Raw genomic sequence first — 144,179 nt, 5'->3', positions numbered from 1 at the left:
TACAGACTAAGAGCAGCAAGGTAAGCTATGTCATCTGATAGCAGATACCCTCCCTTTCCAAACTGGAGCTAGCGCCTAGGGCTGCTCAGCAGCCTAGATCATGCCTAGTAATTGGCAGGTTAATAAGGCCCTCCTGCCAAACAAATGCTGTTGTTTAACCCCAGCTGCTCCTGGATTAAGGGAGACCGCTGTAATGGGGTTTGTTTCCCAGGTGGGGTTTTGTTGATCCAGAAGAATTCCTCCCCTGAATCCCAGAAAGTGAGTTCAGCCCATCACTAGTATCCAGATATGAACTCTGGGGACTGGAGAAAGGGCATTGTACTGGTCGCAGGACCCTCAGCTCTGGAGTTCCTGTCCACCTTTAGTCAGACAGGGCCCAGGTTTGTTATCTTTCCAGGCACATTGCAAGCCCTATCTGTCTCAAACCTTTATGCTATCACTCAACATCATAGTTTCTGAGGCCCAGATCCTCAAAGGGTTTAGGTGTCTGACTCACATTGACTTAAATGGGAGTTAGGTGCGCACATGCCTTCCACTTATAAGCAATAGCAAAGGCACTAGTGGGTTTCACGGCATCTCTAGCACTTCTCCCTGTGTGGGCTCAAAACTGTGCTTAAGTAGGTTTTAGGGAGGGGCTTTGGGGGAGGAGTTGGGAGGGGATTTGGAATAGATGTGGGAGGTCGTGTTGTCAGCATCATGTATGACGGAAAGGCTCTCTCAAAGCGGAAGGTTTTGTAATGATTCCTAAAGATAGTCAGGCTTTGAGTTCACCTGAATTCCTCTGGCAGTTTGTTCCATAGCTAGATCTCCTTGACTGAGAATGCTCTGTCCCCAGCTCTCACCTGTTTCGTTCAGGGCTTTGTGATCTGCATTGCCCCAGAGGAGTGCAGCGGTTCATACACTGAAATACAGGCTTTGCTATAGCTGGGAACTGGTCCATTAATTGCTTTGAAGATTAGTACCAAAGCCTTAAACTGGCATCAGAAACTGTCTGGGAGCCAGTGGAGAGACTTAAACACTGGCCTGGTGTGCTCACAGCAGCCTGAGCCATGGAGAAGATGAACAACTGCATTCTGTATCAGCTGGAGCATTTTCTCTGGGTTTTATTTGAGGGGGTGGTTACAATAAGATCAGCCTCTTTTGTGGGAATTTTTTCTGTATGTTTATTTTTTCATTGGTGATGCTTTAAAACTGATGTAAGTTATCCTACTTATGCAAGTTATGCAACTCTGACATGCAGTCAATTATACTACAGTTAGAGTATGTGCCTTTGCAGTTTGGTATCACTGCCAGCACCAACTTACTCATTGGCAAAGGAGCGAGTAGTGTCCAGAAGTTTTGCGGGTATAGAACCAAGTCAAATCAGGTGACTAACCAAACTGCAGTTTGAAAACAATATAAACCTACATTTCATTATGCTCATCACTCCAGACTGCTGGGAAACAAACACAGGAAGCAAGTCTATAGGAGAACACGCAGGTGTTGTGGTGCATCACTAGCAACTTGTCATGTGGTTAATTGGTTGGCAAGTGCCCACCAGGTGTTTACATGAGCTAGTTTCCATGGGAAGGCCAGAAGCAGCTGTATCACGTTATGATCTTTAGTAGCAGTGCAGAATGTGAACAGATGTCTTTTAGTTCAAGTACCATATTTTCTTTTCAGAGTAGTATTTCATTCAAAAGCCTCCCTAAATCACTAAAGGGATTGAGAGCCCCAAATACTTGGGATCTTGGTGGACTGGGCCCATTGTGCACCCTATTCCTATTCTATTTGTGTTCTACCAGGAAAGTTTGGGAGAAGAAAAGCACCATCCACTCCAATAGGATTCAGCATCTCAATCTTTGCCCCAGTTACTAGAGAGTCTTCTCCATAGTATCCATCCTATCCACTGACAAGGCCCACGGCTCTCACTGGGCATTCTCTCTGAACCGGCCAGTCCAAATCCCAAACTTCTGTCACTTGTGGGGGCTGTTCAGATCAATCTTAGTCCCAAGTGCCTCTTGAAGCATCTTCCAGCCTGTGTCTGCTTTTTGGGAATACAGGACCATAGTCTATTTCAGACTAGACTATTTTAAAGCCACCTAGGCTGGTACCCTGGCTCTGGCAGTGGTCCATGCCTGATGCTTCCAGAGAAAGTTTAGAAAATCCCCATAATGCACCTAGCAGTCGGACAATATTGTACATAGAGAGGGAGGGGGGAATTTCCTCCTGAGTCTTTCACAAGATCATCACTGAGTATTCCTTTCTGTCTGTAGTTCCCAATCAGATAAGACAGAAAGTTCAGATCCATATCCAAATTTTTCTTAATTTTAAGGTGCTCTTGAGGATTCAGTCTTCGTCCCATTGTAGAGTTAGGGATTATCTACAAAGTGTGGATCCAGATCTGAAAGTTCCCAAATTTCAGGGGTGTTTTCAAAGGGCTTTTGGCTCAGGCCCATCTCTATTCCAGTTATTACATTATGGTCGTCACATTATCCAGTCCTTTACTTGCGCCCAACAATAGCATTTGACTCTCTAATCTACTCCAGCCTTTTGGAGAAGACCAGAAAGTAAAAGCTAAAACTAGAAATGGGCAGCTCTGTGTTGGTGTTTCCACTCCATACAAGGCAGAGCAGATTAAAATAGGATAATTAACCTGAGTGAGAGAGAGAGAGCGTGCATGAGCGATGGCAGGGCATGCAATAGCCAGCAGACTCCCAGGGCATTGGACCGAAGTAGAGCTAATCTTCGGTACCCTACCAGTCAGTGGGTCCTGTGAAAAGCTCTGATATGAACGCTGAAAACATCTCCCCTCTATTGTTTTGTAGGTTGAGAGGCATGTGGAAAACTACAAAAACTGCTATGTGGAGGTTTTCTTATCTCTTCCTGCCATCTTGAACAATGCATTTCAGATAAAGGCAAGAAAGGCTGAGGCCTTAACAACAGAACCCAGAGCCAGAGACGCAAAAGCACTAGAGGGGTGATGGGCTTGGTGCAGCTGATGAATGAGCAGGCAGAAACCTTGAGTTAACCACTTTCCTGACCTAGTTTCTCACTCCCCATCCCCTCTTGGCAACTTGTACCTCATATTCAAACCGCTGGCTTATTAGTGATAGATGTAACAGGGGAAGTGAGAACTGGCCTGCAGTGCTGTGAGGTGCTAAGAGCCTTTACCCACACAGATCACGCTTAATGCTAATAAGGACTCAGTACTGGTTGATGAACAAGAATTTGAAAAAAAACAGAAGGGCTGAGACAGTGAGAGAGGTGGGCAGGACAGGGAAGTGCAGACACACCACAGAAGGGGGTAGAAAAGAAGAAACTAGGCAGAGGAGACACAAAGATCTTCCAGGATCTAAGAGCAGATCCTCTGCTGATGTAATTCCTTGTAGTTCATCAGCTAGCCCTTTATTTTCAGTGATGCAGAGACTAAAATTACCATCTATTGTGGGTACTTATCTGAGTCCCGTTACCACAGTATCTGAGCACCTCATAATCTTTAAGGTATTTACCCTCACGGCACCCATGTGACGTAGGGTAGTGCTATTATCAGTGCATGTTACACAGGGGGAACTGAGGTCTTGCGAGACTAAGGGACTTGCCCAGGGTCCCACAGGAAGTCTGTAGCAGAGCAGATAATTGAACCCAAATTCCACACAGCCCAAACTAGTGCCCTAATCATTGGCCCATCCTTCCTGTGTACAAAAATACATGCTCCTCCCTGCAGCTTCAATACCCTTAGGTAGGGCTGACTGTATCTTTGACAAGAGCTGATACTGTGGCATCTACGCTCAACAAAGGGATGGGGGTGGATTTTCTAAAGGACCTAGGTGGGCACTGTCAGTGGAAATTGTGCTTTGGAAATACCCACCTATGTTCAGATTTGCTTGTGTAAGGCCCTGGGGACTGAGGCCCTGGCTTCAGTACTGGTGTTCAGTTAGGTGGAGGGAAGGGCCATCCCTACCCTAGAGGCATGATTCAAATAACATTAGACAGAGTTTTGTTTGAAGGAAAAGCTAAAATGGGAAGTGTAGCTCCAAACAGAACCATTGGGGGTACTGTTCAGTGTCACTCTCTGAAGTCCTGCATTGCCACGCTGGCAAGCAAGAAAGAGGGTGGGAACAGGAAAGGTGACCCAGGAATTAAAAAGAGACCATGAGATGTGGGGACTAGTGTGGGGATCCTTGGACATTATGTTCCATATGATAAGGGGACTTCGCCCCTTTGGACAAACTGTTGGACAGTCAGTGAACCTCACTCCAAAGGATGTTCAGGGTAAATTGAAGTTTAGAGGAGCTGTGCACAGAAAAGGGGAGGCCAGTTCAAAGGAGTTAAGGAGGCAGCAGGGAGAGTAACTGTTTCAGTTTTACTGCACTGAAGCTCTGCTCAGCTTCTCAAGTGAGTGTTTCTGGGCCTGCACATTCCTTTCAGCCGTCCCTTCTGTACAGCATGTAACCCTTGCAGGGATGGTGACTTGCTCTGCTCTGCAGAGCTCTCACACTGTGCTCTAGTAACCCCTTGAGGCACTGATTGCGGTAGGATACAGGGCTCCAGCTTCCAACCTGAGGAGAGGTAATGCCTAGTGCTTTGCCCCTCCATATTTCCTTCTTCTTGTTCCTTCTCATCTCACTCAAGGATTCTGGCAGGAGACCAAGGGAGTCATAACTCCCTGCAGTAGTGCCTTACAGTAATCTGTGTGGGACAGCTTTTCTAAGCTATTCTTCCTCATGTCTCTCCTGTTCCAAGTCTGATATCCTTAGGGAGAAGGAGTGGTTGAGGTCTTGGAGGATTTTCTGGTGCCTGCATTTGGATTTTTGAGTTTACTTTGATCCAGGCATATGGTCCTTGGTCTTTGCCCTATTGAGGAAATCAGTGGCAAATGGTCAGGGTCTTTTCTGCCTCTTGGCTTTATTTTTTTTTTCCACAGCTACTTTTTTTTTTCACTTCGGGCCAGACCAAGGAGAGTTCAGAGGGGGACAGGAGTGGCTAAGACCTAGTGGCTGCTGACAACTTCCTGATTCTTTTTGACAGAATTCTGGCAAGGCCAACTTCTTTGATGTGCTGGAGGAGCTGGGACAATGGCCTCAGTCAGACTGGGGCACATTGATCCCAGCTGTCCTCTGGGTGCTCTGAGGGTAAATTTGCCTTCTTTTCAAACACTCTGGCTGGAGAATTCAGAGACCCCAATGAGGAAGTGGAGGACTGGTCATGGGTACTTGGCCCAGGTAAGGGGATCCCCTGGGAACATTGAGAGTCATGCATACATAGTTTGGTGGACTACAGGGATTGGCTGAAACCATAAGGGAAGAAATCCTGTTCCTGCTGGCCTGTATAGGTGGGCTGCACACAAGGGAAACCTGGGAAGGTGGTCCTAAGGGGAAAAACAGGTTTCAGAACACAACGCCAGGTATGTTCTACCCCCCAGCTGTATTTGGTTGCTTGCCACTGTCCAGGCCTCCTTCCTTAGGTAATTGCTAAATATGGTACATGTCACAAAAGAAATCTCTCTGAACTTATGTCAACACTGCAGTCAGAGGTGGGACTGCACCATATGTAGATGTACTCACACTAGCTTTGAACTAACTCACTCAACTAACGCCAGTGAAACTGTAGCAGCACGGGCTATCTATTTAAGTACATAGTCAGGGTCCTGTATAGACTTGTACAGCCTGTGCTGCCATGGCTTCACTACAGTGGTTAGCTAGCTAGGGTATGTCTACATGTGCTGCAATCACACACTTCCGCAGTGTAGACATAAACATTTGGTTACATCTCTTAGGTTAAGTGTGACCATGATGAGAAAGTGACAATGAAAATGCCCCTTTCTTACTCAGCACATGTGCTTCCTGCAGTCACACTGGCTGACTTTACTGACCAGAACAAGAAACTCCACACAGCCCTAGAGTCTATGCAGCTTGGGCTTTGAGATGGAGTACCCTCTGCCTCTCACAGCATCAGGAGAATCCCCAGTGTGATTCTCACTGCTGACTCTTTACTAGTGCTGGTAGCATCCAAGGCAGGCGAGGCACCACTTGATGGTGTGGATGCCAGAGCGAGATTGCACTACCGGCAGTTAGAAGTATCAGACCGGATTCCCCTCTCTGTATCACAAATTTTATGCCAGTGTGAATTCACTGAGGTCAATGGAATTACAGTGACATATGATTGGTGTCATTGAGTGGACAATCAAACCCATTCTCTTTTGACTTGCAAAGTGAGGCCGTGGAATCCAGAACCACTAGATGGAAATACACCAGGTCACTTCACAGAGTCACTTGCCTGTCCATAGCCACAGTTTGACAGTTTTCAAGCTATTTGACTATTCGGTTCATGTGGCATGATGCATTTCAGCTGCAGATGCTGCGAGTGTGTGAGGTTCTTCAGCATCTGGCCCAAAGAGGTGTAGGTGGATGGGTAACACCCACAACGAGACATGCAGCAGTTCCCGCTCTCAGTGAGAGAGCCCAGCTTCCCTCTGGAAAGTGACTCTACTAGCCAGATTCCTCAATGATCCAATGTGAATTAGGTGACTCAGTTCAATGGCTCATCTATGGCAAGCATGGGGAAACCTACAACCTCAACAAACAAATGACTCATTGATAGAGGAGCATGTCTTGTTGCCCCCTAAAGACACTGCAGCAAAAGCGGAACCAAGAAAGGCCCCAGGGACTTTTCTCAGATGCTAGGACTGTCTCATCTCTTTGTTATGGCTCAAAGCAAGCCAACAACTCAGATTTGAAATACCCTTTGTGAGTGTTGAAAGCTAAAATTCCTCAGGCATTTTGAGGGGTTCATTTCAAATGGTTCAGTTAATTTTTAAAACACAAGTAACACTCAGTATAGAACTCAGGAATATTCCAATACCCAGGCAGTGAACAGCGAGAGATTTAAGATGGGTCCTGAAAGAACGATGTCTTGCCTGCTCTTCATAGATGTTACAGTTGCCAAAGCACTTTTTGCCCTGATCACCTTGACCAAAATTTCCCCTCCCGCTGTTGCCATGCAATGCGCTGTAGGCCAGTAACTTTCTGTTCTCCAACCTCGAGGTAGCTGCATTTCAATGCAATCACCTCTCTAGGACCAAATCCTGCACTCCTTGCTTAGCCCTTACTCGGGCATAAATCCCACTGGAGTCAACTGGAGTTTGGCCTAGTCCAGAAGCCTGAAGGCTGAAGCCCATAGCAAGTGTGAGGCTTTGGAATGAAAGCCACTATAGCAGAAACCTGTTAAACGCTTCCAACATCTTCAGTGGATTGCACTGAGGGACAAAGGATGAGCCCGTTATCCTCCCTTCCAGTGACTCCACTCTCTCCCTGTCCAGTGCATTGGGCCCTATTCAGCCTTGCACTACAGCGCCTTTGCAGGAGATGTATCAAGCCCCTATGCTGGCACCAGCATAGTGATGGATCTAGCCCCCCCTGCTCCTCCCATTTGCCCCCATTTTTTAGTGCTCTGTGTTATGAAGCTGTGTGGATTTTTCTGTCAGTGAGGAGTGTCAGGCCAGGGCTGCTCCTAGACATGAGGCGAGATGACTTGATGTGCAGCAATTTACAGGAAACATCGGGTGCGCATGGAGCCTGTGGTTCTGCGCTTCCTGCCAAGTGTGATCTATTTCACAGGTCTTCGCCTTTGCTGCTGGTGACAGGCAGCACTCAGAGGCTGGAGTGAGAACAGAGGACCCGCAGACTGCTGTCTTAGAAAAACCAACTGCATCACAAACTTGCAAACTTAATTGGGAAACATACTTCACTCAGAAGTTGAGTATGCTGCCCCAGCCCTCAGCAGCTCAGGAGAGGACACGGCAATCAAGCCCAGATCTCCCATGTGGCAGCATGAAGAACTCACTGCTGCTAGGATAGTTGACCAAACCCAACAGCGCTCCTAGCCCTGTACCAAGAGACCAGGGTATCAGACTCAGCTCTCCTGCATGGCCTAGCACTGAGAGCCACCGGGGTGATTTTGCTTGCACACTAACATCATGCAACCCAGGGAGCGAGAGAGTCTGGACTTGAAGCAGGCTCTTCCTCATTGTCGAGCACAGCACTAACATTTAGTATACACAGGGCACTTCTATGGCACTCCCAGGTCCCATCTTCCCAGGCAGTAAGTATGTTAGTGGGGGGTCTCTCCCCAGAGCAGTGGACAGCCTTCACCAGCCACTGGAGCCAACTCAAACCTCACCTTGCAATTACCTTGATTTTTTGGCAATACCCTGAGAGAGAAGTGACAGGAGAGGGGAAATTGAGGGATAACTTGCTCATAAAGCAAATGCTACAGCTACTTGTCATTTTTATCCCAAAATTGCACTAGGCATCAAGGATGAGCACAGAGCCCCCCCCCTCACCTCTTCCCCAATCACTGGGGATGTGGGATGGGCACAGAATTAACCTTTCACCCATCTTGTGGCCCAGTTCTCCCCATGCAAGATCTCCCCCACTGCCGTCACGGGATAAATGGCGATCAAGGATGAATGTAACATGAACCTTTCACTTACTCTGGTGGACAAGAACGGGCATAGCTAAACCTCTTGAGCTCCAGGACAGGAACAGCATGCCCCCTCAGGACACAGACTGGGCCCACAGTGGGGAGCTGGGTTGGATACAGAGTACCCCCACGCTGTCTCTGCTGGCCATGGATACTCAAGGGGGCATAGAGTTGAGCATGACAGTGTCATTCTGTGCTGTGGCCACTGAGGCTCACACATCTTCTTTTGCCGCCTATTGATAAGTACGTGAAATCTAGATAGCCAAACACCAGGAGCAGCACAAGCTAAAGCTCCATCATCCACTTTCTAATCTTTATTTATGCAGTACTAGGCTGATATCTCATACACAAAATAGAGTACAAGCCATTTCAAAAAAGTAAACCTTAAACTAGTCAAACCATTAGCACATACTGCAGAAAGCTGGGCCTGGCGTGAGTAACATTTCCATCCAAGTGGACCAGCTTCTGAGGAAAAAGCAAAGTACAACAACTGGCCCCTTGGCGGGACATGCAGGGGCCTCCCTCCTAACATGTCTCTTCCCTGCACCTGGCATGTCATAAATGGGCACATTTGTGGCGAGAAATAAGGATACACCTTTTAACACTACACAAATACATTGGAGACTCAGAGCTTGAAAGAACTACCATACATTCATCTACCTTACATGGCATGAGTAGCAAGCTCCAGGCAACGTGCTATTGAGAATGGCTCTCACTTCTCCATCCCTGCCCCATGCTCAGTGTGCTGTCACTAACACCAGAGGGGCTGCTTTAACTAGCCAGACAATAGGGTGAATAAAATAGAAACATGGGGCCTCTGCTAACCCAGCTGATCTACCTGAGAATCAGAGAAGTCATGAGACTCGCCAAAGGTGAGAGGCACAAACAACTCGTGCCTCCTGATGCTGGGGGGCCACAATCTAAAGGAGGAGGACACATGACAGCCCATGTCTTCTCTGCCCAGCAACCCCCTGGCCCTGCACCCCCCCAGCCCTGCACCCAGCCTGCAGTTGCTGTGCTTTCCTTGCCCCACCAGAGTTAGCTGGGGGTGGAGGGGGTCTCTGTGACAGCTGCCGAAGAGAGAGCCAGGCTGGAGAGGTGACAGCGGCAGCAGCTCGCTCCCCGCCTGGGACTGGCTACCATGGACAGGGGCCGAGCAAACCGGAAATGTGCTGAGGGGGAGCAAAGGGACTCTGGCTTGCTTGGCCCATGTCCCTGTCTGCTGGGCCCAGATGGGAAATAGGCTACCCCCGCCACCTCCCCAGCTGGGCTCTCTCTCAGGCAGTGGTTGTGCTGCACAGAGCAGCAACCCGGAGAAGTCGGTGTGAGAAGTGGCTGGTCTCCGTCCCTTCCCTCCCCACCCAGTCCCAGCTGCCAGAGGCACAGCATGCCAGGGGGAAGGCCCATCAGGAGAAGGACAAAGCCCCTTTCCCTCCTCCCTGAAGTCCAAGCAAAAATCTATGGGGATGAGGGGCACTTGCCCCTGCATGCTCCCCGATGTGTTGCCTATGAATAAGCGAGAATGTCTTTCCCACTACACCAGGGGTTCTCTAACTTTTGTACTGGTGACCCTTTTCACATAGCAAGCCTCTGAGCACAACCCCTCCTTATAAATATATAAAAATGTGTTTTTAATGTAACATCCTTATAAATGCTGGAGGCAAAGCAGGGTTTGGGGTGGAGGCTGACAGCTCATGACTCCCCACGTAATAACCTCATGACCCTCTGAGGGGTCCAGACCCCCAGTTTGAGAACTCCTGCACTACATCCAGTGTTCCAGAGACTTGTGGTGCTGACTGCAGACCAGCCGAGCATGTCCTCCTTTGTCAAAGCAAGAGTTATTGGAACCGCTGGGTCCCCTGACCTGCGTCAATACAAGGCTATTTGCTTTCAGAATGCTGACTGAATTATGTGGTATCAGCCCTAAACCAAGTCCTTCACAGAAATAGAGTAAATGAGGCCTTCTAAATCCCTCCGTGTGGACAAGCTCTGGGAGAGGAGCAGAAGACAGCACTGCAGCATTTCCAGATTTTCCTGGAAGCAAGTAATATTGTAGAAAAAGCAAGAGGGTGAATTCCTCCTCTCTGGTACATGTGACTGGCTCCAGGTGGCACACCAACCATAGTACCTGCGCTGGCCACAAGTTCTGGGCCTCTTTTGAGACCACAAAGTGGCCATGGGATGAGAGAGCCAACAAGGTTCAGAGAAAATAGTTATTAATTAGACTACTTGGTTTTGGTTGGTAGTATGTATTACTGTGCTACAGGAATCTCACACACCAATGGATACTGACTCCTGTCATGTGACAGGTACATCTGCCTTGGGAACCCTGAACCAGGTCATGTCACTGTAGCCAAGAAATAAAGTTGCAGTTTCTTGCCAGCACTCCACTATGTCAGGACTTCATTACAATTAACACAGCTATTTTCTTCTCCATGTGATCAAATGACTGGCTGCAACAACTAGAGGGGTGTTTGGGTGGGAGTGCAGGCAAAGGGAGAAAGAGATAGATGTGATGAAAGTCATCTCAATAGAGTCTTAGAGCCTTCCCCAAAAAAATTTAAAATAAAATAAAATAAATTAGACCAGAATTTGGCAAGGAGAGGCACAACCAAATGAAACAAAAAGGAAGCAGATTTCAGGACTAAATGTCCCACATTAGCATGGAGTCACTTGAAGAAAATGGCCAAGGTAATGACCTGTGATGACTTCAAGTCTCCATCGTTGCGCCTTTTCATCAGCCATTCAATATAGACAGTGATTTTCCACAACAAAAGCGGCCAATGTGGGGGATTGTTGGCTATTTGCAAGGTTATTTTTGTGGCGAGTCCCACCAGAGCAAGTAATGGGACAGGTTCTGTTCCTCCAGGACAAATGCTTACAGTCTCTCTTTCATGTGGCTTGGAGACTTCTGCTGAGTGCGTGGCCTGGGCCGGGGAGGCCCTGCCTGGTATTGAGTTTGAGACTGTGGAGGGAGTCTCTGCTGCTGGCGTGGCTGCTTTGGGGGGCCGTGAACTGGAGGTTTAGGAAGCTCCCGATATTTTGATTCGTCGCTCGATTGTCGAATTTTCATCTGTGTCTCTTCATCTGCAATTACAAAACCACCAAGTAATTAGTTTATGACTCAGCATGAGTCATGTCACCAGTACAAACAAACAGAAGATAATCCATGCTGGTTACAGAAGGAGTCTGCAGGGCAGCCTGTGCCTCTTAGTTAAAGAAGCTGCTGAGATCTTTCCTGAGCCCCATTCCTCTAATGGGATCAAAGATTTTCACTGCGCCGGGGGTTAGTGTTAGCAGAGGTATCACACAGAAGCTAGTGCCTTTTAGTTATCTGATATTTTGGAAATAAAAAACAGAAGGGCAATAAGAAAAAAAATCAGTCAGAAAGGAATGTGGCATTGTTATTCATGGGGAACAGCTACGACCTAGGGAAGGAGGCTTGGACACTGACAAGCAGTCAAATACTTGCAATGTTTAAGTGGTATGGTGTTGGGGACCCTGTTTATTTCAATGAAATAATAAAACCTGGATTTGCCATCTACTCCCAGACTACCCCATGGCCCATCTGTTGGCTGGTAGGGGTCACGGTGCTCATGGAGTATTTCAGTCAGTTCCATCCCCTCTTATCTCAGTGTGCCTGCTCTGCTGGACAACTACTACAGCTTACCAGCAAGCAGGAAATATGCCAAGGAGACTGAACTCCTCTCCCATCTTTGGAGGTGATCCCTTGAAGACAGGGTTGAGACACATCAGTAGGGGGCAGTGTAAGAAAAGTTTGCCCTGCCACTGTCCGTGCTGTTCTGCAGGTAGATAGAGGACTCCACACACAAGGGCAATCAATCTTGACCTTTTAACCGTATTAAATGTACTTCACATAGATGAAGTAGACTAATGGTCTGTGGCCACTTTTTACCATTTCTGAAAGGCCAGTGACCATGTATGGTTTGATTTAAGGACCGAGTGACCCAGTGGCTCAGATACGGAACTGATCCTAAACTTCTATCGAACCATTCCAAAGGACCTGGTTACCTTGATGGTAACTAACACGGAGTCAAATGCACCTTAACAAACACTCAGTGAGGAAAGAGATAAGCCAGTTTTAACTTCGTGTCAATGGATCATGGGTAAATCTTTGATTCCAGTAGGGTTATCCCTGACCAGCTGGCAGGATGTTCAGCAGTCCCTGTCTACACTAACTGCTAGGGCACAAAGTTAATGAAACATGGTAACTAAAATGGACTCTTTGCTAGAAGCAGGTGCCAGGGGATGGATCACTTGATTGCCTATTCTGTTCATCCTCTCTGGGGCACCTGGCATTGGCTACCATCGGAAGACAGGATATTGGGCTTGATGAACCATTGGTCTCAACCAGTGTGGCTGTTCTTATGTTCATGACTGCTCAAGGTCATGTTCTAACATGTCTTAGTTTTCTAAGGTCTGGAGTTTGGGTTTGGTTCAGATGAGCAACCAAACATTCAGTTGCAGAACTATCCACACCTCTCAGATCTGCAGAGTTGGACTGGCTATATTCCAAGGAAATGCTATTGGGAGATTTATGGTCCTCCCTGTTGCTGGTCAAGCCAATCACGCCATGAAAACATCTCATGAGCATGTAGAACCTAGTTAAACCCTGTTCACCATAATGATGTGATTTGCCTGTAATGATGATTTCATTAATTATTTATAGCCAATATTTCTGTTGTATTCTTGAATTCAGTTTCTCTCATTACATACCTTTTCTTCTTTTTCTGTGACCACCAAAACTAAAACTCAGTCTAAATTTTCAAAAATGACCAGTGAATTTTACATACCTCTGTGTTAAAGTGCCCACGTTGAGACACTTTAACAGGGCCTGATTTTTAGAGGATGAACAAACAACAACAAAACTTCTCTCTTATGCTCTGTACTTTCTAAAATCTGGTCTCTTTACAGTGTCTCAGGCTCATAGCCAAAAAAATGGAGGCATCCCAAATCACTCTCTAGGCATGCCTACATTTCAAATGCAATTAGTGGTATTGATTGCCTTTACATATATATAAGTTAATGAGAAAGTGTGTTGGTGAGATTCTCAAGCTTATCTCTAAATTAAGGATATTCAAATAATGATGGATGCTTCTCTGAGACAAGCTTTTGGACAGTCTGTTCTCCCCTCACTGGTAAATAATAGTCCTTGAAAATAGTACTGTCTTGTTAAAAAACAACCATCAGAAACCAAGATTAAAACTACAAAAAGAACAGGAGTACTTGTGGCACCTTAGAGACTAACAAATTTATGTCAGCATGAGCTTTCATGAGCTACAGCTCACTTCTTCGGATGCATAGAATGGAACATACAGACAGGAGATATTTATACATACAGAGAACATGAAAAGGTGGAAGTTTGCATCCACCTTATCATGTTCTCTCTATGTATAAACATCTCCTGTCTGTGTGTTCCATTCTATGCATCCGAAGAAGTGAGCTGTAGCTCATGAAAGCTCATGCTGACATAAATTTGTTAGTCTCTAAGGTGCCACAAGTACTCCTGTTCTTTCTGTGGATACAGACTAACACGGCTGCTACTCTGAAACCAAGATTAAAACTGGCAATTGAAGTGTAGAATTGCACTGTAACAAAACTCAGTTCTTTCTCTCTCACTATCTCTGAGCAGTTTGTGGAAAGAACTATGAGATTTTAAGTGGTCATACAGCAACATGAAAGTTTCAAGTGCTTACCCTGTTCTTCTTCGTATCTTTCTGCTCTCTTCTTCTTGATACAGTAAATCAGTAGTGCCAAAAAGATGACAAAGACAACTGCACCTCCTGCAATGCTCCCAATGAGAACAATGTCCAGTGGCCCTAGCTCAGAGAGAAAAAGGAGGAGATGTCACAGGGAGAGAATAAAACTCCAAAGTCTGGAATTTGGTCCCAGTGATCTGGAGGATGTACACATGTGAAGCTTATGACATGGATAACGATGATGATATGAAAACCTAGTTATATAGCATCTTTTGTCCCAGCATCTCAAAGCATTTTCACAAACAATAAATTAAGACTCATAACACCCGTCTGAGATAATGTTCAGTATTATTATCCCCATTTTACAGAGGGGGGAATTGAGGCACAAACAAGGCTAAACCACTAATTTATGGTCACAGAAAACTTGGTGGGAAGGAGAATTTTTTCATGAAACAGAATTATGAAATGTGTGTATGATGTGCTTTGTTTGATGAAAGTTCTAGGGAAAGTTTGAGGCAGAATTCACAGGCGTGCCAAGGAGTTTTACTTAAGCACAATAGGTGTCAAACCTCAAAAGTCTTGTTCTATATTGACACACAAAGATCTGAGTGCCCTTCTGGCCTTTTAAGGACTTTCAAAATGCTTTGACTGGGCGAACGTAGGACTCAGAGTCTGACCAAAAAACAGACTTTTTCAGGAGCTGGAAATAGGGCCGGAAATACTGTGAGAACAGCTTGTCTTGTGGTATTTCAGAGCTTGCTCTGCTAGCTTTGGCTGGAACTCGAAACAAGTGCTACACAATAATTAACAATAGTGAAGAAACAAAAAAAACTAACCAGACTTTATGTAGCCTCAAAACAAAAGTTTGGTTTGATCTGAGGGTGAAGGTTTATGGGTTTGTTCCTTATTTTAGCCAAATAGACTTGCTTGTATCTCCACTTCTCCCCTCCAGCACCACATCTCTTTGGGAACACCCCTCTGCATCTGGAATGTCTATTTGATTGTATCATTCAAGAGCAGGCCCTTTCAGAAGAGGGGGCTGAGGGGGACTAAATTCAACACAAATGTAAAGTTGCTCATTGGGGATAAGTTGGCCCAAAAATGTGTGAAGTACAGTAACGTGCACTGATTTTTGTCTTCAATGGGTGTGCAAACTAGTGTCATTTACATACTGAGGATCAAAACTTGACTCAGTCCTTCCTTGGGCAGAACTCCCATTGAAGTCGGTTACAGCTGTATCTGCATAAGGACTTCAGAACTTGTGCCCAGTGGACAAAAGAAAAGTAGGTGGCAGGTAAGGCAACCAAGTGGAAGGTGTAAAACACAGTCCTCTTCTATCCCGTCAGTGTGTCACTTAGACTTGCTTTGCACAGCCCCTGAATACCAAACCAGTGCACATTACAAACCTTTACCACTTACAGCTTGTGGGCATTAGAGATTTTTGCACCTATACTGATGCACAAATCCCTAATGTGGAGTAGATTCTACATAGAGCTGGTCTGACGTTGTGTTTTCTCCTCACTGAAAATTATGACTTTTCAAAAAATCATAACTGGAAATATTTTGGCTGACAACTGAAATAGCTGAGTTCAGAAGTGGCACCTCGGAGCCCCATGGGAATTTTAGTTCAGGTGCTTCATGCTTCAATTCTCCTCTGTAGGCTGGGCTCCCGGGTTAAATTATATCCCCCAGAGATGCACCACAGTCTCCCTCCATGCCCAGGTTAGGGAAGGGGATCAGGCTGGAGAAGCACCCGCTGAGCAGTTCTACAGTTGGTCTAGTGCCTGTGGAAGAGGATTTCCTTACTGGCCCCAGCCTCTTTGCCCATATAGTCAAGATAGATACTTGGCATAGAATTTGCAGAAAGGGAGGTTCAAGGTCTGTAAACATACAAAAATGTGCGCACACATTCATGTTTGCACACAACTCTCCCAAATGTGTGCACATACGGGGCACTGGATCATATAAGAGATACCAGAAAGCCCCACTTCAACTTGCAAATCCAAAGTTTTGCTCACAAAATGGGGTGATTGGGTTATGCGAAAGTGTGCATGTGTGTGCAAAAAGGTGTATATACTTTGAGTTTTATGTCATGAAATGTGTCTTTAATTATCCCAGGGCTTCCACTTCTCCTCTTGTAAAATGGATGTAATAATATTTACTTACTTCAGGCTGGCATGCTGCAAGGCTTAATTTCTTAGTGTCTGTGAAGTGCTTTGTGATCTTCCAAAAAAAAAACTTATACAATTATCATCATCATTATCAGTATTATTTGGGTTGCAAAGTAGCACCTGTAAGTAACCTAGTTAAAACAAGAGATTCAAGTAATAATAATACTGAACTCTTATATATTGCTTTTCATCCATAGATCTCAGTAGGTCAGTATCATTATCCCCATTTTACTGATGGGAAAATGGAGTGACAGGGAGGTGAAGTGACTTGCCCAAGGTCCCCTAGCAGGCTAGTGGCAGAGCTAGGAATAGATCACAAGTCTACAGAGTCCTTGTCCAGTGCTCTGTCAACTAGGCCACACTTTCTCCCATAGTTGGGAAGAAGGATTAGTTGAACCTGAAGAATTTTTAATGTGAGGGGGACAGCTGACCCCTCCCCCCACCCACATCACCCATGGTTCTAACCTGCATAGGAAGAAACCTGTGATGTGTTTTTTTAACTTTCTTGTGATATGACAACATCTGTGCTACATATTTCTTCAAGAGCTCTATGATAAATGCTTTTCTTAGCTGTTGATGCTATAGAAAAAAACACACAGATGGAGTACTCCAAACTACCCAGCCTCTAAATATCTGACAGATGAAGTTCAGCAGCCAAGTCACAATGAAGAACCCGGAGGGCCAGATCCTCAGCTGATGTAAATCAGCATTGCTCCACTGAAGTCAATGAAAACTACGTAATGACACTGATCTCCTTTGTAAAGTGCTATGAGATCTATGGATTAAAAGACCTACACAAGTGCTAGGCAGGGCCATCCCTACCCATATGCAAAGTATGCAACTGCATAGGGCACAAGGAAACTTGGGGCACCAAATTTCCTGGTGCCCTATGCTACTGTGTGCTGCTCCAGCCTGTGCCCCGCCTCTTCCCCATGGTCCTGGCCCCTGCCCTGCCCCAGCCCCACCTCTTCCCTGCCCCAGCCTTGCCCCGCCCCCACTCTACCCCTTCCCCAAAGCAGCCACCCTGCTCTGCCTTGGCCCAGCCTCTTCCCATCCCTCAGGAGTGCAGCAGGGCTGGGGCTGCGCTCACCAGCAGCAGGAAGTGCAGGGACCTGACCCCAGCCATGCCACTGGTGAGTGCTGGAGGGTGGTTCCCCCTGCCCCCCCAAACCAGCCCACCCATGGAGGCCTGGGGCCAGCCCCCACCCCACAGAGGCCTGGTGCCCCACACCCCCCTCTCTCCACGGTGGGGGGGGGGCTGTGTAGGGCCCCAGAATAGCTAAGGACGGCCCTGGTGCTAGGCATTAATTATTATTGTCAGTTTACACCCAGTGAGGACTGGCCCTGAGTGATGAGAGAATGAACTTCATGCAATAGGCTCCAAGTATTTAATATACACAAATGAATGTGACAGCAAGAAACAGCAACTCTACACTGCCTTGGCTGACTGGCTCCATCTTTGGATCACCCACCCCATGCTTGCTTGTCAATTTAACAGGCTTATCCCTGGCTACCTTTGAGAACTGCTTCTTGAGTCTTATATCTGCACTCCTACTCCTCTCACCGTTTCAGGCTGCCACCACGCTGTCTAAAGTGGTGGTACAGCTAGGAGTGAAATTGGATGTGCCCCAACTTATGGTGGATGGTCTATGACCTGTCCCTGGAGCAAGTCTGGGGGGTTGGAGACAGAACTTCCCTATTACTGCATAAGGGGGCAGGACAGTTCTTTGTGTATGTCACTGGAGGTACGGGGATGGGGCTGAGGCAGTGCCCCCACCCTCAGATGGCTCCACCTCCAGATCACTGAGCAAGGGTAGGGGCTGGTCAGTGCAGAGGGAGCCATTATGGTGCAGGGTGCATCTCCTGGAAGTTGTCCCTGGCTCTGTGCCAGAGGACATGCCATCTCAAGCAGCTGGAAGTACTTGGCCTCCCACTGCAGGTGGCTACATTCAGGAAAGTGCTGGGGCAACCTCAGGTCCTGCATATAGCCAAGATGTAGCGGAAGAGGAAACCACTGCAGCTGTGGAAGAAGCAGCCTTGGCTGTCCTAGGGCACCTGGCCCAGCTGCTGCTTGGAGAACATGTGCTAGAGCAGTGAGTCTTGCACCAACACCACACTTACATGCCACGTCTCACAAACGCCTCCCTGCTACCGTTCAGCTCCCGCTCTCCAGGAAAATGAATGAGCCTGGACCCGCTGTGGCAGCACCCCTGCCCCAGTTCCTGCTGACAGCGACACTCCACGCCGGTTCAGTAACTGCCTAGCGCTGTCCATCGGGGCCATCCCAGAGAGTGAGCCCACTGCACCTGGCGAGAATACACCTCCTGCCCTTTCTCCCAAAGGAGCCTGGGAGCAGGCCTCCTCTTCTGCAGGTGGTGGGAAGAGCCACCTCTTCCCACTTTCACAAGTCTCTTGCTGCTTCCATTGCTCCAGGCGCTGGCAGAGCTGCCACCTCTCAGGCTCAGATTGGGCTGGGCCTCGTGCTAAGTGGGTGGGCCATGACCCTGCCACTGGTCTGAAGGAGGCAGACAATCACCCTTTCACTGCAGTGAGCCCCACACTGTAGGATCCTTTCCTCACCCCATTTGAAAGCTGACTGGTTTTAATTTATTTGCAGGTTTTCAGTGGCACTTCTCACTGCAGTGTCCGGGCTAAAGGGGGGTGTGACCCTGAAAAGTTTGGGGACCGGTGATCTAGATTATAAACTCACTGAGGTATGGGAAATGGGCCAAACTCTCTACTTAAGTAACTTCACTGAAGCCAAAGGAATTAATTCTGTAGAGAATTTGACTCTATATCTTCAGCCATATACCATGCGGCACATAATGCAGAGTCACTGGTCAATGGATAGTCAATAGTGATGATTTAACCTTTGGGATCTCTGATTTAGAGTATATGATTCTTTTGTAATAGCTGTAAATGCCCAGTTCTGCTGCTGTGACTCTGGCAAAACTAGAAGGGTAAAGCCTGCAGCACTGTTCCCATTGTAATGAGTATGATAATCAGGTTCTAGAAACCTACAGTTTTACTTATGTTGCTGTTAAACTGCTTGGTGGCTGAAGGTGCCAGATGCCCAGATTAACAGGACAAAGAGAACATGTGTGAGAGTTAATTGCATAAATGGAGATTCATAGACTATAAAGCCAGCAGGCCCATGCTGAGCGTCTAGTCTGACTTCCTGAACAACACGGGCCACAGGACTTCACGCAGGTGGGAAGCCATCAAAGCAGTTCAGATATTACTTTTAAAAAAGACTAAAAATTACACATAGGTAATAAAATTTAGTTTTTAACCATTTTTCTATTGACGCTTTAGATTATTAAAAGTGAAAGGATTTTGGAGATCTGATTAATTTTTCATTTGTTGACTTCTTGCATTTTACCCAAGTTGGACAATTAAAGAAAAGACTGGTCAGTTTCAGGTGTGTTTCACTGAATGCACAATAGCCTAATGCTGCTGGGCTTGCCTCCCCAACACTGCAGGATACAGCTTCAATTCAAACAAATAAATTTTCCAGAGACTTTTTCCCCCCTAAAGTTTCATAACAACATTTCTAGGAATAGCAAGTTTTGTAAAAACCTTTTCCCTTTAAGAAAATCTACACCTGAGGCCTAGTGTACTTGATTGCTCATTTAAGCCAGTCAACTTCTAAAATATGGTTAATTTCCCAAAAGCTCACTGCAAAGGAAGCCCATGCTTTATATGCACATGTTAAATAGCACAATCAGCACATCCTGTTTTTCTATCAAAAGAATCCATCCACCACTATGGCCCCACTGACTTCGTAGATATAAGGATGAAAGAGATCAAGACTTCCTTGCATCTAATTCTCCTGTCACTTGGGGCTTGTCTACACTCAAAACACTGCAGCAGCACAGCTCCAGCACCACCAGCACTACCTATGCTGAAGGGAAATGTTCTCCCATTGGCATGGGTAGCTGGGTCGATGGAAGAATTCTTCCATCAACCTAGCGCTGTCTACAGTGTGGGGGTTAAACCCTCTGAGTGATGTAGCTGGGGCAACCTAACTTGTTAAAAAACGAGATTGACCTAAATATGTTGCTTGGGGTCATGAAAAGTTTTGTGCCTTGAGGACCGTAGTTAACTCGACCTAACCCCCAGTGTAGAGCATGTAAGTCGATGGAAGAATTCTTCTGTCAACTTCATTACTGCCTTTCTGAGAGGTGGATTAAATATAGTGATGGGAAAAAACCCTTCTGTCACTGTAGGAAACATCTACACCATTACACTACAGTGGCACCGCTGCAGCACTACAGCTATGGCACTGTACCACCTGTAATGTAGGCACAGCCTTACACTGGTGTAAATCAAGAGCAATTCTCTTGACCTCAATGAAGTCATGAAGGTGTACAGTGTAAATCTGGATTAAGAGAGGGGAGAATCAGGCCAATTCGTTGGAATTGTAGGGTGTTAACGGACATCCTGACCAATTTTCAACTTGGGTAATTTTATTCTACCCAACTAAAATGACCCCTGAAGTTCTAATGGTCTGTGCAGTGCAATTGATACTATTGGTGCTGTAGAAATAATAAAGAAGAATAGCTGGGGGGGGTGGGGGTGTTTTTTGCTTCCTGCTGTGTAGCACTGCATAAAACCTACTGCATGTCAATTCCCTTAGTTATTTTATTGGGCTGACACTGTTTTAGAATCAGCACCCTGGCGACAGCTGTATGTTTGTAACTCTTTGTGGGCTGTGATTTGGAGACCTTTTCACAATATAGACTTTGTACCTGAACATTTGATTTCCTGATCAGTAGTTTTTTGGCTAACGTCATTTTTAACTTCGCATAGGAACTTTGCAGTAAGGATTTTGGTCTTGGGTCGATATTCAATCTTCCATGTGCCATTTGCATCTATTGGCCCGACAGAGAGCAGCCGGTTATTTTGAAGCAAGCGAAAAGCAAATTTATTCTTCTGTTTCACCTCACATATCACATTTATGAGTTTTTGTGAACATGTCCATTTGATTTCTGGTTTAGAGACCATTTCTGAAAGAGAATAGAAGAGGCAATCAGTCTGTGAAGATTTCTAATTTTAAAAAGTTCATTGTTAGGACAGGCAAGATCCACAGAATAATACAAAGGAACCTGGAAGGATTTTAGAGGCATGGGCAGAACATAACAAAATGATCCTGTGAAAGGATGTGGGGCAAATTAATCTGAAACACAGATATTCAGTTCCCTCCCTACAGATCTGTAGAGTGTTTTCTTGAGATAATGTTTCGTGGTTTATTTAGAGAGATAGAATCCCAGTCCCTTTGTCCTATTCTGTTTTGAAACACAATGGGCCAGATGACTCTAGCTCTGAGCTCAGGCTGTTTACACTGCGCACCATACAATGGTGGCCGCTGCAGTCATGCTGTTGCAAGGTGCACTGTGTAGCCGCTCTTTATAGGTGGGAGAGAGCTCTCCTGGCGAGAGAATAAAACCACCCGCAATGAGGGGTGGTAGCTTCAGCGCTGGGAGAGCAGCTCCAGCGGATGAAGCGCTGTCCACACCAGTGCTTTTTGTTGTTAAAAAGTTTGCCATTCGGGGGCGGGGGCAGCACAGGGGTTCATACCTTTGAGCCACAAAAGTTTTAACGACATTAATGACGTGCCAGTATAGACAGAGCCTCCGTAGACCGTGGCTCAGGAACCACAAATGGCTCTTTAATGTGTCTCCTGAGGCTCTTTGCAGCACAGGATATTAAAACACTGTGTGGTTTAATTATTAACCAATCACAATGTTTTTACTGTGTTATTAACCAATTAAGTTTTTGCTGTGAGGATAATACAGTACACACACACACACACACACACACAGTGTATTTCCCATCATACTGTTTGAATATGAACACTCCTATAGTAAAGAAACAAGGAATTCACACTACTGTAATGGTATGGTACGGTACAGTATGGTCATGGTGATTGCTAATTTGACTCCTGAACCACTGAGGTCTGAGTCTCATAGTTCTAGTTCGTGGAGAATCCCCTCAGGCATGGCCGAAGGGAGGAGCAAACTACCAGTTTCCCGCAGCAAAATTTTTGCTGCATCATCCCATCTGGTAGGAGGAGTTAGGGGATCCTGCAGACTGGGAGACTGCAAACCCTCCCAATACATCAGCTCTCACGAGTCTATAGATACAGGAACTCTATTCCATCCATATAGAGCCTGGAGTCAACTTGCAGGCTTCACTGACCACCTCCCTCTGTTGTTTCCAGAGCAGAGTTGGCACTAGCTGAGGTGGCTGCTCATTAGCAACCAGGGAGCGGACCCAGAGCTGTATCTCTATTACCCTGCTCAAAGATGTAACGCCTCCCACCTAGATCTGTGCGTGGAAAACTGAGCTCAGAGCAGGGGGAAGAGCCAAGGAGAGCAAAACATCAACTGCTGCTCTATCTCCACCCACCAATACCTCATATACTACGCAGGCTCTCAGACAGCAAGGTGGCTGGTTGGCACATAGGGAGACCACAGTATTTCCTCTCTTCCATACAGGAGGCCATCAGTCCAGTGTAAGCAAACACACATTGCAGTTACTATGGGAGAGAAGCTAGGCTATGCAGGGAGGAGTTGGCACAGGAGGGATGGGACGGAAGGGGAGGACTTACACGAAGGCTTTACGTCATAGAGCAAAGAGACAATAGTCTCCTTCTATGCAGCTCTGGCATGATGGCATCTGCAACTTTTCATTCAGTGTTGGACACCGGAAAGACTGGAAAAACTAGGTCAGTAAAAATAAAATAAAATAATAATATACCATCATAGGTATGGCAGACAGGGATGTATTAAGTGTATAGCCCAGGTCTTTGTCACGTTGCTTAACGCACTGCTGGAACGCGTTCAGATAAGACAGTGATGACTGCAGTATAAGAACATAGATTAGACTGGAAATCGTCTTAGCACTATGGAGGCAATGAAGCTATGAATAAGCTGGTTTCAGTTTCCTATTATGCACAGTGAATTGGTAATGGAGCTCCCCTTGTGGAATCTCTATTACTGGCAATGGTACATGAGCCAGAAAGAGCCCACCTTGACTCTGAGTCCAGGTTGACGTTGCAGGCACATCAGTTGCAGTGGCAGGGGGAGGGAGAGAAGCAACTTTTTACTTTTACACTGAGCAAATTCAATCAGTCATTGCAAAAAGCCTGGAAACCCTCAATGCTAGTTTACACTCAGTCATTTCTCAGAGTACTGCACTTCAACTATAACACTAACTACTGAGCAAGCGCTATAATCCATCCATTGAATATAGTGTATGTGCAAAGTATGACCCTGGTCCTGCTAACACTTAAGCAATTGCTCAGGGCTGGATAAACACTATTAATAGATTTTAGGGCCAAAAGGGACCATAGTGATCATCTAGTCTGACCTCCTGTATAACACAGGCCATAGAATTTCACCCAGTAATTTCTGCATCATGCTGATAAATTCTGTTTGAGCAGGCACTTATTTCAGAAAGACATCCAGCCTTGAAACATTCCAGACACTACGGACAGATGCCTAGGGTCCAGATTTCTAGATTCACATGATGATGCCAGAAACTAAGCTTTTACTTTAAAAAATAATTATGCTATCTGACTCTAATAGCCATCATATCACTGCACCTCACATCACTAATGGATTTTATTCTCCCAGCACTCCTAAGAGGTACATCCCCATTTCACAGTTGGGAAACTGAGGCACAGAGTAGATTAAGTCACTTGATCAAAGTCACACAGGAAGCCAGTGGCTGCGCTAGAAATTCTACCCCAATCCAATGCCTAACCTGTAAACTTTGAAAAATGTGACTCAAGTATAACAGGTTTCAGAGTGGTAGCTGTGTTAGTCTGTATCAGCAAAAACAATGAGGAGTCCTTGTGGCACCTTAGAGACTAACAAATTGATTTGGGCATAAGCTTTTGTGGGCTAGAACCCACTTCATCAGTATAACAGATATAATGATGCCTCTCTGAGTCAGCAGGCAGCCTGTAACAACAGCTCAGAGAAGTGTTGATTTGAGAGTGGTCACCCCTTCGGGGCTTTGCTAGGGCAGTCGCAGCAGGTGTCCACACAATTTGAAAGGGTGGACCTCCCCACCAGCCCAGCAGATGGCTCTTGGGTAGCCAGTTGTCTCTCTGTGGAGAGGCAAAGTCGGGAAAGTGTACACAGGGGGCCACACTTGTGGGAGGGCCTAGGGTGCCAGACTTCCTTAATTAGCTTTTGACTTTAGCCACAGAACACTTTGGGGCTACTCCAAAGAGCAACATGGTGCATGTGCTTAAGTGCTTACAGGATCGTTGCCTCTTTTTGCAATCTTAACACGTATTCATACACAAGAACGTCTAGCAGGAGAGTTTGTCATTCATGCTGTCAAAGATGTCTGAGTTGACACTGGTCACCTCCATCTAAATAGCAATTATCCTGATCAAGAAAAACTTTTAAAACATTAAAGATATCTGAATTTTTTTCCTTCAGCTTATAAATCAAGTTAGTAGAAAATCAGGAATGAGTGTCATAGTAATTTTTTAAAATTCTGCTCATGTTTCTTTTCTTTAAAATTTTTAAATGCGTTATCAAAATCTTAACATTCAGAAAATTCCAATCAGCTGTAATAATTGGTCAATAAACAAGAAAAAAATTCCAAAGCAGCTCCCCCTTTTTTTAAAAATTCAAAATTTTGTCAGTTTTTCTAAATACAAAAAAATTTCAAACCAGCGCTGCTTATAAGGGATGGAACAGGTGAACAGTAAACAGTAGACCCAGTTAATTACAAATAAATAGGGGGCCAATTACTGAATCATTTACTAATTGTCAGGCTTCAAATGCAGCAGTGCGTTCATACAGGATGTAAACACGCAAGCAAGCTGGTAAGCTCAAAAGCAAGTCATGAGAATAAAGTACTGTAGAAGGAAAATCTTCATGTTACAGAAACTTGTGCAAGATATCAGGCTTTTTTCAACAGCCTCCTGTTTTAGGAGTCTGCCTAAGTGTTCCGAATGTACAGAGCACAGTTCTGCTCCACATCTCACTGGTTAAACAACCTAGAGATATCAGTCCCTTGAACGGCTGCTTAAGAAAGTTTTCCCTATCTGTTGTGAAATCAGGGCTTGAACCAGGGAGCAGCACGTGTACCAGCACTCTCATGAGCTGTCTTTCTGGGCTCTAAAATGTGAGTCTTATGGAGGAGAACACAAGCTCAAGGAGCTTAGCAGAGCCCAGGGGTATATTTGAACCCCAGTTAGGGGAGCCGAGCCCAGCAGAGCATGCAAACAGTTCAAACATCTCTACAATACGTCGTGAGTAGCATCTCATTTTGATGCCTCAAGTGGGTTATTAATTTGTGGAAGGAGCTTCGAAGGGTCCTACCACCATTTTTTCCCCCCAAGTTAGACCACAGCCTCTGATCTCTCCCAAATGTAGATATAAACACCAGGGTTTCCAGATATTTTGAGTGGCAAAAGAAAGGCACAGTGTGACCTGAGATAAGGTCTTCCATTGTTCGATACCAGTGCAGGTCTGTTTGCCTGGAAGAGTTCCTGGCTAATGTGAGAAAGAAGAAATCAGACAGCAGAGCAACTGAGCAGCAGAAACAGAGGGAAAGAAGGGAACAAGGAGACTCATTTGGCAAGAGAGGAAAAGGAGGAACCCACCCAGGAACAGAGAAAGGGAATAAATGCGGCAGAGTTAACCCTTCAGTGAAAAGGAGCCCACGTGACAAAGTTAGAGACCACAAGAAAACAGGATGGAGACCCATTCAGCAGAAGAAAAGAATGGGAACAAGGAGGCTCACCCAGCTATGATGGAAGGGACATGGAAGGTGACTCACCCTGAACACTCAGAATTAAGTTCTTCTCCACTTGCAGATTTCCCATGCCATCGTACACAGTGACTTTGTAATTTCCACTGTCCTCTTCCACCAGGTGGTCTATTTTCAGGGTTCCATTGGGGAACATCTCATACTTGTTCTTATCCTTGTAATATTTCACACCAGAACTGTTGCCTTTCGTGAGACGGAATGAATTTTTGAGCCATATTACTTCCTGTTGCTGTTCCACTTTGAAGTTATGAATGTTCAAAAAAACAGAACCACCCCGCATGCCATACTCGTTACGTGCTTCGTTTGCAGACCCTTCAAACAGGGGAAGAACAATACAGCCTGATTAGTGTCTGTCCAAAGCATCTATGGATGAGAGTTAACAGTAGACACTGCAGCATTAAATAACTTGGTCACAAAGTTAAACGCCCCACTTTTCCCTTGTTTCCCAAACCACTCCTCATTAATAAGGGTGGGCATTTATGTAGCTGCTTGCATCTCAGGCCCTCAGAGCAGCTCCTGAACATTAGTTAGTTAAGCTTCCCAAACAGCCCAATTTAATTCTGAACACAGAAGTTCTGGGCCAAATTTTCAGAAGTGCCCTTAGGGGTATCTTGGTTTCAGAGGTGGTCATTTTAAGACCCCTCGGGCTGGTTTTCAAAGGCACCGAGCACCTGCAGCTCCAAGTCATTAAGGCTTGTGAGTGCGCATTTCCTCTGCAAATCAGGCTGTGTCGTATGTGCCTCAGGATGAGCACCCACAACTGAGGCAGCCAAAATTACTCAAAACACTTCTGACAATTCAGACCTGTGGCCAAAATTTTCCAGTGACCAGTGATCCTGAGTGTCTCAATTTAAACTTGAGACAGGTTAAAGACCAGCTGTTCAGCTATTTCTGAAAACTCAGACTCCTTTAATGTGTCTTGAGTTGAACACTGAAAATCATTAGTCACTTTTCAAAATCTTGGCCTAAGCAACTTGCCTGAGGTCACACAGTGAGTGAGTGAGTGACAGAGGTGGGAGTGAGACCCAGAGGTCCTCCCTCCTGCATGGCTGTGACCAGAAGGATGCACTCCCTCCCTCCAAGAGCTCTCTTTCATGGGTACTATCCCCTGATAAACACAGGCCCAAAGGCAGGCTTTTCCCCTCTTTTCAGGTCACCTTTGACTTTGGTTCCCTTTGCAAAACAGATAATATCCAGTTCACAGCGGTGCTACTGCAAGTGGTTGTTCAGTGCTTGAAGATGTTAGCGGTCACATAAGGGCTACATATTGGTATTATTAATAAGAATAAGGCTAGACAGCCTTTACCTATGTTGTTAAATATCAAGAACCATTTATCTTCCCATGGTATGTTCTGTCACAAAATCTCATGTCCATTTATCTCAAACTGAATCTAAATCTAAAAATCACAGCCTCTGAATACTGAATAGTAATAGCAGATTGGGTTTTAGGCCACGTCCAGACTAGGAATTAAAATCGATTTTAGATACGCAACTTCAGCTACGAGAATAACGTAGCTGAAGTCGAATTTCTAAAATCGAGGTACTCACCAGTCTGGACGGCGCGGCATCGATGTCCGCGGCTCTCCGCGTCGATTCCGGAACTCCGTTCGGATTGATGGAGTTCCGGAATCGATGTAAGCGCGCTCGGGGATCGATACACCGCGTCCAGACTAGACGCGATATATCGATCCCCGAGCAATCGATTTTAACCCGCCGATGCCGCGGGTTAGTCTGGACGAGGGCTTAGAGCTGAAGGTGACTTCAAAAGAGAAGCTGACTCCACACAAACATTTGTGTAGATTCTTAGTCTATACCGCATAAGCAAGTTGATAAATAATATTGAAACAGACAGGTTAAATACATGCTTGTAAGTTTCAAATACAATAAATTAATTAACAGCAAAAAACTTTCAATCTTCCATTTGCTAAATTAATTCCCCTCTAATCTATGGGATAAAGCTATACTGGTAGGCATGGTGAGCTACGCTGAATTAATTTTACACAGTGTAAGTTCTTTTCCCCATAGATTTATAAACCTAGTTTCTCTCCATTATTATAATCCTTTATTATAAAGTTTTCATTAGATCTAGAGTATGATAAAATATATCACACCGAGGAAAACTGAAAACTAATTGCTGCTTTGTGAAATAGTAATATTGGAGTCAAATAAAAAAAATTAGACTATCATGCTTGTTCAGCAAAATAATTATTTGAGACATCTGAGAGAGATGGTCCATTAGAGCCTGTGAGAGGATGAAGAGTTTCATGCACTGCATCCGCCAGCCCAAAGGGAAGCTGTTATTGAGTTATCAAGTTTCTTAAAAAGCATTCAGCATTTCTAATGGAACATTCTGAAATCTCTCACTCTTAGAAGTGTAACTATTTTAATAATATTCATTCTCCCAATAAGTGTTAACAGGAGCACCAAAGCCCTTTGTAAAACCTGCAGCATTTTTGACAAAGGAAAAAAAATATGTAATTCAGATACTTGCTACTCCTCAGAATTACTCCCAGATATTTAGAGTTATTACTACTCATTATTATTTGTAGTGCATATTCTATCATTTATATTTTGCATGTGTAGATGAAGAAAAAGTTGATCAAAATCCTGAGGAAGGAAAGCTCAATAGTATTCCAATTGACAGACAGTCCTGATAGGTCTTTAAAAGTTTGCTTGGTCTCCCGAATCATTGGAACAGAAGTCGGAGCATCCCAAACAAACAACATTAAGTCCTCTGTATAGACAATGAAACAATATTTGTTGATAGTGCCAACTGAAATACTCTGCAAACGACAGAGCAATCAGAATTTAGCGACAGACTGGTCAATTGCAGTCACAAAGAGGATGGGATGATTCATGTGCAGTGATCTAAAAGGAGCTGCACTGATAATACTTTACCCATCTGAGAAAAGAAGGATTCACTTTTAAAGTTTCAAACATATTAAACAAATAGAGCCATTCAAGGAAATCAAGAGTCTGTTTTAAGTCCATAGCAAGAATATATTCCTTATTTATCTAGTCCTTGTACATAGGAAACATTAAACAAACAACCATCATAAAGCATCGACTGTTGGATTTATTCCGGTCATTCATGAATGGTTCTTGTGTAAGAAATCCACTACTACTTGTTCTAATCTATGAGCCAAAATTGCAACTAAATTTTTAGATTAAAAAGTTTTAAAAAAAGAATTGCTATAACTTGAAACAACACATTAGGTACATACATATTGGTAACTTACAACCTAGACCGACTCCACCCTATCGTATGATCATTTGTATTTATCACCCTTTTTCTGTTAATATTCCTTTGCAAAAAATACTTGGCACTGTCAACAGTTCTGTTTCCCTTTAATAAAATGTTCGTTACTAGAAAAGAGCAATGGGTCCACACAGTGAAGTCGCTCTTGAATAGGGTTACGAAAAAAATGCAACAGCTTCATTGAGGGCAGTAGGAAAAACTCCATGCTGACACTTACCTATATTAATATGTGTCAGATAAAGGATTGTTAGACTGAAGCTAAAACCATTTACAAAGTATTATTATACATATTATAATAGCAAGCTCAGGTCGTGGGTTCCCCCAGACTGAAGGCTATTGTTATTTTATTTAGCTAAGAGATCTTATAGCACTTTGCAAAGTAAGGTAGATATCATTATCTTCATTTTACCAATGGGAAAAGTGAGGCCATGTGCTTAACAGTGAAGGCTCGATCCTACAAAGACATGAGCACTCTGCCTCCAACAGCAAAGCATTTGAGTACAGGCTTCAATCCAAGCATGTGAATAGTTCTTTTGAAGTCAGTGGGACTACTCGTATGCTGAAAGTGAAGCATATATTTAAGAGCTTTGCCTGGACTGGGGACAGAATGCTGACAACTTTGCAGGATCAAGCCCTAATAGTTTTAGGGTGAAATCCTGGCTCTATTAAAGTCAATGGCCAAGGATCGGGGCCAGGATTTTACCCTAAAGGTCCCATTGCCAGTTCCCCAAGTATCTGATCTTTGCAGCTTCATAAGGGCTAGCTACCATTCAGAGGGTTGTGTAATACTTTCTAAATGATTTATTTGCACTGCACTTGCTCTGGCAATAGCGATAATTCTTCTAGAGACAAGGAGCCAAATTCATCTTGGATTTTAAGTAGAGTTAAACCAGGGAAGAATGTGGCCCATGATATTTAGGTAAGATCCAAGGATTTTTATCAGATCATCCATCTTGCCCCAAGCTTCGCTATTTAGCTTTGAGTAGATGCTATGTGGCAGAGATGGGATCAGTCACGTTTAATTTTGCTTACACATTTCTATATTAAAAGCACTATCAAAGGAATAATCTAAAACATACTGGTAATAACTTGCTCCTCAACTATAACTGAGTCAGGGGAGAGGCTTAAAATGTGCCATGTGGACAAGACCACCTCAAATTCTCATAACTGGGTGAAACCCTGGGACAGCGCAGTTATAGGTTCCATCCACCTTGAAAATTATAGCCGTATTGGAACTGGATCCCAGAGTCCATTATAATTGTGGCGTAGATGGGCCTAATTCAGCACCCTGTTAAGATATCCATCACCCTTGTCTGGGTACAAGAACTGGGTGTTCATAATCTACCACCGTTTTAAATGCTTTAAGTGCAATTTTAAGGAAAGCCAGCCTGAAAGAGCAAAAAGCTGGTGCAAACTCACCTTTTACACAGGAGAATAAAACCACCAGGCACTTGGCTAGAAAAATCCCCCTGAAGTTCATTTTCAAATTCATATCTCCAAACTGTCCCTGCGCGAAGAAAGCTCCTGGCCAGTGAGATGAAGTTCTACTTATGATCAGCAGCCTTTTGGTGTGTCAGCACAGCCCTGGCACCTCTTGTCTCCTCCTCCTCTTGCTCACCGTAACATTTGCATTTCGGTCACACACACGAGCAGAGTGGAACTGGTTCTCGGGCCATTGTTTTAACCAGGGTCGAGGAACAACTTGAAGGGATTTAGGAAAGTGCAAGCCTCAGATATCAGAATTTCCCCCCAATTTTGTCCCAACTTGAGAACAGAACCTGAACCACATGTTTCTTTGATGTTCAGCTAAGGACCTTGACCTCTACATCCATGTCCCAGATGATGTGTAGAAGTCTTACTATTCTCCTGCTGCCGCATTTAACCTGCCTTGGGAGGTCTTCTTAAGTGAGAAAGAAAGAAGACCCAGCAACCAGCTATCACCTTCCAGGATCTTCAGGGGCTGGCTGGCAGGCGTAAGAAGTAGCTGAGGTCTGCTGAGAGGAGGTGTGTTGTGTAGATAGCATAAACACCTCCTTTGAAAAGCTTTTGATTAGCTTCACACAAACATTTGTGCTTTAAGGGGCTTTTGAACTGAAACTGAACTCCAGGCTTAGTGAGGTTCACCCGTAATTAGCAATACTGTGCGAACACACAGATGTTTCAAAACCCTCTTGAGCATTTAGGAAGGAGTCTGCTGTGAAAGACACAAGGAGCCCTATGGAGCATGGGAAGAGTGCAGTGCCTCATCCTCCGCCAGGATTTGGTCTCGGGGGCTGCCATGTTGAAAAGAGGATGTCTGGGGCCAACAAGGGATAAGATGTTAAGAAAGCTCCTGTTCCCTGTTACAGCATTAAACAGTTAAGTGTGGTGGGGGGTTTAGTGTCAAGTTGTTATTGGCTTATTCCCTTTGCAACAGCCACCATTACAAATTTTTGTAAGAGGCACAGAAATAGAAGGAAAAACCCATTAAAGCATTTCAAATGTAAAGTATGAGGGCAGGTCTACACTTGAAACATTGCTTCGGCGCAGCTGCACTGATGCGACTGTGCTACTTGAGTGAATACGCTCTACACCGATGGAGGAGAGCTCGCCCCTCGGCGTAGTTAATCCACCTCCGCAAGAGGCGGTAGCTATGTTGAGGGGGAGAAACCCTGCTGCTGACACAGCTCTGTCTGCGCCAGCACTTACGTCAGCAAAACTTCCTTGCTCAGGAGTGGGGACTTTTCATAACCCTAAGCGATGTATTTATACCAAAGTAATGCCGTAGGGTAGACCTGGCTTTATGGGAGGCATTTGTTTTAACACATGCATCCGAAGAAGTGGGTATTCACTCACGAAAGCTCATGTTCCAATACATCTGTTAGTCTAAAAGGTGCCACAGGACTCTTTGCTGCTTTTACAGATCCAGACTAACATGGCTACCCCTCTGATACTTGTTTTAACAGTATCCCTTATTCCCTTTCCTGTTAGCTGTACCTAGTTTTTAGGAGGAAAACCCCTGTCTGACAGTCTTTTAGATGGTGTTAACGATGGTAACAGTGTCCTTTTGGGGAAAGGGGGAAAAGTTAGTTGAAATGGGCTAGAGCTGCTGTTGTTGATGGAATCTGATCCTGCTTCCTTCAGGACAAAACCAGACTAACACACACAAAAGGGGAGAGAAAAGAACAGAAAACGCAGCTTCTGTCTCCGGTGTTGACTTTCCCTTACTGCATGGCTACTGGAGAAAAATGGCACAGCACAGTGTCTCATGAACTACTCAGGATCTAGCAGACTTTTACCAGTATCAGGCAGTTTAAAGCTTTGCCTTTAGCTATCTGTATGATCACAGGCTCACAGCTGTATTGCGAAGGGTGGAGCTGTCTTGGCTGATTAAGATAGGCAATGTTATTAGACAGAGGCAAAAGAGAGAGAGGAAAGAAGAAGTGTGCGGGGGTGGGGGGAGAAGGAAAAAGGACATGTGTGGGAGGGAGTATGACAGCAAGAACCAAAGTCTCATATTCCAGGTAGTGTTTGGGATCTGGATGAAGTCATGGTCTAAGGTCTGAGGCATTTTTCTGCAGCCATATTAGGAGAGCAGCAGCCATGAGCCAAGAAGCAGAAAATCACATCCTCACATTCCATCTAAATTACAGTAAAACAATGCAACATTGGGCTGTTAAGAAAGCCATCCTGTCCTAACAGCACCCACCATCATCAGATAAAGAAACAGATCTTAAGATGTTTAAAGAAAACGTTGTTAGACAGCATTCTCTCTGGCAAGGAATCATTTAGCAGTTATAGCTGTGAAATCTCTACTTCTTTATTGTTTTGCCTTTATAGTCCCTGCTTCTCTATTGTTTATCTGTATGGTTTCTATCTGATTCTTCGATTGTTTCTGTTTGTTACATAACCAATTTTGCAAGGTGTAAATCAACTAAGATGGTGGGGTATGTTTGGGTAAAGAATTGTTTTGCAATATGTTAGGATTGGTCAAAGAATTATTTTGTAATACTTTAGTAAAATGATTGGTTAAGGTACAGCTAAGCAGGACTCCAGTTTCACTGTCTAAACTAGGGTCCCAAAGGAAGTTCTTTGGAACCAACTCCAGGACACAGCCCAAGATCAGAATTGCCAGACCTTAGCAACCTGCCAACTACATCGTGAGAAGCTGGATTCCACAGATGACCTGATCCTGACTGGCCAGCAGGAAAAGTTTGTCTGCCTTATTGAGAGTGGTGAGCACTGTATGCTTAGAGTGTGTATTTTGTTTTGGTGATTGTTAATAAATAGGTTAGGGATATTACTGTGTAAGGCTCTTTCACTGGTAAGAGACCCCGCAAACCCGCAGAATGTAAGATTACACCTTGAGCCCACGGAAGGGTAAAGGTGGGTACCCTAGAATGTGCAGGGAACAGTGGAGGTGGCGATGTCATGTGGTTCCTGCTTTCTGGCCTAGTCTGACCAGAGCAGGGAGAGAAAGACCCAACAGTGTCACAATAGACAAAGACCCAACAGGGTCCCAGGTGACAATGTGGCTGGCAGATATGATGATGAAACTCATTCCTTCCAGTTCACCTGTCCCTCTTCTTCCCCCAAACAGCCAACATCCAAGAAGGGAGGGCAACTGCACACCATTAATGTTACCAATCAAAACAATTATAAATATTTCCTGCCATTATTAGGCTCCTTTAGCTTATTGTCATGCCTACCTAGGACTTTACCAGGAGCCTTGGAGACCCCTTAGGACAGCTCCTTTATCCTAAACAATCCAGTCTGGGCCAACTATTTCCCTTCAACTTTTGCTAACTTTCATAAACAATTTTACGTTACAGGCCGAGCTAAACTTGTGTTACCTTGAACAACTTAGAGTACAGGCCTCTGCACAACAGGGCCCTGCTGCGTCTCAGAGCATCTGGTCTTCTGGACATACCATCCACTAGAGAAACCACCTGCTGCTCTAGCAAACAGGCTAGACGGAGGAAAAAAACAAAACAAAAACACCAAACACTGCAGAAACACTGCCCTGGCCTAAACCAAGCAGCACCTACATAGTTTAGGCCAGCAGTCCCTAAACTCTGGAGGGTCGCACACCCCGCCTACCCCTGTCCACACAACCCTGGCCCCCCTGAGCTGAGGCCAGGAGTGGGGGATGTGGCTCAGGGGTTGGGAGGGGAACGTGGACAGGGTAATGGGGCCAAAGCTGGGGCCGCAGCTTCAAGTGGGTCTGGGGTTAATGCTGCGGCCATGTGTCTCAACTGGCGGTGGGGGCAGAGCCACAGCTGGGCTGCAGTGGGGGCTAGCAGCTGGCCCCATGGCCAGGTGTGACTCCACTCCTGGCCTTGCCCCCAGCCTCAGCCCTGGACTGAGAACAGAGCTGTAGCCAGGTGTGTGCATGACTGAGAGTCGCTGATGTGGCAGTGAGCCCGACTGGAGCAGAGCTGGGGGTGGGGAGGGCTGGATGGCACTCCCTCCCTGCCCCATGGAGGCTGGCCAGGCCCTTCCGTGCCCCCTGAATGGTCCTCCATGCCCCCCCAGGGGGGCACACCCCACACTTTGGGGACCTCTGATTTAGGCCATGTATTTGTGCTGGTTGCAGGTACCAGCTGCACAACCATCACCTGAGTCAAACCTCTAGCACAACTGAAACGGTGGGACTAGCATCTTATGCAGATACCAGCAGCACTGTCCCTCCCCAAGCTAAACCTGTCACTGACAATACCAGGCAATTATGCTGCCATAGTAGCTGACAGAAGCCTTTTTTTCTTGCAGTATTATTGTTCTCTCTCATGCTCTTCCTAAGTCCCAGTCTGAAGAGCTCAGAGCTCACAGCCACTCCCTTGGCTGTCAGGGGGACCCTTAGGGTATGTCTACACTACCAGCCGGATTGGCAGGTAGCAAATCGGTTCAGCGGGGAATTGATATAACGCATCTCATCTAGACACGATATATCGATCTCCGAACGCACTCCTGTTGACTCCAAACTCCACCAGGGCGAGCGGTGGTAGCGGAGTCGACAGGGGGAGGATGGTAGGTAACTCGATCTAAGATACGCAACTTCAGCTACGTGAATAACATAGCTGAAGTCACGTATCTTAGATCGATCCCCTCCCCTAGTGTAGACCAGCCCTTAGAGTATGTTTATGCTGCAATGGGAGGTGTAATTGTAGCACAGAAAGACAAACCTGTCACACTGTCTGGAGTGGCTCACGACTGTGAGCATCTACCCCAGAGCAGACTGTGAAACAAACAACTGGTGGTGTGTTCTATAATTAGATGTTACCAGCCCAGTAACATGTGAACTCCTGGATCACTATAAACAGTCTTACCATGGAGTCACAGACAGACTGGAGAGCCTAAGAGGACTTAGTGTTAAATGGTCACCTACACCAAAGATCACACCATATTCAGGTTACTTCCAGCTCCAAGCAGCAGTCATATACCTCAGATCAATTTGTATCTCAGATCTCACACCAAAAGACAATGCCTGTAGCCAATCCTGTAATAAACTAACTAAAGGTTCATTACTTACCTACATTAGTACATCTTACTACATTAGTATGTTTTGTTTTATTTGCAACATCTACTCAGTATTGTTAACTACGTCCCATTGACCATGAAGGTGGGAGTGCTGGATGCCGGGACAGTAGCTTCTTGGAACCCAGAACTGAAGCAGCTTGAGTGCTGCTAGCTCTAGCACTGGTGAGAATCCAGGGGAGTGCTGACTCTGATCATCAGGAAGCGTGAGTGCAGTCTACCATGCTTAGCCAGAGGATCTGGTAGACAGGACAGTGAATCCTGTGCAGGCTTGAGCAGCTGGCTCAGCCCTGCTGACCCATTCAGTTATGAATTGTTGGAGGACAGTGAGTCCTGCAGGCTTAGACCGGACAACCTGGTGGGTCTTTTGGTATTGGAAAAGACAGTATTTCTTGGGAAGCTCATTCTGGATGATCCGGTGAGCTGTGATTAAGTAGGCGCCAGCTCTGATATTTTGGTGGATGACTTAAGGAAAACAGGCACCAGCCCAAGATGTTGTGGTGGTCCTGCAAGAGCTGGGAAGCTCTGAGCACGCTCCAGTTCAGACAATTGGATGCTGCTGATTGCTGACTCTGACAGTCAGTAGCGAGTGGGTCTCCCACTAAGGCACTTGGGCAGGCTGCAGTAATGCAGACTAGTTCAAAAATGAGATAGAAAACAGAGCAGCTGGTTGGACACTAGAGTTAAATAAAAATGCTTTTGGATATTGTGTAAATCGTTTCAGGAAATGTAAAAACCCATGGTCAAAGGGTTTATTTACCGGGGTAGATGTGTATGACACTCGATGTAAAAAATGGGAAGTCTGTGTAGTAGCTAAGCCTAGCCTGAGCCGCAAGAGTGGAAGAGAGGGTTAATTTATGGTTTAGCAATAGCAGGCAATGAATTAAGCAGGCACTGTAGGGAGCAAGGGCAGGAGAACTCCCAGTTAAAAGATCTGTTAGCAGGAAGAGATCTGGAAATGGAAAAGCAGGTGTGACAAAGTTCCTCCTCTACCTTGGGGGGTCCTGCGCTTATTGGTGGATTTGCTCATCTCAGTGATCTTCCCCTCTGGTGGAACCCACAGTCTGGATCAACTCCTCCTGTGTCTGATCAGGAGTTGGGAGATTTAGGGGGGAACCCAGGCCCACCCTCTACTCCAGGTTCCAGCCCAGGGCCCTGTGGATCACAGCTGTCTATAGTGCCTCCTGTAACAGCTGCATGACAGCTACATCTCCCTGGGCTACTTCCCCATGGCCTCCTCCAAACACCTTCTTTATCCTCACCACAGGACCTTCCTCCTGGTGTCTGATAATGCTTGTCCTCAGTCCTCCAGCAGTACACTCCCAGCTCCTCACACACGCTCCTTCTCCTCTGGCTTCTCCCTCCTGACTAGAGTGAGCTCCTTTTTAAACCCAGGTGCCCTGGTTAGCCTGCCTTGATTGGCTGCAGGTTTCTAATTAAAATCGCTATCTCCACTGCCTTCTAGAAAGATCTTAATTGGCCCCAGGTCCCTTGATTAACCTGGAGCAACTGCCATTTGGTTACCAGGGATTTGTTTAGCTTGGGGCTAACATACCTGTTCCTCAGTACTTTACTGTAGCATCTGGCCTTGCCCCATCACACAGGGTAGTAACACGGATGGGTTAACAGCTCAGAATCTGAGCTATGTGACTCAATCAGTAAACTGGAGCTGCAACTTCAAGAGCTAAGTGCCTCCCAAACAAAAGAGAGAGAGAACTATGTATTAGCACCAAAGAACAAAGAATTGCAAGAAGCATTCCAAGAACTGGTGAAGGGAGTTAAAGAGCAGACAAGGCAGTCACACTGCCTATAATAGCAAGATTAATAGACTGCAAGAGAAACTAAAACAAACTCAAGGGATGCTAGCAGCAGTGAGTTTGGACCCACTGAGAGGTTAGGAGTCTGGGACAGACTCGGAAGATACAGAAGAAGCAGCAGCAAGTGATCAAGGGTCCACAAAGGAAGCAGCAGTAAGATGCCAGCCTTCAGCTTTCTTAATAGCAGAAGCTGAAGAAATCAAGTAGAGGAGAGGACTTCTTATGGCGCCGATCACAACCACAGTTGTAAATTGTGGATCATCTTGTCCAGCAGAGACCAGATACGAAATTAAGTTGTATGCACCAGAACAGGCTAAAGCCCCAGGAAAGGCTCTGTGGCCATTAAATCATGAAACCTCCCTTGACTGGCTCTCCAGAGTCAGTACTTTATCTGGAATAAGAAAAGGAGATTCAGCTGCACTCTTAAGGGAGTGCGTGAGCAGGGATGAATATAATGCCTTACCCTGGGACATCCAAATGGCTAATACAGAAAATGTCATGAAGATGTGTGAAAGAGAATACACATTATTATTATTCCCACGGTAATATCATTGGTAATTTCTACTCAGAGAGACAAAGGATGGGTGAGCATCCAGAAAAATATTTAAATAGAGAAAAACTCCTCTACTGGCTTGCAGGAGCTATGTCCTGTAATACCCCTGAACTGAAAGAGACTTTATTACAAGGGTTGCTGCTTACCTTAAAGGTAACCATTGGAGCAGTGGATCCTAACACCATTGCACTGAAAGACCTAGAAGATAAGCTGTGGGAAGCTTCTGAGATCCAATGTGAAGACTTCCCATCACACTGGCAAAAGCAAAAATGATAGCTGGGGTCAAAGAGGTTAACAGAAAGTACAGAAAAGGAAAGACGTTCAGCAGCAGCAATCAGCAGAAAGGACAGATGACTCTCACTCCAGCAAGCCAGAAAGAGGAATAAATCATCAGCATGCAACCGAGGCTGTCTTTTAGAGTCATGCTCTGGAGATGATTGGTTAGGCACGAGCCAAAGGGCAAAAGAGACAGCCTACTGACCAAGGAGCTTCTTAAAAGGTTAGCTAAATATGAAGATGGCAAGGAAAGAGCAAACTCCTGTATGGAGCAGCGAGTGGACAATGGTCTTAACTTAATGTGACAGAGCCAAGCTCCCCTTCCTTCCCCAACAGTGGCACCAATATCTAGTGAACAGTGGGGAAGACCAGTAGTGAAAGCTATGATGAGGGGAAAGAGAGTTTAGTCAATTTCAGCAGAAGATGCTAATTGATTTGGGTGACACCATATCTACTTACTCTAAAGCCTAGTCCAAGGTAAAACAATTGCCCATAAAATAAATGAAAATCCTTGAAGGATTCAATGGAACAGAGAGGCTTGTACCATTTTTGAGAACCAATTACTTGTGCTATTGACAAGATTGCCACAAAAGCAACATTTGGCCTACTGGATGGAAATGAAATATTGGGAATTTATATCGTATCCCAACTGAAACTTGTACTGGATTTGTGAAATAGAAGACTAGTCCAAAATATAGAGGGTGCAGAATACCAAGTAATTCCAGCATTGCACAGGGTGGCTGCTTCAAAGGCATCTGAAAAGCTGATAATGCCAGAGTGGAGCCCAGAAGTAAGAAATTGCCATGAAACACCCCATTGTATTCATGACCAACAAGCTGCAGTGTGGCAAAACTAACACAGAGATAATGACTGATGGCCCAGACCCTAAGTCACAATGTCAGTACAGATACCCTTCCACTGCAGAAGAGGGATTAGAAGAGACCATTGAGGCATTGGTAAACCAGGATATGCTTGTCAAGACCTCATGCACATCCAATTCTCCCATCTGAGGAGTCTTGAATATGTGACGGGTAGCAGTTGATTACCACAAGCTAAATAAAGTCACCCCTTGTTTAGCACCAGTGGTAGCAAAATTTAACAAGATCGCGACCACAAAAGCCACAAGTGCAAAATGGGTCTCTGTTCTCGACCTGTCCAGTGTGTTTTTCTCTATTCCCCTCCACAGATCAGCATGGCATAAAATTTGCGTTGTTCTCTGCTGAAGGTGTGCTGCCAGCTGTTAGAGTTCCACAAGGCTTCCATAACACACCCTAAGAGGCATGACAAAAATGTGGGGGACAGTGTGTGAAAAAGACAAAGTTGAGAGTTACGTAGATGACATCCTAATAGCCACAACATCCAAGGAAAACAACTTGAAAACGCTGGATATAATTTTTGGCAAAATAAAAAAGATACGGGATTTTTATAAAAATCCGACAAAGGCGCAGGTGGCACTACAGGAAGTCACGTATCTAGGCACTGAATTAGGAGTACATGGAAGACCACAGGATATGCAGAGGGTCGAGCTAACATGTAAGCTCCCAGCACCCCAAGACATTTCTGCTCTTAGATTGTTTTTGGGACTTTCTAGCTTTTCAAGAGAATTTGTGGAAAGCAATGCAGAGATTGCTCATCCTTTATACCAGCTTTTAAAAAAGGGACAAGAATGGGTGTGGGGCAAAGAGCAAAAGAGAGCCTACAACAAACTGAAGCAAGTGCTCACCAAAGCTCTACTCTTACCTACCCAAAACCAGACACCCTGTTTCTGTTACAACTGGCAATCACCTAAAGAGGCTTGGGTGCAGTTCTGATCCAAGACACCAGACATATGCCTAAACCCATTGCCTGTGGTTCAAAAGTGCCGAGTGACATTGAGAAACAGTTCTCCTGTGAAAAGGAAGTCTTAGCCCTGACCTGGGCTTTTGAACTATTGGGGTACCTGGTAGGCATGTCTCCTGTGGGTCTCAAGATGACTCTCACACCAGTAAAATACATCTGACAGGCCACATAAATGAAGGGAGGGTATCCAACTCCAGACTAGCAGGGTGGACCCTCAGCTTACTAAACAAGAACATCAAAGTCAACAAAGTACCTCAGTTATCTATTGTTCCATATCCCCTACTGACGCAAGGAGAGGAGCATGAGTGCCCTCTGCCAATGGAAGACCTGAAGCAAGTTAAGTCACCCTTCCAAATAGGCACCACTTATCAAGAAGCAAAGATAAAAGGACTAGATATCTGGGGAGTTGACGGAAGCTGCTTCTATAAGGATGGTAAGCCATGTGCCGGCTCTGCAGCTAAACACTCAGACCATCCTGCAAGGTACTGTAGTGCCTTATTCAGCACACCCACGTGCCCCATGAGATAGGACAGGATTGCGGCACTGGTTAACTAGAAGTTCTGTTACTGACAGGAACTGGAAACTGCATATGTCATTGGAACAGGCACTTGCAAAAACAAGCCTTCCCTGACACAATGGAAAGAAAGCCATGTGGGCTTCTAACTCTCAGCTTCCTGGCAGAGGGTAAGTGCGGGGAAGGGCCTTGCAGTACTTCCCTTTGAAAACAATACCATCGCATGCTGCAGGAATGGCCCCAAATACAGCACCTGACTATAGGGAGGCTACTGCGTTTGGGCTTATTACTGCAGTATGTTTAATATAAGAGCAGTGATCAGTATTTAGAAACCTTGAGACAGCTTGCAAAGATGGGGCTCGGTGCCAGCTGTTACAGGAAGGGGGATTGGAAGTTACTGAGGGGGAGGACTCTAGAAGTTACCAGGTTGGAAGGGTCAGATGTTATTGGAGCAGAGATGATGGGTAACTGTTGATGGGGGAGCACAATTGAAAAGCTCTGGGGGACACATGACCGATCCATGCATTGCCTCACAGAGGGTTTCAAACTGTGGGGTGCACCTGTCGAGGGGGCACAGAGTAGCATTTGGGAGGGTTGAGTGGTGACACCAAGTGGCCTGGGCCAGTGATGCCAGATGGCTCAGGCCAGCCCTATACGGTGGGGCTTGGTGAGGGAGGCACCTCCACCCTCTGACACCTCAGCGGACCACCCAGGCTGTCTGGGTTGGGGGAGGACACACAACCAAAAACTAACTCAAAAGAGCACCTTTTCAGTTTGGCTGCACCCCTGCCCATCAGACAAGCTGAGTGGCCCACTGGGGTGAGTCAGGGGGTGGAGGTGGCACTCCCTCCCCAAGCCCTGTGACATTGCCACTCACCCCCCCAAATGTTCCTCCTCACACCCCCCAGGGGGGCACACCCCATAGTTTGAAAACCTCTAAATGTAGAAGCTTTTACTAAATGAAAGGCAGGGCCAGCCCTGCTGCAGCGCAAGGGGAGCAGTTTCTCCCTGGCAGGGCCCCTGCTATTGAAGGGGGAGAGCAGCCTTGGGAACAGACAGGGGTGACCGCGGGAAGCACTGGGTCTCCAGCAGCAAGGAAGGAGAAACAGCCCCATGGAGCGGGATTGGGGGTGGGGAGTGGGCTCAGCCCACAGCCAGCCACCCTGTTGCTTCCTCCCCCCCCCCCGCCCTTCCCCACCCTGACGCTCCATAGACACATAGTGAGTGCCATCACCAAAGGGAACCTTTGCCTCCTCGCTGCTGGGCATCCTGGCAAGAGGCAGCTTAAGGCCTTGCCCACCACCCACTGCCCTGTGGAGCAGAGTCTGCTGTTGCTAAAGGAATGGCAGGAATCTAATGTGGGGGGAGGGGCATGACCCTGTGTGCACCCCCCACACGTCACCTCTGCATTGGAGTGAGAGTTTGGTCTCTTGCTGGGAGAAGTTCTGGGTGTTACAGGAGGTTATCTGAGGAAAGTTATACTAAGTGTTATTGGAAAGTGAGTTTCCATTAGAAGGTGGGAGGGATTTGGTTACTAAAGCGGAATGTATCTGGAGGCCGTGATACACCCTCACAAATTATGTTTGTTTATCCTCCTGATGCCCTCTGATTCCTTTAAAATTTATATGTAAAATGTTTCATTTCCCACAGTTCCCTTCAAAGGTTTCCAAGGAGCAGAGTCTCTCTCAGCCCCCACCAGCACTGAAAAGCACTGTTCTAACCTAGAGGAGAGACTGGAAGAGGGATCTGGAGTCAAAGGGCCAAATACTCAGCTGGTTTAAATCAGACTAGCACTACTGACTTAAGTGGCACTACGCTGATTTACGCCAGCTGGGGACCTGGCCCAGAAAGGGGGAAGGACAGGCATGGGGAGGGCTGCAGGGTTACCTAGCCAACCCTGGGAAGAGGATCAGGATTCTGTTTGAACTCTGGGCTATGGTTCAGGGCAGTTCTTATTCTTTCCAAACTGGTTCTGTCCCCTGCTTCCTGTCAGCACCTCTATCCCTCACCTAGCTGTTACAGAGGAACCACCTCACAAATACAATAAACAACTCTTGTGCCAGCAGTAACTCAGACAGGAAACCAACACAAGGCTAGAAAATGCGCTGTCTCCAGGCAGCCACAGTGCTGCTGCTGCTGCCTGCATCTTTATTGAGACGCCCTGGGGAAGGTGGCTACAGATGGTTTCTCTGATCTCTCATGAGTCCACTTCACAGCTAGAAATCTCAGGCTTCAGACACAGTCAGCCAGAGGCGTGTATAAAGTAGCATTCAGAGAACTGACAAAGCTGTTGTCTCTCTGCAGCTCTTACCAGAAGCCACAAAGAGCTGGGCCCTTGGATCCACTTTTGTTACCCCCCCACCCCATTCTTATGATCTCAGGGGACACTGTAACCATGTCATGCAGCTTTTTGGTCACTTCCCTTTTCCCACCAGTTCTCACTGCTTTTTCTGACCTGAAACTTTTCCTATTGTCCTTCTTCTCACTGCCCAGCCCCCTACTTTACTTCTCCTGGTCTTCTTTTATTTTAATCATCTCTCCTCCTACCATTGCTCTGGTTCATCCTCTACCTCAGCATCTAGATCCTTCTCCTCCCTCTTTCCCTGACAAGCTTTCTCCCCACCCCACGCCAACCTGCTGCCCCTTCCCACAGGATCTGAGCCCCATCCCCCAGTTTGAGCTACTCTCCCATTGGCGGCTTCCTTCTCAGGACAGCATTCGGTGCAGCTGCACCATCACTGCTGGCCCTAGTAGCACCTCAGTAACTCAAACCTGCACCAGGTGCTATTGCTGGGCCCAGGGTTACTACATTACAGGAACCCGACACTTTCTGATAACAGCCTGTGCACTTGCTCTGATAGATGCAACAGTTGCTGTGAGGAAGGATTATTATTATTTTGGTATTGTGGTACAATAGTGTCCAGAGGCCCCTGTTATGTTTGAGGGTCCCATTGTGCTAAGCCCTGCGCGCGCACACACACACACACACACACACAGTCCCTGACCAGAAGAGATTGAGGGGGGATGGGACATTTTCAATAACATCAATGTGAGCTAGGTGTTTAATTGCCATTGACTTTCAATGGGAGCTGGGTACTTCACTACCTCAGGTTCTTTTGAAAACCTTATCCTCTACTTCAGGCAATAAACAGAGTATTGACTAAAAGAAAGGTAAGCGTTTGAGGTGTGTGAGGCAGGCAGAGGGAATGGTCAATGACGGAGTAGACAGAGCCAGCTGCCATCGCTATAAAAGCGAGCGCCGAGGTCATATTGTGAAACTGATCAAAAGAGGGGAGCAGGGAATAGATCTAGAAAGGCTGGGGGCCAAGAACAGAGCAATAGGGCACCCCCTAGAGGAATGGTCTAATGTGCGGCACATAGCCACCACCCTGGAGAAAGACCAAGCGGCTTGAGAAGGAAAGGTGTGAAGCCAAACGGGGGCGGAGCAAGCGACACCAGCAAAGCATTCAGGAAGGATGCGGTGCGCAATCATGGCAAACACAGCACCGAGAGCGAGGCTGACAAGCAGGGTGAAGGGAGACATGGCCAGCTGAGTGAAGAAGAGCATTCAGCAGCCTGAGGAGGGCTCGAGGCAGTTGGAGAGATGAGAGGAGTTGACTTTCTCTAGATAAGGAGGATAAGCTGAACATAAGGGGCCAGGGGCAGCAGCAGAGGAGGGTGGGTTCAAGGGTGGGTTGGTGGGTAGAAGGTGAGAGCTGTGGTTTTGAGAGCAGTCAGGTCAGCACATTCAGTATACAGAGCTGTTGCTCTTTCAAGTGATTCAGAGACAATGGAGAGACAGAATGGGAGGGAGATGCACACGTAACAGAATTGGGAACGGAAGCAGGCATCCCACACAGCGGTACAGATCATTAACCAGCAGCCCAGCCTTTGCAGCCCTGCTGTCAGACAGGGAACAGCCAGGCACATTGTGCCACACCTGGACTGATCAGGGGTCCTGGAAAGGGGCAGGACTGTATGGGGGCCTGAATGCTCCCCACTTCTGCCAGGCACATCACAGAGGTTCATTGCAGACCCAGCACCTTTTCACAGATTCCCAGGCCATAAGGGACCATTGTGATCATCTCGTCTGCCCTCCTGTCTAACACAGACCATGGCACTTCCCCCTAGTGATTACTAGAGCAAGTCCCAGAGCATTTCTCGTAGCTGATTGATTGACAGTAGCTGGAAGGAGCAGCTACCGCACCATGCTGTCGCTAGTGCTCATGTGGAGACTCTCTCCTCCATCTACTATTAGAGGCGAGGGGTAATAATAGGAACTGATCAATGGCTTGGTGGTTTAAGAGCCCTATTTGCTGCTATAAATTGGCCCTAGCTTTACAAGTCAGTTTGGCCTGCGCACATCCAGATCTCCCTGACTTCTGCTTCCATCTGTCAGTTCTAAGCCTACAGGAGCTGTCCCCAAGCTTGTAAATACAGCCTGTTAGCCCCAGTGCTCCTTCTAGCTGATGTGAGAGACTGGGGCAGAAAATGGAACTGGAATCTTGTACCTGGCAGCATAGAGCAATAATTGCTAGAGCTAGCCTTCATGACCTTGCAAGCCCAGAGCGCGAGACACTAGGACAGAACTGCACCACTAGCATGGCCATGTGCAGCGTGATTATCTTTTTCCCCCTGCTGACATGGAGCAGCACTTTTAATTGGCACATCTCCCCTGCAGCGAGCTAGCCTCAGGGATACAGCAGCAGATGGATGGGAGCTAGAAGGCAGGATGCAGGGCTCAGTGAAACCACTCTGGGTCCATACTTGAGCTGTCAAGCCTTTCCTATTTCTCATTATGTCCAGTAAGGATGTGAGGAGAACATGGCTCATTCATCCAATCACCAGAGGAACACACTGCTTACCTGTCAACAGCTGGGCATGACGGAAAGGTGCAGGCAGCTCTTACAAAGGGAGGCAAATTCTGGAGAAAATGTCAAATTATTCTGGGTCTCAGCTCAGACAAATAGATAGGATTAATTTACACTTCACTAGCAACTTTTATATTGAAGAGGCCCACAGCACCTGACAAACTCTGGTCTCCCTACAGGAGTCACCTTGGCCACCACTGAAATACAATCACCTAGGAGTGGAAAACAGCAAGTGGAATGAACCACAAAGCAACAGGACACAGCAGGTTATGGAGTCAGTACTACAGGGGCAATTAGAGAACCAGGATAGAATTATCTATGTCAGAACGTGCCCAGGATTCTGTGGTTAACACCCTAGGGAGCTGGCTGAGGGTCCTACAAGGGGGGAGGGGGTCATGAATAGTCAGTAACTTGTTTTTATGTAAGTCACAGCCTCCAGCCGCACAATGGCTCCAGCCCCATGTTGGAGCACTGCATCAGTTCGACACAGAATGAAGTGCCACCTGCACACCACAGCCTGAACTTGTGATAAGCTTTTCTTAGAAGCCTCCCCTCCAAACAGTCATCAAAGCTGACCCTGCTTAGCAGAGACAGTCCCAAGGCCAGGTTACAAGCACAGCTGAAGTTGGCTGGCCTTTCATAGGAGTGGAACATACAGGAGCAAAGTCACCCATCTTTCAGAACATTTTATCCTCACTGCTCCTTTGAGCTGGCGATATTAGAAGCCTTGGTTGGTGTGCAGTGTCATTGCATTTCTGACACAGTTTGCTTTCCAAAACCTCACAGGGCTGAAGGATTTTCTGGGAAAGTATGGAAGTATTTCAGGGTGTTGTATCACGCCGGCCTAGCAGGCTCCTGACCCTGCTGGTATGTAGCTGTGAGAAAGAAACTGATGCATCAGTTGTTAACACACCAGATTCCACCCTGCCTAGAGGATCCACTGTGGGCACCCATGCTGAGGCTTCATTACAGGCTGCCCATCAAAGCCTCTGCGGACAGGGCCGTGCTACCATTCTCAGACTGCAGTGCTTCCCAGCTGTTCTACAGCCCAGAGCTCATAGGGTCAGCAGAGTTTTCTCTCTTAGCTATGTTTTAGCATAGATGGCGCTAAGGTACTGTTTAAACCTGGCTTATGCATTGGTGGGCTGGCATGGCCAAAATGAGGGCTTTGTCATGGCAAAGAATGCACAAGTCACCATTTTAGCTGAAAAGCCCTTCAAAAATCTTGCACCACACACCTCCTGTTTGCCACCCCATGCCTGATCTCACTGCACATGCCCCCGCTCATCACAGACCAGTGGCTGACCTCAGCGGGAGACTTGCTTTACTGCTTGTCCTTCCCACACCCCAGCTCCAGGTGTGGGCCCCTTTGGGATCCAACAATTGCCCAGGCGCCTCTCCCTGAAACACCCACAGCCAGGCCCCAGCTTAAATATACCCATCTAATATTAGATCATCCTTCTTTTCAACCCACCTTTTGGTGTGCTAGCAAAGAACCAACTTTTCCCTCACCTACATGTCTATCTAGAACCATGCGGCACTTTGGCGTTTTGTGTTGATTTGCTGCTCCCTAGTGGTCATTTTGCAAAACTGCATGTCTGTAAATGAGCACTCATATTGTGTGTGTTGATGTGGGTACATTATTATACAATCTTACATAGATTGGCATTACAGGTGATATTATTCAGTATTAGGATTATTACTGGTAATTCTTCAATCCCCATGACTTCCTTGCCCTTCAGTCAGTCACCATAAATTCACCCCTTTCCCCTCTTCCCTTTAACTTGATGTTTGGTTGTTTAAAGATGACACTAACATCACCTTTCTTGAACATGGTCAGACAGTTCCAAAGCGACTTAAACTTGGAATCTCCTTGCCTTGCCTCCAGCAAAGGATGGTCTCTCTTGAAATGACAGTTCCTCCAGTGACAAGTGGAGTCACCACCTCTGAGATGCAGAAGAAACAGCCACTGGACCAGGGATGGGAAAACTACGACACAGGCAGCATCCAGCCCACAAGCTGTTTTAAGCCAGCCTGTGAGCCGTACCATGTGGTTGGCTCCACTCTGACTGGGGTGCTGGGTCAGAGGCTGCACCATACAGCTCCCGGAAACCATAGCACGGCCCCATTTCAGCTCCTACGTGCTCCAATGGGAGCTGCAGGGGAGGTGCCTGTGGATGAGGTAGGGCGCAGACCCGCCTGGCCGTGCCTCCACATAGGAGCCAGAGAAGGGACATGCCACTGCTTCCAGGAGCTGCTTGAGGTAAGCACCACTCAGAGCCTGCACCCCCAGAACCTCTCCCCATGCCCCACCCCTGATCCCTCTCTACTCTTCAAACCCTTTGGTCCCAGCCCAGAGGGCCCTCCTTCACCCAAAACCTCTCATCCCCACCCCAGAGCCCACACCCCAGCCCCAATTTTGTGAGCATTCATGGCCCACCTTACAATTTTTATTCCCCAATGTGGCCCTCAGGCCAAAATGTTTGCCTACCCCCTGCACTGGACATTTCCCACACCTGAGCCCATGATGGACCCCCTTACTGCCCCCTGTCCCTCAGGATCATACGCCCCACCCCAGCAGGCAAGCCTTGGGTCTGTCCTGCTTCCTGGTCCTTGGCACCAACAGGTGCCATTGTGGTTTCAGCAATTGCAGAACCTGGCCTGACAGAGCCAGACCCACGTGCTGGCCATGCTCCCAGACTCATGACATGCACTATAGTTACCAGATCACCATGCTGCCATGCATATGCACAGCTTACAGGGAATGTTGCCTCAGTGAAAAAACACACTGTACATTCAATCTTTTAACCAGCAAGGCAGTACAAGCATCAGCAAGGCTGGTAAAAAACCTGCCAGCTGGCAACCCCAGTGACAAGTACACATGGACATTTGCAAAAGAAAAGAACTTTATTTTATAATCTCTTTATTAGGAACAGAATCAGCCAAAAAAAAAAAAAACACAAAAAACAAAAAAAACACTTGCAACTGAACATAAGCATGTACAATTAAAAACCAAAAAGAAAAGCAAAAGCTGTGAGATTTCTCCTCCTGGCCTTATATCGCAGTAATAATCTTTAACAATTGCTGTGCAGCTGCAGGGAAGGAGCAAAGAGAAATGGGGTGTTATGCTAGCCAGCTTTCGATGCTCTGAAGGCAGGCAGCTTAGCTTTCCCTGGACCTTCTCCCACCTCCCAACACAATAGCCAGGACAGGACACCGTAACTGACAGCACTCATGACCAGCACCCAGTTCAAGGGGAGAACACTACTCATGCACATTCTCACCAGACTGTTCCATGGTAGAGTCTGGTGGTAGGGGTCTGCCTGCAGGGAAGGAGCTGGGGGAAGTGGGGTGGGAAGAGGACTCCCATGGAGATCCTGCACCCTAGGTTACCAGTTCTCACAGAACTGGAGACTCATTCCACTATATTTCCTGGGTACAGGGAAGCTCAATCCAGCTTAAGTTCAACTAAGACCTACATTGACAGTAGCAGAAATGTCTCAGAATTGTGCCTGTGAAGAGGAGGATCACTGAGCCCTGGGTTTAAGAACCAGCCTAAGATTGTTGTCCCCCTGTTTGCCTGTAGCTGTATCAGCTACAACAGGCAGCAGACAGGTCAGAAACCCCAGAGCTGACTGGGCCCAGCACTTCTTTGACACTGCTGAACTCCCCCACTCCTCTCCAGATCCTCCACAGCACACTATCAATGGGTATCCCCACATTTCTACCTGGATGTTCCCAGAAAGGATGTGATATAACACATACACACACACACACACACACACACATTCATGTAAAGGGCTCTGAGAAACATTCCAACTAAGAGGAGTTGGCCCTTTGGATTTTCTCAGGGTGTGAGACCAACTCCTTTCCCATCATAGAAAGTCTGAGCCTAACAGATAGGGTGTTTCCTAGCAGCTGGAAAGTTGAACAGTCACCTGTGGCACATGACATCTAAGAACCTTTGCCTCCCTGCTACTAGACCTGCAGGAGCTTATAAATGGAGTCTTAAAATCAGAGGAAACAGAACAGGAACAAACTACCCAGTGACATCACCAATACAGACCTTTGCCATCAAAATGCGTGAAGTGATTCTTCAGCTATTGTGTGCCATTCTCTCCAGCTCCCAGGCCAGGAGACAGGCAATGTTTCCTTACTGAGGTGCTTGCAGCCCGCATCAGAAAGTGTGTACAAACCACCACTCAGTTCTGTTTCCAGGGGATTTTTTTTTTGTGGGGTGGGGGTGGCAAATATCAGTGAATGGTGACCAAATGGAGGTTATAACAGCATTCACTAGAGAAAATGCAATGCAATGTTCTCAGCCACCACAGCTTTGCCAATGCAGCTCAGCCCTGAACTGCATCACCTGCTTTGACATTAAACTGACCCTCATCTCCCCAGCTCTCTCAAAGCAAGGGAAACTTGATTTCTTGAACCCACCCCAGCACTCATCCCCCACCCCACACACTGCAAACATAGCTCAGCCCAAACCAGCAGCTCCCCAGGATAGACTCACCTGCAGTTTTCTAGTGTTCCTTGCTCCTGGCCTGTAGGGTCCCCTGCTACCTTGATTCCCCTTTATATATCTCTGCTAACAAGTCTCCATCAAAACCCCACTACTCCACTCCCAAGTCTCTTCCAAGCAAAGTCAATGGGCATAATACTGAGCAGGCTCCAGGATGAGCCCACTTAAGGAATTCTCTAAGCTACAGCTGTCTGTGCAGATAACAGAGGAGAAAAAGCCCAAGCACACACAGAAGACCAGCTTAATCAGCCTGCAGTAGCCAGACCATTATATTTCAGGCAGTAATGCCTTAAGGACTACACCATTCAACACTCTCAGCTTTACACTAGCCACCTTTTCAGAATCATAGGTGGATGCCATGAAAACACTTATGATAAAGGCAAGCAGCCCACTGACACACCAGCTGCAAATCACTCATCTCACTATGCAATCAGCATCAGTGGAAGGGAAAACATATAACCACCTGTTGGTCATTACTGAGCAACAAATATACTGGGAGACCCAAAGTCATCCTCTTCCAATATGTCCAGCCATCACAGCTGGTTCACATCTCTCAGCATCACATAATAACTAGTTATGGGTGAAATGCAAAGGATCAGGTTCAGATAAGCACCCATCACAATGAATGCTTATCTCAGCCTTTCCTTGACCTCAAGTCTGCAAAATATGGCTGGAAATCTCATGAGAATAGGCTTTCCCAGGAAATTTCTGACACATCCTGGTTTTGGTCTCAGATTAAATGTTGTGTCCATCCTGGTACCTAGCCAGGAATCTCAGAGGGGCAAAGACATGAAAAATAATGGGTGGGGCGAGGGTTACCCAGCTCCTTTCAGGGCATGCCACACAGCTTCATAGCTCAGGCACAGTCTTATAAATAGGCAAATGTTCATGGAGTTGGGGGAGTCTTATTAATATTTGAACCTGTTTGCCCATTGCTAATGATAGTGCCCAAGCATGGTTTTTAAGAAGATTGGCAGGCCTGTAATCTGTGCACATGTGGACTTCCCCCCTCTAATTCAGTTATTTTGCAGACAAGTTCTTACATGGAATGAGACTATGGAATACAGAGGGGATGCCCCTCCAGACTCCAGGATGGTACAGTGAGCGTGTCTGGTCAGGGATCAATAGGATCAGGGAAAGAGTCGCACAGAAATTCCTCATTGTTGATGTCAACAACCACCTCTGGATCTGGTGTCACCTCAGAGGCTGCCTCCATCTTGGGCTCTGCCTCAAGGTCTTGACAGGTCTCTGTGCTTTCTGGAAAACAAGTGAGAAATGGTTATAAACATTTGCTACTGTCTTAACTCCACCTCTGCTGAAATCCTCACCCAGACTTTCATCTCCTTTTGCCTTGACAATTGCAACTCCCTTCTCTATGGCCTGCCCCAGCCTCAGCTCTCTGGTCTCCAGCGCACTCAGCCGCTGCTGTTTCCTTCTGACAGGCAAAATGAAGCACAACTGCTCCAGCCCATACTGAAAACTGCTCCACTGACTCCACATTCAATTCAGGGTCCGGTTCAAGATCACCTCCCTTGTTTTAAAATCCCTCTAGGGATTTACCACGGATAACAGCACAGACCACATCTTTCTCTAGTCCCTTCTCTGTTTAATTTCTTCTCACCCAGAACTGGTTTCCTCTTTGTCCTTCAATACAATCTGGCAACTATTGCTTTGAGACAAGCCCTTGCCATCTCCCTCTGCCTTATTAACTTTCCGTATAGTTTCAAATCTCTGATCCAAACCATATCAATTCTCCCCTGCCTATATCTCTATATTTAACTCCTCCTCCTCTATTATTGTACTATCTTGCTCTGTAACTGCATTTTTCAACTCTGCCAAGCATTTTAAGGGATACAATATATTTGTAAGATGCAATACAAGATAAAAGTCTATTTTATTACAGCTCCTGTGGTAGAAGCAGCTAGAGTTAGGGCTGAGTTTCAGTTTCCTTTCCAACCCCTCGTTTTTTACTTGCTCATCATGACTTTCTCAAAGACAATCTTTGGTGCTGGGATTTTCGATGTCAAAAAAACCCACATGCAATTTATTTATGAAGTTAGAGCAAAACAAGTTTCAGACATTTTTGAATCAGAGACGCTAGTTAAAAACATCCTTCTTCCACAGGCTTCTGTTGAAATGCAGCACATGCATACCTCAGTTTCTCTTGGTATGCTGCCAGAAAATTTAAACATACCTTGTTTTATAGACCTCCATAATGAAGAGGGGGAATTTTCAATGGGAAGAAAATCAGTTCAATGTTTTAAAAGGTTGGCTCATTAAAGCTGGAATGATTGCACACATGCATTAGCAATGATAGAGCCCTCTGATATAATGCTTTGCATCAGCAGAGTGCAAAGCACCTTACCAAGGAGGTCAGTTTCAAAGTCACCCAGCATGTCAAGGGCAGAGCTAGGAACAGAGCTCATATTTCCTGAGTCCTAATCCAGTGCTCTGTTCGTCAAGCATACTTGATTTATTTTTGTGGCACCCTTGTCAACAACCGCTGAAAACCAAGGGCATGCAGTTTTGCCTAAGGATGATTGAATCAATGGTGGATTATGGATAACTCAGTTAAGGACATCTCAGTAAAGGACAGTTAAATTGAGGCTACAATTAAAGATGCCAGAGATAAGGAAGTCTCACTTAAAAGTCTCCCAGTTAAGGCAGCTTCAGTTAATATGGGTTAGTAGCAGATATGCTGCTGTTAATGTTCATTTGAAAAATCAGGGAAAGTAAAGGCAAAAAAATGAGTTTAATGCATCAAGCACTCACATAGTTTCTATCCCCACATTAACCTGGCCGCATTACACATATACCATGTTTTCCATTCCCAATTTCTTTGATTTAAATGTGAATATATTACCAATTGTGGCCCCAATTCAAGAAAGCAACGCAGCATGTGCTCAAGTACCTCTGACTTCAATGGGATTTAAGCATGTGCTTCTGGCTTATCACATTCTTAAGCACTGTGCTGAATAAGAATGATTTCTAGAACTGGGGGCAATGTTAGTGACTCGAGCTTATAAATATACTGGATATGCAGAGTGGGAAGCTAACATTACGGTAAAATTGTGAAGCTGTTTTTAAAAAGATATTTTTAATAACCAGAAGGTAAAATGGATTAGCCCATCCTCTGCCCCATGGCAGGAGGTGCATTAGTGGGGTATTGGTCCGCTTATTGGATATTAAAGGCACGAGGCCACAATGCACCAAGAGCTGGCAAATGCACATACTGATGTGGCTTAATGAGGTATTGACAGGATAGTGCTGGGAAGCTTGCACTGCCAGTAGCCACGTTCAGTCTCCAGACTGCCCAGCCAACTCTTTCCACCCTTACTAACATACATCAATTTTATCCTCCTCCAATTTCCTAAATGAGTTATTTTGCAGGCAACTACAAACCAAATCCATGTACTAACCAGGGTTTGGAGGGCTGTCATCTGGGGCAGATGGTGCCTCATGGTGGTCTCCATTTGGAGGGCTCTTTGTTCCTTCATTGGAGATGACTGACATCGTCATTCCCTCTTCCTTTTCCTCCTCTGTAGAAAAGCAGATGAAAGATTGCAAGGAACCAGGTCCCACCCTCCAAAAACTCTGGAAATATTCAGTGTGAAGCCTGGCTTTTCACACTAATCTTTGTCTCCATCTCACAAGGGGCCATTCCCAGAGCAGACTGATACAGGGTATTAACACTATAAACTTTCCAAATTTGGAGAACTGACAGGATTGCTGCCTGAGGTGGCCTGGCTATGTCTGAACTCTGAGCACAGAGGGCCTGATCCCGACAGGAGATTCAGTGGTAGGAACAGGTGCTCAGCTCCCTTCAGGATCAAGCCTAGACAGAGCAATAAGGCTGATGTTTTCCGCACAAATAACTCCTGCCAGCAAATTTGAGGTGAAAACAAAAATATTCCTTCAGGAACTCACCAGTAGGAGACATTTCCCCAGCAACGAGCAGGTTTTTACAAAGCTCAGTTTTACTGGGACAAGGGCAGTAATGGAAGGAAGACAAGACTAGCCACAAAGTCTAGTCAGTACCTATGGAGAAGCTGCACCCAGCAAATTGGAAAATGGAGCTGTGTTTAGACTGTCCTAGGACAGGCTCTTCTCAACCCATTAAGAAGCAGAGAAATCCTCGCTCACCAGAAGGCACCGGAATGAACTGCTGTTTGCTTTTCAGACAGCAGCATGTTATCAGTGACGCTATAACAGCCAGGACAATTGCACCTCCTCCACATGCTGCCAGGGTGTAAAGGAACAAAGGTTGCTGCAGCAGGTCTCCTGCACGAAGAACACAACATGTTAGGGTACGTCCAGACTACCCGCCATATTGGCAGGTAGTGATCGATTTTTCAGGGATCAATATATCGCGTCTCATCTAGACGCGATATATTGATCCCCGAATGCGCTCCCGTCGACTCCGAAACTCCACCGGAGCGAGCGGCGGTAGTGGAGTCGACAGGGGGAGCCGCAGACATCGATCCCACGCCGTGAGAACGAGAGGTAAATCGAGCTAAGATACTTCGACTTCAGCTACGCTATTCACGTAGCTGAAGTTGCGTATCTTAGATCGACACCGCCACCCCAGTGTAGACCAGCCCTCTGTCAAAGGAAATGAAGCTTATCCCCCTGAGCTGAAGAAGACCTGCAACTGAATTCAAGTCAGTGAAGAATAGTGAAGAGGTGGGTGGGCTGGGGGAATTAGGAAGAAAGGATGGACTATGTGGTTCCTAACTGTGTTACACATTTTCTCTTCATCCCCCTTCCCAGCCAGAGCTAATGTGAAGCTTACCAACATGAGGCACGGACTGCAGATGGCCTGTCAGAAGGTCACACACAGGTTGGTAAATATTATCCAGAACCTCGCTCATTGACTGGGGATTTGTCAACTACACAGATTTAGGGTATGTCTATACTACCTGCCAGACGGGGGGCAGTGATCGATCGGGGGGGGGGTCGATTTATTGCGTCTAGTTTAGAGGTGATAAATCAACCCCCTAGCACTCTCCTGTCAACTTCTGTACTCCACCGCCATAAGAGGCGCAGGCGGAGTCAATGGGGGAGTGGCAACAGTCAGCTCACCGTGGTGAAGACACAACAGTAAGTTGATCTAAGTACGTCGACTTCAGCTACGTTATTCAAGTAGCTGAAGTTGTGTAATTTAGATCAATCCCTTCCCCCACCCACCCAATGTAGACCAGGCCTCATATAGGAACTGAATTTACTTCAGAGAGGTAGAGAGAAAATGGACAGAAAGACAGGCAGATGGCGCAACAGACTTACAAACAGACAGAGATCCTCCAAAGCACACCTCCTGTTTAAGGATAGTTTGTTCAGACATAGGACATTCAGAAGAAAAACACTCTTCTTCCAAATATGATAAATATATGGAGCCAAATTTAACCCAGTAAAAATTCACTGAAGTCAAGGGAATTGCACCGGGGTTAGATTTGAACCATTGATTTTATTATCACTTACTTCCTTTTTCATCTACCATTGCCACACCTTGAACTAAGTATATCTGTCAGTCTGTTTAGTTAGTCACCTTGTCTAGCTAACTGTAGTAGGTTGTTTAGCTAACTAGTCAATTTATCTATCTACAATGTCTCTCTCCAAAGGGACCAAACTGAATACACTGTTCTAAATACTTGAATTAATAATAATTAGGGCTGTGTATTAATTGAAGTTAACTCATGCAATTAACTCAAAAAAATTAACTGCTGCAATTAAAAAGTTAATCACTGTAGGCTCTAACGTTTTACATTGTTTATTTTTGAATGCAGTTATTTTTTGTAAATAATTCTACATTTGTAATTTCAACTTTCATGATAAAGAGATTGCACTACAGTACGTGTATTAGGTGAATTGAAATATACTATTTCTTTTGTTTTTTACAGTGCATAGATTTATGATTAAATATCAAGTGAGCACTGTACACTGTGTTCTGTGTTGTAACTGAAATTAATATATTTGAAAATGTAGAAAACATCCAAAATATTTAAATAAATGGTATTCTATTATTGTTTAACAGTGCAATTAATCGCACGATTAATCACGATTGATTTTTTTTAATCGCTTGACAGCTCTAATAATAATTAATACCCTTTTAAATGTCCTGTTCATCTTCTTACTTATTTAAACTACTTCTTCATGCTGGATAGACATCTTTATCAAGCTACTTAGAACTCTCAAGTCATTTTCTTTAGATCCCACATGCTTATAGCCCTCCAGTGTTCCTGAGAAGTTTAAATTATTTTGTATCAGAGGGGTAGCCGTGTTTGCCTGGTTCTGTAAAAGCGGCAAAGAGTCCTGTGGCACCTTATAGACTAACAGACGTTTTGGAGCATGAGCTTTTGTGGGTGAATACCCACTTCGTCGGATGCAATATTTTGGTTAATATGTTTTATGGTAACAATTATCCAGGATAAATTTCATCTGCCATCAAGTTGTCTAATGACCAGTGTAATTAGATTCATTATCAACCTTACAAAAACTGCATTTGTCCATTTGCCTGGAGCAAGTAATATTTTTCTGACTAGTGAGTAGAAAATCATCAGTCTTTTTCTAAATATCATCATCATAATGGTAATTAGAGGGGGGGAGAGTACAGCAAAAATAATCGGTCATTAAAAAAAATGAAAATCCATGAATTCTCTATATTGGTATTCAAAACCCCTTTTACTCACTGTCCATGAACATTAGAACAAAGTAAATATTTGTTCACAGAAAGCAAAAAAGTGTCACTAGTTCCCAAAACTGGGCTAATACTCCTGCCAATATGTGTTCATACAACTTTTCACCCCAGCAGGGCTTTCATGACGTTCCTTGGTGAGTTTGTGAACTGGAAATAGGGAACAGATATAACTTAGATACTATTTTTACTTTAGGGTCCCAGAGACATAGACAAGGTTTTCAGCTCGAGGCCAAAAGACCAAAAACATCAAGACACTTGATCATGGCCTTGAATAGGCCTTGGATAGGCCAAGAGAGTACTTACACTTGATCTTAGCTCATAGAGCCGAGAAGCAACAGTGACACTTTGTCACTGAGGTGGCCCTACAGTGCATATACTGCAGGGTGATTACCATATCCCTGCATGAATGATCACAGGGCCTGATCCATAGCCCATTAATGTCAATGAGGGTGTTTCCAAGGATATGAATAGGCTCTTGATTGAGCCCTGACCGAACGGTTTGTGATCTGTCCATTGGGTGAAATTTGTTCACACGAAAGGGACGTCAATTGTGTACAGTAAACAAATGAATGAAATCAGAGTACGCAGACAATTTGCAAACAGGGGAAAAGCTTAAATAGATAAAAAATAATTAAATAAATAATTGATGGTGAATTGTTTGCCCAACACTAACTGTGAGGGAGGCTGAGGCGATACTTATGAGCTGGTTAATTTTCTTGACAATTTTGTACAGCTGACCTAGGCTGAGGGTAATAAAACACAGCACAATACAGCAGCTGAGCCCAGGAGCCGAAGAAGCAGGGCCGCCCAGAGGATTCCGGGGAGCCATCGGCGGCAGGCGGCTCTGGTGGACCTCCCTCAGGTGTGCCTGCGGAGGATCCGCTGGTCCCGCAGCTCCGGTGCAGTTTCCGCAGGTGTGCCTGTGGGTGGTCTACCGGAGCCGCGGGACCGGCAAGTGGCAGGGCGCCCCGTGCGCGGCGAAATGTCTAGAGCTGGCCCTGTTTGGTGACAGGGGGTCCCCACCACGGGTCTTCGGGGCACTTCGGCAGTGGGTCCCAGAATAGAAGGGCCCCCCCGCTACCGAATTACCGCCGAAGACCGGGTTGCACTTCAGCGGCAGGTCCTGCTTTGGCGGTAATTCACTGGTGGGGGGTCCTTCCACCCTGGAGTGGAAGGACTCCCCTCCCGCCGGCAAAGACTGGGAGCAGAAGAAGCTCCAGGGCCCGGCCCCGCAAGAGTTTTCAGGGCCCACTGGAGCAAGTGAAGGACCCCACTCCAGGGGCCCTGAAAAAATCGTGGGGGCCTGTGCGGATCCCGGGGCCTGGGGGAAATTGCCCCTCTTGCCCCCCCTCTGGGCGGCCCTGTGAAGAAGGTAGGGAGTGCTGGTTTATTTGTGGAAGTGCTGGAAGGCTGAGTGAGGAAGGTATGTCAGGATAGGAAGAAACCCATGTTCTTTTGATTGTGGGGTAGGATAGGATATCTCTGACTAGCCAGTGGGGGAGGTGCATATCAATTTGGGAAATACATTGTAAGACAGGGGTTCTCAACCTTTTTCTTGCTGAGGCTCCCCCCTCAACATATATAAAAACACCAGGGCCTGGTGGGCAAAAGGGCGGGGAGCAGGGAGCTCCGGGGGGGACACCCTTGGGCATAAGCATAGTTTTACTTCTATTTGGGGGCTGGTGGGGCTTGATCCAACTCTGCAGAGCAGGGTCCAGGGAGGGAGTGCCATCTCCATCCCCTGGCTCACTCAGGAGGCCACCCAGCCTGTCTGGGTTGGGGGAGTTAGCACCCAAAAATATAACTCAAAGGGAGGACTCAGTTCAAAAAGTTTGAAAACCTCTCAGGATGCAAGGAGGGGGTAACTAGGGGCTGTCTGGGGGCAGGGGGTAGCTCAGGGTGCAGAGAGGGGGTTGTTAGGGGCTGTGTTCAGGCAGGGGGAGCTCAAGGTGCAGGGATGGCAACACTAGGGGCTGTGTGCAGGCAGCGACGTAGCTCAGGGTGCAGAAAGGCGGTAGCTATGGGCTGTATGCAGGAATGGGGTAGCTCAGAATGCAGGGAGGGCGTAGCTAGGGGCTGTGTGCAGGCAGGGAGGTAGTTCAGAGTGCAGGGAGGGGGTAGCTATGGGCTGGGTGCAGGGAGGGGGTAGTTCAGGGTGCAAGGAGGGGGTAACTAGGGGCTGTGTGCGGGCACGGAGGTAGCTCAGGGTACAGGGAGGAGGTAGCTAGAGGCTGTGCACGGGGAGGGGGTAGCTCAGGGTGCAGGGAGGGGGTAGCTAGGGTCTGTGTGCATCCAGGGGGTAACTCAGGGTGCAGAGAGGGGGTAGCTGGGGCTGTGTGCAGGGAGGGGGGTAGCTCAGGGTGCAGAGAGGGGCGTAGCTAGGCGCTGTGTGCAGGGAGGGGGTAGCTAGGGGCTGTGTGCAGGGAGGGGGAGCTCAAGGTGCAGGGATGGTGACACTAGGGGCTGTGTGCAGGCAGTGAGGTAGCTCAGGGTGCAGGAATAGGGTAGCTATGGGCTGTATGCAGGAAGGGGATAGCTAGGGGCTGTGTGCAGGGAGGGGGTAGTTCAAGGTGCAGGGAGGGGGTAGCTAGGGGCTGTGTGCAGGCAAAGGGAGCTCAAGGTGCAGGGATGGCGACACTAGGGGCTGTGTGCAGGCAGGGAGGTAACTAAGGGTGCAAGGAGGGGTAACTATGGGCTGTATGCAGGAATGGGGTAGCTCAGGTTGCAGTGAGAGGGTAGTTAGGGGCTGTGTGCAGGGACGGGGTAGTTCAAGGTGCAGGGAGGGGGTGGGGTAGCTCAGGGTACACAGAAGGGGTAGCTCAGGGTGCAGGGAGGGGGTAGCTATGGGCTGGGTGCAGGGAGGGGGTAGTTCAGGGTGCAGGGAGGGCGTAACTGGGGGCTGTGTGCAGGCACGGGGGTAGCTCAGGGTACAGGGAGGGGGTAGCTAGGGGCTGTGTGCAGGGAGGGGGTAGCTCGGGGTCAGGGAGGGAGTAGCTAGGGTCTGTGTGCATCCAGGGGTAACTCAGGGTGCAGGGAGGGGGTAGCTCAGAGTGCAGAGAGGGGGTAGCTCAGGGCTGTGTGCAGGCAGAGGGATAGCTCAGGGTGCAGGGAGGGGGTAGCTAGGGGCTGTGTGCAGGGAGGGGTTAGCTCAGAGTGCAGGGAGGGGGTAGCTCAGAGTGCAGAGAGGGGGTAGCTCAGGGCTGTGTGCAGGGAGCGGGTAGCTCAGGGTGCAGGGAGGGGGTAGCTAGGGGCTGTGTGCAGGGAGGGGGTAGCTCAGAGTGCAGGGAGGGGGGTAGTGAGGGGCTGTGCACAGGGAGGGAGTAGCTCAGAGTGCAGGGAGGGGGGTAGCGAGGGGCTGTGTGCAGGGAGGTGGGTAGCTCAGGGTGCAAGGAGGGGGGTAGCTAGGGGCTGTGTGCAGGGAGGTGGGTAGCTAAGGGCTGTGTGCCAGGAAGGGAAATTTCAGGAGGCAGGGAGAGGGTAGCTAGGGCCTATGTGCAGGGAGCGGGTAGCTCAGGGTGCAAGGAGGTGGTAACTAAGGGCTGTGTGCAGGCAGGAGGTAGTTCAGAGTTCAGGGAGGAGATAGGTAGGGGCTGTGTGTGGACAGGGGACTCCCAGTGAGGCTCCCAGCTTCGTGCGGGGAGCCGCTGGGGTTCCCGGGTTCAGCCTTCCACTGCTCCTGGCTTCAGCATTGGGACTTGGGGGAACTGGGTTTCAGCCATGGGGCTCTGCGCCCGCCTGCTCAAATGGGCTTGCAGACCCCTGATTAAGAACTGCTGTTACAGAACATGGAAACAGAGCTTGGGGGGAGAGAGAGGGAGGCGAGAAAGTCAAGACACACTTGTCTCTGCATGCAGATACGGACAATGACAACTCCTCTCACCCTCATCCTGAGAGGGGAAAAACGAAGATAAACTGTGGCTAACATCACTTACTTTCCTTACACTTCAGTTCTATGATAGAACACTCATTGGTGCTGTTTTTATGGTGAATCTGACAGTCAAGCTTTCCGGCCACCTCTTTCGCCAAAATAATCCTCTTGCCATCATCCTCAGTCTCAGTCAGGTCCACTGGGTGTCCATTCAGCGTCCAATGAAAGCGGAGACCGGAACGGTTAGCCCTCTCACAAAGTAAATCTCTCTCATCACTGTGGCCGGAGACATGAACAGCTGGGATTTGGGTTGGCTCTTGTCACACAAGATGGGAGTTATGAAAACAGGAGAGAGAACAGAGAGACAAGTTAACCAGACATGGCAATGAACATGTACAAAAGTAGGTATTTCTGCCATTCGGACAAAGACCACAACTGCATTTGCCGAGTTAGTTTGCACAGAAATAAAAGATAGGAAAGAACAAGGTTCATCAATGCCTGCAATCCCTCCAACACCTGGCCATCCCTCTGAAATCCCACGATAGCCTGTCGCAATCCTGCAGTCCCTCCAATTTCCATGTTCTTCTTCTGCAGTCTCACAGTTATCTCTCTCAGTCCTTCAATTCTACCGAAGTCTGCCCATCCCAAGGCAATCCATCCAATAGTGCAGTGGTTCTCAACCCTTGGCCCAATCAGCATACATGCAGCCTATGTGACATCCTCAGAGCCATATAGAGAGTATATATATTGTGCAGATGTGGCCCACATAACACATAGAGAGCTGCATATGTGGTAAATAGGTTGAGAACCACTCCTTTTCCTCCTCTTGTAGCCTCACCAATGCCAGTTCCTCCTCCTTCAGTCTCAGCAGTGCCCAGCAGCTCCCCAGCAACTGCAAGAGATCATGTGTGGGATACTCCCACCTGATCCTAATGGTCAAATCCTGCACAATGCTCCAAGAGAGGACAGAAACTTCCAAGGTCCTGGTCAATATGCAACAGGAGAATATCCTTTCCCCAGCCCATATCCGGTGATCAATTCAACCCTGTGCATGCAATCAAACATCACTGTACAGTATATGAGTATCTAATGTGATTTACACCCTGAAATACTTCTGATGCCCAAGTTATTGGCTATTATTCTCTTGAATACCATTAATCTGAGTTTCTCCAGTGGCACTGGAGCAATTAATTCCAGAGTCTGATTGCCCTCTGAGAAGAAAATCTGTCACATGAATGTAATTGAAACTCCTGGTTTGGTTTGGTTAATTTCGAGATGTGCCCACATTTTTCTGTTGCTGATTAATTCAATTAACTATTTACCTGAATCGTCATGAGATATTGATTGGCACTCCTTCCAAAAGAATTGTAATTCCATCATACCACCAGCCCTTGATCTTGGAGATCTCTTATGGAATTACTTCTTTGGTCATCTCAAACCTTTAATTTCACAGCATCGTAAATGTAGATATTTATTGTACTCTTAAAAGAGAATTGACTCAAGCTAGAGCTGGACAAACAATAGGCAATAATTTATTCCTCACCTCTTCTTCTGTTTACATATTGCCTGCAAACTGATGTTCATTCTCTTGAATGTTCCAGATTCTGCATTCAAAATTATTTGTAGCATTAACTCTGAATAATTTCTGGCCTGTAGCTTGCAGTTTGTTGAAAGTATTTGAAATTTGAGCTGTATTGGTTGTTAATCAGACCTTTCTCAAATCTCCCTCATTCTGATAAATTTCATTCATCTTAATTTACCTACATTTCAGACAAATTTGGGGTCTCTTTGGTTTTCTTGTTGAAAATTATTTATTTCGGAAATAAAGAATCATGAAACTGAGGTTATCAAAAGAGTTCTTTGCACTAAATAAATGAATCCCAGATCATTTTAAATTTCCCGAGTTAATAAATTTGTGTCTCCATCAGTTTGGCCCATGACAATAGATTATTTTCTATAGTTGAGCCATGGCAAGTAGTGAAGTATGGGCTAGATATACAGGTCACGTGGTACATTTCTGTTCCCTGACTATGTAAGTATCTCACACATAGGTGTCTGGTGTGAATATTCACGTTCACAAGCTCAAAATTCACTTTCCTTGAATAATATCCAATATTCACCTAAAAAGACATTGCACCTATGAGCATTCCTGTCAGTAAATTCTTTCTCTAGAAGATGTTTGGCAAGTTAACACATAAGGGTTGTAAACACACAAAAGCAAATGGATTTAATTATAAGAAAAAGTAGATCTGAACATTTTCTGAATGGTTTGCCCAATTCTCATCTAAGCTGTTTGGGCCAAGGAGCCCTGTCTTTGACCAGCTCTCAGCTGCAGTTCTGCTTGTCTGCACTTGGCTGGCATTAAGTTTCATTTGTCTTCACTGAGATCAGTCCACTTTGACATTTTCATTATAATCCCATAAACTCCATTTCCTCTTTAAAAACCTGGGACATTGTAAAGTGAATGCAGCGCAGAATAGGACCCGAGAGAATGTGGTGCAAAGTACCAGCCTATCTGAATCCTGGAGGGGGCAGTGCAAGGTGCCAGAATGACAGTCCTGGAGACTGAAGGCCTCAGTTTATCTATGGCACGGGTATAAAGTGGGCAATGGCAGTGCAAGCCTCCCCACACTACCCCACTGATGGGCTGGAGTCACCTATAGGCTAAGTGAGCTTGCACCAGCTGGGAGATTCCCTGTGTGAGGAGAAGCACCACTGACGTAAAGCTGTCAGAAGTGGCTTTGCCACTTCCCACACCTGCTCTGCTGTCTCCTATGCCAGAGCTTTGCCATCCAGTGAACAAAGGGAGCGGGAAGGTTGGGGACAGAGGGCATGGTGGAGCAAGGAGCCACTATGACCAGCTTCTAAGTGGTATAATACCCTTGAGGGACCTGATGTCATCAGCACAAGTTAAACCTGCACACTGGGGGTCAACAGTTGAGAATCAGAGAGTGGCAACAGCATCCTTGTCAGACCCTTTCTCCATTGCACTTGAGCAACTGAGAAACAAGCCCAGGTATATTTCAAACCTGACCCAGAGAGACCAGCTCTTAGGAGGGAGGAGAGAGTTCAGCCACCATCATCCAGTCAGTCCTTAGCCTACCAGGTGAGATTGCCAGCAAGGGGTCAATTAGTGCCAATAGTGGTGATGGTTTTTGTGACAGCTGCCACCTCTCCCACTACAGAAATGGACTAAAATCCACAACTCTATGCCTAAAATCTGCTCTCCAGAAACACACAACCCACACTGCTGTCTCTGAAGTTGGGAGGGGAGAGGGGGGAAACATGAAGGCATCTTCTCCCAGCACATTTATGCTCCCAAAGGATATGGGAAGTTGGCAATGTGGGTGCAAAAAATATCCTTTTGTTTGCATGCAACACTGTGGCATTCTGCAGAGCCGAAGACCTACAAACCGTGTCTGCTAATCCAGAGACCCCTACAGCTACTGAGAGCCAAACTGACATCTTGGAAAGAACTGATCCTTCATTTAACCTCTCAGATTCAAGAATGATTGATTCCAAACAAGGGTCACTTAGTGGATACTTTTAGTAAGAAAGATTTTTTTGCTTGTGACTGTAAGAGCAAATTCATACTTTCCTTCATCCTTTGACACACTCTTCAGTTGCAGAGATCTGCTCTGCAAGCATATAATCTTGTTACAATAAGTGTCACAGCCTGTAGACGAAGTATCATAAGGCATGGGCTTCACACATGGGTCATCTCCCCAGGTTATCCTAGCGAGATTTTTTAGGCTTTGAATTCCCAAAGGAAAGTTGACTGAGCCACCAATGATTCCATTGACAGTGTCTGCTCCCTCATTGATTTGATGCGGCCCGCAGCGGCAATAATAAAACACAGTCACTGATTTTATTGTGTGTCCATCCATTGGCTGTGATCTGGCTGACTCACAAAAGGCAAAACTCCAGATAAGACATAGAAATGGTCAATTGGATCACAGTGGGAAGGTGGGAGAGGGGAAGAGAGGGGGTTAAAGCTGAAGTGAAGGCTAACTCTGACATCCTGCAAAGATCAAGGCAAGGGACACACCATCAAGCCAGAACTACAGAGACAAAGACATGAGCATACCTTCTTCTTTTCCTCTTAAGTTCCTGCCTCCAACAGCTCCACCTGCTCAGAACTTAGAGGCTGAGACAGTGTATAGAGAGTCCAACACTCAGAAGGCTAACTGGGACCAGTTCATGAATTACATGAGCCATAGTACGTATGGCAGTAAAAATAACTTATACCAGTATAGCACCATTCATCTGAGGATCTCAAAGGCTTTTGCAAACATGAATCAATTAAGACTCATACTGTCCGTTTGCATAGGTCACTACCACTGTCAATGGAGGGACATAGTGGCTATTGCTAAATAACTTGCCCAAGGTCATATGGAGAGTTGGGACTAGAACCTCAGAGTCCCACATTCCCATATCCTGCTTTAACCAGCATGCCACATACAAAGCCTCTGAGGCTATCATTTTCAGTTGCGTTCAAGGCTACAGTACATCAAGGCAATAATGCACTGTTAGTTACTACTAGTTTATAAAAAAAATCTGTCTTACTTTGGTCTGATGGCCCCTTTTCGTGCTTCAGCGGTTACAACACTTGATACTTCCCAGCGCCCGGTGGTGACCTTACAAAGGTATCCGAGCAAAATGAAGGTTTCCGCTCACCTAGGCGAATCCGTGCCAGTTTCATAAAGAAAAACCCACACTTACCATCAATCATGATTATTATCACCAGCACGCACTGCAGGGTAAAGGGAGATTTGAAATCCATTTTAAGGAGCTTTTTGCATCATCTGTTAAGAACAGGATCTGGCTACACGACTAAACGAATCTGCTGCTCAGGAAATGATGTCAGAAGCAAGAACAAAAAAAAATCAACACACCCATACTGAATAACGTATCAGAATAGATCTTTAAGGTTCCAGGTGGCTGAACTCATGCTGCAATGACATGAGCCACGATCTGCTTGCAAGGCCCTGCATCCAGGAGCTGGGTGTGTGTCAGAATGGGATTCAGAAAGAGAGGAGAAAGGACTCTCCCAGCCATCTGATCAGATTTAGGAAGAAGCCAATGCAAAACCTATCATGAGCAAAGGAGGAAACACCTGTTTCCTACACTCCCTTGTACTTTTTCAGTCTTTGGTTGATTGGTTTAAAGTGCAGCTCAGAAAAGAATGGCTATGGTCAAAGAAAGCAGTCTGTACAACCACACCCTGTTTTTCAGAGGTATTGAGCACCAACAACTGCCATTGCACTCAGTGGGAGATACAGGAGAGGCCATCTTTGAAGATCAGGCCAGCACTGTGAGCCGGAACGTCATGGTGTTCTCTCAGGGACAGACTCTTGTCCGTGCCATGGGAGAAATATGTCATGCCTGAATGGAACATGCACAAACCCCAGTGGGGACTGATGGCTACAGGAAGTTGAGGTGAGTTGATAAGGAGACCCACCAGGCTGATGCTTGGTCATGCAGTGTTTGATTTGATATGACTAGCAGAGAGGAGACAGAGAGAGAATCAGTGTGTAACAACGTCTTGCGTCCAATGCTGTCTCACGTAGGAGTCTTTCCGGATTCTGTAGTATGCAGGCTGGAATTTTAGGAACATGATGCATTACCTAAAGAGTGGTAATATAAACCAGCTGTTTACATGCCACAGCAAAGGGTTTAGACCTGCTTCCCTGGTCCCAGTCCTAATCCAGGTGTCAGTGGGCCAGATCCTCAGCTGATGTCATTACTATAAATAGAGCTACACTTATTTACTCCATTTGAAAATAAAGCCCCCTAATAACGTTTAAGATCCGCCCAATCTCAGGCACTTGGGGGAAGGAGGATCTCATGGCAAAATATCCAAACTCAAATTTTTAAGGTGCACTTGGGTTGCAATGAGATTAGGACATGACTTCAGAGTACAACTGGAATACAGCACTCTTCAACGTTGCTCAACTTCATACAGAGCTCATGCATCTCATTCGGCTCGGTCAGGGTAATCTGAAGGCAGTGCTGAGGTGTGGATTTGTGGATATTTTGTGTGCGTGTTTCAGTGAAACGTTTAAAATCACACCCATTATTGTTTAAACTCTTACCATATTAGACTATCCCAGTTTGACTGCTCAGCATCCCAGCCTCTTGTTTTGTTTCCCTCTTAGCAATGTCAGTTAAAGTCAATACTCAGTTATCTGTATCCAAAATCTGCAAAATGGCTCAAGACCACAGCAGCTTCATCCTGTCACTATCATAGGTGCATAGAACAGACCCGAACTGATCTATGACATGACAGAAATAGACCTCTCTGAGAAGAGCAGTGATGTGCATCTTCAGACACCCGCAGTGGTGGGGAGAGGGGAGAAAGGCATTTACAGTAAGCACTACCCTTTCATTTCCTGCTGTGCTGCTAAAATTGATTGAGGAAAATGTCACTTGCAGACTTAGGGCTACATATCATCCTCAAATACTCACTTTCTGTCCCCAGGGTATATTTTTGCCCTTATGTTTTGGGGCTGCCTGCCTGGTTGCTTCTTTTTTGCTATTCTAGAGGCAAGAGAGAGAGGGAGGGTGGAGGAGGATTAAAAATGGAATACTGAAAAGATCAGAATGTTAGGAAAAAAAACTCCCAGGCAAAAATCTTCTCATGCTGGGGAGTCAGGAAAAGGATCATGCAGATTTAGGGCCACATTATGCTCTCAGTTACATCAGGGCAACCCTACTGAGATCATGTAGAGATTTACAGAGAAAAATGTGGCCTTGTGATTGCAGCTAGACTGTTAGAAAAGTGACTCTGTGACTGTGACATTGCAGTATCCTGTCTCGCTGATTCCAGATCACATTTGTTTCATTTATGAATCCAAATGGTGATATTTCTAACTGCCTGTGCCCCATACATCACCCAACATGTGGGCTCTTGCTGCCTCTTGCTGCAGCTAGAATGGAGGTAATGATTCTGTTGACTGTACACAGGGCAGCACAAGCTGCAGCTTGATGTGTTGTATAAACCATCTCCAAGCCCCTCAGCTCCCAGTCTCCCCCTCCGTCCCCCCCCCCCCAACAACTTCCTTTTGGATTAAATGGCTTGATTTTGTTTCCAAAGACCTGTACATTGTCATGCTTTAAATATTTCAGAAGGTGGTGAAAACAGTACCTGAAAGATTCTTCTCAATACAATGATCATAATGAGCAATTATCTCGGCCTTTGCATCTTCAGATAGTAACTCACAAATCCTCAGAAGTTAGAACCTCTCAGAGAAAGCACTTCCCCTTTTTGTTCAGAGGCACTGAAGGCTTTATACAGGTATTTAAAAAAACCCTATTGAGGGTTTCAGATCATTAACAGAAACCATGCCTAGATGTAAAAATGAAAAACATATACATTTTGAAGGTGAACTGAAACAGTTACCTGCCAAGACCTAAGTTCAACATTCCATTTTCTCCTCCCACAGCTGCGAGCATCACTAACCACTATAGCAGAGAAAGGAGCTTGGTTCCTTTCACTACATTAGGAGTGGATGGGGAAAGGGAGAGATATAGGCCTAAATTCAGATCTAAGCAGGTAAGAAAAGGAGGAAATAAGGCTCAGATATTTTGATATATAAATGTACTTATTTGAGAATGCTAACTCTGCACATCTATTCTCTTTAATGAGTTGAGATCTGATTTTGATTATTATTATTAATATATTTCAGATCACCATTAATTGGGGATATATTTTTAAAGCATCCGTTCTCCAGAGCCCACTCCTATTAAAGTTAATCATGAAACCAGAGGGCATGTGGGTCTGCAAGAGAAGCAGATCTCTCTGCATGGGGACAGCACAACCAGTTCATACGTGGAACAGAAGAGATTGCACCAAGGGAAGCTGAGTGTGGGGATAGTGAATCAAAAGGAGAGACTACCTTTGGAGATAGTACAGAGAGACATGGGACTGCAGGCCGCTACCGCCTCCCTGCTAGACGGGGATATTATACCCCTTTGAGCGATGGGAATCAGGACCAGGCATCTCAAGAGCTCTTCATTAGCAGCTGGTTGTATTAAGAAAGTAGTTATCAATGGTTCACTGTCAAACTGGGAAGACATACTGAGTGGGGTGCTGCAGGTTCGGTCCTGGGTCTGACATTATTCAATAAATTTGTTAACAACTTGGATGACAGGAGAATATACTTATAAAACTTGCAGAAGACACCAGGCTGGAAGGGGTTGCATGCACTTTGGAGAACAAGATTAGGACTGAAAATGATAAACTGGAGAATTGGTCTGAAATCAACAAGACGAAATTCAATCAGGATGTGCAAAGTACCACACACTTGCGGGAAAAATGAAGTGCACAAATATAAAATGGAGAATAGCAGGCTAGGCGGTAGTATTGGAGAAAAGGGTGTGGGGATTATAGTGGATCACAAACTGAATATATGATGCTGCTTTGAAAAAGAAATGTCATTGTGGGATGTGTTAATGGGAGCGTTGCATGCAATTGTTCCACTCCAGTTGGCACTGGTGCTGGCGTACCAGTGCCAATTTTGGGCTCTACATTTTAATAAAGATGTATATTGGAGACAGTGAGGGGTCAGCACCACCACGTTGTGCAAAGGACACTTGACAAAATTACCATACTAAGTGACAGACATTGGGGGGCAGGGGTGTGGTTATATCATTCATTCAACTTTTTTAAAAATTACCACAGACCTCAAAATATTTACCATGGACACTTGTGTCCATGTACAGACACCTTACTGATCCCTGGAGAGAGTCCAGAGATGAGCAACAATAACAAAAAAAGAGGTTAAAAAACTGAGCATATTTAGTCTTGAGAAGAGACGCCAGAGTGGAAACAAGGTAACAGTCTTCAAATATGTAAAAGATTGTTATAAAGAGGATGGTGAGCAATTGTTTTCCATATCTACCAAGGACAGAACTGATTGGCTTAGTTTGCAGTAAGGGAGATTTAGGTTAGATATTAGGAACAACTAACTATGAGGATAATTAAGCACTGGACCAGGTTAGCTGTTGGGGTGTGGAATCTCTGTCACTGGATGTTTTTAAGAATAGGTTAGACAAACCCCTGTCAGGATGGTCTAAGGGCTTGTCTAAATTGCCCCACAGTTCAGACAATGGAGGTGTGACTAGCAAAGTGCTGCGCTGTAACCCCCCTGTGTGGATACTGTCAGTGCAAACTTAAAGGTAGGACTACTTCAGTGTGAACGAGGAACCTTTACGTTTGCACTCACATCGTCAACACAGGGAAGTTACAGTGTGGCACTTTGGTGCACACTGTTATCCACACCCCTGTTGCCTGAGCTGCGGCACAATATAGACGTGCCCTAGGTATACTTAGTCCTGCCTTGGGACTAGACAAGATGACTGGGCTGGGCTAGATGACCTCTTGAAGTCCCTTCCAGCCTCACATCACTATGATTCTATTTTATGGAGTTCTTTGCACCCTGGCAGGAAAATTGTAAGTGTTTCTTCTTCTTCCCCCAAGCTTCTGCTCTACATTTGTTCCTGCTGTGGTCAATGCAGCCTGTTCCAGTGTAGTGTCAGACTCCTTCTCTCCAAGGTACAAAAGCAGCAGCGGGTGGTGCGGAGGGTGGTGGTGAAAGAAAGAAAGAAAGAAAGAAAGAAAGAAAGAAAGAAAGAAAGAAAGAAAATAGTGAGAGACTGAAGAGGAAAGAAGGCATATTCAGGATTCCAGCAGACAGCAACCGACTGTAGGGTGAAGTGGGGGTGGGGGAAGAGAATGAAGACATGTTTTTTATTTTATTTTTAAAATAATGAGGTAAAGGCACATACTCAGGTTCTGAACATTTCCTGGAGATAGGGAATCACAAACATATACACTTTTCTGGGTTATAGCCACAGAGCTGCATGTGAAGAAGACAATAAAATACCTGCTATGCATTTTGGCCAGTTTGCTACGCAATTTGGAGATCTTGGCTACACTTTGTGGTGTCTAGGAAGTTAAGAGGTGTGATTGGAGCCTTGCCAGAGGCAGGAACCTGAACATGCTCCCTTGGATAAAATGCAGATAAAATGCAGACATAGGAATCCAGACACAACACCCTTCAGATACAATATAGAGGGTTGTTATTATTTATATTACTGTAGCATGTAGGAGGCCAAGTCATGAACAAGGACTCCCATTGTGTTAGGTGCTGTACAAACACAAAAACAAAAAGACAGTCCCAGCCCCAAACAGCTTACGGATAGAACAGGAACTATAGTCACGTGCACACACTCTGAGATACAGATAGACAGGAACCTAGAAATTCACAGGATCACGAACAGGTGGTGCTCAAGACCCCTCACTGTTTCAGATTGAAGCCCACTGAATTGTTACAGAGCCCTTCTATGTTATAAAGCCATCTATGGGGAGTTTCCCATTGCACCTCTAACTTAGATGCTGATAAGACTGATCAGGGCCCAACAGGAAACTGCCTTTATGCCCAGGGGATGCGTTGTTCTCTTTTTTCTCTCTCTCACATTCTGTAAAACATCTGTGAGTGATTTCCCCATTGTGACCCCAAAAGATGAAAGATCTGCATGGGTGGCTCCATGAACACCTGCCTGCCTGCTATGCCCAGCTACACGTGTTACACCACCATTGCTGATGAGCCACGTGACAGAGGTGGACTAAGACAGAGGAGGACAGAGGAGAGAGAAACACAGACATGGAGGAGGCATAACAACAGTTCTATGGTTGGGCTGGATGGACAGTGGAGCATTTCCCCAGTGCAGGGATGGTCTAGAGGAAGAGGTAAAGCTGCCTCCTGAACCAGCAGCCCCACCACTCCTGTAAGAAGGTTTGGAAGGGGGCACCTCAGGGGCATGGTGTGGCAGAATGGAGAGCCAGACAAAGCAAACCAGTGCCCAATCCTCCACTGGCATAAGGTTCCTGAGCACACCTAACTTACACTGTGACATGGCAACTCCGAATCAGGGAGCCATTACCTGTGTAGTGCCAAACCCAACCACTTAAAAATCATGCATAAGGCCCCTAAATCATATCTGTAAAATAATAATTTTTGGAGGGGGGGGCGTTGGATGGATCATTTGTTTTTGGTTGTTTTTTGTGCCTTTATGGTTCATGTTGGAAAGATTTTCTCCATAATCAGAAGCACTAGAAATTTCTTTTTCTTTTATATGAAGAGTGAGATTCTCATATATCCACCTGGCTCTGACAACTTGGGCTTTAAGAAAAAACATCAAAAGCCACAGAACGTGGGATGGGATCATGATGAAACGTGGCAACTCCATGAACTGGCACTTTACAGTTCCTCTCCTTCCATGTCGTCTGAGTGAGGAATCAAGCCTTTTGCAATTCCAATATATATTTCTAGAACTCTTACATGACTTGGTTTGCAAATCATAGAATCAAAGCTTTGTACGGTTGGAAGGGATCTCAAGAAGTCATCTATGCCAGCCCCCTGGCTGAGGCAGGACCAAGTATACCTAGACCAGGTGTTTGTTTAACCCAGGGACTGGCAATCTTTGACATACAGCCCACCAGGGTAAGCACCCTGGCGGGCCCTGGCTGCAGTTCGCCATTCCAGGCCAATGGGGGCTGCAGAAAGCAGCGCAGGCTGAGGGATATGCTCGCCGTGGCTTCCCGCAGCCCCCATTAGCCTGGAGCGGCGAACCGTGGCCAGTGGGAGCCATGATCGGCCAAACCTGCGGACGCGGCAAGTAACCAACAGTCCCAGCCCACCAGGGGGCTTTCCCTGGTGGGAAAGGTATGCCAAAGATTGCTGATCCTTGGTTTAACCTGTTCTTAAAAACCTCCGTGATGGGGATTCCACAACCTCTTTTTGAAGCCTATTGCAGTGCTTAACTATCCTTATACACCGCTACCTCAATATAACGCCACCTGATATAACACAGGTTCGGCTATAACGCGGTAAAGCAGTGCTCTGGGGAGGGGAGGCTGTGCACTCCAGTGGAGCAAAGCAAGTTCAATATAACACGGTTTCACCTATAATGAGGTAAGATTTTTTGTCTCCCAAGGACAATGTTATATCGAGGTAGAGGTGTAGTTAGAAAGTTTTTCCTAATATGTAACCTAAATTACTTTTGCTGCAGATTAAGCCCATTAATTCTTGTCCTGCCTTCAGTGGACTTGAAGAACAATTGATCATCATCCACTTTACAACAGCCCTTATCATATCTGAAGACAGTCCTCAGTCTGAAGGTCCCCTCTCAGTCTTCGTTTAAGACTAAATATGCCCATTTGTGTCACCTTTCCTCATAGTTAAATTTTCTAAGCCTATCATCATTTTTGTTGCTCTCCTCTGGACTCTTTGCTATTTGTCCACATCTTTCTTCAAGTATAGTGCCCCAAACAGACACAATACTCCAGCTCAGGACTCAACAGTGTCAAGTAGTACAGGACAATTACCTCCGGTGTCATATATGACAGACCTGTTAATACACCCCAGAATGATATTTGCTTTTTTGCAACAGCATCACATTGTTGGCTCGGATTCAATTTGTGACCCACTGTAATCCTTTCCAGCAACATTACTGCCTAGCCACTTATTTCCTATTTTATAGCTGTGCATTTGATTTTTCCTTCCTCTGTATAGTACTTTGCACTTATCTTCATTGCATTTTATCTTATTGAATTCAGACAAATTCTCCAATTTGTTAAGGTCACTTTGAACTCCAATCCTACTCTCTGAAGTGCTTGCAACCCAGCTTGGTGTCACCCACAATTTTATAAGCATATTCTTCACTTCATATCCACATCATTAATGAAAATATTGAATAGTACTGGACCCAGGGTGGATGCCTGTGGAACCCCACTAGATATGTCCTCCCAGTTTGACAATGAACCATTGTCAGCTATTCTTTGGGCATGGTTTTTCAAGCAGTTATGCACCCACTTTATAGTAATTTCTGCTAGACCATATACACCTCTACCCTGATATAACACGACCTGATATAACACGAATCCAGATACAACATGGTAAAGCACTGCTCTGGGGTGGGATGGAGCTGTGCACTCCAGCAGATCAAAGCAAGTTCAATATAGTGCAGTTTCACCTATAACACGGTAAGATTTTTTGGCTCCCGAGGACAGCGTTATATCAGGGTAGAGGTGTATATTCCTAGTTTACTTATGAGAATATCATGTCATAAGAACATAAGAACTGCCACACTGGGTTAGGGTTAGACCAATGGTCCATCTATCCCAGTATCCTATCTCTGGCAATGGCTTGAGCTTCAGGGGGAGTGTATAGAACAGGGAAATTCTGGAGCGATCCACCCCATACTCCCATCCCAGCTTCTCACAGTCAGAGTTTTGGGTTACCCTGAGCATGGGGTTATATCCCTGTCCATCTTGGCTAATAGCCTTTGGTGGACGTATGCTCCATGAACTTATCTAATTCTTTTTTGAACCCAGTTATACTTTAGACCATCACAACATCCCATAGCAAGGAGCTGCACAGGTTAATTGTGCTTTGTGTGAAAAAGTATTTCCTCTTGTTTGTATTAAACCTGCTGCCTATTAATTTCAGCAGGTGACCCCAGGGGTTTATATTGTAGGAAAGGGTAAATAACACTTCTCTATTCACTTTTCCCACACCATTCATGATTTTATAGACCTCTAACATATCCCCCCTTAATCATCTCTTTTCTAAGATGAAAAGCCCTAATTTTTTTAGTCTCTCCTTGTATGGAAGGTGTTGCATACCCTTGGTCATCTTTGTTACTTTTCTCTGAACTTTTTACAACTCCACTATATCATTTTTCATATGAGGGCAAACAAAACCGGACAGAGTATTCAAGGTGTGGGCAAACCATGGATTTACACAGTGGTGTTATGATATTTTGTCTTACTTTCTATCCCTTTCTTAATAGTTCCTAACATTCTGTTAGCCTTTTTGACCGAGGCTGTGCATTGAGATGAAGTTTTCAGAGAACTTTCCATGCTAACCCTCTAGAAAGAGCTCTTCGAGTTAACAGCTAATTTAGAACCCATTATTATGTATATGTAGTTGGGATTATTTTCTCCAGTGTGCGTTACTTTGCACTTATCAATGTTGAATTTCATCTGCTATTTTCTTGCCCAGTCACCCAGTTTTGTGAGATCCCCCTGTAATTCTTTGCTGTCAACTTTGGACTTAACTATCTTGAATAACTTTGTATAATCTGGAAACTCTGCTGTTTAACTGTTCACCCCCTTTTCCATGTCATTAATGAATATGTTGACCAGCACAGCTGCCAGTATAGAAACCCGGGGGACCCCACTGTTTACCTCTCTCCATTGTGAAAACTGACCATTTATTTCTACTTTTCGTTTCCTATTTTTTAACCAGTTACTGATTCAGAAGAGGACCTTCCCTTTTATCCCATGTTTACTTAGTTTCCTTAAGAGCCTTTGGTGAAGGACCTTGTCAAAGGCTTTCTGGAAACCCCATTACACTATATCCACTGAATCACCCTTGTCCACATACTTGCTGGTGCACTCAAAAAATTCTAATACATTGGTGAGACATGACTTCCCTTTATAAAAGCCTTGTTGACTCTTTCCCAACAAACTGTGTTCATCTATGTGTCTGATAATTCTGTTTTTTTACTATAGTTTCTACTAATCTGCCCAGTACTGTAATTTCCAGGATCACCTCTGGAACCCTTTTTAAAAATCAGCGTTATGATAGCTACCTTCCAGTCATCTTGTACCGAGTTTCGTTTCAGCAATAGGTTACATACTAGTAGTTCTTCAATTTAATATTTGAATTCCTTCAGAACTCTTGGGTGAATACCATCTCGTCCTGGTGACTTATTTCTGTTTAATTTATTAAATTGTTCTGAAGCCTCTTCTATTGACACAGTGTGGTACAGTACTTCAGATCTGTCATTCAAAAGAATAGCTTTCATGTGGGTATCTCCTCCACATCCTCTACTGTAAAGACCGATGCAGAAAATTAATTTAGCTTCCCTGCAATGGCTTTGTCTTCTCTGAGTAACACTTGTATCATCTAGTGGCCCCATTGCCTCTTTGGCAGGCATCCTACTTCTGCTGTACTTAAAAACATTCTTACTGTTAGTTTTTGCATCTTAAGCAAGTTGCTTCTCAGATTCTTTCCTGGCATGCCTTACTGTACTTTTGCACTTAATCTGCCAGAGTTTGTGCTCCTTCCTATTATCCTCACTAGGATTTAACTTCCAAATTTTGCAGGAAGTTTTTTTGCCTCTGACTGCCTCCTTTACTGTGCTGTTTAGCCACGGTGGCATTCTCTTGGTCCTCTTATTGTGTCTTTCCATTTGCATCTGAGCCTCTATTATGGTGTTTTTAAACAGTCCTCATGCTGCTTGCAGGCATTTAACCCTTGTGACAACTCCTTTTAACGTCTGTCTAACAAGTGTTCCCATTTTTGTGTAGTTCCCCTTTTTAAATGTTACCACAGTAGGTTTTACTGGTCTTAACCACCCTACAAGGATATTAAATTTAATGACATTATGCTCACTATTACTGAGTGGTTCAGCTACAGTTACTTCTCGGACCAGATCCTATGCTCACGTAGGATTAAATCAAGAATTGCTTCTCTCCTTGTGGGTTCCAGGACTAGTGGCTCCAAAAAGCAGTCTTTTATGGTGTCTAGAAATTTTATCTCTGCATCACGCCCTGAAGTGACATCTGAAATCATCCATTATTACTGTGCTTTCTGCTTTTGTAGTCTCTCTAACCTCCCTTAGCATTTCACAATCACTGTCACCAGCCTGGTCAGGTGGTCGGTAATATATTCCTACTGTTGTATTCTTCTTATTCAAGCATGGAATTTCTAGCCATAGAGATTCTATGGTACGGTTTGGTTCATTTAAGATTTTTACTTTGACTCTATGCTTTCTTTCACATATGCCTTTCCCCCACCAGGGTGACCTGCTCTGTCATTCCTATACATTTTGTACCCTAGTATTACCATGTCCCATTGATTATCCTCATTCCACCAAGTTTCTGTGATGCATATTGTACTTATGTTCTCATTTAATGCCAGGTACTCTAGTCCACCCATCTTACTATTTAGACTTCTAGCATTTGTATATAAACAGTGGTATCTTTTGTCAATATCCAGTTGCTTCCCTTTATGTGTTATTTTTAAGTGGGATTCTTTTACTTTTGAGTGTACTTTCACTGGCTCCTACCTGTCCTTTGCCAACTTCTTCCTTATCCTCTTTACTAGGATACAGAGTTCCCCCTTTAATAAATTCATTGCTAAGGGAGGTATCTGCCTGAACTGCGCAATCCTCTGCCCCCTTGGCTCCCCCCCCAATTTAAAAAATCCACTATAACCTTTTTGATTTTATGTACTAGCAGTCCAGTTTCATTTTGTTTTAGATGGATCGTAGCCCTCCTGTACAGACCACTCCTTCCACTAAAGATTCCTGAGTCCTTAATAAACCTAAATCCCTCCTCCTTACACTATCCTTGATCCAAGCATTGACACACTGCTGTTCTGCCTGTCTTTCTGACCCTGCGTGTGGAACTGGAAGCACTTCATAGAATGCTACCATGGAGATCCTGGACTTCAATCTCTTATCTAGCAGCCTAAATTTGGCCTTCGGGACTTCTCTCCTACCTTTCCCTATGTCACTGGTACCTACATTGCCATGACCACCAGCTCCTCGTCAGCACTACCTATTAGACCATCTAGATGTCTCATGAGATCTGCTACCTTCACACCTGGCAGGCAATTTACCATGCAGTTCTCCTGGTCATCTCAAAGGTTATTAACATCAAGATATATTGCATCTACAACTTCCCCCTATCCACCAGGCCAGTAACCCTAAGAAGGAAATTTAGTTGGTTTGGCATGATTTGTCAGCTATTACTTATTACCCTATTGTCCATGTTGGCTATTACTTATTACCCTATTATCTTCTAGATGCTTACAAATGTTTTGTTTAATAAATTGTTCTAGTATCTTTCCAGGTATTGAAGTTAAGCTGATGGGTCTGTAATTCCCTACGTTCTTTTTGTTTCCTGTTTTAAATATAGGTACTATGTTTGCCCCTTCCAGTCTTCTGGGACCCCACCTGTCCTCCTGAGATTGCTTACTTCAGAGCCTAAATAAGGTTTTAGGAGCCTAATTTCACGTTCTTATATTTGGAAATCTTTGCCCAAGGGTAGGTGCTATGATTGACAAATAATACAATAATAAAGTGCATCTTAGAATTTTAGATCACTCAATAAGGAACCAAACAAACTCTAAACTATCAGAAAATAAAATGAGGAGCATATGATAATAAGTAGAGAAACCATAACCTGCTATTAAAAACTTTGGGGGAGGGAGGTCTGTTCCACACACACCTACAAAGCGAGACACTGAGATTATACTTTTACACCTACCGTGTATGTATAGTTGAAAAATTCTTTGGTAGACAAGATTTCTAGTTATGTTATATACACTCGCTGTGTATTGTCCTTCATCCTTTTTCTCTATATTCTTAAGTGCCAAGGTTCCATTAGAAGACATAGTTAACCTATGATATGTCCTGTTATGTAACAATGTATTCCCCTTCTTCCAGGTGATGTGAGCAGGGTATTCGAAGTCAGGATAATCGAGGTGAAATGTAACAAAACCACCCAGGATCTCATTTACAGTTGTCACATCACTGTGCACTGGAAATACAACACATGCAAAATAATTTTAGTTACAAAACAGCACAGTATATTCCTGGGCATGCTATTCAAACAGATAGATGTGTTAAAATTAAGAAATGTGCACCAAGTATCCTAATGGCTAGATCAGGAGACTAGAAGGTAGGATTCCTGAGTCCTATTTCAGCTCTGCTACTAACTTGGGCAAATTATTTAATTTCTCTCTTCATCAGTTTCCCCATTTGTAAATCGGCTAATATTGTCAATATCTACCTCTTCATATTTATGAGGCTCAAAGTAGTAATTTTTCTAATTTTTTTGAAATCCCCAGATGAAGGATGACATTTAAAGTATAGGACAGTGGTTTTCAACCTGTGTTTTGTGGACCCCTGGGAATCTGCAGACTATATCTAAGATTTCCAAAAGGGTCTGCACCTTCATTTGAAATTTTAGGGGTTCACAAATGAAAAAAAGGTTGGAAACCACTGGTGTAGGATGTCACTAACCAATATATCCTCAGACAGAAGGTGGGGAAGTTTCAGTAGCTAATTCTAATCAAGTTACTTTTTGCAAACATGCAAAAAAATACAAATCCTCTATTGATTCTTGAAGTATCTACAATTTCTTACCATTATCTGAACACTATTCAGTGCAGCCCTCTTTTCAGCATGAAAGCAATGCTATCTATTTACTGTAATAAATAAATCATGCATTTTATTGTTATTGTATGTCAAGTCAGCATTGTCTCTGACACGCTTAAAAACATATTAAAACCATTTTGTAATGAGGTTGTCTATCTTTTTCAAAAACAAGATCACCATAAGCCAAAGGTTAGTATAGCCAGAAATACAATTTCATTTTACTTCATTCTAAACTATGTATCAATATGGGCTGATCCTGCACACTTTGAATTCCATGACAAAACTCCTGCTAATTTCAGCTGGAGCAGGATCAGATGTTTCCTCTGAGTTTAATAGAAACACATTGCAGTGCTAGTGATTTACTGAGAAATAAAAAAAAAAAAAGAAGTCTACAAGTAAATAACTCTTACCTTGGAGAGTAATAAGTGCACACAGCATAAACTGGAAGGCAAAACTAGATGACATGTCAGAATTGATTTTTGCTCAGATATTATATATACAAATAAGTTTATGGACTTTTTATCAGGAACCCTCTACATCCCAATAGCTTTCCAGACTCCTGTTTGATGTCTCTTGAAGATAGTGAACATTCAGAAACAATGCTTAGAGTCTCTCTGATCATTTCCTCAATGACTCACAATAAAGCTCTCACATAGGGATGGTGGATCTACTGAAATAGATACCTTGTGGCTTTCATCATTCTATCAGACAGATTCCAAACTTGTTACATACATGCACGCTAATAGCTGCTTAGAAGTGTGCACAACACAAGCCATTTCACAGCAGAAAATAATATTTTTCATATCCCTAATGTACGAGAACTCACTCAAGTGAAAATTTGGAGACAATTGTCAAAAATGAAAAAGTGCTGGTTTGTTTGGTTCTGGAGCCAAAGGGTGTCTGCTGCTAAACTAGGGAATTATTGGGCTGCCAGTTAGGATTTCAGTGGTGTAAATAGCAATGGTGCAGATTGCTCATACTACCCACCCTCCAAAATGTGTCGTAGAAATGACCAATATTCATAAGAGTCACCATTTTGACACCCATACTTACAGATGAATGGCCATACCCATCAAATACCATATACATTTAGGGTTCACGAAGTTGAGAGGTATGATCAGGATATTTCTGCCTATAGAAAGGCAGAAATCTGGCCTTGCTTCTCTGGATAAAGCACAGACAGAGAAGGAGCCAGAACATTTCAGGGAAAGTACAGATCTAGACACAAGCCCTTTTGGAGAAAGTACAAAATGGTCAGGAAACCTACCCACCCACAATCTCAGATACAGATATTGGAATCTGGACCGACCTTTCTTCCAGGCAGATGATGTACATCATCCTCCCCACCTTTTGAGGTTCAAGTTCAACTGATTATAGAACCCAGCCATCTGATTACCTAAATCTGGGTAATTGCATACTTCACCTTGAGCTTACTTGCTGAAGGAGACTAACTGGCAAACTTTTCTTCCAGAGCTTCTGCCATCCCAAATAAACTATATTAATGGGGAACTGATATTTAAAGTGGAAAACTCGTGCCTTTTTGATGTTGACTATCAATAAGAAAGATTCCCCACAAACGGTCATTTTGCCAATTGTCATGACCCAGGGAGAAGTGTTTCCCCGATAAACCAAACACTTTGGTCAATATGTTTAACAGTGCCCTTTTAAAGTAGTCATCGTTTTACTTACCCTCTCCTGAGGCCTGTCTGTATTAGCGCACAGGCTATTGTGACCTGCAGACGATAACTGCACTCCAATCAACAGCATCATTTCAGAAAATCTGGGGAGGGTAAAGACGGGGGCAGAGTTGTGTCAGCACAGAGAACATTATATGTTATTATATTGTATCTGGCAAAGTCTTGGGGCAGGAGGGCAAAGAGTGAAGCAAAGATTTACAAAAAGTCTGAGGGGTTGGCAACTGCTTCCTTTGTCTCATAGCCTCCAAAGACATCTGTGGCAGCCATTTTGGATAAACATCCATCACACTAAGTGGAGTGTAAATTTCATTCCTTTGTACACTCACTGAATACCACACTGATGGAATCTACACCACTTACGTGCACTTGCCCACTTTTCTTTAGACAACTTGCACCTGAGATATAACTTACATCTTCATTCATGTCACTAAGAATTTGGCCCAGTGAAATTATACATTCACTTACAGCAAGTCTAAATCGTGCCCTGTACAGCCAGGAAACTCACAGATGCAGCAGCACTCAGTGCACCAACTCACAATTCCACACATTCCAATGGGCGGCCTGGAGGAAACACATTCCAGAACCACATGCGTAGGCCACAAAAGAGGAGGAGTTAACATGGGAGCGTCTTCTTATTGCATCTATCAGGTGCAGATTATAGCTTGTCTCTGGGAATAAGTTATAGCATTTTTTTTTTAAACACACCACACACTTGCTCTCTTACTAGCAGTATCCATCTATCAATGAATTTACAGAGGATCTAATTACCATGGTATCTAGAGGCAACATCTATACAGTACTTGGAAAAGTTTTTCTCAACTCATTGCACAAGCACAGCTCATGCCTAAACATGGAGTCAAGAAATATACCCAAGAATGTATCTGGGAAAGGGTTGGAAATCTGATATTTATTTTTTAAAATAAAAGGAGTGCTGCTGTACAAGAGGAGGAGAGGAGTAAGGGAAATCCTGGGGAAGGCACAGTGAGGCGTATCCCTCCCTGCCGCTGCCAGAATGGCCCATTATGTTTGATGATAAACATATCTTTCAAAGACTAAACCTTAATTTAGGACATCTTTCCTTTTGAAAAATGTTGATCCCACAACGTTCCATGGCACTTGAAAGCCACATGGGGTCATACAGGGGACACTGAGACTCTGAAGGAGAAGCCCCAGGACTTGAGAACTGTATGAAAAACACCTGGAAAAAAAGAGACAGTAAAAGAATGAGGTTGAGGAGACAAACCAGACAGTCTCATGCAGGAAGAGAAACTAAAACAGGGAAATAGACTAGCAGAGGTGTAGAGGAAAAGTCCCTCGATACAGTGAAAGGAACAGAGTGGTGAGAAGATTAACCCTTAAGAAACTTGCAGTCTCAGCTCTTTGATAATACTTGCTAGCCATGGAATCAGTGTCTCTTCAAGGTCCTTTCTATGTCCTTCCATTAATAAGACATAGAGAGGACTCTAAAAATATTAACTACCTCACTGCTGTGTCAGATACATTAGAATTATCCCCATTTTACAGATGAGGAAACTGAGGTGGAAACTTTATTTGCCTTGGTCAAAGCCACAGACACAGTCAGAGTCAGAGCACTTTCTGAAAAATCAGGCCTTTTTATGGCATCACAAGTTGGCCGCCAATATTCCTAGTCACTTTGAAAATGTTGGCCTTCTCCGCTCAATGTTCTCATGCACGAGATGGAGCTAACACCTACTGTATCTCATGAGGCTTAATACACTAATGCTACAAAATGCTTTAAAACACTTGATGGCAGGAAGTGCTAGGGAAATGCAAGGTTAGGGGTACACTTGAGCATTAACCATGCCACATGTATGAACCACATCTGTTTGCAAAGGCAGTCGACTGACTGATCTATGTAGCTGACTGGCCACATCCCCGTCCCTCTCTGCTTTGACTGCCAATGACTCATTTTAAGCCATTTAAATACCCCCAGATACCATTGTGCAAAGGACCTTGGAAATGTGTATAATAAATAGATGAATGAATATTCATGTGTATTATTAATAAACTCAGGAGCCTTTCCTTTACAAGCTACTTCTCCCCTGTACAGTTACATAGCAGAGACAGGTCACTGGTCATAGTTTTACTTCCTCCTGCTTCAGCACCTGTTAGCGACAGCAGTCAGAGGCAGCAGAGCATTTCAGCAAGAAGGAACCCGGCTGCTGCTCTGTGCTCTGATTGGCTGAGAAGAGCCTTGGTTTGTGGTATCGTTGATTTTGGAGTCACTGTAGACGGCGAGCTTGAGCGTTGTTCAAATAAGGTCACCTGGAGCATAGACTGTGCACCGAATGCCACAATGCTGCACTGTCTTGCAGCAGCAGCCCCCACAAGGCTGCATGAGGCGGCACTCGCACCGGAGAGCACGCCAGACTTTAGTGTCAAGAGAAACTCTTGAAATAACACGAGAAATAACCTTCTTCCTTTTGGGAAATGCTGTACAGTTTGTGTGTTTGCTTTGGTCATTTGCTCCTGCCTCTGCTTCTAATGATGTGAAAGGTACAAACGGCCTGTGGTTACAAGCACTGACACAGGGATCCCTGAGAGGACCTATGTATACAGGAGGAGGCACAAGGAGCAAGTCAATCAGGGCTTAATGTTGGTATCATATCCAATCCTTCAGTGTTTGTGTGGTTACCTTGCTACCATACCTGATGCTGGTGTTATGTAACTACTGTGATACTAGTTGCTTTCATGTTTAAGTATTCCCCTCCTACCTGGGCTCTGTTTCAAATATAGTGTTTAGTTTAAAAACCAAAACCAGGTCCAACCGTATCAAACCTGACCAAAATACATCATGGTGTCAGCAGAGTCTTTATCCTCCTGGTTCCAGAACCATTCTCAGGCAGCCGGGATACTCGCCTTGGTCAGGGCTGCTCATGTCTCCCTCCCCACATTCCACAAGGCCCTCGTTGTAACTCTTGAACTTCAAACCTGTATAACAGCAGTGGTCACACCCAGGGCCAGCTCCAGCTTTTTTGACACCCCAAGCGGCGAAGAAAGAAAAAAAAAAACAGAAATACCCCAATTGAGTTGCCGCCGAAGAGGGAGAGAGGGACTGAAGGACCTGTTGCCGAACTGCCGCCGCAGACCCGGACATGCTGCCCCAATAATGGACGGAGTGCTGTCCCTTTCTATTGGCCGCCCCAGGTGCCTGCTTCCTTCGCTGGTGCCTGGACACACCAGTGCCAAATACGGAGGCAAAATAACCACTATACTGCTAGTCACACTTCCCCTATTTATGCATCCAATGATTGTATTGGCCCTTTTAGCCATCGCATCTCAGTGGGCACTCATGTTGAGCTGATTATCTACCATGACCCCCAAATCTTTTTGAATCACTGTCATAAACAGATAGCTAAGAGTTAATGTCTCTTTCACCTGAAGCACCTGACCAGAGAACCAATCAGGAAACCGGATTTTTTCAACTTTGGGTGGAGGGAATTTTGTGTCTGAGGTCTTTGTTTTCTGTCTGCCTGCTTTCTCTGTGCTTTGGAGAAGTAGTTTTACTTTCTAATCTTCTGTTTCTAAGTGTAAGGACAAAGAGATCAGATAGTAAGTTATATGGTTTCTTTTCTTTGGTATTTGCATGAATATAAGTGCTGGAGTGCTTTGATTTGTATTCTTTTTGAATAAGGCTGTTTATTCATATTTCTTTTAAGCAATTAACCCTGTATTTTGTCACCTTAATACAGAGAGACCATTTGTATGTATTTTTTCTTTCTTTTTTATATAAAGCTTTCTTTTAAGACCTGTTGGAGTTTTCTTTTCTGGGAAATTTCAGGGAAATTGAGTCTGTACTCACCAGGGAACTGGTGGGAGGAAGAAATCAGGGGGAGATCTGTGTGTGTTGGATTTGCTAGCCTGATTTTGCATTCCCTCTGGGTGAAGAGGAAAGTGCTTTTGTTTCCAGGACTGGGAACGGAGAGGGGGAGTCACTCTGTTTGGATTCACAGAGCTTGTGTCTGTGTATCTCTCCAGGAGCACCTGGAGGGGGGAAGGGAAAAAGGATTATTTCCCTTTGTTGTGAGACTCAAGGGATTTGGGTCTTGGGGTCCCCGGGGAAGGTTTTTCAGGGGGACCAGAGTGCCCCAAAACACTCTAATTTTTTGGGTGGTGGCAGCAAGTACCAGGTCCAAGCTGGTAGCTAAGCTTGGAGGTTTTCATGCTAACCCCCATATTTTGGACGCTAAGGTCCAAATCTGGGACTAAGGTTATGACAGTCACTGATTCCCAGGATAGAGTCTCGATCCTGTAAGTATGGCTGTAATCAAGTTCAGACTCATCCGGCAGTACCTGCTGCTGGTCATCTCCAGGAATTCGCTCTCCAGCCATTGGAGTGCCCTCTGCAGGCCGGTGTCCCATTACCACTTGGCCCCCAATGTCCTTCCCAGACTGGGTGCCCTGTTGTCTGGGGTGTTTCCCTCTGGCACTACCCCCACAGTCTGGGGCTTTCCTCCTCCCAGGGGAATCCCCACCCACTGTCCCCACTTCACCTCAGTTTTGGCTACTGCCGAGTTTCCATCTAGCCTCCGTTCACTGGCGCAGACTGCAGTATCAGCCACTCATCACAGGCAAAGGGTTTTGGACCTGCTGCCAATGGCAACCCTGCACCTATTCAGCCTATAGTCGGGCCTGCAGCCTGGGGCATTCCAGGCCAGAGCTCCCAGCTCCTCTGGCCCTTCCCCAGCCCTGCTCCTAATCTAGGTGTCTTGCTTGGGTCCCTGCAGCTTCCTCTACAAGCAGAGGAAGACTGTTTGCTTGAGCTCTTGGCTCAAGCCTTTATAGGGCCAGCTGGGCCCTAATTGGGCGTGATCCCAGCTGAGCCTGCTTCCTGCTCAGCCTGGGCTGTTCTCCCAGCCCTCTCGCAGGGCTGGTTTTAATCCTGTCAGGGCTGGAGCAGGTAACCACCCCGCGACAATGGCCTACGTTATTTGTTCCTACCTGGTAATAAAATCACCCATATGAAACTTCAAGCATATTATTTAGCTGTGAGAAACCAGATTGTGTGTGACAAAATTTGGCTTATAATGGACAATAGCTTTAATACTAAATGAATAACATCTCTCATTTACCTAACCATCTGTCTGTCCATCTATACATTGTATAATTGAGAACAATCTTATATTTTTCACCTGACTTCTCCTCCTTTAAACAGAAGTGGGACATTTTCATCTTAATTGAAACATTAAAGGCAGTTGTGGGAAAGTAACAGTCAGATTGTTGAATTTTCAACATAAATTTGCAGAAGCTTTACTTGACTATTTGAAAATATGTTACGTTCTTAATGTTACCTATTCAAAACTCAACTAAAGAACAAAACAAAATTAATGTATTTTCATAGAATGGGTTGGAACTTTCAAAAGAGTGTTAAAAAAATTATTTGTGGTTATTCTGTATAACAATAATAATGGTGCATCTCAGAACCCTACAAGTAACGAAACTCAAAACTACCAAAAATTAAGCAAGGAGACCATGATAATAAATGGAAAACTCATCAGGACATTCTATAATAAACATACGTGGCTCTGTCCCACCAAACCTTAGAGAGCAAGAAATTAAGATTATCCATTAACACCTACATTGTAAGTGTAGTTCAAAATTTCCTTGGTAGAGATTTCCTGAACTGTTATACATATTCACTGCGTAGTGTTCCTCATCCTTTTTCTCCATATTATACAGACATAAGACTCTAGCAGAAAAGATTTGAAACCTGTTGGTACATTCATTCTTGCAGTGTTCAGTAGTTTGAACTCTCTGGTTACTTAACAAGATTTTTCCCTTTTTCCAGGTGATATTAATGAGGTGTCTCGGGTCTGCACCCTCCAGGTGAAGAGTAACTAGGGTGACCAGACAGCAAGTGTGAAAAATCGGGACAGGTTGTGGGTGGTAATAGGAGCCTATATAAGAAAAAGACCCAATAATCGGGACTGTCCCTATAAAATCAGAACATCTGCTCACCCTAAGAGTAACAGAACCACCCAGGGCTCCAGTTATATTTATCACATCATTGTGCACTGGGAACAGGTGTGCTGGACAGTGTTCTCTCTAATTTTTCCCACCCATGTGTGGAATTAATTTTGTTATGTGCACCAATATGAAGGTGATGTGTCACACATCACCTTCATATTGGTGCACATAACAAAATTCATGTGGTGGGGGGTGAGGCCGATGGGTTCTTGTGGGAAGGGGCTCAGGACTGGCATAGAGGGTTGGGGTGCAGGCTGTGAAGGCTCCGGCTGAGGGGTGTGGGTTCTGGGGTGGGGCCAGGGATGAGGGGTTTGGGGTGCAGGAGGCTGCTCCCGGGCTACTGTGGGGAGAGAGGACTCCCCATAGTGCTCTTTCCCTGCAGGAGCACCTGGGTGGGATGGAGGAGGTGGGGAGAGGTGCCTGTGTCTGCTGCAGGAGCTCTGGGGCTGCAGGATAGATGCCTCTCCCCCGGCCCCAGCAGGCAAGCTAACGGGGTCTTGGCGAGGGCAGCAACGACCCTCATATCAGGAGTCAGCAACAAGGCTGTATAATCATTTTTTTACTAGCCTTACTGACTCAAACTCACAAAGCGACAATGGATCTAATGAAACAGACACGTTATACCTTTGACCACTATATCAAACAGCATCCAAATCTATCAGGCAAGAGAATGCTAATAAACTTTTTTATTTCCACATCACTGCTGCAGCAGTGGGAAGTGAGCCCTGTATGACCCACCTCACAGCAAAATCAGGCTTGTCAGACCCCTAATATGCGAATGTGCTAGAGCAATACTCAATAGTCAAAGCTGAAAAAGGGCTGGTTGTGTGGTTTTGGAGAAAAAGGTAACTAGCAGTCGTATGGTGTTCACATTACTCCCCCTCCAAATTGTGCAGCATATCAGGCATTCTCTTCCTATACAAACATACGTTCCTTAGGGAGGAACAATCAATTGCACAAATACAAAATGGGAAATGACCACCAAGGAAGAAGTACTGCACAGAAGGATCTGGGAATTACAGAGGAAGGGGCAAGGCACCTCCTTTGCCTTACTGGGCTCAGCATTTCCCCCTCGGGCAGTGCAGGGGCCTGGAGTAAATTAGTTCCACGCGGGAGAATCTTTATTCCTCATTCAGGTTTTATTTTTCAGTATTTAGAAGGTGGGCCTCAGAGTAGGCCCAAGGAGCACCCTTCAGCCAAACCAAAGAAACAAATTCATAACAGGTCACACAAAAAGGACTACCTTTTCCTGGGCACTCTCCGCTGTGTTTCCTTGTTATGCAAACCGCAGGATGTCAGTCCTTCCCCAAATAGGCAACTCGCTTAGTTGCTTCCCCTATCAGGAGGAGAGCAGCCTTTCACCCTGGAGAAGCCTTTTCTGTCTGTTGCCACAAGCCCTGCTGCAGCTTGTCTCGCCTCCTTCTCTCTCACCAGAGGAGGGGTTTTTAAAGGTCTCAGGCAATCCTTAACCAGGACTCAGATGTTCCTAGTTGACCTGAGGTAAACTCTTTTCAGCCCATGGGGAAAAGGGCCTTTACCATTCTAGGGCTGCCTTCTTCCATTCTTACAGCTGTCCGGTCTGACTTTGTCACATATCCCGTCCTCCTTTCCCCCAACACTAAGGGTTTGGACTACTTGGGCAGAGAAACGGTGTACCGTTGACAGACCATCAGCATTGACATAACAGATTCCTACCCTCTGTTGCACTCTGAAGTGGAAGCATTGTAATGACAGGAACCATCTTGCTAGCCTTGCATTTTTTTCTTTGTCCTGGTGTATTCACTTCAGAGGGTCTATGGTCTGTAATGAGGGTAAACCACCATATGAGCAGGTAGTGCAGGAGGGTTATCATGGCCCACTTTACTGTACAACATTCCTTCTCCACTACAGTGTACTTTTATTCTCTAGGAAGGAATTTCCTGCTAAGGTACAAGACTGGGAGTTCTTCCTCTCCTACCGTTTGAGAAAGTACAGCTCCCAACCCTAACTTGGAGGCTTCTATTTGGAATATGAATTCTTTCTCAGTGTCTGCAGTTACTAGCACCGATTACTGCAGAAGGCTGGCCTCAGATCTGCAAAAGCTTCTCCGGCCACACTGATCCAGTTCACTATGTTTGGGCCCCGGGCCTTTATCAGGTACATCAAAGGGTATGTGAAGTGGGGAATTAATCACCTATAATACCCCACTATCTTCAGAAATGCTCTGCCTTGTTTCTTCTGGATTGGTCAAGGCCAACTTTGTATTGTCTCCAGATTGTTCAGTTGGGGTTTCACTGCACCTCTCCCCACAATGTACCCAAGGTCTTTGGCTTCCACTGGCCCTATTGTACATTTGGATAGATTAGCACTGAGACCTGATTTCATCAGGGTACCCAGTATTATATCTATCTTTTCTAAGTGCATCCCTCAGTCTTGCTTGTGTATGACCACATCATCCAGGTAATACTTGGTGTGTGGAGGTAATAGCTTTCCATAAGTCACTGGAAAGTTGCTGGAGCCCCATATAATCCAGAAGAGAGGATGGTATACTGGTATATGACTCCTGGTGTAGAAAAGGCAGACTTGTCTTTGCCTTTTTTTTACCAGAGGGATTTGCCAATAACCTTTGGTCAGGTCGAGGGTAGACAAGAATTATGTTTTTCCCAATTAGAATTTAGCTCATTTATCTGAGGCAGGTATTGAACTGAGACACCTCATTTAATTTTCAGAAGTCATTGGAGAATCTTGTGGTACCATCGAGCTTAGGCAGCAGAACAATTGGGCTTGACCACTGATCTATGGGACTCTTCAATGATTCCCAGCTCCAGCATCCTCTTAAGTTGCATACCTCTCAACATTTCAGGTCTCTAAAGTGAGAGGGGAGCTGGTCACTTCCAGTCCTGTTGAGCCATCCTCGCTGTAAGGAAGTGGAGAACTAGAACGCAAGTCTGCACGGTTACAGGTGACCAGCGCTTCCTCGCCACCACCACACTGTGGCTGTGGCAGAGCTGCAATCCATGCACTGAGAGATGGAGCACCACAGGAAGTGACAACCACAGAAGACCCGACTGGCAACACACACAGCCCAGGACCTCTGATAGGGTCAGGCGCAGTATAGAGGATGTTCCAGGAAGCTGTCTGTGCAACCCAGCTGTACCCCATCAGCTGCTAGAGCACACCCTGCTTTGGATTCCGGCTCTGCTCTCATGCTCTGACCATTGGCTTGATTCCTGATCTTTGACTCTGTCTACACTCTCTGACTAGACTTCCGATTCTTGACTCTCAGTTTGTGACTCTTGCTACAACTCCTGCCTTGATCGTGGCTCCTAACTCCTGTCCTACCCTCTAGGCCAGTCCACCCACATCCCAGTCATGACAGCCCCAGCACCTTGCCCACCCCACACTCAGCCCCTGCCCTTCAGCCTGATGCCCCCGAGTTCACTGTCAGTCCTCATCCCTAAACTCCCCTGCAGCCACCGCTGCCAATGGCATGCACTGTGCATTTGGTGTGGTCAGCTGTGGGTGACACTGAATGTGGGAAATGTCTCGTTTCAACCGGGATGCGAGGGGGGGCGGCAAAGTGGGACAGTCCTACGAAACCCAGAACTGTTGGGGGGTATGAAAATGAGTGTGGCCAGGGTGACTTTGTGGGAGCTGGGTTCGGGTGTCTGGTGGAAGATGAGGCTAGTTGGATGAGGGAGCTGGGTGGAAGCTGAGATCTGTCAGTGGGTGAGGCTACCTGGGAAAGACTGCGACCAATACCTGGTTCTTTTACCTTTTCTCCCCACCACCTTCTGCTTGCCTACTGCTCCCAGCGAGACTCTCCCTCTGAGATCCAACATGATGGACCTGGAGGCAGAGGTCACGTGGCTGCTCAGCTGCTGACACAACAGCCTCTAGCAAATTGCAGGCCACTCCTGCAGCTCAGCCGAATAGGTAAGATTCACTCTGGCTAAGGAAATGTGTGAGGGGCTACTGCATAATCTCACGTGTGATGCCTGACGCTAGGCAAGTGTGCATATAGTTACCTTTGCCTAAGGCTGCCATGTTTTAACACACCGGTCATGTGACCTACAGACAATAGCAGCACTCCAGAAGCAATCATGACAGCCATTTTGGATAAACATAAGTGTGACACATATTAAATGTTGACAGGTTCTCTTTCAAATTCTTTATACTATTGTAATTATACCGAGAAGATTGTTGGTCATGTCTCCTCCCCGAGCCTGGGAGAATGGATGCCAGAGAGCAAAAATAATCAGCCTGCTTCCATACACTTTTCCCTCAGATATGTGATGCTGTGCCATCTCCTAGCTGGTCTTCAAACATCATGGCTTTCTTCCTTCCACTGTTCAGTGAAACATGGTTTTGCATTTCCTACTGAGATTAGATTCAGACTGAGTGGCAATCTAATTCCAGGCAGTGTTGGATCATTAAATCCAACAAAACCAGCTATGGTTCCGGAGTCATCTCCTCTCCTCAGATTTCACAGAGAGCTTTCTGAATGGCCTTTCAAGTTCTCCAGATGGGGGCAATTCCAGGATACATGTTGTGTGGAAAGTGTTAGTGAGTCGACGCTTCAACAATTATCATGTTTTACACAGGCTGTTTATCAGAAATTGACTAAAGCATGAGCTAAACCCATAAACTAAAAATAAATGTCCGCAGCTGTACAATATTTAGGAAGTATTTATTCAACAAGTTTGAAGATTACTGATTTGTTCTGAGGTGTTAGTTCTTTAGTAAAGATAATTTCCCATTCTCCCCATACCAGATCCTGGTTCTTAATCTGTTTTGGAGAATTGTGAACATTTGGGTGATGAATTATGTCAAAGGTATTTTTTACAGGACATGAATCTGAGGAAAGGGAGCTCAGATATTAAGTTAGTCATACTCTGAATCAACTGCATATACAGATAAAATTACTGGTTGCTGAGAATGAGCTCCTCATGAAAGTGTGCGTTTAACCCATGCCAAAGTAGTTCGGCCTCCTTAGCAATAAAACATTCTATACCCTGGTTGTAGCAACAGAATTTCAGAGTTTGGAGGTGAGTTAGAAAAATAACAATTGAGTTTAGTAAGAGTTTATTAGAACTATGTGCGTTAGAGAGAATCTTCTCTGAGCTTCCACAGAATCTAACCCCTAAGTTCTCTAGAAGGAAGTCTAGTGACAGCACAATGAACCAATGAAACACAAGTTAGACATATTACGCCATCAGAACAAATGTTCACTGGCTGGTCCTACCCAAAAAGCATGACATTGCCTCTGTCGCCATGTTAAAAACAAATTAACACTTTAATAGCTGGCACATACACCACACTACAAAATAGAAGTGAAAAGCTTTATTATAATAAAAATTGCACACTTTTAACAGAGGTGTTATTACACTCAAAGAAGCTCAAGAAATACGGTATCTAATTATTAAGGATGTAAATTATAGCAATATGCTTAAAGTTCAGACAACTCACTAGTGATTCAATGGCTTTTTGTCAAAATAACCCTGTGTTCAGCCTCCAGCCAGGCTCAAGTTCAATGTAGCTTCCTTTTTTAATGTGACTTTAGTAGAATAAATTACCAGATATGTTGTTCATAAACAAACCAACACATGAGATAAACCTCTGTCTAACTTCACTAAATTAAACTACAGCCTATTTGACCCAAAATGCCATGCTAGGAGCAATCAGATCCACTGAGATGGGGCATCTTGACTTTGATATTCCCCTTTTCCCACATTCACCTGTAGATTAAGCAGAGAAGAAGACTAGAATCGAGATTGGGGATGAGCACATACGTCCATAAAACTAGGAAATCCTTCTCTTCTCTAAACCATCCCTTGTTATTAGAAACAAAAGCGAAACCAAACCTTTTTTTGAGGTTCCAAAATATGTGTTTGGTTATTTTCTGTGTTTGGTATGCAACTGGGCTCAGAAGTGGAAGTGCTGAAATATAACGAGCAAAGCTCCTTTCTATGTGTTTACATCCATGACTGCAAACTACAGTGCTATCGATGATGGGTTCTCTTGAGCTTACCAGTACAATTCTTCAGACTCAAGAGGTTTGGATAACTTGGATAAGGAATGGATAAGCATTACAGAGTTTGGATTATCCACTACTTGGAGGTTGGCCCATCACCAGATGAGAAACAACATGTGGATCCAACAGTCAGATTTTACAGTTATACCATCAACAGGCACATGCTACATATGGCCTGGTAAAATCTAATGTGAAGATCTTCAGATATGTCCTCCGGAAATTTTGTTTCAATCTGATGGCAGTAGAACCCTGGCTTGCTCCCTTCATTCAGCTCCATCTTCAGCTTAGTCTTCAATGTCGAGAGGGACTTAATCCCTAAAATCTGGAGGAATATTGTCCCTATTGATCCCAGGAGTATAGTACCTGCCATCTATAGGACCAGAGACATTGAAGGCTGCGGGACCACAGTCATCATATTCTGGAGGATCACAGTCATCGAAGTCTGGGGGAACACAGTTGTCAAAGTCTGGGGGAACACAGTTGTCAAAATCTGGTGGGATGCAGTTGTCAAAGTCTGGGGGAACATAGTTGTCAAAGTCTGGCAGGATGCAGTTGTCAAAGTCTGGCGGAATGCAGTTGTCAAAGTCTGGTGGAATGCAGTTGTCAAAGTCTGGTGGAATGCAGTTGTCAAAGTCTGGAGAAACACAGTCCCTGTCATCCTCAGGAATATAGTTCCCACCTTTCAGAGGAACACAGTCTTTAGTAACTGAGGCAACATCGTTTCCAGCGTGCACAGGCCTGGGCTGTGATTTAGGTCCTTCCTGCCCTTGAAGGAAGAAAGTAAATTAATAATATACCTCATATTATACATTATTCTCCTACCATTTAAGCATGGATTATATAAGATGGGCCGAAGTTTGGGGTAACCTAAAGCGTGGACATGGGTGTAAGTGGCAAAGGAATGTCATTTATTCCAATTTGGCACTCTGGGTGTGCAAAATGAGTACACTGGAATTTACACATTGAAGAAAAGATGGGGGAGGGTATCAAGAAAAATCTCTAACAGGAGAGTGTAATAAAAAGCAGTTCTCTCTTGATATATTATACACCCCTGTTAATTGCTGTTCTTTCTATACACCATCCTACTCCCCCTATTAGGGACAGACTTTCAGAAGGTCACAGCACACTGGGTGCTGAACTCTTTCAAAATCTAGACCCTATTTAGGTGCCTAAATGTGAGCTGAGCTGTTTTAAAAATCGAGGCCCGGATTCTCATTGGCACCATCACTGAAGTATATGTTAATGAAATTTACACTGGAGGAGTAGGTCACACAATGCTTTACACCTTACACTTATTTGCCCTTTTTTCCTGGTCCATTTAAACCATATTTTTACATCACTGCAGAATTTGGCCCAGTGAATTGCAGGGGTCTGTGCTTTCTTTGTGCATTTTAGGTTATTTTCTCTGTCTCCTGCTCCTTTTATTTAAATATAGAAGCCAGAGAAGCCAGAAATATTAGAATACCAACAAGGGTTTAAAATACCACTGCCCCAAATGTACAGAGAAGTGACATGTTTCCATGGATGTGCTTTATACCAGAGAAGCATAAATGTCACTAAGCTAGAAGTCATACATGAGATTTCTTGCCCATTCTCTTCTATTCTTTCATCCCACTCGTGTCATTCTCTACCTCATACTTTTCTTCTCTGTGCAATTCTCTTCTTCCTTGGTAATGTTTTTCTCTCTTCTTCATTACTCACCTCTCTTTCCTTTCTTAAGAAAGCAGCATCTTCTTTCCTCTCCTTTTTCTTTCATAGTCATCCTGTTATCCACCCCTCCACTCCTTCCCCTGTTAGGTTGTCTCTTTCCCTAATGCCCCAAGGTTCTCCCAAAGCTCTCTTCACTCTTAATACTTGCCACTTACATAGCACACTACAGATGTTAGCTACCATCTCACTGTGAGGGAAGTTAGTGTTGCTAGCCCAGTTTTACAGATGGGAAAATTGAGGAAGAAAGTTTGAGAGACTTGCCCAAGGTGACAGAGGGAGCAGAGTCAGGGTTAAAATGCAGGAGTCCCTTGCTCCCTGACCCATGTTTACTCCACTATCCCACACTGTCTTTCACACTATAAGACAGCATCTTTTGTGGCCAAGACTGTCCACAAACGAAATGGCTCAGCTACAAGCAGCTGACTGACAGCCCAGAGGGAGCTCACAGCATCCCTGGAGCTGTCAGCAGCATCCCCCACAGCTTCAAATTGCTGTGGGATTCACTCACCACATAACCCAGCCTTGGATAGCTGTATGTGAGGATACTGAATAACATGAGAGTTTCAGGAAAAAGTATAGTTTTCATAGACATTAAAGCCAGAAGGGACAATTAGGTCATCTAGTCTGACCTCCTATATATCACAGGTCCTTAAGCTTCATCCAACTGCTTTAGGTAAACTAAAGCATTTCAGTCTTCAGGAGACTAAAATGTTATGTGCCACAGACAAAGAACTGGAAGGATCAAGATGCCACCAGTGCCTGAAGCCTTTGCAATGGCAGGGAATTGATTAAGTGAGAGATGCCCAGATGGTCCAGCAGGGGATCCATGCCCCCATGCTGCAGAGGAGAGGAAAAAACAACAAGATCTCTGCCAATCTGACCTGAGTGAAAATTCCTTACCAACCCCAAATCTGGCAATCTGTTTGACCCTGAGCAGATGAACAAGGCACACCAGCCTGACATCTAAGACAGAGGAATCTCTGATTCATCTCAGAGCCCTGATCTGCCCCATCCAGTGTCCTGTCTCCAATTGTGGTCAATCACTGATGCTTCAGAGGAGGGCAAAATAAACCACCCAAAATACATCTGACCAATTGTGCACTGGGAAAAATATTCCTCCTGACTCCTGGAGGTAACTGGCTGAAGCTCTTAAGCAAGGGACAAGCTGCCAAACTCACGCAAGCAGATTGCATTAGTTACATTTTCCAGGGTCTCCCCACAAGAAGAAGGTCTAGAGACTTGCTTTCTGCTTTATATTAAACCTGGTCTTCGCATTGGCATTGATAAGGTCCCGAAATCAGGGTGGGACTGGTGGCCATGGGCTTTGTGGGCCCCGATGGCTACTTTTGGTTAAAAAGGTAGTGCAGAGAAGGAGAAAATAGATGAAGAAGAGCAAACATGGTGAAAAGAAATAACAGGAAGTAAGGACGTATGACACTGTGTCTATTTATAACTTCACTGTTCTAGTCTCTGTCTTCCTAACTATTACAAGAGGGAGTGTGGGCTAGAGGTGTTGGCCAGCAATTTTATTCTTGGCTCCACTACAGAACAAAGCGACCTCAAGCAGGTCACTCAATTTCCCTATCTGTAAATCAGAGATAATAATCACCTGCTGTGCTTCACAGAGCTTAATTTATTAAAGTTTGCAAAATGCCTTAAGCTCTTCCAGTGGAAGGCTAGGCTAGAGGATTGCAAGCTGAGCGATATACTTAAGTACAAACCTAGCCAGCCACATTCAGAAAGAGTTACAAGATGCATCCTTCCCAGGGTTCCAACTCACTGTGCTATGTAATCCTGGGCAGAGTGGCCAAATGCCTGTCCACCCTCTTTCCCAAAGCTGCAGGCAGCAGGGGAGTCTAGTGGGCTTTACTCCTGTTTAGGAATATCAGTGCTTCTATTTAAGCTATTTAAATGCACCCAGATACCACTGTGAAGGGCATTCTGGAAATATGTATTAATAATTATAGCTATTATTGAACAAACACAGAGCTTTCCTTTACAAGCTGCTTCTTTCCTATACAGTTATTTAGTGGGAGCAGGGTGCTGGTCACGGTTTTACTGCTTCCTGCTTCAGCACCAGTTAGTGATGTCCGCAAAGCATTTCAGAGGGACCAAACCTGGCTGTTGCTCTGATTGGCTGCGAAGACCCTTGGCTTGTGGTGTCATTAATTTTGGAGCAACTGTACATAGCATATGTGTGTGTTAGCCAAATATAGTCACCTGGAGCACAGACTATGCACTGAGTCCTACGGCACCGCTCGATCTGCAGCTTCAGCCTCCCACAAGACTCGAAATAGAGCTCAGTACAGTTACACTGCAATCGCATCTAAGAGAGCCCTGGACTTTAGTGTCACAGGAAATGCTTCAGTTAGGTTAAATAATCAGCTTTCCTGTTTGAAATGTGGTTTAGGGGCTGGGTTTGTTTCTGTCTCTGCTTACCTTGGAAAGTGGAGATATTCAAAGTCAGAGGTTGCTCGGTGTAAAAGCTTGCAGCTGTTGCCACTTCAGTCCCTTTAGCATTCTTAATGCAAGCTTCATTCTCTTGCTCAGCGGAGTTTGCAGCCTCTGGTTCCTGTGAAGCTGGATTTCCATTCTCTTCTAACCAAGAGAGCAAAATATATCTAAGTACACAGACACAGAATGCAAGCATTACCCTGGGTAGGGTTGTCAAACATATGGCGAGTGGGCCTGATTCCACCCTTCTCATGTATTTAGGATGCCCACATGATATATTAAGATTGGGCAGAATCTTTAATTTAGAAAAAAAGGTAATGTTCTAGCTTTCATGACTGCAAAAAAAACCCACCTCCCAAACATGAACCAAAGGCTTGTCTACACAGCGAGTTACTGCGTGGCAAGCCAGGGTGTGAATCTACAGTGCAGCAGCTAGCCATGTCGGAACTCACCATGTGTGTGGAGGCTGCTACAGCATAGTGAAAGGTGATGGGAGCAAAGCCCCTGCAAAGGTAGGAACTGCCTGGGACGGAAGTGACTGCAGGGAAGGAAATGCAGAGGGAAGAACATAGGAGGCACACAAAGACGAGGGGAGGGAGAGAAACAGAGAAAGGAGGATGTGGAAGGTAGAGAAAGAAAGGACAATCATATGCTCCCTTTTTGCTGATTGATGCCAAATGAAACACTAAGGCACTGGATAAATAATAAAATAAAAATATTAACTTTAGTTACCACATAAAGGCCATTCTCCCTCTTGTTCTTGGGGCAAATTTCCCATTGACATCAGTGGGAAATCAGCTCTGGACTGAGAAGAGCGTGTAGTCCTATATTTATGTCCCACCCCACTAAGTATAATTAAAAATGGAATCTGACCTCTTCAGAGTGAGTTTGACATCCCCGGGCTGGTGACTCACAGTGTCCTAAGACCTGAGCATTGGGCTAGCAGCTCAGAGAGTGCCCTACGGCCTGGGTGCCGGGCTAGTGGCTCACAAAATGCCTTCCTGTCTGAATATTGCCTTGATGATCTGAGTTTGGTCTCCCCTCTGGACAATACCTTGGTGCTCTGAGATGCCTGCCTGCCTCAGTGGCAACTGCAAGCTGGGTAAAGATGTTTTCAGAGGCAAAAAAATAAAACTGAGGTTTGAGCCACAGCTTCATGAGGAGGAGAGGCAGGGGATTTGGCCAGGAAAGGCTCTTTATCATACACAAATGCAGCATTTTCACACTACAGTGATTAGAAATTGTTGTATAAATTATTCTCCATTGGAAAGCTTGTATTTTTAGAAGTTCATTTCCTGGGGCTGGTGGATGAATCCAGCAATGCCAAGGCACTGGCTTGACAGGCAGTGACTCATACGAGGCCAGAGACTGATGCTAGTGGCAGCTCAATTCAATAGCAGCTGCATCTAATTCTCTTGGGTTTCACATGAGTAGGTGTAAGAGTCCCATCTGATTTCCTTCCATTTTTTTCCAAGCCATGGTTCACGTTCTACATTACTGCACACACTTGTGGCCTAAAAACATGGCTCACCCTTGATACAGTCAATGGAAATTGATATTTCTTACAGACTAGGGTCAGACTAGACTTCACCGAAGTCCCACATGGGGTCCCTTATCCATTTTTCTGAGATTTTTCAGGATCTCAATCTATGTTTAAAATATATGATTTCTGAATATGAATAAATCCATACAGTACATCAGAGCCTAGTATCAGAACCTCAGACCCATGCATATCCCTGATAGTTCCTACTGAAGAGTTCCATTCAGCAGGTTACTTCCCCTGATGCCACCATTAGAGCTGGTGGCAAGGTTTTGTTCCAAACTCAAAACTCAGGCCTGGCTTGAAGGGATTCCCAGGCATTTCAGTGAATTTGGACTGAGTTCCAGGCACCAAGGAGAGTTATTGTTTGGAGTGGAAACCAAACAAAACTCAGTAGAGTCCCATTGTTACAACCTGAAGCCAAGCACAATTCAGGAGGTTTCTGGAGTTCTGGCTGAGTTTTGCTTTCAGATTTGGGTTCAGTAGATCTCATAATTCATGGGCATGTGAATTCATGTGAACTGAAACCAACAGTTCTGCCACTTCCTATGAAGTGGAACAGCTGAGTTCCACAGAGCTCTATTCACTGCGCTCTGCAATCCCTGCTGTTACAGAGTGTGTGGGCAGAGGGGCTGGTGAAATGCAGTTACTTCACTTGAGTAACCTGAGTGAATGTGTTGTTTCTCTTGGTTTTGCACTGTTCAGTTTGCACCTGTTGGAACTGAGTTGCACCCATAGCGAAGGCCCTATAGTTCCTAAGGGACACATATTAGAAATAACATTTTTAACTGTTTTTGGAAAATCTCTGTGGTCCCCCTGATTCCTACTGATAGTGTTGGGCAAGCTGTCCGTGCTCCTGCAATGCCGATGGAGGTGCTGTTTGTGAGGAACACGCTAATAATAGGTCAGGAGCTGACTTGGCTCTGAAGCAGAAGGAGGAATGGTCCTTATCTGTGCAATGGGCCTTTTCAAGATAGGTCTTTTTAATGGGGGGCGGGGGAGATAAAGGAAGAAGAGAAGGGTGACCGAATAGAGCTAAAGAGAAGAGAAACTTTTCCCTTGGTATACACCATCAGTACCTGTGGAGCCATCCCCACTGAAGCCGCTGGCCCCAGCACCTTGCCCGCTGAATCTGTGCCATGCTCAGCCCTACCTTTCCAGCCTGGGAGGGACATAGGCTCTGGAAGTGGAGTGAGCCTGGGCAAGCCCACGGTGGGATTCCTAGTACAGAAGCCAGACCCACAGGAGCAGTGAGAAGGAGCGGTGCTGCATACACCACCACCTACTCAGGTTTGGCCTCACCCACCTTCCATCGTGACGGGAAGCTGTGGGGCCAAAACTGAGCAAGTAGTGTTGTGATGAGGTACATGGCGCTTGCGGGGCGGCTCCGGTTTGGCGCTGTGACCCCTGTGCACCAAGTCACAATGTCACTCACGCCAAACCTGCGTTGGCAGTGGGGCAGCCAGCGCTGCTCCTCGTGGCCACTGCCAATGGTACATACTGTATGTAACGTGCATATGGCTGCGGTACCACTGCCAGCAATTCTCTTGACAGCCCGGAAGAAACTCATCCACTGCAAACTTATCAGGCATAGGAGTCAATCCACCCTGGGAAAGATATTGAAAAAAGAGGGCTTGGAGGGCATTGAGTGTCACAGTACTAATCTATTAGCAATCCTACCCCATGGGGAGCTTGATGTGAAGGGCAGAAAGGGCCTGTTATAACAGCCCTAACACTGGGACCACTGAGGGGAACTGTGTACAAGGGGAGGCACATGGAGCCAGCCAACCTCCATGGTACTAGGGCTCAGTGCTGGTATCGGTGTTTGTGTGGATACCCTGCTACCATCCCTAAGGGCTTGTGTTAAGTAACTGCTATGATACTAGTTGATTTCATGGTTAAGAATTCCTCTCCTCTCTGGGCTCTGCTTCAAACACAGCCAGCAGTATCAAATACATCACATTGTCAGCAGAGTCTTTACCCTTCTGGTCCCAGAACCATTCTCCAGCCACCGGCATACTCACCTTGGTCAGGGCTGCTCGTGTCTCCCTCTCCACATTCTACATGGTCCTCGTTATAGCCACTTTGGCCCAAAGTCACGTGCTGGAAGCTTAGGTTTGTCATGCGACCTTAACCCAAATAAAATAAGAAAAGCACTAGACATTTGGGAAAGACTCTCAATGAAAGACAAAACTAGCATAATCTACTGGGGCCTGCTTCCCATCAACCCTCCTGGTATCTAAGAGTCCTGGAAAAGTGAAGCCCAGAAGATGAATTTTAAACAATGAATGTATTACATGGCTAATTTTAATGCCTCTTGAACTGCACAGTTTATGCCTATTATTTCTTACCACTCTGCCATTCAGGACATTTTGCTTCCCCCATTTTGCCTCTCTTTCCAATTTCATATGTTGCTGCCTGTTTACTTGTCCCTTCAGGATGATCACTCTGCTTTTATTCTGCTCTTTCATTTCCCCTTACTCTCACATTCTCCTCCCCTCTCCTCCCAAGACCTGTCCATTCATCCCATTGAATTTCTCACCTCCCTCATGGAGCAGGAGGACCACATCTGTTCTTCATTGCCCCGCCCAGAGGTGCATTATTTTGAAAATGTGTGTGTGTTGACATTACAGATGGTAATAATACTGCTCTCCACTTCTATTCCTACTTTTATTCCTCCTCTCTCCTCTTCCTATATGCTATGCTGGAGTGAGCTGCACCCGCTCTCTCTCCATTTGCCTGTGGGGTATGGGAGTAAAGGGCTGATTGGTCTCCTCTCTCTTCCCTGCCTCACACAGCTGGCAGGAAAGATGTGTCATGGCCTACTTGTTGCTCCTCATGCTGCCTGTGTGCAGGACCACCTCTGTCTCTGTGCTGCAAAGCACTTCCAGTCAATAGCTGACTAATGGCTTCTGGAGGATGGGGAGACTTGCCAAAGGGAGGTCTTTCTGGGACATACTGAACCCCTCCTCCCATCTATGGCAGGAGAGTGTGGAAACAAAGACAAAGTTATCTCCCCTCAACTAGACTACTAGGCATTTGCTCCTCACTCCCATCCCCTAGAGTCATGCCCATGACTATGCCATATAGGGCTTTGGGCTTATCAAAACTCTCGAGCTAAAAGATGGTCTGTTGGTACTTGGACAGGAGATCTCCAGTTTAAACTCAGATGCAGCAGAGAGGATTGGAGATTCAGTAGGGCTACGACCCAATTACAAAGTGTTACAATGGCTGAATAAGGTTCTGAGGGACAGAGTTAGCTGACACAGTGCTGACGATGACTTAGAGGCCTGTGTAGACTGGGACAAATCGTGTTCAGTCCTGTGTCAACTGGCAAGGATTAAGGACTGGTTCTCCTTCCACTCACCACTGAATGTAATTTGTCTTAGTCTATACTCACTGGTCAGCATCAGATCAGCAAACTCAGCTTTTCATAACCGTGTTCAAACATGGCAATGTTCTGGCAACTGGAGTCACTACTGAACCACTTCAGGCCAGAGCCAGGGATACTCCTCTGCTTGAGACACAACTCTTGAATGAGACATAAAACTGAAGTCCTGGACACTTCAGACCTTTATAAATCCCAGGCCTGTTTAACAAAAGTCAGAGTGTTCTCATGATATTGTGGCCAAATTCTATCTCAGGTCATTATATTCCATTCTTCCAAATCCTAGTCTCACGACTGAGATTGCATTTTGAAGCAATCCAAATTCCACAGCCTGTTAGACGGCAGCACCTTTCTGGTACAGTTAAGGTGTTAGGGCCAGATTTTCAGATATTTAGGCACCTAACTCCCACAGAAATCAATGGAAGTTAAGCAACTGAACACCTTTAAAAATCTGGTCCTTAGTCAGATAAACAGAGCTAGCCAAAAAATAACTTAGGAACCACAATGTAAGGTGGACTGTCCCTATGTACTGATTTTTAGTGACAATGGTTTACCCCATTCTGTTAGAGTTGAAGAGGGAATCCTTACCCGTTCTGCGTCTGCACTTTCGAAAATGCCATATAAATGAACCCAACACAACAATGAATACAGCAACATGCACTCCCACTATGGTGAATAACAGTAAATGCGAGATAACTGATGAGGCCACCGTTGCTGGTTCTAAAATGAAAATACAATGGTAAAAAAAAAAAATTGACTTAAAATTCCTTCTGCCCCATTCTGTTAGCGTTACACATGGTTCTTTTTGTTATTTCCTCTCATATACAGACGGTATAGAAAGATCATACACTAACCAATGGTACAACAAGGCTTTATTTATCTTTTCTGTTTTTCTGACTTCCCTTCAAGTGCAGCCGAGTCAGAAAAGTGACCTTATGAAACGAAACTGTGGGATTCCCTATTTTTTTTCTCAGGGTCCGCAAATTAAAGTGGCCCAGTTTACAAGTCAAAGATGAGTTTTCCTAACAGCTGGCATTGCAAACCCAGCACAGTTTCTGACAATCCAGCAGTGCTCCTTCTGCCTCATACAACATGACCAGAAATAAAGGTTTTGTGGTCAGATGCAAGCTTGTGATTCTGTTGAAGATTTGTGAGTCAGTATAGGCACCAGCTTGCTGTACTGTAGCTTGGCTTACCCTTGAGGAGCTACGAGGAGAAACAATCTTGTTTTGGTTTGTATGAAGTCAACATGTGACATAAAAGGACACAGGGAGCTGAATCACTGGGCAAGAAGAGGATTTGACTATAACATTACTTTAAAGCAGGACTGGGCAAACTTTTTGGCCCGAGAGCCACATCAGAGAATAGAAATTGTATGACGGGCCATGAATGCTCATGGAATTGGGTTTGGGGTGTGGGAGGGAATGCGGGCTCTGGGGTGGGGCTGGGGATGAGAGGTTTGGGGTGCAGGAGGGTGCTCCGAGCAAGGACTGAGGGGTTTGGAGAGCGGGAGGGGAATCCGGGCTGGGGCAATGGGCTGAGGGGATGCAGGCTCCGAGCGGCGCTTACCTCAAGTGGCTCCTGGAAGCAGTGGCATGTCCCATCTCCAGCTCCTATGCAGAGGTGCGGCCAGGTGGCTTCGCACACTGCCTCATCTGCAGGCACTCCCCTGCAGCTCCTATTGGAGCATGTAAGAGCTGGAGCGGGGCCATGCCATGGCTTCTAGGAGTAGTGTGGTGTGGCCCCAACCCAGAACCCTGACTGGAGCAGGGCAGGCCCGCATTGTGCGCCCCCAACCCAGCGCCCTGGCCGGAGTGCCGGAGCAGGGCCGAACCACGTGGTGTGGCTCGCAGGCCAGTTTAAAATGGCTCGTGGGCCAGATCTGGCCAGCAGGCCATAGTTTGCCGACCCGTTTTTTAAAGCAACTGGGTCATATTCCACTTTGGTATAACTCTAGTGGAGCCATGATAGGAATGAATTCAGTCCAAAGACAGAAGTTCTTCTAGCTAATCTTTCACCTGCATTAAAGATTTTTGTCATTATCATATAACTCAGCTGACTTAGAGGCTGGCAATCATGCGTTTTGTAAAAGGTTGGTGCAGTCTGAGAATGCCTGAGTATCAACTCTAGGTACAGTACCTGAAATCAAACTGTTTAGTTGCTGTGGTTATTACTGTCTGAAAATGAAAACTGACAGTGCCAACAAAAAAGCAAACTATTCTGGATCTGAGTAAGCCCCTTGATCAAGTGACAAATACAATCATTTTTCTGTTCAGTTGGTGAACTACATCCACATAGCAGCTATTTTCACAACACAACCATACACCAACTGAATTTATGAGTCCATACCTATCATGCTGATTGTCTTTGCACATCAAAGTGACCAGATGTCCCAATTTTATAGGGACAGTCCCAATATTTGGGACTTTTTCTTACATAGGCTCCCTTTACCCCCCACCCCTGTCCCAATTTTTCACACTTGCTATCTGGTCACCCTATTGCACATTCTGGGAAAATCTGGGCAGCCATCCCATAGTGCCTCAGTATGAGACAGAGTGATTGAAGGACATGCACAAAGAATGGCAGCAACAGCACCTGAGGCAGTGCACTGTGGGATGCCGTACTGCACAGAGAACAAGGAGGAGAAAGGTCAATTGATGTATACTGGCATGGTTAGGGGGTCTTATCCACACAGCAAAATAACAGCATAAGATGCAGATTACAGGAAGACAGGGGCAGGAGTGGCAGGTTTGTATAATTTTTGGTGGTGCCCAGAATGGGTCCAAGTCCCGTGCCCCCCCCACACAGCCCCCCCACACACACTCTCCTTCCTGCCTAAGGCTCTGGGAGGCAGTTTGGGGTGCAGGCTCTGGGAGGAAGTTTGGGTGTGGGAGGGATGCGGGCTCTGGGATGGAGTTTGGGTGCTGGATGCAGTCTCTGGGCTGGGGCAGGGGGCCAGAGAGGAGGACTCCCCCCAGCCCTCTCCCTGTTGGTAGCAGCGAATTCCGGGGTGGGAGGTCCCTCCTGGCTCCCCTGGCCCAACACTCACCCAAGACCCCCCCAGGCTGCTGCTCAGGAGTTGCCTGCTAGGGTGGGCCAAATGCCTGCCATGCGCTTTCTCCCCTCCTCCCTCTGCAGGTGCAGTAGCCACCTCAGCCTGCCCCCGGCACCACTCCTTTGTACCCGGCCGCAGCAGTGCCTGGAGAGGAAGTGCAGTGCGGAGCTGCAGGGGGCAGCCACCCTATGCCCAGGGCAGACAGGGAAGCTTGGGGAAGTGTGGGGGGGTCACCTGGTGGGGTCGGGGGATACTCTGGGGGAGGGTGCAGGGGCAGCAGGCGGGGCCAGGGGAGAGATCTGGTTCCAAACATTGGTGGAGCCGGGCCCCCGGGCCCTGAATTTGCTGGAGCCTGGGCACCACAGGCCCATACAACTTGCTGCCCCTGGACAAGGGACAGGGCCAGCTCCAGGGGTTTTGCCCCCCCAAGCAGAAAAAAAAAAGCCGTGATCGCAATCTGCAGCTCTACTGCCACCACTTCAGTCTTTGGCAGCAATTCAGTGGCTGGTTCTTCGCTCCGAGAGGGAGTGAGGGACCCATCGCCGAATTGTGGCCGAAGGCCCGAACATGCTGCCCCTCACCGTTGGCTGCCCCAAACACCTGCTTGCTGAGCTGGTGCCTGGAGCCGGCCCTGACAAGGGACGCTAGGGAAGTGAGCTGCACAGTTAAGCCCCCTCTCTTCCATTTAAATCAGGGAGCTGTTAGCTAAAATGATTTAGCTCAGTGGTTCTCAGCCTAGAGTACGCACACCCCTCGAGGTACGCAGGGGTCTTCCAGGGGGTACATCAACTCATCGAGATATTTGCCTAGTTGTACAACAGGCTACATGAAAAGCACTAGCAAAGTCAGTACAAACTAAAATTTCATACAAACAATGACTTGTTTATACTGCTCTATTTACTGTACACTGAAATGTAAGTACAATTTTTATATTCCAACTGGTTTATTTTATAATTATACGATAAACATTTGTTTTTAGAAAGCTGACCTGCAAAACTTGGGGCACAGCTAGGGAACCAATGAAAGACTTGCCAGAAACAGACAGGAGTGGAGGAGCTTCATCACTGCCCTAAATGCCAGAGGCGTAATAGGAACATAATGTGGTCAAAATGAGAAAGTGAGCAATTTTTCAATAATAGTTGCTGTGACATTTTCATATTTTTTATGTCTGATTTTGTAAGCAGGTAGTTTTTAAGTGAGATGAAACTTGGGAGTATGCAAGACAAATCAGACTCCTGAAAGTAGTACAGTAGTCTGGAAAGGTTGGGAACCACTGCTGTAGCCAATTGCAACTATAGGTTCTGATGGCATTAAAACAAATGGGGGAGAAAGCTAACCCTAATCTGAATTCCTTTTCATAATAATTCATTTCAGCCCAAACTGAGTTTAGTGTTTCTTGGCAGGTAAGAAGGCTAATCTTTTTAGAAAGAATAATAAGGGAGAGCCCTGAAGCAATGTTTCCTTTCTCTCTGGTCCAGTTTAGTGTCAGAACTCTACTATCTCCTCTCTAAGGGCTTTTCCATACACAAAATTTGTACGACTTTAAAGATACTAGTATGAAGGTCCAGACCCTGCTAATATGGGCACAGTTATATTGGCATAAAGGTCTTATATTGGTATAAAAGTATTTCAATTACAAAAAAAATCAAAATGAAAGCTTTGTTTTGAGTCAACCCAGAACCAACATTTTTCAGAATGTTCAGTGCATTGAAGTGTCAGAAAAAAATATTTTAGGTGAAATTGAACATTTAGTTTGACCAAAACATCTTATTACAATTTTGAGCATTTAAAAATGTTTTTAATGTTTAACAATTAAAACTAAAGGAAATTTCAAAATAAGTAGTTTTCAACCAAAAAAATCAAAACTTTTTGTTTCAAAAATGTTGAAAAAAAAACTTTCAATTTTTTTAACATTTTTTGAGCAAAACAATTCTGTAAAATCAATACAAATTTACAAAATATTTCAGTGTTGCCCAATCTTCATTTTTCACCAAAAATATTTCAGCTGAACTTTTTCACCCAGCTCTAGCTTCTATTTCATGAATGCGTTAATCAATTAATGGTTAACTAGTTATGGAATGTCTCTGACATGGTTCCTCTGTGCTCACATTTTGAACCTGGAATGAGTGTTACTGCAGTATTTAACTGAGGGATAAAATAGCTTTTAAAGTAGACAGAATATTAACATTGTCCCATGTTTGCTAACATTTTAAATTGAGAAATACTCACCCACTTTCACATCAATCGTTCTCTGGTATAGAATCTTCCCATCTCTGTCTCGCACTTCTACTGAATACCGTCCACAATCACTTTCCTGAATCCTGTCCAGTCTGAGCGTGCCATTAGGTAAGATCTGAGATCTATAGGTGGATCTCCCATCGGACTCCGACTGAGAGTAATTTAACTCAGCAACCAACAAGCTGTCTTTCTTCCACATTATCTGGACCAAGTCTTTCCAATCCATTGCTGCTAGAGGTAGAACCATGGAGCCGCCGACAATTCCTGTTACTTCTTGAACAGGTGCTGTTCTATTTCCTGAAGGGGAAAAGCCATCTCTGCTAAATTTAAGGGAGGGAGCATTCTGAGGGTGATCTCTTTTCTGTTGTATCTTTTCAAAATGGAGGAATGAAGTCAAGTGCTGGGGAGTATGTTTGTTAAACCTAGTTTCATACATATGGATTTAAAATAAAAATAATGCTTTCCTGTATATTTATTATACCTTTTCCATCCCAAATGATCATAAAGTAGTTTACACACTACATCGAGAGCAAACACTCAGACGCCACACACTGCCACGTTGTACAACAATTTAGAACAGCAAGTGAAGAACAATATTATATTGTTAGAAAGTGGGTGAAACCTAGTTACAGGTTGAGTTCAAACTCCATTGAGATTGGTCAGTGTGAACTCACTCTTCAATTAACATAACATAAGTCCCACTTAAGACAAAAGATGTATGTGAACTTTAGGCTGAGTATTGTCATGGGTAGGAGTGTGTGTGTGTGTGTGTGTGTGTGTGTGTGTGTGTGTGTGTGTGTGTGTGTGTGTGTGTGTGTGTGTGTACAGGCGAAGAAAGATCTCACAGAAAACTAAGGTCAGACATGACTAGATGGAGTGAGAGAGGCAGCCTGAAGGAGCAGCTAAAAGTGTGTAACAGATCCTGGAAGAAACCTGGGAAGAGGTGTTTGGGTCAGGGGTGCAGGCTGAAAAGAGCACTCTTGGTGTTGTGAGCAAAACAAGATGTTTCCGACTATTTTATTTCTTCTGCATGCAGAAACACAATAAACAAAACTGCATCAAAGAAATGCCTGGCCATCACCAATTTCTACTCCCAACCGCAACACCCACAGGGCCCCAACTTTGACTAGCTTCTCAGGTCAAAAAGTGGCAACAATCCAATTAAAATAGTTGGGAGAATTTAGAGAAGGCAGACTGCATAATTTGATCAGATTACTATAACTAATGCCCCTTCTCTTACAAAACGTAGTATGGAATCTTAATGTTTCTGAGTAGTCTTGGCTTCAGTTTTTTCTCTCATCCAAAAGTCAGCACTTCCTGCAAAACAATGTACCCTAGCACCTGGCCAAGGTCTAGGTTCAGTTCTGATACAGCTGGAAGTGCCACCAATTGAACCACCAGCACAGCTTCATGCAGCACTTGATGCTCTCCTATGCAAATAAGGAGACAACTTGAAGGTGGCTTGCATCTGTTTAGTCTGCGAGATCAAAACCCAGCAGAGCAAGGACTAAAAGGAGAACTAGAGCAGGCAGAACTTTCTTAAACACATGTACAATTGGACCACATTTCAACATTTTAAATTATTGGCAGACGTTGGGCACATACAAAACCCAACAGTCACGTCAATAAATAGTGGTGTAAAGTGAATTCTTCTCCTACATATTCTGATTTACTCTTGTACTGGAAACCCAAGGAAGGTTTGGAGTTTGGGTTTGTTTTTGAAAAGTGTCCACGCATTTGGATATTTTATTGGATTTGAGCTTAGCCAAAAGTTACCCAAATCTTTGTAGTCTGAACACTGGTCTGAAAATCTTATTAGAAAGCTCTCTGTTGAAAGGCCCTGAAATTCTGTATTGCAATCCTCGTCAGTAAACCATTAGACCATCCCATCCCATGGGAATCTGAGCAGTTCTGACTTCAGTCTGGGCTGGACCTCAGAAGAGAAAAGAGTATACTATGCAAAAATGTAAAATTAAATGTACCCTAGTGCGTTAAAATCTCTAAAAAGTTTTGGTTCAAGTTTGGTTATAAAAATGTGTGTTCCTTATTTTATCTGCAGTAAGTCTTCTATCTTTACCAGGAGATCGACTTTCTGATGTTTCTGGTTAATAACCCACTGTGGGATCACATGGTGCTGAAGACCAGGAATGCAGTTCAGGAATATAGGAACATTTTTTTCTGGGTATTTTAATCCTCCACAAAAACTGAGTTCTTTAAATGACCTTTTCAGACCAATTTTTCAGCTGCAGATAGGGGTCACAGACCTGAACAATACACTGACACATACTAAAACTACACTTTCACATTTGCATGTTATTGATATAATCTACAGGCATTGCATAGTGGGCTGATACTTACCGCTATACTCTAGCCGAATTTTTTGATGGCCCAAACTTGCCCCATCATGACCAAACACTTCTGCCGTGTACTGACCCTCATCTCCCGGCTGCATGGGGCAAACACTCAAGCTGCCATTGGAGAATGCATGAAATCTCTCTCTGTATGTTCCAGAGCCGTGTACAGGCTGACCTTTCATCTTGGCCACTTGCTTATTGCCTTTCTTCCAGGTAACATGAATATGCCTGTTCACGTAATTGTACAGATCAAGCATAACACAGTCACCTACAATTCCTCTGACAGTTCGCATCCCTTCGGTGGCCCCTGATAATAAAGAAAGAATACATGGGCATGAGAACGTTTGCTTACATTCAGGGTCCTACGGTTTATCATGGTTTGGGGGATGGATTCCTGGAATCTGGCTACCCTATTGTCAGAAACAAGCAGTTCTAACTATCTGTGGCACGCTAAGCTGAACTTGGCACAGATATGAGCTTTAAGAAGCCTTTCGCCCTAATGTGTGAATGAGAACAACTCCAATACAGCCGCAGGCATCCTGCTCAAATTCATGCTTAGAAAAAACAGCAGCTCCATTCAGGTATTGGTAAAGTAAATAAAAGCCAGCATGCAAAGTCCCTAACATATGCTCAGCATTTAATCATTTTCTGACCCAAATTCACCATAACTAGTGGATGCAACATTGAGGCCAGTAGAACCAAAAAAAATTGCAGTTTCTAGACCAAGTCATTTCTGCAGTAGTAGGAGCCAAAAAATAAAAACAAGTTAGGAAACTTTTCAAAAAGTGCAAGCAATTCATTTTGCACACTCATATAATCTAAACATCCATGTCCACTTTATATCAAATTCTACCCTAACATAAAATCACCCACATGAGATTTCACACAGATTGCTTCATAATGACTATAGTAAGATTGGCTGTGAGTCAAAACATGGCTTAAAATGGACAGCTAGCTATAGCAGTAAGGGACTAAGGTCTCTCATGTATCTGTCCTTCTGGCCATCCATCCATCCACTTTATATAAAAATTATCGACTTCTTCTCTAATTTCTCCCTCCTGTAAGAAAGGAGGGTCATTCTCACTGTAACTGAAACACAGAAGTGATGTCATTTGGTCGGCTTCTCTAGTCTGCTAAGGCCACTTTGTGCCACTCAACCTTAAAGCTGAGATGGCCAATGGAGAATTTCCCTCTGGCAGAGGATATACAGCTGCTTCATGTGCCTGCAGCCCCACCACTACTGGCAAAAGAGGAGGGAGAGGGTGTATCAGGAGTGCAGTGGAGGCAGACTGGCTGGAGGGCAGGGTAGAGTGCACTAATGTTCAATCTTCCACTGGCACGAGGTCCCTGAGAAACTAGCTTGCACTGGGCCTGGCAGCTGAGAATCAGGGAGCCACAACCAGCCCCCCAGCTCTCCACTCCATTCGAGCAGAGTGCAGACTTTGAATTTTCAATGTAAATCTGTAGAAATCTTAGTTTGCAAATGCATCTTGCGTTCTAACTGCTGTTTTTTCAAATCACAATTTAAAATAAAAAATCTTTTTTTTTCACATTTCTCATGGTATAGGCTGGCACATTCTAAAACATGATATAGAGACAGCAAGGCCAAGATTTAAAAAACAGATGCCTAAAATTACACTTCAAAAACTAATTTAGCTCTAAATCAGCGGGCTGAGCATCCAGCAGATTTCAATTGGAGCTGATGCGTGTTCAGCATTTCTGAAAATCAGGTTGCTTATTTCAGAGCCTAAGTCAAATTTGTAGGAGACTGACTTTAGGCTTCTGGCTTTGGAAATCTTGGCCCAAGGGTGGGTGCTATGAATGACTAATAAATATAATAATTGAGTGCATCTAAGAACCTTGGGTCACTCATGGGACCAAACAAATTCAAAACTAGCAGACTCTAAAGTGAGGAGCATATGATAACAAGTTGAAAAACATAATATGGCATAACAAACTTTGATGGGTCTGCACTATGCATCCCTACAGAGTAAGGCATTAGGATAGTACTTTTATGCCTACCATGTCTGTGTAACTGAAAAACTCTTTGGTAGACATGATTTCCAGTTCTGTTACACACATTCACTGTATATTGTCCCTCATTCTCTTTCACTGTTTTGTAAAATGCTACAGTTCCATTAAAAAAGATAGCAAACTTACTGGTACGACGTGTCCAGCTATTTAACAAAGTCTTTCCCTTGTTCCAAGAGACATGAACAGGGTGTTCCAAGTCAGGATATTCATGATGCCGTGTAACAGAACTACCCAGCATCCCATTTACAGCTGTCACATCACTGTGCACTAGAAATATAATACATGCAAAACATGTTTAGTTACAGAACAACACAATATGTTTCTGGGCACCATACTGAAATAAACGATGCAGATTTCTAAACTCGAAAACAGAAATGTATCCTCATGGCTAGAGCAGGAAACTAGAAGTCAGGATGCCTGGGTCCTATTCCCAGCTCGGCCATTGACTCATTGTATGATCTTGGGCAAGTCACTTTGCTTCTTAATGCTACAATTTCCCCATCTGTCAAATGGTTTACAACTTTTATTCTCTCTTAGCAGCCTTGTGATGCTTAATTAAGTAATGTTTCTAAAGTGCTTTAAGATTTTTTGATGAAAAGATGCTACTGCCAGTATATGCTAATGCCAAGTGTGGACAATTTTCAGCAGCTGATACTAGTCAAAGTTATTTGTTTTTGCCTTCTGGAAACACACAAAAAATATAAACTCAGAAATAACGCACCTATCACCCTTAAAGTTTTTGCAGCTTCTTATTATCATCTGAACACAATTGTGTGCAGTATTTTTCCCAACATTAAATGTACAATATATTTTATTATAATAAAAGAATTTCTTTTTATGCTTGTCTTTGGTTATTTTACAGATACACTGAAATCCTCTTATATTGAGGTCATTTCTTTTGCAATGAACAACATGACTATAAGCTAAGGCTACATATGGAAATGAACAGATTGAAACACTCTGAGCAAGTAGTTCTACTTCATCCTAAAACATGCTTCAGTATTGCCCCAATCCTGCAACCACCGAACTCCTCTTGATTTAATTTGGAACAGAATCACACGTCTAATCTGAATTTAGTATAAACACATTCCACTCTTAAAGAAAGAAAGAAAGAAAGAAAGAAAGAAAGAAAGAAAGAAAGAAAGAAAGAAAAATAGCTTACCCTGGAGAATAATAAGTGCAAACAACGTAGGCTGGAAGATTAAACTAGATGACATTTCAGAAATTATTTTTGTTCCAATATTTCACATACACTGTACTTTTTTGAGGAAACCTCTACATTCCACTAACTTAAATCCATACTGCGTGGTGTGTCTTGAAGATTGTGAACATGCAGAAATGCTTAAAGGTTTGTTCTATTTTTCAATTACTTCCTTACTGACTCAGAACTAGAGTTCTCACAAAGGGACAGTGGATATTTTGGCTTCAACCACTGTGTCAGATAAGCGTTAGGTAAGAACTCGTGAATATACTTCCTCGTTTTCCACGTCATAGCAGCTGCTGAGCAGGTGGAGGTCAGCTCAGCATAAGACATTTCGTAGCAAAATAAAGCTGGGGAAATAAGGCTTTTCTCGTCCCTATTGCGTGAGCATGCACCAAAACGAAGGTAGAGCTGAAGTAGGGCTGTGCGTGCATGTCTGTGTTGTTATTATCAGCATAGTTTATATTTTCATAGTTCCTAGAAGCCGCAGTCATGGACCAGGACTGTATTCAATAGGCACTGCCTGAACACAGAACTAAATGACAGTCTTTGCCCCAAAGAGTTTACAATCTAAAGTATAAGACAACAGATGGTTACCGACACACAGGAAAGTACAAGGAAATCATGAGACAATATTGGTCAAGCATGACAGGCAGTCATAAACTCCTAATAGTCTTCTTTAGTTCAAGTGGTAGAGGCTTACTGGTTTTAGAAACAAAGGTCTTGGGCGTGTCTACAATAAAGAACTGTACTGTGGCTAACTGAACCAGAGGGACTGCACCTGTGCAAATAACAATAGTGCAGTGAATCCACATTAGGTATCTGTCATGGTATAATTCGCCACTCTGAACCTTAGCGTCCAAAAGATGGGGTACCAGCATGAATTCCTCTAAGCTCAATTACCAGCTCAGTACTTGTAGCGCTGCCACCAACCAGGAATTCCAGTGCCTGGTACACTCTTGTCCCCCCAAAACCTTGCCCAGGGACCCCCAAGACCCAGACCTTCTGGATCTTAATACAAGGAAAGTAAACCCTTTCCCTCACCGTTGCCTCTCCCAGACTTCCCCTCCCTGGGTTACCCTGGAAGATCACTGTGATTCAAACTCCTTGAATCTTAAAACAGAGAGGAAAATTCACCTTCCCCCTCCTTCTCTCTCCCCCTTCCAGACTTTCCCTGAGAGAGAAAGTAATCCTAACACAGAGAGAATTTAGCCTCTTTCTCCCCCTTCCCTCCTTTCTCCCCACCAATTCCCTGGTGAATCCAAACCCAGTCCCCTGGGGTCTCACCAGAATAAAAAAACAATCAGGTTCTTAAATAAGAAAAGCTTTTAATTAAAGAAAGAAAAAACAGTAAAAATTATCCTTGTAAATTTAAGATGGAATATGTGAGAGGGTCTTTCAGCTACAGACACTGGGAATACTCTCCCAGACTAAGTATTTAAGTACAAATTAAAATCCTTTCAGCCAAATACACATTTGCAAATAAAGAAAACAAACATAAGCCTAACTTGCCTTATCTACCTAGTACTTACTATTCTGGACATATAAGAGACTGTATCAGGGAGATTGCAGAGAAACCTGGTTGCATGTCTGATCACTCTCAGAACCCAGAGAGAACAAAAACCAAACACTAACAGCACACACAAAAACTTCCCTCCCTCAAGATTTGAAAGTATCCTGTCCCCTGATTGGTCCTCTGGTCAGGTGACAGCCAGGCTCACTGAACTTGTTAACCCTTTCCAGGCAAAAGAGATATGAAGTACTCCTGTTCTACTAACCCTTAACTATCTATGACAGTATCCTATTTGGGTTGAACTGTGCCCTGCATGCATACACAGTGTTCTAAACACATACTGTAACTGCTTTGCCTTCTGAGTACCTAACCTAGAGTTCGCATCACAGAGCCCTGAAGCTGTGGCCTGTGCGAGATTTGGAAAGGCCTTTTGGGAGCCCAAGGGAATTGTGTGAGAAAGGACCCACAGGTCTCTCAGAAATTATAGCATTCTGCAACATATTCTCAAAACGGAGGCCAAGCTGAATTGTCAGTGTTCACGCTTCCTCAGAGAGAGAATTTTCTGCTGGAGGTTCTGAAAACTGATTTTCATGCATAATAAGCTGCCCATCAGTGGTGGTAGAGGGTGTTCTAGCAATACATACCTAGCCAGAGAACAAGACCAGCAGTTCATGGAATTCCTGCCGCAGGTATGTGACAGAGGCTCTGTTTCCCCTTCCTCACTACCCTAGTAAATGCTTGTTCATTATTTCAAGAAGAAATTCACGGAACAGAGCACCACTTTTGGGTCAGGACCATGACCACAGAGACGTGGAGCAGAGCAATTTGAGAAATTTGCAGAACTTCCAAATGAGGAAACAAGACTCCTCTCCTCTGTGTTTGCTGATGACCGGGAATGCAGTGGGAACATTTTTTTCTGTGTATTTTAACCCTCCACAAAAACTGAGTTCATTAAATGACCTTTTCAGACCAGTTTTTCAGCTTCTCTGTGTCTGCCATATCAAACCAGCAAGCATCTTAATCAGAAAGGATACAACTTGATTATTATGCCATTCTTGGCTAGTTCTTGAGTATTTACATTGGGGGGTGACCAGGAAAAGTGCATGATATCAGAATTTGGAAAGCTCTGAATTTTTCAGAAGTGGAAAAGAGGCACACACTTCTCCCCTGCCCCCACACATTACAGGGATGTTAATAGGTTCTCCATCCCCATCTTGATAATCTGTGCCCTTCCAGGTGGAGTGGTGGTGGAGTGTGCATTTTGTTGGCTTAAACCAAGTTGAAGACGTCTGTTGACTTGCAGTCACAGCACAATCTACAACATGGGTATCGCAAAAGCTGTTTGTTGTATTCCACACAACATTTGTGAAAATAAGAGTGGGGTAGCCTTCGGCCTTCCTGCAAATTAGGCTGCCACACAAGTAATCAGTACCACCTGACATTGTCAGAAGTGCCTGCACAAAATGTGTGAATCTCATCATCAAGGAGGATTTTTGCATCACTCTTGCTATGCAGGTGGGTGTGAAGGGCTGATGAAGCTGAGACTTGAAAAATGCTACATTTACTCTTATTGTTTGCTATTATTGTTATCCTTGCTCCCTTGGTTGGTGGTGGTTTTGACCATATTGATAGCTTTGCTGGTCTCTTTATCATTTTACTTTTGTGAAGTTATGTGAGTCTGAGTAAGGGAAATTATAGAATACTGAAGCAGTGGTTATCTGAAGGTTAATAAAGGTATGCTTAATAAACTCTAAGACAGTGGTTCCCAAACTTGTTCTGCCACTTGCGCAGGGAAAGCCCCTGGTGGGCCAGACCGGTTTGTTTACCTGCCGCGTCTGCAGGTTCAGCTAATCGCAGCTCCCACTGGCTGCAGTTCGCTGCTCCAGGCCAATGGGGGCTGCGGGAAGCAGCAGCCAGGAAGTCCCTCGGCCTGCACCACTTCCAGCAGCCCCCATTGGCCTGGAGCAGTGAACTGCAGCCAGTGGGAGCTGCAATTGGCCGAACCTGCGGACGCGGCAGGTAAACAAACCGGTTCAGCCCGCCAGGGGCTTTCCCTGAACAAGCGGCGAAACAAGTTTGGGAACCACAGCTCTAAGGAAAGAGGTAAATACTGCAAACTAACTTTTTTTTAACACAAAAACACTCAAGCTAGCTGCAATAAGTAACCAATGAAAACAAAAAACAAACCAAAGACCTGCGCACGCACACACACAAACACACCAATCAAGATGATGTAGGGTCTACAAAAAAACTGATCTCTGAGTATTCCAAATAACAGTTCAGCTGAGACTGAATCTCCTCATAGTACCAGATATTTACAAATACTCTGATGTCTGTCTCAGGCTGGCTCTTAGCAACCTCTTGTGATGATGGCTTCTCCTCAGAAATGCTCCAAAAGCAAGTTGGTAACAAAGCAATAGCAAAGAAGCAGGCACTGGTGACAGTCATGCAATGGGACTTCAGACGTGTGCAGGTGAGAAGTTTACAGAAATCCTGACTCTGGGTCAGAAGAATACAGAAACCCAAGGCCATCTAAGCAGTGACTCGTGCACTGTAGTACTGGGGTGGAAGGACTAATTGCATGGATGAAGCTGTTACATTAGTATTTGCTTATACCGACACTGCACAAGTGCAGAATGACCTGGTGCTTCTGAGCCTTGCTTAGAGAAAGTGCAATCCAAATTGTGGTGTGATCATTTGTGCAGAGAGTCTGGGTACTTGAGTTCCATCTTGATGTTTTTTTGCATCAGCTGCAAGAAACTATGGTTTCTGCCTTCCCGCTATTAAAGATTTTTTCCTGTCTGGGATGGGGCTGAAATAGATACTGTGACAACCTTCCTCCTACCAAAAAGTTATAGCAAAACTCTTTGGGAGGAGGTGGAATGGTGGATCATTTGCCAGCTGGAGATACTCTGTCATTACTGACGGGGGTCCAAGAAATAATCTTGCAAATACAGCAATTAATTGACAGATTATTTTTATAGCACAGTTTTGCAAGACTTTGTTCCCTCACTCACTTGAGGCAAGTATTCTATTTTGAATGGAGTGTATTATACCATTTGTGATATTGTCAGTCATCATATTAATGTGCTGGCAAGTAAATACATGTGCTTGTCTGGCAAATTCTCATGTCAGTTTTGTAACATAATAGAGCAGCATTGGTGTGCATGGAAATTTACAGACAAATAAGAAGATAAGTTTCTTGGAACAGCAACCTTGCAATGTTAAGCCCTGATACTTCAAGCTGTTCCAAAATGGGGGATGTCTGCACCCAGCACAGAGCCCCCTTGGACTCAGTGGGGAACTATAGCCAGATTTTGTAATTTAGAGCATCCCCTAGGATCTTGGCACAGGAGTGAATCTTGCTGATGTTTTCCATTGTGATTTCTGTATAGAGGGATTACTACAGTATGTCAGTGTGAATTGTTATATTCTATGTCTTTCTTAGCATCTCTACCTGAGTGATTCCATATACTTTGGATTTGCATACCAATTAAATCTGCTCTGAGTACTGGTCACATCACTAGCTTGCAGTATTTGCACTACAATATATATTAATCAGTTTTTCTCAGAACCCACTAACCACTGGTCTCTTGCAAGTGCAATCAACTTTGTGAATACTATTGTCGTAACTGCATGTGTAAATTAGGCATACAATTTAGCTTCTAATTTGTTTAACCCACATTAGACAAACTGCAATGATACCCCTGGCCACTATCAATTACCATGTTTTACCCAGCAATATATATGTAAGCAGAGTCAGGATGAGCACTACCCTGACATCTGGTGGTGAACTGTAGGGAATGTGGAAAGAATTCCAAGAATTTCAAAGAATGGGGAAAGATTTGCATTGGCATCCACCCTCCACTTAGCATAAGCCCACAGCAGACTGGGATGGTTATTTTAACAGCTCTGGGATCCCCAATTTCTTTGTTATTGGGGCAGGAAAAAAAAAGTTTGTCACTCTGATTGTGTGAGTGGGGAGCTGTGGGACAGCTTTGTGACAGAAATGACTCAACCTCAGTTGGGTGGTACTTGCTAAACATGGGACATGGGTTCCAAAACCCCATGAAGGGAGAGAGATTGGGGACTAGTGTGTGTACCTGATGGTATGGGCCCCTTGTGAGGGCCTAGAACACCAATTGCACATCCTCCTTTCTCCACTGTGGAATGTCAGAGTTGATTTTTTTATTCCCTTAAGAATCCAGATACAGGTTACTGAGCTGAACTCACTTTTGGCTAATGGTGCACTAGCACTGGGGCTCCCCTACTATGAGCTGAAGTTACTAAAGAGCTGAGAGCACTGAGTACTGTGCTAACTAGTGGGGGAGCCTGAAGCTATACTGTGGAACAGAGCAGTTGGCGGAGTGGAGCAGTTGCGGGGATGGCTGGAGTGGCTCACGGGACAGCTGGTGGAGCAGAGCGGCTGGCAGAGCGGAGTAGCTGTGAGACGGGTGGAGCGGCCCACAGAGTGAGCGGAGCTGAGCAGTTTGCAGGGACAACTGGAGCAGCTCACGGGACAGCTGGTGGAACAGAGCAGCTGGTGGAGCAGAGCAGTTTGTGAGGACGGCTGGAGGAGCAGAGTGGAGCGGCTGGTAAAGCGAAGCAGTTCATGGAGAAGGCGGGAGCAGAACCCATGGAGAGGCAGGGCAGTTGGCCCCGGACCACATAAGGTGCCCCTTTCTACCCAGGCTGGGGGGAGGGACCTCTGCAGATAGACTCTCGAACTTTGGGGCTGCACTGACCCAGGACAGAGACTTTTGGATTGTGGGACTTTTGGGACTGTGGGTGATTTGGGGGTTGCTGGACTCAAGAGCCCAGGAGAGAGGACACGGCCCAATTTCCTGGGGTGGGTCTTTGCTCATGGTTTGGTCTATGAACTCTAGTTGAGGAGTTTTCCCAATTTAGTGTTTGTTGTTTATCTCATGTATTTTCTGCTACACCGAGACTCTGTGCTTGCGAGAGGGGAAGCATTGCCTCTTTGAGGTGCCCAGGGGTGTGTGTAAGATTTTCCCAGGTCACTGGGTGGGGGCTTGAGCTGGTTTGGCATTGGGTTATTGAAACGGAACCCCTGGATACTGAACCCGGCCCTTGTTGCTGCCAACTCAGAGGGGCAGAAGGGTTACATATATAAGCAAATTGTCATGTTAACATAGCTCAATTCCTGTATATACTCTCATTACACTTCTATGCCACAATTCACTGACTTTCTGAAGGAGGAAACAGAGAGAGGCTGCCCTCTTCTGTACACAAATGCACAATTACTAAGATATTAAATGTTAGATGCTAAATCGCCTGCCTGTTTTAATGCACCAGAGCATTTCTTTAAGTAAAAAACTTTATCAAAACTTAAACAGAGTTAGTTATAAGCTGTATTATCAAAGTATTGCTAAATGCTTTCCTGTGAGCTTTAATCCATTGTACACGATTGATCTCTTCTTCACTACATGTCTTCAATTTCAAGGCCCTTCACAACCTATCTTCACCCTACCTATCATCTCTCATTCAGCATCAAAAGGTTGATTCCTGCCTTTAATCATCCCATGATATTAGTCTCTGTCTCCCACTTGTTAAATTTTCAAGCAGCTTTGTGCTTTCTCCCATGTCTCACACACTTGACAGAAGCTTCCCGTAAACATCCTCAAAACTAATTCATTATCCTTCCTCAAAGCTCTGCTTTGCCATCAGGCCTACAAAAAATTTGACTACAGTTAGGGTGCTGGTGCACTGAGACCACTGCCAATCATGCTGACTAATATTATCTCATAGTTTTCTTGTACTCCCCGATCATTGTTGGGTACTAGGAAGGCATTGCAGGCTGGAGCAAGGTGTGGGTTGCAGCTCTGGGTTCTGGCCTCTGCTCTCTGATTCAGTTCTTTTGTAACACATCTAAGCTGCTCTCTCAAGAAAAATGGAGCTGCTGATACCCCTCTTTGTGATCCACTGAGATCTACACATGAGTGGTGTACATGCATACAGCAATTAATATATCTTTATTACTATCCATATGTAATAGTTGACTGTAATACACTCTAGCCTAATCTATCTGTGGGCCTGCTGGTAGTCACATATGCAGTACCATGTACATGACATAGTGATCTTCTCCAAAACAAAAATCATGCATCTTGTCATATTAGCAACAATCACTTTCATTTTTAAAAGAAAAGATCAAAACCCTGTTGCCGCAATTTCCCCTGTGACCATCTGAAATTTTGCAGGCTAAGCAGGCTTGTGTTGATACTTAAAAAATGTGACATGCCAACGATGCAGTATGCTCTCGAGCCACTTGAAATGACTTTTAAAAGACTTGGATTATGATCTTGCTTCTTTAAGTTCCCCTGAAGCTTCAGTCAGTTCTCAGCCACTTGTAGTAATTTAGTCACCATTATGCCAGAGTGGTAGCTATGCTAAAGTTTAGATGAGCTTACTTTTTAGAGCACTTACAAAAATTGGTTGGAAGTCTGCATGCTTGATTGGACTGTCCTGAAAATTACTGCGCATCGTCAGGGTCTGAAGTAGGATTAGAGATCAAAATCTGCAGTTGTGGGAGCAAGGTGTTCCTGAGATAGTGTCCCCAAAAATGCAATATCAAAATTTTTGTTTATGTCTGTGATACTTAGGGTACCCGTATTGGCGGGTAGCGATCAATTTTCCAGGGATCGATACATCGCATCTCATCTTAGACGCAATATATCGATCCCCGAATGTGCTCCCGTCGACTCCAGAACTCCACCGGAGCGAACGGTGGTAGCGGAGTCGACAGGGGGAGCCGTGGACATCGATCCCGCGCCGTGAGGACCTGAGGTAAATTGATCTAAGATACTTCTACTTCAGCTACGCTATTCATGTAGCTGAAGTTGTGTATCTTAGATCAATACCCCCCCCCCCGCACCCCCAATGCAGACCAGCCCATACACTTGAGGCTCAAACTGTGGCTGTAATCCTGTCCAAAATGATGTTCCCTGCTCAGAATTGCTCTCTGCTGGTGTCTGTGGCACAATCTGGCCCTTTGAAGAAGCAATATTTTAAAATCCATTTCAGGTGTAATTTGCAACTACAATGTGGCTTGAGTCAACATGATGATCCAAAGACACTTGAGTATGCATGGTAGGACTGGGGCTCTATTGCAAGCATCAATGTTTGCAAGCAGCCTGATATCAGATCAGAGTAACTGGGTGGCTCAAGGTATGATACACTGAGCACTGCCCATGTGAATCTGAGTGGTGTCTTGGTAGATCTGTAAGAACATTGTGTGTGCATTCCTCACAGGGGGCCTACATTCTTCAGCTGAGGTGCTTCTGGAAGCTTTACCCTGAGATCAAAGCTTTTAGTTTAACGGCCACAATTTCAAATTTTATGTTTGAAAAATTGTCAAGGAAAATAGAGGCGAGGTTGATAGACTCTAAGCAACTGCATTAGGGTAATATAAATCATGACATGGGCACCTCTCTGGTTTCCCGAACAATGAAACAGTGTTTTGTTTTTCTAAAAGTAGCTGCAACTCTCCTGTAAGGGAATGAGCCAGTGCTAGGCAACCTTAATGACATTAATGTTAATGAAGTTTTGGGGCAATAATATACAGTTGTTCCTGATCATTGTCCTTTTGCCTCAAAATATATATGAACTTTCACCTATGTTTTAGAAGTGGCTGAAGTGACTAACTTGTTTATCACAAACAAATTAAACAAAATTATCACTTGTTAAACACTGGAATCTCTTGAGCTGAGGCATTCTAGAAATGTGTAAACTATTCCAACTAATAAACCAACATTTTAAAATCCTACTGAAGAAAATAATTGCATTGGGGAAATGGCTGTATAGTGCAACACTGGATGCATAGCTAATCAGAACTCATACAGCAGTTGCAAATGGAACATTGTTAGTTTGTCAGTGCTATAACAGGTATATGTAGAAGTGGGCAACTTGTGCGCCTAAAACAGAAATAACACTGTAGATGTGGTAACTGCAGGAAGTTATACAAAGAAAAGGCTCAATTTAAAAGAAGTCTGAAAACACTTCTCTTAGGGTTATTCCATGTGTGATACAGAACACCTGGAAGTTAACAAAAAAATCATAGCTTCACATACGGTCATAACTGTGTTTTTAAAATGTTCTCTAAGTGGTACAAGAACATTTAGCAATAGCACTTCAAAAAAAAATCCAAGACAGTTTTCCAATTAAATCCTAAGATTGCACATAGCCTTTCTTTAATTCCAAAACTTTTAGATCTGTACAAATAATCTAAGTGTTTTCACATTGTTAAAATAAAATAGCAGCCTGGTTGGGATCCTAAAGATCTGCTTATTGTCAAATTTCACAATTCCAGGACAATAAAGTTTGAACTTGGCATTGTGTTTTAACCTTTGAAGTGAAGCAGTCTTTTCTCAAGGTTTTTTTTATGGGTCACATCAGGCATAGTAATACTGCAAGACATCTGAAAGCTCATTTGCTAACAAGTCCATTTCTTACAGATGAAACTATATAAACTTAGGTTTTCCTATTATATTTTTTCTTTGAATCAGATATGGTCAATATAGTTTTGGTAAAGCTGTTTTCCTATATGACTTAGTCAAATGAACATTTCCTTGCACCATTTATTACTGCTTTAAATATCTCTTATAAAAATAAATTCAAATGATCATCCCCAAAGTGGAGTATCCCTGAAATGTTTCAGGGTGATGCCTTAACACACTATTATCACCACAAAAATATGAGGACTGTTTTAAAGTACTTTAACCCAAAAAATCTTTCTGTGGTTAAAAAGGCCCCAGAGGAGGCTAATCCTGCTAATGGATACAGCCTTCTGATCAAGAATAGGCACACAAGTAATACTTTGAAAACAAAGTCTTATTTATTGAGAGAAAATTAGGTGATTACAGTATATTCAGTAAAGCAAGAAAGAAAAAGAAAAGGTTACAATGTATATTATTCAATAAAGGAAGAAAGGAAAGGAAAATAATTACAATGTATCATAGGTAAGAAGGCACAATTGGATAATTTTTAAAGATCACACATTCAGTTGACTCAGAAGATTAAACAGACTATGAGACAAATACAATGTTGCAAGTCAGTACACACTGAACTTTTCATACACAGGCATAAGGCCTCTAATATAATAACATTGGACTTATTACAATGTAACATACAAGTATCCAATGCATATCCATAAAACAACGCTACAACAAAGCCATTGACCCAGGTTTAGATATTCATGTAAAAGAGAAGGATAACTAAAATGAGGACTGTTAATTCTCCAAGTTCCACTTCCTCGCCTTTTATTTACCTTCACACCAATACTGGAAATAAAATTTGACCCAAATTTCCTTCTTCATGTGTCACTTTCTATCATATGTATATACCATGGTATCTGTAATTCAATCTGACTTTTATATACAATTTCAACACATAATTCACACCGAATATATATTCTACTGACCCCTCCTTGTGGGTCCATAATTTGAAATTGGTTTCTGTCACATTAACAAAATTATGATAGGATTGTATGAGTACTGTTCTTGAACTCTCCTTACTTCACTCAGGGACATACCATGCTATGACAGCACATGAAGAATTCTTATTTGGATATATGGTCAAATTATCTGTTCATGTCATTAGGTCCTTAGATTAGGTCCCTCTATTATTGCACATTGCCATGCTCTTATCACTTTCCTGTATATTTCACCCCTTTTATCTGCAGCATCCCAATCACAGTTTGATGGTTTTGGGGAGGTATCATAATCTGGATAGGTCATTAAGTGTCCTCGCCCTTGGGAGGCATAAGTAATGGAGCACTTATGAGCATTGTAATAGGTTGTAATAAACTTCCTGTTTTCCAAACTTTGTTCTGTAGCTTTTATAGGACCCAAGATCATGGTTATTGCTTTAGCTCTATCCTTCCTTTGAATTGCGAACTCACACTTGAATACTGTTGACAGTGGTTGTGGTATTAGGTTTGATCATTGTACTGTTGTGTCTGTGTTTGCCTTCATTGTTCTTTTCATAACCATTGTCTGTGGTTTGATTGTGGTCCCTATATCTGAATCTACCCTCTCTTCTGCACTTACTAACAGATTTGTCTAGCGTGCAATAATCTTTAATCCTTCTAAGAGTGGACAGTGCCATGGTCCAACCCTATTGTTCTATCAAGTATGGTTCCCATTCCTTCATCAGATTTCCATGTGCAATTTGAAGGTTGTGGTGATTTCTCATCAGACCTCTGCCACATCAATACTCCCTTTTCTTGATCTCTGAATAAAATATTATATTTGAGGGCAGCATCTGTGATGAGTACCCTACCCACATGATTTTGTGCCATAAACTCTATAAACCGAACAGGTCCCATTACTACTTTTATTGCCGTATTCTTTAGTTTACGGATTATGAAAACACATTCCTCAATACTATTAGCCAAAACCTTATCATTGGGATGGGACTTGGCCCATCGGATCATCGATGTTTTGTCCGAATTCGCATCACCATAGCAGAATCCGGTAGATACAAATACCCAGAAGGGCCAAGATGAATAGAACCACATCTTCTACCATTTGGCTTCCCCTTCTGAAAGATATAAAGAATGAGAGACCCTATTCTTTTTCAAATAAATTTATCTTTTATTTTAGCAATATACAAATATAATGGTAAAACAAAATTCCTTTGCATCAAATGATAGCTACATTCTTCTCAATACTAATGATATCTTTCTTTTATTATTCATCTTAACTATACTAACAATATTTTTTTATTATTTTTTCCTTTATATATGTCTATTTCCTTAGTTAAGCTTACTTTAATATTTCCCTATCATTAACAATTATCATATATGATAAAAAAAATTCTTAAACATTCCTATAATAATAACATTAAACAAATAGAGAAAATTAAATTGTGCTCCATAACACCCGGTTGTTGACATCAGTAAAACAACTTAGTACTTCTATTATGTCAATCCCTATCATTCCATATTCCGCCGCTCCTCTATGCATAAGACCAAATCTAGCGTTTACCTATTTTTGGTCTATTTTAATTGATATCGGCACACTTAATGGAATAAAAATTTGTCCTCCCAGTATATTTGTCACACAAAACTCTTTTGAGGCAAATGGCATTAGATCAACATCTGTATTAATGTTTAAAATTGATAAGGTTGAGTTCAAATCTACTTGCCCTGAACTTTGAGGATGTCCAGCTACATACAGTCTTTGCTTAATGACAAAAGCTTGACACAATCCCTTTGTAATTTCCCCTATAAAGTGAGGTCCCTGATCTGACTCTATTTCTTTGGGGACACCCCACTTTGTAATAACCTGATCCACCAAACCCCTAGCTGTGCTTAAGGCAGTATTATTTCTTGTAGGGATTGCCTCTACCCACTTAGTAAAAGAGTCCACTATCAACAAATAATATTGGTTTCCCTTTGCAGTTTTTGTCAATGGACCAATAAAATTAATTTGTAACCTAACCCATGGACTCTCTATTCTTTGATGTCTCAATGGTCCTTTCATTATTTTTGTGTTTGCATTATTTGCTGCACAGGATAGCAATTGTTTACATACTGTTCTACATATGCCCTTATATTTGGCCACCAACCTGCCATTTGTAATCTGTCAAGGATCTTATATATTCCCATATGACCCTTATCATGTACCAGTGAGATAATTTCAGTTTTGATTTCTTTTGGAACTACTCAGATAGACATATCATCATTCGTTTTGGTAGCCAACATCAGTTCTGTTTCATGTTGCCAAATTTTCCATCCTTGGTGTTTTTCTTTTGATGCCAATTTTTTTATTTCAGGATCTTTTCTCTGTTCTATTCTTTCTCCTTCTCTTTTAGCTACTGGGATTGATTGGGATTGTGGCTGCCATACTATCCCCTGCTTGGCTCCTTCTTTAGCTTGTTCATCTGCCTTCTAATTCCACGGAGCTGCTTCAACATTTTTCTTATGGGCTTTTACTTTTCCCACTAATAGTGGCTGTCTCCTTTGTTGTGCTAAATCCCACAAGTATATCAACTTTTCAGCATGAGCAATGTATTTACCATCTTCTGATTTCATGCCCCTCTTTCGCCACTGAGGCATCCAATTCACTATAGCTCTCAAAACCCATTCAGAATCTGTGAAAATAGCCACAGTTTCATCCGCTGGCATATTTTCCAATGCTACCACTACAATTTCAGCAGCTTGCGCTGAATGAGGTAAGCACTGTTCCTTAAAAACCTTTTCATTGGATATTCTTACTGCTGCATACTGTGTTTGTGCCTTGCCTTCCTCATAAAACCTTGAACCATCCATAAACTAAATTACATCTACTTTATCAATGATCTCGCTTAAAATTGCTCCAGACCAATTTGCTTAGCCATTCCTCAAAGTGGGTGTGATTCAGCTCTGGGGAAAGATTGAGGAATGAAATCCTTCTGAAATTTTATTCGTTTATTTTTATTTATCACCTAAGCAATAGATGGACAGCTTCAGTATTTTAGTACTAAGTTAGCAGTCTCATTCTCAGATCTGGATTGCTCTCCTCTGTTTTGTTGGTGTTCACTCAGAGGGGGAAGCCTGGAGAGATTTTAAGCCATCTGCTCTTATTTCCTACCCACTCAAACCCATGGTAGAGCCAGAATTTTTCAATCTTAATCATTACACAATGAATCAGAGCCAGGGCAACTGTGGCTGAGCTTGGGCTGATGGCTGTATTACACTGAAATAGGACAGAGACAAGACAGTAGTCTCTCTGTATGTGATTGTCTTCTCACAATGTGGGGCACCACTGCTATGGTGCCATCCACCCTCAGTTATAGTCCATGCTATCTTAGGAGAGGCGCTGACTAAGGCCTGGTCTACACTACGAGTTTATACTGAATTTAGCAGTGTTAAACCGAATTAACCCTGCACGTGTCCACACAACGAAGCCCTTTATATCGATATAAAGGGATCTTAATACCGGTATCTGTAATCCTCCCCGACAAGGGGAGTAGCACTGAAATCGGTATTGCCATGTCGGATTAGGGTTAGTGTGGCCACAATTTGACAGTATTGGCCTCTGGGCACTATCCCACAGTGCACCATTGTGACAGCTCTGGATAGCAATCTGAACTTGGATGCACTGATCAGGTAGACAGGAAAAGCCCCGCAAACTTTTGAATTTCATTTCCTGTTTGCCCAGCATGGAGAGCTCACCAGCACAGGTGACCATGCAGTCCCAGAATCGAAAAAGAGCTCCAGGATGGACCGTACGGGAGATACTGAATATGATCTCTGTATGGGGAGATGAAACTGTTTTATCAGAGCTCCATTCCAAAAGACGAAATGCCAAAGCATTTGAAAAAATCTCCAAGATAAACAGAGGCCACAGCAGGGACTCAGCACAGTGCTGCGTGACAAGCCTAACGGAAAGCCAAAGAATCAAATGGACGCTCACGGAGGGAGGGAGGAAGGACTGAGGACTCCAGCTATCCCACAGTTCCCGCAGTCTCCAAAAACCATTTTCATTCTTGGCTGAGCTCCCAATGTCTGAAGGGTCAAAAATATTGTCATGGTCGGTTCAGGGTATATGTCATGACTCCCTCCCTCCCCCTCCCCCCCGCGTGAAAGAAAAGGGAAAAAATTGTTTCTCTCCTTTTTTCAATGTCACTATATGTCTACTGGATGCTGCTGGCAGACGCGGTACTGCAGTGCTACACAGCAGCATCCCCTCCCCTCCCCTCCCTGATGGCAGACGGTGCAATAGGACTGGTATCCGTCATCGTCATCCCATGAGTGCTCCTAGCTGGCCTCAATGAGGTCGTCCAGGGGCGTCTGGGCAAAAATGGGAATGACTCCAGGTCATTCTCTTCTTTAAGCTTTGTCTCCTGGAGATTCAGTCCTGCCTGGAATATCATAGCAGCTGGAGGCTGTCTCCCCACCATTTTATTTCAATAAAGTCAGTGTTGTGTCTTATTCCTGCATTTTTTATTACTTCATCACACAAATGGGGGGACACTGCAATGGTAGCCCAGGAGGGGTGGGGGAGGATGGAAGCAATGGGTAGGGTTGCTGCAGGGACACCCCCTAGAATGGCATGCAGCTCATCATTTCTGTGGGATCTCTGGGGCTCTGACCCAGAGCAGCCGTTTGCCTCTCTGGTACTTTAGTAGGCTTGCTTGATATTCTAGGCAGGACTGACTCCATATTTAGACAAAACATAAAGAAGGGAATGACCTGGGGAGTCATTCCTATTTTTGTCCATGCGCCCCCGACCAACCTCAGCAAGGCCAGCCAGGAGCACCCATGACAGCAGCAGATGGTACAATAGCACTGGTAACCATTTCTGCTAACTTGGAAAGGCAAGGGGATGCTGCTGTGTAGGACTGCAGTACCACCTCTGTCAGCAGCATCCAGTACACATACAGTGACAGTGACAAAAGGCTGAATGGGCTCCATGGTTGCCATGCTATGGCATCTGCCAGGGCAATCCAGGGAAAAGGGCATGAAATGATTGTCTGCCGTTGCTTTCATGGAGGGAGGACTGACTGATGACATTTACCCAGAATCACCCACAACACTGTTTTTGCCCCATCAGGCATTGTGATCTCAACTCAGAATTCCAATGGGCGGGGGAGACTGTGGGAACTATGGGATAGCTATGGGCTAGCTACCCACAGTGCAATGCCCCGGAAATCCACGCTAGCCTCAGTACATGGACGCACACCGCCAAATTAATGTGCTTAGTGTGGCCGCGTGCACTCGACTTTATACAATCTGTTTCCAAATACCGGTTTCTGTAAAATTGGAATAATCCCATAGTGTAGACACACCCTCAGTATCCCTTGGAGTGGAGTACATGCATTTTATCATCCATTCTAACAACTCAAGCTAGTAAACACACCAAAATGTGACATACTGAAAACAGCTACATAAATAAAACAAACATATGGCCATTAAGTGAAAGCATAAAAAATATGCACCAGAGGCCCAATTTAATAACCTGTTCCCATAGACCACTAAATCTTTAGGGAAAGCTGCTCTCAAAAATTAAAACATCTGCCAAAACACTAGCATGCTACAGACTTATGCAGTCCACAAAACTTTACCTCTTGCATGCATATTATCTGCACACATAGCTCAGCTTTAAAATGCTAAACAAATCTGAGTCAACTATAAATAGTCATGCTCTCCTTGCAAATATTAATATAATATTTTCTGATACTGGAAAAGAGAGTAAAAGGCATTCACTCAGGCTTATACAGTTTCTATGAGATGTCAGCACTTAATTTGATTAATACTTCACACACATAGAACTGTAAAAATAAGCAATAAAGTGACACAGACAGCAAACAAAACTGACAACAGTGAAAATACAAAGGGAAGTAAAACATCAAGTGGTTGGTGGTTGTTATGTGTATTTTAAATGAGTGTTTCTTGAAAGTGCAACAAAGCCCTTTCAGCCCTGTAGAACAAGGCAAAGTTCTTCCAGTTTCACATTGTAATTTGTGTGTTTCACCAACTCAGAAACTCAGAGGGAGTAGGCTCATTAAGTTTTTACAAGTGCAGGCCTTAAGTAAATGGAGCACATTAACCCATGGCTTTGGAGTTTGCAGACAGACCCCTGCTTCAAAAAACTTGCAAATAAAGTCTTCATTCCACAAAACACCTAGCACCAAGTGCTTGCTAATTTCTATTTATGAGTCAATGGGAGTACTCTGAAGAGCAGAACTACACCAGATAGCAAATATCTGGCCTTAATAGTTTTCAGTACCTCTCCCCAAACAAATTCTGAAACTTAATGGAAATCATTAGTCTGGAGGCATCTCTCCTGGCAACCCCAGCCCCAGAGCTGGGCTGGGACGTGACAGGTTACAAAATACAAGAATGATAGTGCAAATCAAACTTTAAAGGTATAATAGATGTTCTCAGACAAAACTAAATCCAAACATTTTAAGCAGCATTAATTTTAGGAACTAGATCAGTCGTTCTCAAAACTTTTTTTTCGCAGACTACCTGAAAATTGCTGAGGGTCTCAGCAGACCACTTAATGATCTTTCCAAATGTTGTTTGTACCATTAGCTAGCTATTGTAAAGTGCTTTGAATAAAAGCACTATATTAAAAAAAACTTAATAATAATTAATGTTTTTTGTTCTACAAATAAAAGCACACAACTCATATTTTAATATCAGTAATCTTACCTTTCTAATGCGATGGATGTGTCCTCTCTCCCCCGCCGTGACAGCCCTCAAGGTGGGGCTGGGAAGGAGGGGAGTCTCCCCCACCACAGTAACCACCGAGCTGGGCTGGGAAGGAGGGGGGGTCTCTCCCTCTCTTCCCTGCCGTGGCAGCCCCTGAGCTGGGGCTGGGAAGGAGGGAGTTATCTCCCCCACCATAGCAGCCACACCTGCGCAGGTCCACTAATTAGGTGGGTGGCCCTTCATTCTCTCGTGAACGGTCATCCAGGCACTCACTGTAGAGGGATCTATCTGCGGACCACCTGAATGAAGTTCGCAGACCACAGTTTGAGAACCTCTGAACTAGACTAATTAACCTATGTATCAGTTAAGCAATTCTGAAATGCCATCCAATGCAAAAGCTAGGCATAAATAATACATTGTCACTTTTGTGATTATAGAAATAGTTACTAAATGTGATTTTTGATTACAGTTTGGAGAGATGATTTATTTGGATTCTTTTAAAAAAAACAATTACTTATTCTCCAGCCAGCACTACTTATCTAAGGGAATGTCCTTTTTCGAAAAATAATAGCAGTTGTATATAAAGCACATCTCAAATCCTGTATCTACTTTTTCTATTCAGTTGGCTTGACTTGACTTCTGTACAAAATTCTGGTACAATCAGTGGTAGAATAATGAAAATGAAGCTAAATACACTTGATGATTGGCAGAAAGAGGTAAAATCCTGCAAAATGCATATATATGTAAATGGCACACATGGGGTAATCTTCAACATAGTGACAAACAAATATGACATTTAAAAAGTAACATTTAGGCTGTGTCTACGCTGCCACTTTCAGCGCTAAAACTTTAGCGGTTCAGTGGTGTGAAAAAACACCCCTCTGAGCGACAAAAAATTTTAGTGCTGAAAAGTGCCAGTATGGACAGCACTTTATAGCCGGGAGCCATGCTCCTGGCAATAAAGCTCCCACCGCTTGTTCAGGGTGGTTATTTTTTATCACTGGGAGAGCTCTCACCTGGCAACAAAGCGTGACTACACTGCTCAGGTCACAGCACTGCCACAGCCACGCTGTAATGTGGGCAGTGTAGACATACCCTAAGTTAAATCTTTCTTACTGGTATTGTGGGGTTTGTCTGTCTCTCCCAGCAGCTGCTCGCAGCTCAGCTGGGACTCCCTTATCCAGTCTCTCCCAACCACTGCCTGCCCACTGTGAAGTTTGCAGCCCAGCTGGGGCTGCCTGGAACTCTCTTGTCCCACCTTTCCAGGCTGCTGCTTGCACACTGCAGCCCAGCTTGGGGCTGCCTTGGAGAGGGACTCTTTTCTGTCTATCCTGGCTGCCTGGGAGAGGGACTCTGTCCCATTGCTGCTGCTTGCACTCCGCAGTCCGGCTTGGGACTGCCTTGGAGAAAGACTCCATCCCATCTCTCCCTACTGCGGCCCACAGTCCACAGCTCAGCTGGGGCTGCCTGGGAGAGAGTCAGACTTGTCTCTGATTCACCTCTCCCCACTTCCCGTCTCTCCACCTCACTCCCCTGATCCCCACCCATTCCCTAGTCCCTCCACTCACCCGCAACCACCCCTTATTTCCAGGAGCGGCGCTAGGGTTTTTGGCGCCCTAGGTAGGGGTCCTTCCACACTCCCGGTCGGCGGCGGAAATTCTGCGGCGGGGGGGGGGGGTCCTTCCACGCTCCCGGTCTTCGGGGCACTTCAGAGGCGGGTCCCGGAGTGAGTGAAGGACCCGCCGCAGAATTGCCGCCGAAGACCCAGAGCGCGGAAGGACCCCCTGCCGCCGAATTGCCACTGAAAGCGGCAAAATGCCACCCCCTGAAATCCTGGCGCCCTTGGCAACTGCCTAGGTCGCCTAAATGGAAGCGCCGGCCCTGCTTATTTCCCCCACCAAGCCCACCAGCTCACCTTCTCCACGTTCTCTGTCTGCAGGGTCACGACTCAGGAGCAGGCACCTGATTATTGGAGCCACACTGCACGGCTCCAGTAATTAGGTGAGCAAACCTTCATTGCTTCATGCGCAGGCGCACACCTTACAGGGAATTATGCCGGTAGTAGCCAATTGGGGCACAAAAGGTTGTCCTACTTTGGGTATACTAAAGCTGGGGCTTGCGCTAATGCTTTTTTAAACTGTGCAAAAGCTACCTGCTGTTCTAGTCCCCATTCCCAGTTATTACTCCTTTTTAATCATGTATACAGCGGGCTGGCTTTCTCTGCATAATTCTCTATACATTCTCTGGAGAAATTTGTCATACCCAAAAATGATCTTAAAGTAGATATATCTGCAGGGCTGGTAATTTTTGCAATAATTCTACCCTTTGTTTATCTGGTGATCATCCCTCTTGTCCTAACGTTACTCCTGTTTACTTGCTGTTGGCATATTTGGGCTTTTTCTGAACTAACCTTAAACCCCATTTCCTTTATTTTCTGCAGTACCAAATCTAATATTCCTAAATTTTCTTCCTTAGTTCTTGTGCTTAAAAGGATTCCATCTACATATGATATGATGTTACCATTATTAGGCATGTTATCCCACATTTTGTTCACGTACGTATGGCAGATACCAGGGCTGTTATGGAAACCTTGTGGTGTTCGACAGAAACTGAACTGTCTTCACCGGAAGGTAAAGGCAAACTTGTACCAGGAGGCTGGGTGTAAAGAGATTGCAAAGAATAGATTGGCTAAATCTAGCCCAGTGAACCATCATGCTCCTCCTATAACAGAGCAATCACTTCATGATATTTGCTACCACTGGAGCAATCACTGGAGTTACCTTATTCAATGGCCTAAGATCAATGGTAAATCTCCAAGTCTTACCATCTGCCTTTAAAACTGGCCAGATAGCTGCATTATTCATGCTTTGCTGCTTTACTATTACTCCTTGATCCAAAAGCCATTGAATAGTTCTCATTAAACTGAGTTCTGCTTCCTCAGGGTACTTATACTGTCTTTGAGGTGGGGGATCTGGTCCAGTAACGAAGACTTCTGCTTCTATTTTTCCACATTCTGTCTTTTTGGTTGTCCAAACTTCCTTATATTTCTGAGCTATCTCCAAAACTTCTGCTGGTGAATTAGGCCATTTTATCTCTTCAACAGCCTTGATAGTAGCCAACCTATATCCTGCCTCAATAACAATTAGCTGATCTTCTGTTCTGATCCTATTAGTAGGTATTTCCCATAATACCTTACTTACCAAATCCACTGTCACCTCAAGCTTACCTAATACATCAACACCCATCTAAATTCATCAAACCAAACTACTTCTTTATTGTTTTCTCCCTAATTGAAAATGTATTGGAGCACTAAATGGTACTCTACTCATTGCTTCACTAAATCCCTGCAGCTTTCTGACTATTACAGGAGGTCCAAATAAATTCTTATTATTTGTGCTAACTAAAGAAAATGTGGCACCTGTGTCTATTAACATATTTTGTCTGAACGCTCCCCTAGTAAACTTCACATATACAATGGGTGTCTCCCAGTCATCCATTTGTAAATGTGTCAATAAATTAGCATGATCTTCTTTTGCCAATATTGGGGAGATATGGGACGCTCGGCCTCCCTATGCTTGATATGGAGAGTGGAATGTAGCCATGGGCATGCTCCTTTTATGATTTGCTAGCCGTCAAAGCATTTCGTCTGTGGGAAGCCCATCAATTTGCTCTTTAGGTTCATACTGTAAAAATTCTTTCCAAAGCCAGTTTCTTCCTGGATCACCTCTTTTTTGTTCATAAGGAACAAGCCTTCTATTCCTATTTTCTTCTTGCTTCAAACCTTCTCTATTTTGCTGGTTCTGCTGATTTTTTCGTCCTCTATGACTATTATTAGAGAAAGTTACTACTGATACTTTCTTATGTTTTCCTTTCTGGAATGACTTTGGAGGTGGTATTGTCTCTCTTTGTATTTCATAAGGTTGTTTTTTACTTTATCTTCTGTGATGTGTGGAGGGGTTTTCACAGGATTGTCAGAGACCATCGCCATTCTCATCATTGGATCAAAGCCTAGCATTAATGCTTTTAAACTGTGAGGAATCATATATCAACTGGTATCCCAATGGGATGATTCCTGCATGTTTGTACAATAATTTATTTATAGTTTCTATACTTCTATATGGTTCAGGTCTTTCCTTTGGTCTTTGTTTCTCCTGATGAAACCATACCACTGGATATTCTCCAGGAAAGAAAAACTTCAAAATTTCTCATCAGTATCACCTTCTCCTCCCTGGATGTCATAAGGAAGTCCAGCAAATTCCTCTGAATTTATGCATTCTTTTATTAATGCACAGAGATCACCTCCTGTTAATCCAGGTATCCTCGTTATCTTCGCTAGCCATCCAATCACTGTGTTCCTGTTCAAAGGACCCATGGATTGTCCTAGAGCTTTAATTTGCTCAGTGGTATTGGATCTTTTCTCTATCCTCTCTCCTGTACTCCTGTTTCCTTGTGCAGTAGTTTTGGTTATTGTGGAGGTAATAATTGGAGCTATGGAAGGTGGTCTTTGATATTCTTCCAGCTCTTCCCACAGTTAGTTATAAAATTCCAGAATGGACTCCTTGGGATCCTCATAACAAGGAGGACCAGGCCCGCTCACAGCAATTCCAGGCCCTAGGGCCAGGGCTGTCCCTAGGGTGGTGCAGAGCCCGGGGTGGAAGTGATGAATCTGTCACTTCTGGGACCGACCTGTCACCTCCAGGACCGACTGCGCTAGCCAATTGCACCAGCCTGCAGGTCCCCCCAAAGCATGCAGCCCAGAATGGTTGCCCCAATTCGCCGTACCCTAGGGACAGCTTTTCCCATGGCAGAACAGTCAATGGGCCCCCTAGAAAGGCCTGCCTGACATTTGGGTGGTGCTGTGCTGGCCGGTGCCCAGTGAGCTGCTGGCTGTGCTCATCTAGCATGGCCAGGGCTTCCATGCTCACATGGCTGCCTTGGCCACTGCTGGTACCACCCCACACATGCCTAGGAGCCCTGTGGCCTGCCTGGATGATTTTAAAGAGCCCAGGGCCACCACCATGGCAGTGGTGGCCGGGGGTCCCTGGGCCCTTTTACATCACAAAGGGGGCAACTGCTCAGGGGCCTGGGCCTCTCCACCATTGGCAGGCCTGAGGAGGACTTATATCTTCATCAGATTCCACCTCTTCACCACTTAGGGGTTTTATTGCTGCTATAACTCCTTTATTGGCTTTCAATTCTTCCTTTGGTGCAAGAATCTTCCTTCTGCATGCTTCATGATTTAATTTTCTCCTTTTTTGCGTCTGAGATTATTAATTTCATTGCAGCTTCTTTTTGTTTCCATTCTTCAAATTCTACTGTTAGCTTCTTTTGCTCTTCTTTTATTTCATAGATTCATAGATTCATAGATTCTAGGACTGGAAGGGACCTCGAGAGGTCATCGAGTCCAGTCCCCTGCCCTCATGGCAGGACCAAATACTGTCTAGACCATCCCTGATAGACATTTATTTAAGCTACTCTTAAATATCTCCAGAGATGGAGATTCCACAACCTTCCTAGGCAATTTATTCCAGTGTTTAACCACCCTGACAGTTAGGAACTTTTTCCTAATGTCCAACCGAAACCTCCCTTGCTGCAGTTTAAGCCCATTGCTTCTTGTTCTATCCTCAGAGGGTAAGGTGAACAAGTTTTCTCCCTCCTCCTTATAGCACCCTTTTAGATACCTGAAAACTGCTGTCATGTTCCCTCTCAGTCTTCTCTTTTCTAAACTAAGCAAACCCAATTCTTTCAGCCTTCCTTCGTAGGTCATGTTCTCAAGATCTTTAATCATTCTTGTTGCTCTTCTCTGGACCCTCTCCAATTTCTCCACATCTTTCTTGAAATGTGGTGTCCAGAACTGGACACAATACTCCAGTTGAGGCCTAACCAGCGCAGAGTAGAGCAGAAGAATGACTTCTCGTGCCTTACTCACAACATACCAGTTAATGCATCCCAGAATCACGTTTGCTTTTTTTGCAACAGCATCACACTGTTGAATCATATTTAGTTTGTGGTCCTCTATAACCCCTAGATCCATTTCATTTAGTTCCTCCTGTGACTCAGCAATCTGGAGTGTTTGAGTCAGAATAGTGACGCTCAGTGTATCAGCTTCTGCTGTTAGATTAACTTTTTCTTATCTTAGTTCTCTTAGTTCCTTGAATGCTTTATTCATTTCTGTATCTAGAGTTGTGGCTGCAAACAAGAGTCCTTGCAAGGCAACTTGTTTCTTCTCCTTTTTTGCTTGGTTCCCTTGAGAACAAGCCTGGTTAGGTTTAAAAAATGAATGTATAATCTTACTTTGTTACTAACTCTTGAATACAACAATTGAAACCATTGTAGAAAAACCTAGATTACTTTCTATCACTTTTTTGCAGTTCATCAAGCTTGGAATTAATCATTTAACTTTTGGAAACATCCTATTAGGGCAAGGTGCTGTGAGTTTATACTGCACCTGCCTGGGGCTCTAGGGCTGTTACCCCACTACAAATAATAGACTAGAAAATGATTTTAAACAGGAGTGAAACCGATGCTTTCAAGTCACTTCCATAATATTGCCAACCCCAAATGTTCAAAAATCAAGAATCAGGCTCACCAAAAACCACAAGATTAGCTTTAAAATAATTATTTAAAAATAATATATTTGGTGTGGTTTTTTATTTACATTCTGCTTTTTGAGCTTTTAAGGTGCACCAGGGTCACATTTTGAAGCTTTCTCCACAGCCACAATGGCTAGAAACTTCATTTTTCTGAAAGAATGAAAGGCTAAAATCATCACATATCACTTGACTCCAGGAGCTGGGGCTTTAAGGAAAACAATAATTATCATGAGACTCATGACAAAATCATGCGAGTTGGCAACACTGCTTTCACTTCTGTTTAAAGGCTAGTTACTTTCCAGAAGGCTCTTAAACACAGCATTACAGTGACTGAGTTGCAGTTTCCATAGGAGACTATATTAAATCAAACACCAAGAAAATTCCACGTTTTAAAGTTGGGGGAAAAATTGAGACTTCTGAGGTATATCAGGGCCATTTCAGGCAGGAAAGGAAAATAAACAGGCACAGGAGCTCTGGGCAGCTCTTCCTCTTGAAAGAAAGTTGGAGGGTCAAATCTTCTGGTCCTTAATCAAGTAACAGTTCTATTGGCATCGGTGCCTACACACAGATATGAACATCACAGTGAACATGTGATAACATGTATGGTCAATAACTATACATTTCATACTTAAATATCTGACCCATCTCATTCAGAGTTACACATCTTATATGCATTGGCTCAGGGACTACATTTTTTAGCATATTCTGAACAGTGCTGAGAGCACAGATCATACCCAGTGTATAATACAAATCATGACAATAATGTTTGACTTTATGAAATTTATGGACTTGCAAACTGCAAGACAAAGCACTCGATCATGGGTGGTAAGGAAGAACTGAGAGGGCGTAGGGTCAGTGGTACCTAATATACCGGCGCATGAGCACAGCACTCAAGGGGGCGCCGCAGCTAACGCTACAGATACCACTAAGGCAGAAATATCCAACAGCCGTGTACGTGGGTGCGCACACACCTAGAATGGAATCAACATAAGCAGGCACTCAAAGAAAAATGTAAATTCCTGCATGGAATAACCCACATTCTTTTTTCTCCCTATCATTTCAAGTAAGGGAAAACCAAAGTGTAAAAAAAAGGAAAAAAAGAGGTTGGGAATTGTGGAGTGGGGGACTTTTTCTTATCACTACAGAAAGCAGCACACTAAATTCACAGCCTTTATAGCAAACCAAACTAGCTGCTATTAGTAATGACAACTGTTTAAAACCCCTATATCAGGGATTGGCAACATTTGGCACGCGGCCCACCAGGGTAAGTACCCTGGTGGGCCGGGCCGGTTTGTTTACCTGCCGCATCCGCAGGTTCAGCCGATCCCACTGGCCGTGGTTCGCCGCTCCAGGCCAATGGGGGCTGTGGGAAGCAGCACGGGGTGAGGGATGTGCTGGCTACCGCTTCTCGCCACCCCCATTGGCCCCATTCTTTAAATGATTATTTTATATATTAAATCCATTTAAAGAAATAAAAAACATGTTAAATACATTTTATTTTTATTGTAAATGTTATAAATGGTAATATTTCTACTTCCCAAATACCTGTTTCTTCTCGATTTACATTCCTGTAAACTATTCTTACAGGGGTTGATCTTTCTAAGCAAGTCCTTTAGACTAAAATCTTTAAGATGTGTCATAGAGATGTTTGATTCTGGATAAGTAAACTTGGCATTTCTTTAGGCTGTAAAAGCATACTCATTTTAATCCTGTGATTAAAAATTCTTTTACTGCAAAAGTTAACAGTTTTTTAAAAAGCAGAAGGGGCCGTGTGAAAACATGTTGCTTCAAATAGGCCTCATGCTCATCCCTCGTTACTGCAATTAGTCATTCCTTCACACTAATTTTTTTATTGAAACACATATGTGAACATTTCCCCTGCATTTTAAACACTATTTTATTGTAAATTCCCCTCAGTTAAGGATTTTATGGTATACCCAATAGAACCACTTTTGTTATAATTTTTAAACGGATAGGGTAATGCATGTTAAACATTTTCATTTTACTACAAAACAGGTCTTTACATCTCAATCAAAAATAATCAGTGCTGTTTTTTTCATGTTAAACTTTGACAGGCTTAAACTGTGTTAGCAAAAGAGCATAAGATTTTTAAATCAAGAAAAAAAGTCTAGGGGGCTGTTTCTTCAGATAACAGTGGTGAGTTGGGTTAGTCTTTATCTTACATCTTCACACAGTTAGAACAGGTGCCTTTTTGTTGCAAACTGCTGCTTTTTTAGTGTCATGTTTAGATTCAGTGTAAAAGCATGCTAATATAGCTTTATTCCTAATAAAAAAAATTGTGGCAGAAGTTAACAGCTTCAGAAAGCAAGGGTGATGGGGGTATAGCATTTATCTTACTACTCCATACAGTTATTCAGTCCACATGGCTTTTGCCTTTTTAAACTTTTTTTTGTAAGTGATGGCACATTACATTCACCCCATAAGTCTTCACACTTGACAAAGGATATCCTGCAAAAACCAGTGATATAAAACTTAAATTAAAAGACCTCCTTACAGCTAAAGTCAATAGGTGCTAATTTCCAATAAAACTTTAAGTAGGTGGAAAAAGAGAGATTGATATAAAGACTAGAAACAAATGATGTTTACATAAACGTAAATAAAAAAATCTACATGCATGTTCCCTTTGATTAATGTGTTAAGTTTGTCTGTTAAAACTGTACATGTTTTAACAACATTTAGATTTTAAAAAACATTAAAAAAGAAAAAAGGTTGTGTGGTGGGGTGAAATAGCCTCATCTCTGGTAAAAAGTGTTAATTCTTTTACATAAACTAGTGTTTTGGGTGTTAGTGTGTGTTTTATATAAATCTAAAGCCTTCCCAACAACAATTTTTGTTTAGGCAAAACTTTAAAAATTGGTGCATTTGTAACCCTTTTGCCCCTCTGAGTTGGCAGCAACAAGGGCCGGGTTCAGTATCCAGGGGTTCCGTTTCAATAACCCAATGCCAAACCAGCTCGAGCCCCACCCAGTGACCTGGGAAAATCTTACACACACCCCTAGGCGCCTCAAAGAGGCAATGCTTCCCCTCTCACAAGCACAGAGTCTCGGTGTAGCAGAAAAGATTTAATACATGAGATAAACAACAAACACTAAATTGGGAAAAACACCTCAACTAGAGTTCATAGACCAAACCGTGAGCAAAGACCCACCCCAGGAAATTGGGCTGTGTACTCTTTCCTGGGCTCTTGAGTCCAGCAACCCCCAAATCACCCACAGTCCCAAAAGTCTCTGTCCTGGTCAGTGCAGCCCCAAAGTTCGAGAGTCTATCTGCAGAGGTCTCCCCCGCCCCAGCCTGGTAGAAAGGGGCACCTTACGTGGTCCGGGGCCAACTGCCCTGCCTCTCCGTGGGTTCTGCTCCCGCCTTCTCCACGAACTGCTCCGCTTTACCAGCCACTCCACTCTGCTCCTCCAGCCGTCCTCAGAACTGCTCCGCTCCGCCCCGCCAGCCGCTCTGCTCTACCAGCTGTCCCGTGAGCTGCTCCAGTTGTCCCTGCAAACTGCTCAGCTCTGCTCGCTCTGTGGGCCACTCCACCCGTCTCACAGCTACTCCGCTTTGCCAGCTGCTCCGCTGCCACCAGCTGTCCCGTGATCCGCTCCAGCCGTCCCCACAAACTGCTCCACTCCGCCAGCAGCTTTGTTCCACAGTACAGCTTTGGGCTCCCCACTAGTTAGCACAGTACTCAGTGCTCTCAGCTCAGTGATTTTAGCTTTTTAGTGATTGTCAGCTCTTAGTGATTCCAGCTCATAGTAGGGGAGCCCCAGTGCTAGTGCACCATTAGCCCAAAGTGATTTCAGCTCAGTAACCTGTATTTAAATTCTTCAGGGAATAAAAAAATCAACTCTGACATTCCACAGTGGAGAGAGGAGGGGGTGCAACTGGTGCTTCTGGCTCCCCAAGGAGACTGCACCACTAGGTACAGATACCTGTCCCCAGCCTCTCTCTCTATTCTCTGGGTTTTGGAACCCATGTCCCTTGTCTAGCAAGTACCACCCAACTGAGGGTGAGCAATTTGTCACCAAGCAGTCCCACAGCTTGGCAGTCTGGAATAGGGTGGGCGTGCCTATGCAAATACACTCTCTGAAATTCTTTCCACCAGATGTCAGTGTAGAGCTTATCCTGACTCTGCTTACACATTTTTAAAACACTTTAACAGCATTTTAAAAGTTAGGAAAGAAAAAGGCAGGGGGAGAAACAGCGTTCTTATTTCTTGTCTGCCTTTTTATGTAAGCTGTTTTTGTTTTTTTTTAAGTTAGCCTGTGTGTGTGTTTTGTATAAAGGTAAAGATTTCTTTACAGAAGTTTTCCTTAAGGCAACACTTTAAAAAGCAACCAAACACTATATTTTTTAAAGGCTGATGTGTTTCTACAAAAACTTGTGTTATATATAGTATCTGCATTTTTTTTAAACAAACCACCAGTCAAAAGCTACTCTTAAGATGTTATGATGGTTCAGGAAACTGCATTCTATTACGTAGCTATAGAACAGCTTCTGATTGGCCCACATGAGACACGTGGTTTGCCCCCAAGACTCACTACCCTGAGAAATGTTGTTATTTCCCTAGAGATTGCCCCCAAGGTAAGCAGCTCTCCTCTCCTCTTCTCTCTCTCTGCCATGTGCTCAGTAACACAAGTTTTCTTTCAGAGTGGTAGCCATGTTAGTCTGTATCAGCAAAAACAACAAGGAGTCCTTGTGGCACCTTAGAGACTAACAAATTTATTTGGGCATAAGCTTTTGTGGGCTAGAACCCACTTCATCAGATGCATGGAGTGGAACATACAGTAGCAGGTATATATACATAGTACACAAAAAGATGGGAGTTGCCTTACCAAGACTAAGTTTGATAAGTTTACCGAGGGGATGGTATGATGGGATAGCCTAATTTTGGCAATTCACTGATCTTTGATTATTAGCAGGTAAATATGCCCAATGGTCTGTGATGGGATGTTAGATGGGGTGGGATCTGAGTTACTACAGAGAATTCTTTCCTGGGTGCTGGCTCGTGAGTCTTGCCCACATGCTCAGGGTTTAATTGATCGCCATATTTGGGGTCAGGAAGCAATTTCCTCCAGGGCAGATTGGCAGAGGCCCTGGAGGTTTTTCGCCTTCCTCTTGAGCGTGGGGCATGGGTCATTTGCTATATGATTCTCTGCACCTTGAGGTCTTTAAACCACGATTTGAGGACTTCAATAACTCAGACATAGGTTAGGGGTTTGTTACAGGAGTGGGTGGGTGAAATTTTGTGGCCTGCATTGTGTAGGAGGTCAGACTAGATGACCATAATGGTCCCTTGTGACCTTAAGTCTATGAATCTATGACTCTATAAGTGGGGGGGTCAGCCTAACAAGATAATTCAATTAACAGTAGAATACCAAGGGAGGAAAAATCACTTTTGTAGTGGTAATGAGGGTGCTCCATTTGACAAGAAGGTGTGAGTAACAGTAGGGGAAAATTAGTATGGGGAAATTAGTTTTTGTAATGACCCATCCATTCCCAATCTTTATTCAGGCCTAATTTGATGGTGTCCAGTTTGCAAATTAATTCCAATTCTGCAGTTTCTTGTTGGAGTCTGTGTCTGAAGTTTTTTTGTTGACAAATTGCCACTTTTAAGTCTGTTACTGAGTGTCCAGGGAGACTGAAGTGTTCTCCTACTGGTTTTTGAATGTTATAATTCCTGATGTCAGATTTGCGTCCATTTATTCTTTTGCGTAGAGACTGTCAAAAACAGACTCCAATGTTAAACTGCAGAACTGGAATTAATTTGCAAACTGGACACCATCAAATTAGGGCTGAATAAAGACTGGGAGTGGATGGGTTATTACAAAAAAGCTCCCCCGTATGGCAGGGTAGATTGGAAGGCCAGCAAACGATGCCACTGCGATGGGAAGCATCAAGCTGGTGACCAGTGCTGCGACAGTGATCGACACCCAACATACCGGAGTATGAGAATGGGGACCCAGGGGTGCCACAGTTGGCCCTATAGATACCAAAAGGGAAAAGGGAAACGTTTCCAACAGCCATGCACATGGGCATGCATATACCTAACATGGAATCGACATGAGCAAGCACTTGAAGAACTCTCATTGTAACAATCTTGGGGTTTTTAACCAGTGAACAAGAAAGGAATACAAATTTAATACAATAAATTGGAGAGCTTCTGTAGTGAGCTGCTGCAAACAACCATGTGGTGTTCTCAACCCGTGCCTCCAAGACACATCTCCAAATTCCTATGTTATTAATACTGTCCCTTATGAGGGAGCGTCTCTAAATTATAATCTTCTACAAATATATAAGAACATAACATATGAACATAAGAACGGCCATACTGAGTCAGACCAAAGGTCCATCTAGCCCAGTATCCTGTCTACCGACAGTGGCCAATGCCAGGTGCCCCAGAGGGAGTGAACCTAACAGGTAATGATCAAGTGATCTCTCTCCTGCCATCCATCTCCACCCTCTGATAAACAGAGGCTAGGGACATCATTCCTTACTCATCCTGGCTAATAGCCATTAATGGACGTAACCTCCATGAATTATCCAGTTCTCTTTTAAACGCTGTTATAGTTCCAGCCTTCACAACCTCCTCAGGTAAGGAGTTCCACAAGTTGACTGTGCGCTGTGTGAAGAACTTCCTTTTATTTGTTTTAAACCTGCTACCTATTAATTTCATTTGGTGGCCCCTAGCTCTTGTATTATGGGAATAAAGAAATAACTTTTCCTTATTCACTTTCTCCACATCACTCATGATTTTATATCACTCTATCATATCCCCCCTTAGTCTCTTCTTTTCCAAGCTGAAAATTCCTAGCCTCTTTAATCTCTCCTCATATGGGACCCATTCCAAACCCCTAAACATTTTATCAGAGGGGTAGCCATGTTAGTCTGGATCTGTAAAAGCAGCAAAGAATCCTGTGGAACCTTATAGACTAACAGACGTTTTGGAGCATGAGCTTTCGTGGGTGAATACCCACTTCGTCAGATGCATGTGACAAAGTGGGTATTCACCCACGAAAGCTCATGCTCCAAAACGTCTGTTAGTCTATAAGGTGCCACAGGATTCTTTGCTGCTTTTACTAATCATTTTAGTTGCCCTTCTGTGA

General features: G+C 44.6%; 3 protein-coding genes and 1 pseudogene across 3 annotated transcripts; all 4 read right to left on the bottom strand.

Annotated features, from left to right (window-relative positions):
• Positions 1–8,755: 8,755 nt before the first annotated feature.
• Positions 8,756–30,944, bottom strand: CD2 (CD2 molecule). Its single transcript, XM_050960971.1, has 5 exons — positions 30,834–30,944; positions 26,165–26,467; positions 21,106–21,363; positions 14,181–14,303; positions 8,756–11,550 (listed from the first exon to the last, which is right to left on the bottom strand). Exons 1-5 carry the CDS (start codon positions 30,904–30,906, stop codon positions 11,342–11,344), a joined length of 966 nt encoding a protein of 321 aa, XP_050816928.1. The 5' UTR covers positions 30,907–30,944; the 3' UTR covers positions 8,756–11,341.
• On the bottom strand, positions 17,619–19,114 carry LOC127055320 (BTB/POZ domain-containing protein KCTD12-like; annotated as a pseudogene).
• An 18,719-nt stretch (positions 30,945–49,663) lies between the features above and the next one.
• LOC127054752 (uncharacterized) lies at positions 49,664–79,605 on the bottom strand. The gene is made up of 6 exons (XM_050960922.1): positions 79,535–79,605; positions 78,232–78,504; positions 60,949–61,200; positions 54,466–54,603; positions 53,742–53,861; positions 49,664–51,579 (listed from the first exon to the last, which is right to left on the bottom strand). The coding sequence occupies exons 1-6, from the start codon at positions 79,587–79,589 to the stop codon at positions 51,437–51,439; spliced, it is 981 nt and encodes a 326-aa protein (XP_050816879.1). The 5' UTR covers positions 79,590–79,605; the 3' UTR covers positions 49,664–51,436.
• A 12,608-nt stretch (positions 79,606–92,213) lies between these two features.
• LOC127053690 (uncharacterized) lies at positions 92,214–112,851 on the bottom strand. The gene is made up of 8 exons (XM_050958826.1): positions 112,758–112,851; positions 111,722–111,862; positions 109,566–109,868; positions 107,199–107,504; positions 102,503–102,634; positions 100,551–100,655; positions 96,972–97,130; positions 92,214–93,588 (listed from the first exon to the last, which is right to left on the bottom strand). Exons 1-8 carry the CDS (start codon positions 112,810–112,812, stop codon positions 93,131–93,133), a joined length of 1,659 nt encoding a protein of 552 aa, XP_050814783.1. The 5' UTR covers positions 112,813–112,851; the 3' UTR covers positions 92,214–93,130.
• Between the last annotated feature and the right edge of the window lie 31,328 nt (positions 112,852–144,179).

This window comes from Gopherus flavomarginatus, chromosome 1 (assembly GCF_025201925.1).
Source record: "Gopherus flavomarginatus isolate rGopFla2 chromosome 1, rGopFla2.mat.asm, whole genome shotgun sequence".
NCBI lineage: Eukaryota > Metazoa > Chordata > Testudines > Testudinidae > Gopherus > Gopherus flavomarginatus.
This window is presented reverse-complemented; position numbering and strand designations above follow the sequence as displayed.

What these genes read in the sequence shown, in the direction of transcription:
- CD2 (XM_050960971.1), bottom strand. Translation starts at nt 30,906, where the DNA reads ATGAATTTGAAAATGAACTTCAGGGGGATTTTTCTAGCCAAGTGCCTG. An exon ending in TTTATTCTCCTGTGTAAAAG is followed by an intron (nt 26,468 to 30,833) that starts GTGAGTTTGCAC and finishes CCCTGTTTGAAG; the next exon opens with GGTCTGCAAACGAAGCACGT. An exon ending in AAGATACGAAGAAGAACAGG is followed by an intron (nt 11,551 to 14,180) that starts GTAAGCACTTGA and finishes TTGTAATTGCAG; the next exon opens with ATGAAGAGACACAGATGAAA.
- LOC127054752 (XM_050960922.1), bottom strand. Translation starts at nt 79,589, where the DNA reads ATGTCATCTAGTTTTGCCTTCCAGTTTATGCTGTGTGCACTTATTACT. An exon ending in AGAACTGAAGTGTAAGGAAA is followed by an intron (nt 54,604 to 60,948) that starts GTAAGTGATGTT and finishes TTCTTCGTGCAG; the next exon opens with GAGACCTGCTGCAGCAACCT. An exon ending in TGACAGCCCTCCAAACCCTG is followed by an intron (nt 51,580 to 53,741) that starts GTTAGTACATGG and finishes CTTGTTTTCCAG; the next exon opens with AAAGCACAGAGACCTGTCAA.
- LOC127053690 (XM_050958826.1), bottom strand. Translation starts at nt 112,812, where the DNA reads ATGTCATCTAGTTTAATCTTCCAGCCTACGTTGTTTGCACTTATTATT. An exon ending in CACGAGCAGCCCTGACCAAG is followed by an intron (nt 97,131 to 100,550) that starts GTGAGTATGCCG and finishes TCTCTTGGTTAG; the next exon opens with AAGAGAATGGAAATCCAGCT. An exon ending in GAATATCTCCACTTTCCAAG is followed by an intron (nt 93,589 to 96,971) that starts GTAAGCAGAGAC and finishes TCTTCCTTCAAG; the next exon opens with GGCAGGAAGGACCTAAATCA.